The sequence below is a fragment of the Vigna unguiculata genome, chromosome 8, assembly GCF_004118075.2.
Source record: "Vigna unguiculata cultivar IT97K-499-35 chromosome 8, ASM411807v1, whole genome shotgun sequence".
Taxonomy (NCBI): domain Eukaryota; kingdom Viridiplantae; phylum Streptophyta; class Magnoliopsida; order Fabales; family Fabaceae; genus Vigna; species Vigna unguiculata.
In genome coordinates this window covers 36,803,358-36,941,281 of record NC_040286.1, presented here as the reverse complement: position 1 = coordinate 36,941,281, position 137,924 = coordinate 36,803,358, and the positions used below count along the sequence as shown (strand labels likewise).

The 137,924-nt window shown below is 33.3% G+C and overlaps 19 protein-coding genes, 1 long non-coding RNA gene and 2 pseudogenes across 31 annotated transcripts; 16 read left to right on the top strand and 6 right to left on the bottom strand.

Moving 5' to 3' along the window:
* Positions 1-4,665: 4,665 nt before the first annotated feature.
* Positions 4,666-10,732, top strand: LOC114195232 (kinesin-like protein KIN-12F). Of its 2 annotated transcripts, none has more exons than XM_028085629.1 (16): positions 4,666-5,118; positions 5,250-5,387; positions 5,680-5,763; positions 5,861-5,986; positions 6,080-6,139; positions 6,222-6,275; positions 6,387-6,479; positions 6,582-6,677; positions 6,800-6,948; positions 7,278-7,427; positions 7,698-7,827; positions 7,920-8,906; positions 9,009-9,098; positions 9,180-9,293; positions 9,396-10,178; positions 10,292-10,732. In XM_028085629.1, the coding sequence occupies exons 1-16, from the start codon at positions 4,825-4,827 to the stop codon at positions 10,532-10,534; spliced, it is 3,591 nt and encodes a 1,196-aa protein (XP_027941430.1). In that variant the 5' UTR covers positions 4,666-4,824; the 3' UTR covers positions 10,535-10,732. The 2 variants fall into 2 exon arrangements, with proteins under 2 accessions (XP_027941430.1, XP_027941429.1); XM_028085628.1 differs by having other exon boundaries at positions 4,670-5,118; positions 9,000-9,098.
* Positions 10,733-11,913: 1,181 nt separating this feature from the next.
* On the top strand, positions 11,914-13,916 carry LOC114194707 (mitochondrial import inner membrane translocase subunit TIM22-3). Its single transcript, XM_028085077.1, has 5 exons — positions 11,914-12,177; positions 12,716-12,780; positions 12,901-12,973; positions 13,059-13,112; positions 13,424-13,916. The coding sequence occupies exons 1-5, from the start codon at positions 12,012-12,014 to the stop codon at positions 13,675-13,677; spliced, it is 612 nt and encodes a 203-aa protein (XP_027940878.1). The 5' UTR covers positions 11,914-12,011; the 3' UTR covers positions 13,678-13,916.
* A 913-nt stretch (positions 13,917-14,829) lies between these two features.
* LOC114194706 (tubulin-folding cofactor A) lies at positions 14,830-16,708 on the top strand. Its single transcript, XM_028085076.1, has 4 exons — positions 14,830-14,958; positions 15,263-15,426; positions 15,566-15,652; positions 16,424-16,708. The coding sequence occupies exons 2-4, from the start codon at positions 15,274-15,276 to the stop codon at positions 16,529-16,531; spliced, it is 348 nt and encodes a 115-aa protein (XP_027940877.1). The 5' UTR covers positions 14,830-14,958; positions 15,263-15,273; the 3' UTR covers positions 16,532-16,708.
* Positions 16,709-18,702: 1,994 nt separating this feature from the next.
* Positions 18,703-21,649, bottom strand: LOC114194639 (pirin-like protein). The gene is made up of 6 exons (XM_028084986.1): positions 21,447-21,649; positions 21,286-21,335; positions 21,138-21,176; positions 20,998-21,026; positions 20,319-20,485; positions 18,703-19,342 (listed from the first exon to the last, which is right to left on the bottom strand). The coding sequence occupies exons 1-6, from the start codon at positions 21,560-21,562 to the stop codon at positions 18,838-18,840; spliced, it is 906 nt and encodes a 301-aa protein (XP_027940787.1). The 5' UTR covers positions 21,563-21,649; the 3' UTR covers positions 18,703-18,837.
* Positions 21,650-27,140: 5,491 nt separating this feature from the next.
* On the bottom strand, positions 27,141-33,235 carry LOC114194638 (glycerophosphodiester phosphodiesterase GDPDL1-like). The gene is made up of 9 exons (XM_028084985.1): positions 32,974-33,235; positions 31,980-32,273; positions 31,710-31,828; positions 31,119-31,620; positions 29,967-30,005; positions 29,536-29,823; positions 29,049-29,191; positions 27,985-28,474; positions 27,141-27,819 (listed from the first exon to the last, which is right to left on the bottom strand). Exons 1-9 carry the CDS (start codon positions 33,083-33,085, stop codon positions 27,524-27,526), a joined length of 2,283 nt encoding a protein of 760 aa, XP_027940786.1. The 5' UTR covers positions 33,086-33,235; the 3' UTR covers positions 27,141-27,523.
* A 4,825-nt stretch (positions 33,236-38,060) lies between these two features.
* On the top strand, positions 38,061-40,688 carry LOC114195179 (annotated as a pseudogene).
* Positions 40,689-42,190: 1,502 nt separating this feature from the next.
* On the top strand, positions 42,191-45,268 carry LOC114194076 (annotated as a pseudogene).
* A 3,882-nt stretch (positions 45,269-49,150) lies between these two features.
* On the top strand, positions 49,151-52,137 carry LOC114194059 (receptor-like protein 36). The gene has a single exon (XM_028084103.1). The coding sequence runs from the start codon at positions 49,152-49,154 to the stop codon at positions 52,089-52,091; it is 2,940 nt and encodes a 979-aa protein (XP_027939904.1). The 5' UTR covers position 49,151; the 3' UTR covers positions 52,092-52,137.
* Positions 52,138-55,193: 3,056 nt separating this feature from the next.
* On the top strand, positions 55,194-58,413 carry LOC114194026 (receptor-like protein 9DC1). Its single transcript, XM_028084056.1, is given in 2 exon segments — positions 55,194-58,178; positions 58,180-58,413. Coding segments are annotated over 2 exon segments (3,054 nt in total). The 5' UTR covers positions 55,194-55,200; the 3' UTR covers positions 58,256-58,413.
* Positions 58,414-59,920: 1,507 nt separating this feature from the next.
* On the top strand, positions 59,921-65,893 carry LOC114194710 (fimbrin-1-like). Of its 3 annotated transcripts, none has more exons than XM_028085083.1 (15): positions 59,921-60,098; positions 60,545-60,870; positions 61,001-61,171; positions 61,361-61,599; positions 61,697-61,868; positions 61,971-62,009; positions 62,177-62,245; positions 62,379-62,495; positions 62,938-63,149; positions 63,410-63,565; positions 63,870-64,069; positions 64,166-64,323; positions 64,429-64,525; positions 64,655-64,746; positions 65,281-65,893. In XM_028085083.1, exons 2-15 carry the CDS (start codon positions 60,784-60,786, stop codon positions 65,527-65,529), a joined length of 2,058 nt encoding a protein of 685 aa, XP_027940884.1. In that variant the 5' UTR covers positions 59,921-60,098; positions 60,545-60,783; the 3' UTR covers positions 65,530-65,893. The 3 variants fall into 3 exon arrangements, with proteins under 3 accessions (XP_027940884.1, XP_027940883.1, XP_027940885.1); XM_028085082.1 differs by having other exon boundaries at positions 60,093-60,308; XM_028085084.1 differs by lacking the exon at positions 59,921-60,098 and adding an exon at positions 60,120-60,143.
* Positions 65,894-68,453: 2,560 nt separating this feature from the next.
* On the top strand, positions 68,454-77,866 carry LOC114194608 (protein ENHANCED DOWNY MILDEW 2-like). 2 transcript variants are annotated; one of them, XM_028084946.1, is made up of 18 exons: positions 68,454-68,594; positions 68,867-69,334; positions 69,433-69,529; positions 70,591-70,641; positions 70,732-70,871; positions 71,356-71,452; positions 71,558-71,656; positions 72,179-72,426; positions 72,516-72,596; positions 72,678-73,208; positions 73,321-73,450; positions 73,543-73,620; positions 75,211-75,252; positions 75,786-75,896; positions 76,096-76,167; positions 76,255-76,373; positions 76,467-76,530; positions 76,937-77,866. In XM_028084946.1, exons 2-18 carry the CDS (start codon positions 68,892-68,894, stop codon positions 77,600-77,602), a joined length of 3,069 nt encoding a protein of 1,022 aa, XP_027940747.1. In that variant the 5' UTR covers positions 68,454-68,594; positions 68,867-68,891; the 3' UTR covers positions 77,603-77,866. The 2 variants fall into 2 exon arrangements, with proteins under 2 accessions (XP_027940747.1, XP_027940746.1); XM_028084945.1 differs by having other exon boundaries at positions 73,321-73,456.
* Positions 77,867-78,699: 833 nt separating this feature from the next.
* LOC114193800 (probable long-chain-alcohol O-fatty-acyltransferase 5) lies at positions 78,700-80,023 on the top strand. Its single transcript, XM_028083741.1, has one exon. The coding sequence runs from the start codon at positions 78,932-78,934 to the stop codon at positions 79,967-79,969; it is 1,038 nt and encodes a 345-aa protein (XP_027939542.1). The 5' UTR covers positions 78,700-78,931; the 3' UTR covers positions 79,970-80,023.
* A 1,190-nt stretch (positions 80,024-81,213) lies between these two features.
* On the bottom strand, positions 81,214-82,781 carry LOC114193584 (V-type proton ATPase subunit e2-like). 6 transcript variants are annotated; one of them, XM_028083445.1, is made up of 4 exons: positions 82,601-82,781; positions 82,384-82,495; positions 81,886-81,933; positions 81,214-81,580 (listed from the first exon to the last, which is right to left on the bottom strand). In XM_028083445.1, exons 2-4 carry the CDS (start codon positions 82,479-82,481, stop codon positions 81,514-81,516), a joined length of 213 nt encoding a protein of 70 aa, XP_027939246.1. In that variant the 5' UTR covers positions 82,482-82,495; positions 82,601-82,781; the 3' UTR covers positions 81,214-81,513. The 6 variants fall into 6 exon arrangements, with proteins under 6 accessions (XP_027939246.1, XP_027939247.1, XP_027939248.1 ...); XM_028083446.1 differs by having other exon boundaries at positions 82,384-82,518; positions 82,601-82,700; XM_028083447.1 differs by having other exon boundaries at positions 82,595-82,699.
* Positions 82,782-83,175: 394 nt separating this feature from the next.
* On the top strand, positions 83,176-86,060 carry LOC114193581 (cell division protein FtsZ homolog 1, chloroplastic-like). Its single transcript, XM_028083438.1, has 6 exons — positions 83,176-83,540; positions 83,967-84,066; positions 84,221-84,450; positions 84,861-85,028; positions 85,233-85,466; positions 85,630-86,060. The coding sequence occupies exons 1-6, from the start codon at positions 83,289-83,291 to the stop codon at positions 85,888-85,890; spliced, it is 1,245 nt and encodes a 414-aa protein (XP_027939239.1). The 5' UTR covers positions 83,176-83,288; the 3' UTR covers positions 85,891-86,060.
* A 1,033-nt stretch (positions 86,061-87,093) lies between these two features.
* LOC114193583 (syntaxin-51-like) lies at positions 87,094-89,741 on the bottom strand. 2 transcript variants are annotated; one of them, XM_028083439.1, is made up of 6 exons: positions 89,506-89,741; positions 88,425-88,649; positions 87,910-88,112; positions 87,730-87,830; positions 87,597-87,641; positions 87,094-87,476 (listed from the first exon to the last, which is right to left on the bottom strand). In XM_028083439.1, the coding sequence occupies exons 2-6, from the start codon at positions 88,643-88,645 to the stop codon at positions 87,345-87,347; spliced, it is 702 nt and encodes a 233-aa protein (XP_027939240.1). In that variant the 5' UTR covers positions 88,646-88,649; positions 89,506-89,741; the 3' UTR covers positions 87,094-87,344. The 2 variants fall into 2 exon arrangements, with proteins under 2 accessions (XP_027939240.1, XP_027939241.1); XM_028083440.1 differs by having other exon boundaries at positions 89,425-89,736.
* Positions 89,742-90,184: 443 nt separating this feature from the next.
* LOC114193440 lies at positions 90,185-91,848 on the bottom strand. The gene is made up of 3 exons (XR_003606264.1): positions 91,742-91,848; positions 91,571-91,641; positions 90,185-90,221 (listed from the first exon to the last, which is right to left on the bottom strand). It is a non-coding gene; the product is annotated as an uncharacterized LOC114193440 (long non-coding RNA).
* A 1,822-nt stretch (positions 91,849-93,670) lies between these two features.
* LOC114194665 (serine/threonine-protein phosphatase PP-X isozyme 2) lies at positions 93,671-99,026 on the top strand. The gene is made up of 8 exons (XM_028085025.1): positions 93,671-94,222; positions 94,710-94,862; positions 95,734-95,796; positions 95,928-96,013; positions 97,667-97,742; positions 97,818-98,086; positions 98,174-98,252; positions 98,522-99,026. Exons 1-8 carry the CDS (start codon positions 94,079-94,081, stop codon positions 98,570-98,572), a joined length of 921 nt encoding a protein of 306 aa, XP_027940826.1. The 5' UTR covers positions 93,671-94,078; the 3' UTR covers positions 98,573-99,026.
* Positions 99,027-99,854: 828 nt separating this feature from the next.
* Positions 99,855-103,407, top strand: LOC114194657 (putative BPI/LBP family protein At1g04970). Its single transcript, XM_028085009.1, has 6 exons — positions 99,855-100,550; positions 100,766-100,905; positions 101,637-101,991; positions 102,102-102,350; positions 102,466-102,591; positions 102,819-103,407. The coding sequence occupies exons 1-6, from the start codon at positions 100,140-100,142 to the stop codon at positions 103,020-103,022; spliced, it is 1,485 nt and encodes a 494-aa protein (XP_027940810.1). The 5' UTR covers positions 99,855-100,139; the 3' UTR covers positions 103,023-103,407.
* Positions 103,408-104,399: 992 nt separating this feature from the next.
* LOC114194370 lies at positions 104,400-112,871 on the top strand. 2 transcript variants are annotated; one of them, XM_028084543.1, is made up of 7 exons: positions 104,400-105,122; positions 105,927-106,305; positions 106,904-108,285; positions 108,510-108,623; positions 108,924-109,078; positions 111,296-111,393; positions 112,461-112,871. In XM_028084543.1, the coding sequence occupies exons 1-6, from the start codon at positions 104,724-104,726 to the stop codon at positions 111,342-111,344; spliced, it is 2,478 nt and encodes an 825-aa protein (XP_027940344.1). In that variant the 5' UTR covers positions 104,400-104,723; the 3' UTR covers positions 111,345-111,393; positions 112,461-112,871. The 2 variants fall into 2 exon arrangements, with proteins under 2 accessions (XP_027940344.1, XP_027940345.1); XM_028084544.1 differs by having other exon boundaries at positions 112,395-112,871.
* A 1,854-nt stretch (positions 112,872-114,725) lies between these two features.
* Positions 114,726-118,432, top strand: LOC114193454 (DNA-directed RNA polymerase II subunit 4). The gene is made up of 6 exons (XM_028083262.1): positions 114,726-114,918; positions 116,113-116,221; positions 116,553-116,630; positions 116,919-116,952; positions 117,087-117,155; positions 118,042-118,432. The coding sequence occupies exons 1-6, from the start codon at positions 114,870-114,872 to the stop codon at positions 118,117-118,119; spliced, it is 417 nt and encodes a 138-aa protein (XP_027939063.1). The 5' UTR covers positions 114,726-114,869; the 3' UTR covers positions 118,120-118,432.
* A 7,126-nt stretch (positions 118,433-125,558) lies between these two features.
* On the top strand, positions 125,559-129,696 carry LOC114193541 (indole-3-acetate O-methyltransferase 1). Its single transcript, XM_028083378.1, has 4 exons — positions 125,559-125,790; positions 125,999-126,418; positions 127,785-128,060; positions 128,993-129,696. Exons 1-4 carry the CDS (start codon positions 125,680-125,682, stop codon positions 129,347-129,349), a joined length of 1,164 nt encoding a protein of 387 aa, XP_027939179.1. The 5' UTR covers positions 125,559-125,679; the 3' UTR covers positions 129,350-129,696.
* Positions 129,697-133,417: 3,721 nt separating this feature from the next.
* LOC114194780 (protein HOMOLOG OF MAMMALIAN LYST-INTERACTING PROTEIN 5) lies at positions 133,418-136,405 on the bottom strand. The gene is made up of 6 exons (XM_028085197.1): positions 136,151-136,405; positions 135,907-136,007; positions 135,445-135,554; positions 135,047-135,122; positions 134,770-134,910; positions 133,418-134,661 (listed from the first exon to the last, which is right to left on the bottom strand). The coding sequence occupies exons 1-6, from the start codon at positions 136,242-136,244 to the stop codon at positions 133,747-133,749; spliced, it is 1,437 nt and encodes a 478-aa protein (XP_027940998.1). The 5' UTR covers positions 136,245-136,405; the 3' UTR covers positions 133,418-133,746.
* Between the last annotated feature and the right edge of the window lie 1,519 nt (positions 136,406-137,924).

The following is a 137,924-nucleotide window of genomic DNA, read 5'->3' as shown; positions in this document are numbered from 1 at the left end:
ACATGTGGTACCATGCAAGACTTTAGATTTTTGCAATTCCTCCTTACAATGCATATAAGAACAAATACGGCATCGCCAAGTATCAATTGTGTGTTGAACATTTTTTTTCGTAATTATTTGCGTGGATTATTACCAATTAAAAAGTTATTTTTTGGCAATTATTGAAATTTGTTTCCATCATAATCAAACTACATTCTTTGACAAACATATTCACCGGCCGGCACCGACCCAATCCTATTTTCTTTATATGCAAAAAAAACAAACAGGAGAAAGTTTGACACTTTTTATCTCTGTTTTTTTTAATAAAAAAAATCAAAAGATAAAGATGAAACTTGAATTTATTTGTTGTATTATCGATTCAAATTCGTTTCACATTTTTTTTTTCCATTTCTTATTAAGTTTGAAATTAGATGAATTTCTATAGTTACCAAATCATTTAGTAACTAAATTCTTAATTATAAAATATTTGTTTTTAACTTTATATACTCTAAATTTGAATTGATCTCGAATTTTATGTTTTGATTGATTAGATGGTCGGATGCGAAAACAAAATTATCATAGGAGCGCAAAAAAAAGTCTTTTCCATTCATCTATAATAATGTATTTATAACAGTATATAAAGAATAAACACAATCAATCATCAGTTAAGGTTCTTTTTAATACGGTGGAAAATGTATTTTTTATTTCTTTTTGTAAATATTTTATAATTACTTGTTAACTAACTTTTAAAAATATTAGAGATTTCCTTCCTTCATGCTATTGCATTTACTTTGTCACAATGCTTGCTAATAAAAAAAAATTATCGTGTGCTTCTTCATCTCTTTGATTTGATTATCTAGTTGTTGTTTGTTTAATGAAATTTTCAAAATGATTTCTAAATTTTAGATTTTTTTCCTTAATATTTTTCAACTATAGAAGAAATTTGTAGTTATTTTAGACAAAATTTAGCATCTGCATTTGGATATAGATTAATAACTCTCATAGAAGTAGACTTGATTACTTTTATTATAGCATGAAATTATGTGTACGTCCAATCATATAAAAATGTATCCTTAAAAGGATCTATTAAGATAAATCAAGATTGTAAAAAGTTCAATTTGGACCTTTTGAAATAAAACGAAAAGTAATGAAAGGATAAAAAATAATCTAGAAATTAAAAGAAATAAATAAAAGACATTAAAAGGAAGCATTTGTTGTTCTAAAAAAATATTGATAAAATTGACTTGACCAGTATAATAACGATAGGTCTCATGAATATCTTTGATATCTTCCTTTAGTTGTATGTTATTTATGTTTTTTTTTGTTATGATTTTTTGTTTCTTCTATTCTCTCTTTATATTTAAGAATATTTCATTTTTATAAAATTATTTTATCTTCCAATGATGAACAAAATTAATCTAAATAAATTTAACTATAATTATTTGTATTATATTAAAGTAACAAAAAAAACTATTTGTAATAAACATTAAATATTAAAGTCATAAAATATATATTTATAATAAAAATTAAACAGTATTGTTTTACCGTTTATTTTTAAAAAACTGAACTTTTATCGGTTAGCTACTCACTAATTGAATATGTATTTTATTTTTTCATTTTCCTTCAATGGCCTATTGTCCTAAATATCGTGCACACTCCATTTTTAATTAAATCACCACCATTGAGACAATGATTGAGCTTCCCATCCCCGTCAGTGCTACATAAGGCCATGTCGCAGTTTCCCCTGCTTTCGTCGTCTCACCTTACCACCTTCACTGCAATTCTAACACCTCACAACCCACTCAACTGGTATGTCTTTTTTGGATTCTTAAACATAACTAACATTTTATCCTTTAGTTATATGTGTTTTGCATTCTTCTCATTTTTTTATACTCAATGTTTCACTACTTACATTTCACCTTTTCTTCTCATCTTTTTATAATATTTTTCTTAAATATTTAGACTTTTACCAATTTTGGAACTCTATGTTTTCCACTTTGTCAAAATTGTTATTTGTGTGAAAGGTGAATTTATACTAATTCAAGTTTGTCCCTTGGATATTTTTTTATTGAAAGTATACAATTTATTTATGTTATTGTTTATACACTTCTTATATTTTATTTGGGCAAAAGCATTATGTTTCAATTGTTTAAGAGGGACCTTACGATTGTGATTTTGGTGTTGAAAAAACTTTTTGGTGACATTTTTTACACACATTACAAAGCGACTTTCCTTTTGTTCTATATTAATTAATTATGAAAGTGTATAATTTTAATTAAATTTTTCTTATCATTTTTTCAATTTGTTTTAAAATTCACCACAACTAAAGACTAGTTCAGTTTGATTCAGTCCGGTTCTGTTCAGTTCGGTCCGATTCAGTTCGATTCAGTTTAGTTCGGTTCGGTTTGGTCCGGTTTGGTTCCGTTCGGTTCGGTTTGGTCTCGTGCAGTTCAGTTGGGTCCAATTCGGTTCAATTCAATTTGGTTCGGTTCAATCTGATTTGGTTCCATTCGGTCCGCTCCGGTTTGGTTCAGTTCGGTCAGGTTCAATATGGTGCAGTTTGGTCCAGCTCGGTTTTTTCGGTCTACTTCGGTTTGGTTCGGTTATATTCAATCCAGTCCGGTCTGGCTCGATTTGGTTCGGTCCAGTTCGGTTCGGTTTGGTTTGGTCCGATTCAGTTTGGTCCGAATCAGTTTGGTTCGGTCCGATTTAATTCAGTTCGGTCTGGTTCGGTTCATTTTGGTTCGGTTTTTTTCGTTCCGGTTCAGTTCGGTCTGGACTGGTTTGGTTTGGTTTGGTTCGGTCTGGTTCGGTTCGGTTCAATATGGTCCAGTTTAGTCTAGTTTGGTTCGGTCCGATTCGTTTCGATCCGGTTTGGTTCAGTTTGGTTTGGTTCGGTCTGGTTCGATTCTATTCAATCTGGTTCGGTTTGGTTCAATCCGGTCCGATTCGGTTTAGTTTGGTCTGGTTCGATTTTGTTCTATTTGGTTCGGTCTGGTTCGTTTTGGTCCATTCCGGTTTGGTTAGATTCGGTCCGGTGCGATTTGGTTTGGTTCGGTCCAGCTCGGTTGAATTCGTTTTGGTTCAGTTAGGTTCAATCCAGTCCAGTCTGGTCTGGTTCAATTTGGTTCGGTCTGGTTCGGTTCGTTTTGGTTTGATTTGGTTCGGTATGATTCGGTTCGTTTTGGTTTGGTTTGGTTTGGTGTGGTCCGGTTCAATTCAATCCGGTCCATTTTAGTTTGGTTCGGTTCAGTTCAGTTCGATTTGGTGTGGTCCGGTTTGGTTTGGTTTGGTTTGGTTCGTTTCGGTCCAGTTTGGTTTAGTTTGGTTCGGTTCAGTTCGGTCCTGTCCGGTTTGGTTCGGTCCGATTCAGTTCAGTTCGATTTGGTTTGGTTCAGTTCAATCCAGTCCGGTTCGGTCCGATATGTTCCAGTTCGATTCGATTCAGTTCAGTTCAATATATAATATATAATGAATTTTTAAGATAGTTGTTAAATATAAAATTAGAAAAATAAAATATGTACATAAGAACAGTTTTTAAAATAACGATTAAAGACAAAAAAAGGTTTTTAGTGCAACGATTAAAAGTAAATTATTTATAAAATAATTAAAAATTTTAAAATAATAATTTAGGGTAAAACCGAAAAATAAAAAGTGTATCTATTTATATATTGTTCTCCCTTTTCAATTTTCATAAAACTTTGAGTTAAGATTTATAAAAACTACATAAATAACTTTTTAAAATATTTGTTAAATATTAAATTAAAAAATAAATACATACACAAAGAATACGTTTTTAAAATATTTACTAAAGACAATAAAGATTTTTAGAATAATGATTAAAGATAAACTATTTATAAAATAATTCATCTTTAAAATAATAATTAAAGATAAAATTGGAATAACGAAATGTAGAGAGAGTATCTATTTTTGTTACGACACAAAAGAAGGTTTAAATATATTTTATTAGTAGATGATTATATTGTTATTAAGTTAATATATAAAATAAAATTATATTTATTAAAAGTAAAATTAAATATATTCGAAAAGATGAGAAAATAATGATTAATAAATAGGAAAAAAGAGAACAAGCAGAAATAGACTGTTTTATACAAAATTTTATAAAAATAACAATCAATTTTTAAAATTTAATAAATAATTATATTTTAAAAGATAAAATTGAAATTTTAGAATGTGGACATATAGGAAATTCTTTGTTTATAAATGAGATGCTTTTTCGAGTAGAGTTTCCGCAACTGATTAAAAAAATAATAATATTTTTTACCACTTATTTTCTTAATAAATAATTATCGTATACATAGTAATGAAGAGTAAAAATTAAAAATTTGTAGAAAAAAAATTAATGAACTTCGAGAAATAATTAACTGTAATTAATTTAACCATTAATTTTAAATAAAGTAAAAAATTAAAAGTAAGATTAAATCTTTTTGTTTATTTATTTTTATCTCTATATATATATTTGATTAATGCTTAAATTGTATAATTGAAATGTTTTACCAGAGCAGAAGAAACAAAAATAGCATGTATAAATCACATTCGCGCACAATTTAAATCTAACGTTTGTTTTTCTTCTTTTCTCAGAGGCAATCATATTTGCCTTCAGAAAAGACAAAGGGTGATTTGGTCATTTCAGTCGCAGTTATCCTTTTCCAACGGTCATCTAAACATTACTGGATTCAAAAACTTGTTTCTCATATCCCTGTCTTCACTCTTGTGAACGTTGGAATCCAAAATTCTCATTCTTTCTCTGTTCTTCTCTCTTTCTCTCTCGTTTCTGTATAGATCCATTACTAGTTTATCTACCTGCTCTGCAAAGCCTGAACCATGAGGCAATTCAGTAATGCGCAAACATCAGAGACTCGATTTTCTGGCACCATTTCCTCCACATCTCTCAGAAACTTTCTTCCAAGATCATTCTCTTCCAAGCAAAAACCCACTTCAATCTCTAAAATCCCAAGTTCAGATGCAGAGAACACTCCCCCCACCGATCCCAACATCTTGAACAACCATGACCAAGCGTTGCCTTCTACAATCAAGCAATCACTCTCAAAAACCTCAACTTCTCAGAACAACCTCCACCAATCGAAACCCCCCTTTGAATCAGACCCCCCAGTGAAGGTAAGTACAATTTTTTTTTTCTCTTTTTTGAGCTTAGCTTTTAATGTTGAAGTTTTAATCTGTGAGTCTGAAGATGGGTAAGTGCAAAAATTTATGCTTTTTTGTTTGCTTATAATTTAATTTTGACACAGGTTGTAGTTCGAATCAGACCTACCAACGACAATGGAATAGAGGGAGATCGAACTGTTAAGAAGGTTTCTTCTGACACCTTGTGTGTCGGGGATAGGCAGTTTACCTTTGATTCAGTTTTTGATTCGAACACCAACCAGGTAAAAAGATTTGTGATTTATATATTTCTTTTATCGTTCATTAATTTTGTATGATAGTATTAAGATAATTTACTTACTATTTTTGTGAGTTCTTTATAAATGAACACCAAACCCAATATATTTTCTCTTTTAATAATTTTTTCTTACAGGTTTAAGTCACTTAGGTACTATTTATATGACTTGCTTTATGAGGGAAACAGCTAGGAATTCTTTTTACTTTTTTCTTCCATGTTGTTGTTTCATACTCATAAGAGAAGATAAGTGTGATTTATGTTTGCTTTTGTTTGCTCAGGAAGATATTTTTCAGTCAGTGGGTGTTCCCTTGGTTAAAAATGCTTTGGATGGTTACAACACTTCAATTCTGTCATATGGCCAGGTACTACTTCATGTTTGCTATATATAACGGTATTCTTGATCGACTATTAAGTGTTGAACATTTTTTTTTTCCTAATTTTCCTTTAATCTTTTGTTAGTCTGGAAGTGGAAAGACTTACACAATGTGGGGTCCCCCAAGTGCCATGTTTGAGGAGCCCTCGCCTCAAAGTCACAAGGGAATTGTTCCTCGGATCTTCCAAATGTTGTTTTCTGAGCTTGATAGAGTACGTTTTACTTCCAGCTTGAACCACCAAATCTATATTTTCTATATTGTTTTCTGAGTATTAACTAATTTTCATTTTCAATTACTATTTTAGGAGCAGCAGGCGTCTGATGGGAAACAATTCAACTATCAATGTCGATGTTCTTTTCTTGAGGTAATTTCTTTATAGAACTTCTCATTTTGGCTCCAATGCTTATATGATACTGATCTTGTTTTTCTTCTGTTGTTTGAAACAGATATACAATGAACAAATTGGGGACTTACTTGATCCCACCCAGCGCAACCTTGAGGCATGCATATGACATCCTTTTGTATTACACCAATCTCTCATTAAACATTATTTACTAATACATTGTCCTTTCATTGCTGCATGCTTTTATGGCTGGTCCAAATTATTGCAGATGAAAGACGATTCCAAAAATGCCTTGTATATAGAGAATCTGACTGAGGAATATGTTACTAGCTATGATGATGTGACACAAATTTTGATTAAGGTAGGTTCTAGGGAAGTATCAAAGCAAATATACTGCTGAAGATTAGATGTATATGCTATATGTACTTTATCAGCTTACTAATTTGGTCGTTATATGCTTCAGGGACTTTCAAGCAGAAAAGTTGGAGCAACAAGCTTAAATTCTAAGAGCTCTAGATCACATATCATTTTCACTTTTGTCATTGAATCTTGGTGTAAGGTATTACCGCTATAATTGCATTTAACATGACTAACTGCAGATAGTTAACATTTTTTTCTTATGTAACATTGGGACAGATGCATATTGATCACATATCATTCTTTCTTTGATTGGTGCTGCAGGGAATATCATCAAAGGGTTTCAGTAGTTCAAAATCTAGCAGAATTAGCCTGATTGATCTTGCTGGACAGGACAGAAACAAAATTGAGGATGCAGGCAAGCAATGTCTAAAGGAAATAAAAAATGTAAAGAAGTCCTTATCTCAGCTCGGGTAAGCTTCCATGCCATGACTATATTACACTTGGTTCATATACTCTGCAGTTTAGGTTGCTAGTTTTTCCAGTTAGCCCAAAATGTATTAAAACCGTCCAGGCACACATACATGGTTTCTCTTAATTTTCTTTTCTCATGATATTTAGTATTTTTTATTTGTGATTTTAACTGTTTATTGCAAATTTTAAGTCCGAGTCCAAAGTGCATTGGATGGCATATAGTGTTGGTTTGAAGCAATGGTTTGGTCTTCTTTTTTTATTTAAAGGGTGAAGTTATCTCGTCCTTATTTTTCCTTTTTGTAACCTCTATTTTGTTTCATTACTGTAGGCATTTAGTGGATGTCCTGACTAAAGAAACACTGTCAGGAAAAGCAGAAGAAATTTCAAACAGGACTTCCTGTTTAACACGTTTACTGCAAGAATCACTTGGTGGAAATGCCAAACTCTCGTTAATATGTTCCATCTCCCCCGATAACAAGTAATTCAGTGATCTCTTTGTTGTTATGGTTATGTGGTCAGTCACTCCGAACCATCGGCTATGATACCACTGTTGGGATATGTTTCATATGTTTTGGTTATATATGACATTAGTCTTACACATATAAAGCATTTGACACCACTTTTACTCCAAAACCTTAAGACAATTGGGGTCATGGGAACTTTATTTTATCCAATGTGAGATTTTTAACTCACACTTGGACTATTCCCAACAGTTTCTAGTGGTACTCATTGTATGTGTTTATTTTAGGAATACCGGTGAAACTTTGCGCACACTCAGGTTTGGACAGCGAGTAAGAACCATTAGAAATGAACCTGTTATCAATGAGATAAAGGAGGATGATGTTAATGATTTAAGTGATCAGATCCGGCAACTGAAGGTATTGTTTTCCCCCAAGACTTTATTTGAATAGTTTTTAAAATGGGTTGTTGCAGATATAACATCCAAGAATTTACTCATGTTTGGTTACAGGAAGAACTTATTAGAGCAAAGGCTGAGGTTCGTTACTCCGATGGGATTAAAAATGGATACTTCCAAGGACGAAATGTTCGGGACAGTCTCAATCAGCTTCGTGTCAGCTTAAACCGCTCTATACTCCTACCTTGTATTGATAAAGACACTGATGAAGAGGTGAATGTGGACGAGGAAGACATAAGGCAGTTACGCCAGCAGATTGATGAATTGTATCATTCATGTGAAGGGAATCCTAAAAAGATATCTGACAGTGAAGATTGTGTACAATTTTATTCTGTTGCAGAAAATTGTGATGCAGATATGACCAGTGGTGATGAATTTGAAATAGAGGAGGAAGGATGTTTTGAAGACACACTGTGTAAGCCTTGTCCTGAGGAAAGTGAGGGATCAACTACCACCTTGTATACTTCCGCTGATGACTTTCAAAGCACAGCTAATGCCTCAAGGTCAATTAAATCTACATTCAGAGATAGCATTTCAGTTAGCTCATGTGGTCGATCTCCAATACTTGAGGAACCACCGTTGTCCGAGTCTCCAAAAATCAGAAATATCCAGAGGAAAAGTATGGCTTATACATCAAGTTGTCTGGGAAGTTGGAACAATGTGGCAGAGGAGAATTTGGGTTCAAGTAAAGAGGGTGAGAATATGCGGTTGTCACTACGATCAAGCAAGGTTTTTCCAGCAGGTCCTACAGAATCCTTAGCCGCAAGCCTTCAGAGGGGATTGCAGATAATTGATTATCATCAGCGAAACTCAACATTAAACAAATCTTCAGCTTCCTTCTCTTTTGATCACTTAACCTTGAGACCTTGTTCAGAAATAGACAAGGACGACGACTCTGGTGATCAAATAACGCAACAGAAGAAATATTCTGTCGATGAAAGTATTGCTACCTTGCTTTGTGAACCTTGCCGTAAAAGAATATGCAACCAGGATTCTACTGAAGCAGAAATTCCAGATGGGGTGACAGATAAAGTTTCAGAAGTATGTGTTGTAGAAAATTCCCAGAAAGTTTTTCGATTAGTTATCTTGTAAAACTCATTTATCTTATCTTATTATTATTGTTTTTGCTTCAAGGATTCACAGAGCATAATGGAAAAAGCGATCACAAGAGAAAAGGAGCTAGAGAATGTTTGCAAGGAGCAAGCTGCTAGAATTGAAGAACTAAATCAATTGGTATAAAGAGCAATTTCATTCATGAATTATTGTTTGCAGTGTGAATTTACAGTACTAACAAATTAGTTTTGGTTTGTCTAGGTGGAGAAATTGAAAGGAGAAAAAGAACTAAAATCTTCTATCATTGTGTATGATCCTGAGAGAAACAAACAGACTAGACACGAGGAGAATAACTTGCTGAATGATGAAGACACGGTCAGTTGTTCGTTTTGTAATTTACAATAATTTACGATATAGCTCTATCCATTTGAAGGTTTTTATCTCACCCTTGTGCTCCTCCTCTTATGTTATTTGCAGCTTCCAAGAGGCACTTCATTAGACAAATATTTACCTGATATTGTAGAGGAAAAATGCGAAATTAAGGAAGTAGTAACTAATGGAGACAGCTCTTTTGATGCAGCTGAGAAGGAAGAACTTCTCAAGGAGATTCAAAATCTAAGATGCAAGCTGCAAATATGTAGCGATGCACCAGTCAGAAAGTCCACCGACAAACTAAGATCGTCATTATCGTTAATGTCAAGATCCATTCAACAGCGAAAAAGTGTTGTATTTTCTCAAGATAACAATGGAGATGAGCTAGAAAAAGAGAGACAGAGATGGACAGAAATGGAAAGTGAGTGGATTTGTTTGACTGATGAACTAAGAGTTGATCTCGAGTCTAACCGTCAGCGAGCAGAGAGGGTGGAGATGGAACTGAGTTTAGAGAAAAAGTGCACTGAAGAGTTAGACGATGCACTAAAAAGAGCAGTTCTTGGACATGCTAGAATGGTGGAACACTATGCTGATCTGCAAGAAAAATATAACGATTTGGTTGCAAAGCACAATGCTATAATGGAAGGCATAGCAGAGGTGAAGAGAGCAGCGGCCAAGGCTGGAAAGAAGGGTCATGCTCGCTTTGCCAAATCTCTTGCTGCTGAGCTTTCTGCATTGAGGGTGGAGAGAGAAAGGGAAGCAAAATTCTTAAAAAGGGAGAACATGAATCTCAAGATTCAACTTAAAGAAACTGCAGAAGCTGTTCATGCTGCTGGGGAACTTCTTGTCAGACTAAGAGAAGCTGAGCATGCAGCTTCTATTGCAGAGGTAAAAATATCATCAATCATCATCTTGTAACAAAAATGTTCTGTGAAAAGAAAGGACTCCATATTTTGGTATTTCTATATTTTTTGTCTTGACTTTTTGCATTTCTTATGCAGGACAATTTCACAAAAGTGGAACAAGATAATGAAAAGCTAAAAAAGCAAATGGAGAAGCTGAAAAGAAAACACAAGATGGAGATGATTACCATGAAGCAGTACCTTGCAGAGAGCAAATTACCAGAGTCTGCACTGCAGCCACTATTTAGAGAGGATTCTGATGTGGTTCAAGACAATGCAACTTCCCGTGAGGATCAGGCATGGAGAGTAGAGTTTGGAGCAATCTATCAACAGCATTATTAGTTCCCCATTTCTTGGATTAACATCAGATCCTTCTTGGATCAATAAGTCTATTCTTATATTTCTTGTATTATTTTAAAATTCATTCTTTTTTTAAGCTGTGTGCAATTCCAGTTCTTTTGTCTGATTGTACTGAAAGTAGGTTAGTAGCAACATTTGAATGGTTTTAATGAAATGTTTGAATTATTTGAGGAATGGAAATAATGTCTACTAGAATACAGACACAACTTGCAAGCATGAAAGGACATCTAACACGTGAAAACGTTAACTGTTGTCTCAACCATTTATCGAGGCATTAATTCAAGTTTATCGAAATTTAAAGCGATTTTTGTCTAGTCATATTTTTCATTTGCACAGATTAATATGTAAAATATAACTGAAATATGTCGAATCAAATCATTAAAAGGTATCAAAAAAATTGTCTGAGAAAATGTATGTACGATACATCATATAAGTTTGAGAATATATAATGCTAATTAGTTTTATATTTGAAATAACTAATTCTTGAATATAAAATATGAAATTAGAGTTCTTCGAATATAATTCATTAAGTTTAGTTATTAATTTAAAATCTTTCTAAAATAAAAAGCCTTTAAAACAGGGGAGGGAAACATTTTTATACTTTGATAGTTCATACATAACCAAAATTTTAAGGAGTTTTTATTGTTTAAAAAAAATATATTATGTATATTTCCTCTGTGTGTGAACGATCTAATCTTGTTTAAACACATTAAATATAAAGATCATTTAAAAAGTCTCTTTTATTCACGTCTTCTATGATCAGCGAAGGGATACATATTACATAAATTAACAATAAAATAATTTTAAATAATCGTTTGATGACCATGATCATCTCATGCTTTCAATTCTAGACGTATTGCTTTCAACAATTTGAATAATTTTCGGCACATTTATAAATATTTTTAAATGATTTGTTTATTATTATTATTAGGAAATCTCAACCGTTGTTTCAAACACACCGATTATTTTGCAAATAGATTTTCTTTTTTATAAAAATAGCCGAAGACATGCGCAGAGTTAAATACAACAAAATCAATGTAAAATTATTTTTAAACCAGTTGTTCATTAATTTAAGATTTGTATAGATTACTACTAAGAAAAATATTGAATAACTATTTTGTAAGTAGATCATGATTAAATGACCAATACTTGAATCCATCAATTGAAATCAATTGTAAAACATCACGTTTTGTTTACATTTTTCAAAAGAAAACTTTTACCATAAAGTAAATAGTTGAAACAGGTGAAAACAAGTTCAAATATTTTATTATTTACTTCTAATTATAAAGTGATTTTAAAAAAAAAAATTGCACAGGGTTTATGTTTAAGAGAATTAGGGGGTGAGAAAACGACGTCGTGTAGAGCGCTAGAAAGGGATAACATCACAGTCTCGCAGTCACCCACAACAGAATCGAGAAGAGAAAAACGAAGGAAGAAGAGAGGTTCTACTTCTTCATCTATGGCGACGCCAGATTCTGACGCTACTTCTCAGCCTCAAGATTCTGATTCTCTGTCCAATCCTAGTCCTCCCAGCGCTCTCGTCCCCGCCGCTCCTGCCGTATGCCTCCTCCGCTTCGCAACCGACTCAGCCGGGGGCGCTCTCATGGGCTCTGTCTTTGGATACGGTTCTCCTCTCATCATTTATTCGTATTATCGCATCACGCCGCCGTTTTATGAACTAATTTCCGTTTTTTAAGCTTGACTTTTTCGCTCGCCTTTTTATCGAATATTTATGCTTTCTGTTGATAGTGTATGTGTGTGTTGCGGATATAGTGCTTGAATTCTTCTTCGTTGTGTTGTATGTCTTTTTGTATTGTCGATTGGTTCGTTTTAGCTATGATTTGTCGTGGCTAGACGATTGACGCTTAGTTGAGTGGAACTCTGAAAGAGTGTGTTTTTTACTCGGTTTACAGGAGCAAGTGTCTTGTGTTAGGTTAAATTCAAGTATGTTTAGGTTTTGGAAATAATCAGTTTAGTTTTCTAAGTAATGTAGGTTTGAGTGAAAAAAAAAAAAAAAAAACTGGCACGAGTATTTTGAACGTGTGTTTATCCTTAAAAAGTGCGTATAGGGGAAAAATCTTGAGAACTATGACTTTTGATGGCCTAGTTGTGAGTTGATTTTTCTGAATTTTGCTTAGAGATTCTTGATGTGGTCTGTTTCAGGTGCTGGATTGTTTAAGAAGAAAGGTTTTAAAGGATCCTTTGTAGAAGCGGGGTCTTATGCAAAGGTGCATTGGAATCTCGGTGCTATTTTCCTTGCTTGTTTTAGTTCGCTACTTGATTATATATAATTTTGTTGTTTGTTTTAATTTAGCTTGTAATTAATGTTTTTTTTTCTTTGTTACTAGACATTTGCAGTTTTGTCTGGAGTTCATAGTTTGGTTGTTTGCATCTTGAAAAGACTTAGAGGAAAGGATGATGGTATGAAAATTTAACTCCAAACTGGCAGTTTTTCTTTTTTTTTAGTGATTTTGCACCGCTAATGTGAACTCTTTTTTATCTGCAGTCATTAATGCGGGGGTAGCGGGTTGTTGCACTGGACTTGCTCTAAGTTTTCCAGGTATCTTTTCTTTATTTTATACTAATAAATTAACAAATTTGAGCCTTCTTTGAAACTTCTAAGAAAAAGGCCTTGCCAATGTGGCTGGCTACACTGAATAAGTTTTCTAGTCATTCTTGATATCATAATCACGTGATCTTGGATTCTCTCCGCATACCATTACCTTAAAGGAGTGGAAAAAATTGCTGACTTAGAATGCCTTCTAATCATTGCTAAATTTAAAAACTCTTTGGCTAAATAAACTTGTAAATTTCATTTTTTGTACTTGTTTTGTGTTTTGTTATCAGGACTTATGATCTATGGTTTTGCAGGTGCTCCACAAGCTCTTTTGCAGAGCTGTCTTACTTTTGGGGCATTTTCTTTTATTATGGAAGGGCTAAACAAGCAGCAACCAGCACTTGCAGTTCCCATGTCCTGGAAAAAACGATCTGTGCAATACAGTGCTCGTCCTCCCCTGGCACTCTCCCTTCAACTCCCTCTTCCAGAAGAACTAAAAGAAGCCTTCTCTTTTTTCTCCGAGTCTCTGAAGCAGCGCAGCAAGGGATCTTACCCGACATCTCAATAAGAAATCGGGTTTCATGGTGGTCTGGTATCATGTAGATAAGTTGTCACCCTTTCTATTTTATTTTTTAGGTTCCTTTTAGCCTTCAACATTTTTTTTAACTTAAGGATGACCATAAACTGTCCAAGGACGCATGGATTGTTTACATGTTACTGACCTCCAATATGGTTTGTTTAACTTGGATGACCTATCGTATGATGATTTAGTATAAGTATTATTTGGATCCGATTTTTGTTTGACAACCAAACTCTGCGATTTTGCAATTCCGCTTAACTTACTAAACTTTATTATTTAGTTATTAGATCCCAATTCCAATACCTACATCGCGTAACCCTTTTTGAATTAGAAAATTATCTTTCCCATCTTTGTTAGAATTCTAAAGATCATTCAAGCACTGGTTTTTCTTCTTGGGTATCCAGCACTGATACCAATTGAACCTGCTCACGCGCGTAAATTTAGACAATTTAACTCTTAAATAATAGTCAACTACATGTACTCAACGGAAATTACGGTATAGCGCAGTTAAATAAGCATTTGAGCTAATTTATCCTCATGGTGAGAATTGGACTTCGACACATGGGTTTGGGCTCCCATGAGAAGGAAGAACTTAAACAAGAAAAGAAGCAATGAAACGATGCATGTTTTTTCTTCCTGCACCTCAAATACTACTAACTGTACTCCCATGTTAAGGGGAAATGACTAAAACTCCCCCTCATTGCACCATGCCATTGCTGCTGCTATCACTGATGCTGTTGCCGTTACTGTGTTCATTGTCTCCGTGTGTCATTCTCCATTGCAAAAGGAGAGTGAGTGCTCGTTCTAGGTCAAAAATATATGTTCGTTCTAAGAAAAAAAAATTGTTTCACAAAATTTGTTCTGAAAAGTTTGTTTATGGAAGATTTGTTTTAAAAGGTAATGTACGTGTTTTAGAAAGCCTGTTCTAGAAATTTTATTTTAAAATTTGTTATAGAAATTTTATTTTAGAAATTAAGTTTCGAAAATCCTTTTCAAGAAATCATATTGTGGAAATTCCTAAAAAATTATTTCTGAATATTTTTAAATAAGATGATTCCAGATGTAACTTTGATGAAGAATAAAATAATTATTTTAAAAATTATGGAGTGCACATAGAAATTATGGGGGTGCTGAAAGTAAAAGCAAACGATGCGTTTTAGGGAGAGAAAAGGAAAGGTCCTCTTGAATCTTCGCCTCCTTCACCGTGGATCTGCGCTGGGGCACTGCTAGCAGGAACAACATAGTGAGCAAAGATCACTCAAACAGAAGGTAAAATTGAACGTCACCGCTCCGTTTTCATTATCCTTAATTCGATCATAATTCTTTAGTCACAATAATAATTTGAAGCGAATCTCTGGTGCTTTTTGACGTTTTACTCTTCGATCATCTTTCATTTGTCTTTTGGATTCGGAATTTCGATTTACATTTTAAGCGCTCAAAAAAGCGGTTAATGCTAGACGGGAAACATCGCGATGAGATTACATTGCAAAGTGTTATGATTTTTTATTTGGAAGCAAAATTTGATGACACTTTTCTTTTTATATTCGTTTTTTTTTTTTTTTTGTTTATGTAGGGATTAATTCAATGGCTACTTTGAAAAGTCTGAAGATCAAGACAAGCACTTGCAAGCGATTAGTGAAGGAGTTGCGTTCTTATGAGAAGGAAGTTGAGAGAGAAGCTGCCAAAACTGCTGACATGAAGGAAAAGGGAGCTGACCCTCATGATCTCAAGCAGCAGGTATACCCTAAGCACTCTGCATTTCCATTCTTTAATTTTTTTAAACTTATCATACGTATATGTTGTTTACTTTTCTCAGCTAAAAACAAGATTGTAGAATTGATTGTAACTTTTGCTGAACTAATTTGGATATGAACAGGAAAATGTGTTGGCTGAGTCTAGGATGATGATTCCTGACTGCCGCAAGCGCCTTGAGGCCTCTCTGTCAGACTTGAAAAAGACATTGGTACTTTTTATTTCTTGTTTCTGGGCTTGCTGTATCTCTCAGTTTCTGCTGTTATTGATATTTTAAGTAACTTTGACATTCTCGGCATTTGATGCCTTGGCTCTATCATAAAATCACCCTGCTAACTTGTTGGGAATCCAAGTATCTTCCCAACATAACTTAATAGTTTTCACCCTTAATTGGTCTGATGGAAGATGGTGCATGTTTGTGATTTATGTATTTTGATCAAATCGATTGGGAAAGGAATATAAGTATCTTTCTTATCATTCCTGGTCTTGCTAGTTCTATGTTCAATACAAATTTGTGTTTCCTAGTTCCTATTGTTTTTTTCTTGTCTGAGTCAATGTGTCTCTCTTCAACTAGTGCACACTTTCTCAATGAATTCCTTCAACTTCCTCTTTATCTCATTTAATCCCAAGGTGGAAGTTAAAGAATTATTGCCTGGTTGGGGATTGTCGGATCTTTATTTGAAATAAGAGAAAGTTGCAACTAAAAGACTTCTGTACTGTGTTAAATTATTTTGAATTTTTATAAATATTTTCTGCAAGTATTATTGTTGTTTTTATCAACCCAATTTGTGTGTATTTAAAGCTGGAGCTTCAAAACAAACCAAATTGTTTTCATTTATGCACAAAACTCTTTGCTTTTTGTCCCAGGGAGGCTTCTCTGATTTAAAAATCAACTTGATATGTTTAATTTAAGCGTTTGTTGAAATTGGATGTAACCTTTCATTACGTTGGAATTTTATTTTATTTTATTTCCCACTTTCAGACCGAGTTGGAGGACTCTGGTGAGAAGGCAGGTCCTGAAATTGACGACGCTCGAAACACCATGGTAGAAGTTGAAAAAGTATTTGAAATTGAAATAACAGAAGCTTAAGGGTGAGTTTGATTAATGCTCTTGATGAGGATATTGTACTTGTGTTACATGAGCCCTCTCCCTCCCCTGTTTAGTTCTGTGCTGCTATGGAACTTCTGAAACTGAATGAATATGAAATTGCATACTTTTCCAAGCTTCAAAACATGGTATCAAATTGTCAAAGCTTTTCCTTCTAAATTTCTCTATTTCTATATGGTATGCCACCTAAAAATCATTAGGTCAGTAATTTCGGCAGTATTGTGTTGTTTGCAGATAAAGGAGTTGTAAAATTGAATGAAATCCTATCTTCATTCTGGTAATAGTTTTAAGGTTTCACGTTTTCAATAAATTTTGTCAAATAGAGTTGTAAACCTACTTTTGTTAGCCAATTCCATAGACCGCGTAATATGATTAACAAGTTTTAATCAATTGATTAGAGGCTGGTTGATATTTTCTCCCATTAGAGTTAGTATTAAGTCGTCGAAGACCAATGTCTGAGACAAGAAAATGCAGGGTATTGAAACATTGATGGAGAAAAAAAATCACATAAACGTGTTATAGCTGGAGACCAATGTCAACATTTCTTGCTTTCACTCTTAGTCTTCTTGTGAGTTCAACAAGCGTTGGCAAGACTAATTTTGAAAGAATTTTGTTTTGGAACTTTATCAATTGATTGAAGTTGAGACGAGTTTAATTTTACCTACCACTCAATCAATTCTCATTAAATCAAACGCACATAAGCAAATCAACATTTGCAACATATTATTGAAGAATAGAGACTTAACTATTATATGTTTTATATTATTTTTTGTTATCAGTGTTATTATTTTGTGAATAAATTGTTGTTTGTTTATTACGTATTATTTGCATATTTATCCAAACATAATATATGTATATATATTCAATATTGATAAAGGCTACTTTTTTAAATACAAGTACTCTCTTCACAATTGCTCAAGATTTTTTATAAAATAAAATTGACTTTAAAAACATTGGGTGACACTAACTATTATTATTATTTGAACACTACATGGTGTCGAATTTCACTACATGCAGCTATAAATTATTTTATAATTAATATAAATTATTTAGTTATTTATTGATGATTAAACGTAAATAATTTAACAGATGATAAATAGGTGATAAATTGGTAACGATGCATGATATTTTAATAGGCAGTATAATGATAATAATGAATAAATAACGATGGCAAAGATTATTTTATATTGATTTCTCGTTAAGAAAATTAAAATTAGGAGTGTTCGACGGGTTGAGTTAGGCAGAATTTAGTCAAATTCATTCTTTAATCGACTAAAAAATATCCGGTTGAATTTTTGTATTTTTTATGTTAGATTGAATCCAATCCAATTCTCTTTAAGTTTGAATTAGATTTAGTGAAGATGATGAATATACTTTAAAAATAACATAATTCTTATAAAATTAATTCATGACTTCAAGTCAACAAATAAATAAATTATATAAATTTTGTCTAAACTAATTGAAAACATTTGAAAAACATAACAGAATTTATTAATAACACAAATAATTCATATGAGAGTAAGTTAGTTTGAGTTAAATAAGATTTGATCTAAGTATAAATGAAACCTGACGCATTGTAATTGGGATGGATTAGATCAAATTGATCATCAAAGAAATACAATTGGAAATAAAAAACCTATTAAAAATATATTAAAATAAACCGAAGAAAGTTTTGTAACCCTTAAAATTTTATTTAAGTCAACCTGAATAAAATAAATCAACCCAAAAATACACTCAAAAATTGCTGCTGGTGAATAGTAATATTCAAATTATGACTAAAGCTAAGTCTTTGTTTTTTTTTTTGGGTATGCATGCTACAAGCCAAAAACGTGGATTTAGGATAATTGACCACATTTATTCAAACTTACTACTACAACTTATTTTAATATAATGTCGTTTTCACTTCCAAATGTTAAGCATACTCATCAACATGAAGACATCTGAATAGATTTTATATTACTATGCTACTCATCAAATTAATTCCACAACACAAGCTTGTGTTAGCCACTTAATGCAAAAAAAAAATAATAATAATAAATAAAGAGAATCTAAAACCAAAAAATTAAAAATCAGAAGGGTAATTAATTAACTATAATTTTACTCTTCTTTTTGACCTACTACATGTGGATTTTAATTTACGCCTTCAAACAGTATAGTATAAACATAATATAAAGTTAAAAAGGATAGAAAGAAACTCTTGACCTAATTCATACATTCCAATTTACATCAGAACTTATTTTTCTTCCCATGTTTCCCAAATCAACCAACAAATGTGACCTAATACAAAATCAATAATCAAGGCTAAGTGAAGTTTCAGACCTCCAGTGTCTTGCTTTCTCAAATCCATTGGTATAATTCTCAAAATCATCAATTGTTTGATCAATCTCTTCTTGAGTGTTCATCACAAAGGGTCCAAATTGCACCACAGGTTCCCCCAATGGTTCTCCTCCAACCAAAATGAACCTTAGAACCTTTGAAGATTTGTTCCATGCTTCAAGACCATCCCCAGAACCAAGAAGAAGTATATGATGTGAAGTCACAGGTTGAGACTTTTGGTTCCCAAAAACACCTTCTCCTTCCAATATGTACACAAAAGCATTCCATGATTTTGGTATAAGTTGCTGCAAGTGTGCACCAGGTTTGAGGGAAAAATCCAAGTACATGGTTGGTGTTCTTGTGTAGATTGGAGACTTTATTCCAAGAGCTTCACCTGCTATCACTCTAACTTTTATTCCATCTACCATAGTTTCAGCTATGTCCTTGCTCAGCATTTCTTGGTACCTTGGCTCAATCCTAAGATAACAGTACAAACAAACACATATCAGACCAAAGCTTTAGAGTCTTAACTAAGAAACTACTTTACCAATATAACGTAAACTTTAAGGTAGACAATGGTTTTTTCTTAAAGGATCACAAACAGTACTTCCAAGAAGACACTGATGAAAAAGTTGAATTCTTTTTGTAGTGGGTCATCCAGAACCAGACAAATTCATTTGAAACTAGCATTTACAACATGTTATGGTTGCCCTTTTTATCATTGGAACTTCCATCATCACCATGGGAAATATGGGGTGGTGAGAGGCACTTTTTTTTTTATGCTGGCCATTTCAGGCCATTTTGCACACTTGCTTCCTCAAATGCTCTATTGAAAAGCACTTCCAGGAAATGGTATATATGATGGCAAATCATGAGAAAAAAAAGTCACATGTGAAAGTGAGGAAGCCATATCTTAATGCAGAAAGTTTAAAAAGATTTCACTGTTTGTTTCCTTGTGAATAGTGCAGTTCCTTTTTGTCTCATTGATATTTGGTGAAGAGCATCATCCAAAAAACTATAATGATGATGATGATCTTCACTGACGCAAGAGGTACGTCATCAAAATAAGGCTAACACATTATGATTTCAGTATTTCGTTAAGAAAAAATCCTGGTTAGAGAGGTGAAATTTTAAACACCAAGTAAAGATAAATAATTTAGTACACTTCTGGTTTTGTGTTGATTTCAAGAAAGAGGTATGACCTGAAATAACAAAAAGTAGTTTTTGCATTTTTAAATTCATTTGACATGATTTTGTTGATAAACATGTACACAGTTGATGCTTATCCAAAACTCAATTATAAAAATCACTTTCTGTAAGTTCAATCAGTACTTAATTAAGTTGTTTACTGGTTCTGACCTTTTAAAAGGGCAATAAGTAATCTATTAAGATATGTATATTCAAAAGTGTCTCTGTGATTGCTGTGATTGGTTTAGAAGGATTTTGCACCTACATTTTATGTTTTGAAGAGAGGTTGATCCAGAGCTGAAGACCCTTTTGAGTTCCTTGTGCTGCAGGCATTTCTGAGTGAACTATCCCTCTTCCTGCAGTCATCCATTGCAAATCACCAGCTTCAATTGTTCCCTTTCGTCCTTCAAAATCTTCATGTGTTATGGATCCCTGAATTGTGCAAAAAAGTTGCATTCAGGTGAGGTTATCACATCAGCACAAGCATGTGTCACCAATACACAACTTTGTATACATTACATTGCACTCAACATGGTAGTTGGTATTCTAGAAAAATAAACCAGACAGCAACATGTGGGGTCACTTTTGTCTTTGTGCTCTTAAGTCATAACCAACTACTATGGTAACAAGGACATAATCTTTAATGGTTTGGTTTCTGTGGCACTAATCAAAATGGCTCAATTCGTAACGAATCATTAATTTGTGACTTACATGTTGCCACACCACCAGCACACAGATTGACACAGATTAAGAATTCATAAAGCGAAATAGTACTACTATTTTTGGTTTTTCAACTGTGTGATTTGCACAATGACCTTTATATTATGTGGTTTTGACTTTGTAACACGGATTGCAACAGAAAGTAAAAAACTTAACACAATGTTTCTCAAATGATGGAAAACTGTTTCATGATCAATGAGCAAAGGAATGAAAATTTGCTCTACCTGCAACATGTATGTGACTGTCTCAAATCCTGTCAAAAGAAAAGTGAAAAAACACCACAAGGAACAAGGAGTTAGAAGATAAACAAATTATATCACTGAAGAACATAACATCAATGACACAAAAAATCTCATTCACAAACCTCTGTGTGGATGATCAGGAAACCCAGCAGGAGCAGTGACTGCAATATTCAGAATTTCACATTCTTAGAAAACACAAACAAGATTGACTCTGATGTATTTTTTCAGTATTGAAGTTAAAAAACAGAGAAAATTATAGAGATGTTTTACCTGAGAATTCATCCAAGACAAGGAAAGGGTCAAAGTTCTTGAGCTCAAATCTGAACATACCCACATAACCAATCAATTCAAAAAACTAAACTTTTAAAAACTTGCAATGCAATATACATTTGAAGAACAAAATCTCATGTATCTCATGTATTCTGTCTTACCTGCCTATGCTTCTTCTAACAACTGCCCCAACACCCTCATGTTGAGGTCTGGCCAAGAACTTTCTGGCCACAAGACGAGGTTCTTTAAGGTAACTGGTAATATCTTGGTTGGGCATTTTGTGGAAAGAGAAGAAAAAGTTGTTGAATGATGGAAATGTGAGGAGCAAGACAAAGATTGTTTAAGGTATATATAGGAAAGTGGGGGGTGTGGCGTGAGAGGTAGAAACAGAAGCAGAGGTTCACTCTTGGGAAAGTCAAACCTCAAAACGTATAGTGTTGGCTGCCAATGAAGACCCACATCGAATAGAATAACAAACACTTTGCTTCATCTCAAGGTTCTTTTGCTTTCCTTATTCCCATCAACGTCAGCATAACGCACTCATGATGTGTCTCGTAGGCATATGCATACCACACCACCTTATTATTATTTTTATTTATAACTATCATGTTAATCAAAAAGGTTATTACGTTGATTCATTTGTTAAAAAAGAACTCAAATTTAGAACAATAAGAATTAGAAAAAAAAAAAAAAAAAAAATATATATATATATATATATATATATATATAATAAATCTTAAAAAAGTTAAAATTTTTAAAATTGTTCTAATACGACAACATCATTAGGAATATATTAAAACTAATTACTATGTTTTTGAGGTATTATCCGTTTTGAAACACGAAACTCTATAACAGTTTGGTCCTTACAAAACACCTCAAAGAAAAGAGAAAAAAAAAAGAATATTTAAATTGTACTTGATCTCGACTCCTAAGTAATGTGAGACTTATTAGATGTATAAGAAAAAAATAATTACTTTTTATAGTAAATTTTAAAGTGTTCTGATCCGATCCAAATCGGTCTGACATCATCGTTAAGAATAACCAACATATTTCTAAAGTATTATCCTCCGTTTTAGAACGTAAAACTCTATCACAGTTTGATCCTTAAAAGACACATTAAAAGATAGAGGAAAACATGAGTATTTAAACTTACATCGACTCTTACATAATGTAAGACTTATTAAATATTTTTTTATGACATTAAATTCTTTTTTATTTACAATAAAGAGATCTATATAAAAATCTAAATCTAGAAATAATTGGAATCATTATTGACATATTAATATAAATATATAGGTATAACTATTTGGACTTACTATTGTTTAAAATCATATATTTATATATCTTTCTCATGGGTGGTTACATGAGTAGCACCTGCGATGTTGAATTGTGTGGTTTTATATTAAACTGAAAGTTAAGGTTCATAAATATAAAAAAAAAAAAAAATGGAAGAAGAAAAATTGTTGGATGATAGCTGGAGTTTTGCATCAGTTGACATCAGCCACGTTTCAGAATCGCTTAATTAAAGTCTTGACTTGTTTTTAACAACCTTCCCACTTCATCTTTTCTTCTACTTTACCATTTTTAGCCTATGCTATATTTACTCTTATACATTTTTTATTTTTTAATCACATTTAAGTTCTTCTAAAGCTCACTTTCTTTTTCTTCTTATTTTTATTCATTGTCCTACACTTATTGCCATGTATTAAAAGTACTTTTGCGAATCACTTTGTTCCACTCTAATAATACATAGCCCTACGTTTCACCATAACACAAAAAAAGAATCAAGTTGAAAAATCATTAATTGATTTAATAATTAAGTTGCTATTTGTTATGAATATATATATATATATATATATATATATTGAATTTATAGCATAAATTTAATTTGATAATATTTAACATATTTTATTTATACTAAACAATACTTGGTGATATTTGAAATTATTTGATTATATTTTTAGAAGTAGTGTTATATCTTATGCAAAGAAATAGGTTAAATTGTAATAATTTTAATTTTTAATGTATCTTTTGTTCTATTTAGAGTAAAAAATAAAAATAAAAATTCCAAAAGTTATTTGCGTGATAAAATGTAACTTTAATTGGTATTGATGATATTCATTTTCAACTTGGTCATCATGTTAAAAAAGTTATGAGATCATTCTCTACTAAAATTAAAGTTAATCGATGAATGAATACGGAAGATGAAGTACAGTTAGATATGAATGAAGAAGTGGTGGTCCTAAGAATAATATAGTATGCAAAAATTTACTTGGTAAGTATAAATATTATAAATTAGAAATTTTACACAATAAACCTTTTTAAAAACTTTCCAAAAAATAATTATGGACTAACAATGATAGTGTAGAAGTGTACTTTAACATATTTATTCAAATTAATGTACTATGTTGTTTTTTTAGATGAATGTAGAAATTAAAATAAATTTTAAATGATTGTTTAAAGAAATCATATTATGCAACATGTATGACGTAATGAAATTTGATATCATTTTGAATATAAAAAAGAAAAACTTCTTGTTACTTTTGTTGAAACCAAGATCTTGGAAGAGTTAATTTAACTAAACATTTGTTAAAAAATGGTTAATGAGATATTTGTGTTTGTGTGGTGAGAATGGGATGATGGTGTAAGCATGATGATAAGAATTAGTGTTTGAGTCATATCTTTCATCATCACAACCTCATGTGGAAGGAATTAATCAAAAGGTTGAAAAAAATGGTTTTCATAGCAAAATCTAAGTCACCTTCAATGATGCTTCATTCCTGCATCAAGGTAAGTACAACAAACAAAGAAAGAAAAAAGAAAAGAAAATGACAACAAAAAACAAAGAGTGTGTGTAGGTTTAAGTTTCACAACTCTACATTGAGTCCAGATTCTTTATTGATTTTTTTAGTATCGTCATCTATTGAGTATTAAAAATGTATTGTACTGTACTGGTATTTTAAATATCTTTTTAGTATATTTTAAAACGTTGAAATTAATGATAATCAATATATTATGATAGTACAACAGAGAAACAACACACACAGAACCAGCAGAAAATCTAAATTCCTCTACACTTTGTTTGTGGCTCTCACTTACTTAACACACATTTATTTCAATGTTAACATTGCATATTAGGAGTTTTGTTTAACATCTCTTCCTATGTATTTAAGAATGTTTGGGAGCTATGTTTCCACCGGATATATGTAGTAAAAAATATATATTATACCATAAGAAATTATTGAATAATAACTAAATTTAAAATAAAAATAATAACTAGTTATTACATTGATTAAATTAAAAATTAATAATATTTAAAATAATTTATATTATTAATAAAAACCATTTACAGTTATTAATTCTTATTATTTTTTGTTTTTAAATTAGAAACTAATTTAAATAATCAATATTAATAAAAAGTTGAAATTTTAGTAACTAATTTAGATTCAGAAATCAATTATAGTCTTTTTCATTAATGATAGAGATCGGTTTTAAATGTCAATAACTTTTAGTTCGTTAAATAAATAAAATAATAATTAACTTAGTCAATATAATAACTAATTTTTTTTTTAAATTTAGATATTATTTAGTGATTTATGTTAATACTTATTCTAATAAGAGTAACCGAATCAATAACATTTTGAGTCTTCATTAATTTTTATATGGGATATTTTCTAAAAAAGTCAACTATTTTTGTAAAATTAATTTGTCTTTTATTCACTAAACTATCAAGAATTATTGAAGTTTCCTTATTACTTATTATTATTATTATCAAATTTCTCTCCTCACAAAAAATAGTTAAAGAGTTGAGTTCAGTTAAAGTGAATCTATCTATGATTTTTTTTTTCATCTTAAAAAACAAATAAATTTTGAATAAAATGATGATGATTATAACAATCATAATCCCTTGTAGACGTTGGAAAAATGTAGTAAAAGTGGCTTGTTGACCGAGTTGATTTTAAAAATAGGAGGTTTGACTCGAAGTTTACGTGGGTTACATGGCAGGTAATCCACCACTCATTTAATTTCTTTCTTTTTTTCAATAACAACAAATAAAATTTCCGTCAGAATTAATGTCACCATAACATAACATATAAATGTTGCCAACATAAATAATAACAATTTTGTTGTTAACAAATGACATCATTAGAACAAAAGCATGACGCATCAAATCAAATGTGAAACTCTTAAATTCGAAAAGCTCCTCCACCTTATCAATGTAACAAACATACCTCTTTCATAAATATACTTGTTTCTTATTTTATTTTTTTTATTCATGTTCTTAAATATTTTTAAAATACTCGATATGACATCTGATATATTAACATTAATGTCATTTCTCTCGAAGAATATTTCTCTTAAATATTTTTAAAATACTCAAAGAATATTCTTTAATCTTATTGTGCTAAATATGGTAAATTATATATATTAAATGCAACACTAATTAAACTTTTCATGGATAATATCAATGAACAATATTTTAATGCAAGAATCGTTCATGCATGAACTACAAAATTAGAAATCGAAGGAGTGATAGGATATTGAGTCCAGATTTTTTATTTTATTTTAGTATTGTCTGAATATTAAAAATACATTGTATTGATATTTTAAATATTTTTTTAATACATTTTAAAACGTTAAAATTAGTAGTAATCCGTATATTATGAAGACATAGAAGAAAAAGAGGACAAAAGAATCCAAATTCATAGGATAATATTGAATTTTGGTCTATCTTTTTCCCCTCGGTTCTTTTGATGAGTTCCTATGAGCTAGATAAGCATGCTGAGATCTTTATAAACAAGTATTAGCTATCATTATCATAATTACCCTACCTGGAACGACAACTCAAGATAAACGAAAAAAAAAACATGTAACGTGACATTGTACCGTATGAATTATGAGGCTTGTGCCACCAAAATCATGCCCAACTCAAATTGAAAGTGCAATTATGTAGGAGAATCCCACATTCTTTAGGTCTTTTTAGAAGGGTACAAGTTTCTCAAATCCACAGAAAAAGAGAAGCTGTAGTGAATTATTCCATTTGTTTAACAATTGGCCATCATTGCTCCCAACGCTTTGTGACTTTGTGTCTCGTTCTACATGATACAATATTATGCAGAGACTCCATTATAGTGTTCATAGAAGCTGTGTGAAGTAGGTTTAGGATGGGAAATGTGGAGTTCCCTGTATCAATTCCTGTTGTGCAATCTTCGGAGATTCTGAGTGTAATTTAGAAAAATCTCAACAGAAATTGGCACCATTAATGTGCGATTGATCCGAAAAGATGATGCCAAATCCTCTTTGGTAGTGTTTAGTGAAATCATGAATTGAAAATCCAGGTAAAGATCTGCCATTTTGTTTGGGATTGTGAAATTGGGGTCACCGACCGACCCATTTCTGCCACTCATTGAGTCGGGTCAAATGCATTCATTAGGTGCATGTATCGTTAGTTTAATTTCTATAAATAAATAAAAAACCACTCTTTTTAAGTTAACGGTATTCATGTTGTTGTTTCTTTTTCTCTATGGTAGCAACAAAACATGAATTTAAGGTCTTATGTAAGTCATACAAATCCCTTGTTATTGGATCATGATACATCATGATTATTTGATTCATCTAAGAGTGCGTTTTGCTCATTTTCCACTTTCTGCATTTCTAACACCAATTCATGTTGGGAAAATCATTACTCATTAGCCTTCAATTAAATTGAACAGCATTCAAACAGGCCACTATGCCACATTTTGTAGGACTAGAAAATGGTAAGATAATTACCATGTTTTGTATTAGATTGATTTCTGTAAGTTGTGGGATCAGGAGAGAAATAAGAGTTTATTGTGGATAATTCTCAGGAAAACTTGATCAGGACCTGAACTTGTTAATCTCGTCAAATGCATAAAAATATAAATATATCTTACAACAGGAGATACAAAATACACGTCTGAAAAGAATTCATAGATATATACCACGCGAGCTTATGGCCACAGTATAAACCCGAGAAGCAATTGGGGAACTAAGAATGGACAATCATAGCTACAACAAATTAGATTGAAAGAATTTGCTCCTTTTAAGAAGAACAAAAAGTGTGGATTGTTCATGTAGTCAATGTGAAGCCAAAAGCTTTCATGCCACTCAATCCTAGAAGGGATGTGCAAGCAAATAAGGGGTTGAAACCAGCAAAAGGAACCGTTTTCTCCTCTTTTTTGTTTTGTCTTAGAAGGAAGTTTAGAGATGATTTTGCTCAAAGCAGAAGAAGGGAAGCTATGAACACAGCCAGAGAGGAAAAGAAGAAGCAGACAGCAACCCTAGGCTGTGCATTTCTGGTTGGTGCTGTGGTTCCAGAACTGGGGCTGGCAGCTGGGGCTAGTTTAGCAACAGGAGGCAAAGGTGGCTCTGCAACTTCAGCTTCTGTCAAGGGTGCGAGTGGAGCTTGAGCTGGAGGCAAGAACTCTGGGGTAATGAGTGAGAAAAGACCACCTGGTTGAACAGGGTCCATGTAAGTAGGTCTCTTGTCACCCAAATTTAAGCATTTGTTCCCTGCAGTAAAATGGAGAAGAAAATATTTCAGTAATGAATAGGCTTCACTCATAAAAGACAACCTGATACGATCCTATATAGAAAATATTACGATCATTTCTGAATATGGATCGTATTATTTTGATATCTAGAACAAGATTCTAGTTTGAATTTGCTAACACTTACTTCTGTATCTGTCGGCAGTTTCAGGGTAGTCTGTGATAATACCATCAATTTTTAGGCCATCAGCATTTAGATATGAGTTGATCTCAACAGTTGCATCTGAGAAGAAATCCCACGCTTGAGAAACAAACTCATTGCTGAATAACTCCACAAAAACTGAGAGGTTGGCAGCGTTTAGCGTCGGCACAGTTTTCGTAGTGCCTGTCAGGAATTGATCATTATAAGAAAATACAGAGTTCTTGTTGACAATCACAGCACTAGCAAATTTCTTTATATCCTCAACAGCTGCATTAGCAGCATCACCGACAGTCTCGTCAATCTTGTACACAAGCTCATAACTCGTTTTCTCTTTAAACTTTAGCAGTACAGAGCTATCAGTGGATTGGATATAAACCTTTTGGGATCCGGGTTTATCATAACCTGCCTCGCTCAAAGCACTGATTACTGCATCAACCACATTTAACCCTTGCTTCTCAGCAAGATAAGCCGCATTCTGATAACATGAACAACAACACAATATGCATGTTAATAACATGGACAAAAAATCATTTACACGCTCGAAACATACAACTATTTATGTTTATCATCATCACCATAAAAAAAATATATATATTCTTTACTTGGTAGAAATAAGTCACGTTGAAGAAGAGTCGGTGAATAAATATTTAATGTGAAATTCACATATATTCAAGTTTTGGGCAAGTGAGCCATTTGGTTTTTGGTTTCCAAAGAGAAATAGTCAGCGGCTCAAAGTACAAGAAGAACTCCAGAGTTAAAAGTTGTATATTTCATAATCTTTTGGCCAGGTTATACAACACTTTAGAACGAACATATGGTCAGAAAAAACAAGTGCAACAGGTCTTTTAAGCATTTGATAAAAATAATGCATGATAGTCTTAATATTCCATATTTATATTTGTCCCCTTTGAAGGTGAAATCAATCATAAGAATTGTTAAATAACCAAGTGGCCCTAAACTTGCTTTATTCTTACAAAAAAGACTAAATGTTCAAATAACAGCCGATATAATAAATCGAATACAGAATTAACAGGTATGAAAGAACGCACCTCAACAGCGATAGAGACACCAGATAGAGAAGGCTGACTGTTTGTCAAGGACAAGAAATCTGATAACGCCACCAAGTTCCCAGAAGTCTTAGATTTTGGATTCCTGAACAGTCTGTATTTTGCAAAAGGATTCAATATTGAGGCTGCAGGGAAAATAAAGAAGAGAAAAATATGTCAAAAATTTGTTGTAACACGTTCTGGAGGCAGCCAAGTGAAAGGCAACGATATGAAAGGGAAAATTTTGCTGCGGTAGTTTATCAGTGAGACATGATTGTCCTTTATAAAGTGAAGATTTAAGCTATTTTCCTCTTTAGTCCAAAACATGTTTTGTACCATGTGCATGTATCTCATTCTAAATTTTGGTTAATTGAAAGTATAGTCAACTAAGCTTTGACAAGTCTGGATTAACTCCATGCAAATACAGAAATATAGAAGAACATTTGACCTAATTGAATAGCAAACAGCTACAGAAATCTCTATGACTTACGGGTCAAAGTTTTTATATCACTCCACGTGAGGTTGAATGCAAATATGCCACTGCCAGATTTGATCTGAGGGATAGTCATGGCATATTTGCTGTAGCTTGATTGGGCAACTGTCGTACTCTCTATAAGATCAATGGAGTTTAAGCAGAATGGCGTTCCATCCTTTGATATTTGAACCGGACAGTCAAGAACATCCACACCGTCCTCTATGGCCTTCGTATATGCCAAGTCGGTACAAGCAGGATAATACCCACTTGACCCATATTTTGAGATAATCAATGTTTTATTATCTGAAACATAATAAAAAATTAAAGAAACAAATCAACAATGATGCAAGCTTTGGTTCCATCAGATGATAAAAATCACACAATAAAAAAACTAGAAATAGCTAAGAACATGAGAATACATATTTCAAAATTATAACTACGTGTACCTTGTTTCGTGGCATTGGTGCCTAGCTGAGAAAAGCAACCTGCATTACAAGAAGACAACCCAACATATACTTAATAGAGAAAATAAGAATTGTTAACACAAGCATACACACATGTTTTAAGGTTACAATTTCAGTATGCAAAATACAGAAGAAGGTGTTGGTTCTCAAGTGATTAATCACTAAAGTTCCATATTGAATAATATGAAGAAGTGAAAAATAGAAACTAAAAGTTGATTTGAGAGCTATCATCACAACTCAATAAGTTCCTTGGATGTATAAAGGACTTGAGCAGTTGTGAGTTATTGGAAAGTTTACAACTTTGTCCAAAAAAATTGTGTGAGAGGGAGACATAACTCGCTATTTGGTTTCATGCAGTAAGGAAATTGAACACAGTTTAAGGTGAGAGCATGAAAGCAGGAGCATTCGGACATGAAATCCTCTAGTCAAAGTCAAGACAAATCCTAGCAGTATCCTCCCATCTATCAAGGTTTGTATAAATATCTTAGTCGTATCCTCATGAAAAGTGCACATAACTCCTTACTATGACTGGGTAGGAAGAATAAAGTAGCTTATGAATATACCAGTTCTGGGCAGATTGATCACTAAACCCTGGATAATGCATCATTTGATATGTTGACTCACACAATAAATCCTATCTCCGAAGAGATTAAAACAATTTAAATATAGTGTTAGAAGGTCTATATCGACTAGAAATAAGACTAATTTACAGTATATAAGTGGATGCAAAACCTTACCTTACAAACAAAATTTGTAAGATTGAAATAGGCTTAAAGTCCATCTCTTAACACATAAGAAGAAAATCGAGGATTTGGCCATTCATGGTCATTCTAATATTGGAAATGCATGCAAAGGCAAGAGACACTATGAACATTAGGAACACCATGAGTCTATTTTAGGGAAATTTCTTCAGTTAAAATTAACTTACACATGAATTAATTTATAGATGTTATTTCCTATTAACTACTAAATCTGACTTTTAACTCGTGAATAAGCTAAGTTTAGGTTATACGGAAGTTAATTTCATTTTTATTTTTTATCCTAAAAGTATTTTTGGAAAATATTCCTCCAAACAGACCCCATGGGTCATGGGGTCTGTTTCTGTAAACATGGGAGAAAAATAAACAAACTTACCAATTGCTTCAAATGGAGTAACGGGGAAATCAGACAGCACACCATCAACAGAGAAGTCACCGTTGTCTATGAACTTGAGGTACTCAGCAAGTGGATCATAACTGTAATTGAAGCTAGATGGAACATCATTCACAAAATCTGATCCAAAAACTTCCAGCCCCGCTTTATGTGCATCCGAGACCAAAGATGTATGTGGTAGTAGATAAAGGTTTGAATCTACTGGCCATATGTATCCCCTTGGAACAAGAATTCCAGAAGCAAATGTCTTGATAAATGTAAGATTCGATAAAAGCGATTCATAAGTCTGATTGGTAGATGGTTCTACGTCTTCCTTTGCCATGAACCGGAAGACCAGTTTTGTTGTGTTCTGGTTGAAGCGTGATGATATACCTCTCAGAAAATTAACCTCGGGTGACGAGATATGACTGAAAACTATTCTTTTAGAAGCTGAAAGCACAAAGCTTCTCATACTCAAGTTGTGCTGTGCGTAGAATGCATCGTGCTTTAAAATAAAAGAGATAACAAGAGTTAGTTTTAAAACAAACAAGGAGACTGAATCATGAGCATGGATTATGCATTCATTCTATTTACCTGAATATTCAACCATATTCCTTTTGGTTTTTGTCTAGTTGTAAGTAAACCATCAACACTAAGAATCGGAAAATTAATGCCATCAAACCGGTTGGTTCGAGAGTATACTCCCTGAGTTACTGTCCAGAAAAAACAAACAGTCAGCAACTATATAAAATAAGAACTGTCAGCAATACATTTACCGTATAAAAGAATCACTTAGTTCATCAAATATGAAAAATATGTAACTATTAACAATAAAACTACGTGTTTTAAATAAATTAAACTCACAGACGACACTGCTTAGCTGCTTGAAAGTGTAATCCAGAGAAAAATAGCCAGTGGTGGGTACTCCATTAACCAAGTAACTTGTGGTTTTATTTGGGTATGCGAAAGCAATGTAAGTAGAATTTAAAAGGTTTATGTCTGGTTGGCAAATCCCAACTCCATCTTTCGTTAACTGCACATCACACCATACATAGACATCCGGTCCACACGTTATTACTGCCAAATTATATGCACTATCACTGGAATCAGGAAACATCCCTGAAAATCCACCACGCGCCACAACCAACGGCGCACCTCCTGCGAAACAAGAACACAAGTAAGTTTCAAAACACCTAGCGCAGTGAAAAAAGTCACAACAATCTTTTACATTATGTCGACAATCGTATTCACTCAGAGTTTGGCCTCTAGATTGCATGCAAAAAATTGTTAATGCTGAAAATCCCACTTCCACAAGTGAAGTGATATGGCTAGAAAAGAGTATTCGGTTGAGTTAGAACTAAATCCAGATTCTAAAATAGTTTCAAAACTTATATTAACAATTTTGGTAAGTTTATCAAGTCACCCTCATACCATAATCCGCCACTGGAAGATGTCTTAATTTAAGGAACTGTTACCGATTCCACATCAACTACCGATGATGTGGTTAAAAACGAGTGTATAACATATCTTGAGCCAAAACCATAATTCTATGAGGTGAATCAACAAAGATTTCGTTCAGCCAAAACTTAAGCTAAAAATTGTTAATAAGCTTGAGAAACGTCAATATATTTTGAAGCACTACATCAATTATCCACAAGCCAACTCAGAGCATAGTTTGGCCATTTATCCAAATCCGTACTCAGCTCAAAAGCAATGAAAGTTGAGAGAAAAGAAACGCACAGATCCTACACTTGGTAGCAAGTTAGTGTTGCGAAAATAGAAAGTGAAGAGAAAGAGAAGCAAAGATCGAACGAAGTAAGAGAATATACATTAGAAGAATGAGTGAGACAAGTTTTACCATGGAGTGTCTTCCAGGCAGATCTCTGAGCAGAGACGGTAGCAAGGAGACAGTGAAGAAGAAGAAAAAGAAGCACCGCGAGTGGAGAAGAGAGCGCGCGTGGATTCCACATCCCGGCAACGGTGGCAGATTACGACGAACTGAAAAACCCAACCACCTCAAAAATGCAGAGAGGAGAGAGTAACTGTTTGTCTGTGCGTGACACTATGAGGCCTTAACTCAGAAGCTGAACTTTTCTAAAGTGGTAATGGCTTTTGGTATTTTCTTTCTTGGGGATATATGATTGTGGAATTACATTTTTATATATTATTTAAGTTTAATTAGTCATATTCTACCTATTTTTTTAATGTATGAATTTGGTACCTATTTTTTTAAAATATGTTAATTCACTTCTAACTTTTAAAAGAATGTTTCGATTAAATTTTTTTTAACAAAAAAGTTATTAATAATATCAATATTTAAAATAATTTTTTAAATTAAATATTTATATTTATATTAAAATTTAAGATTAAAAAATTATAAATAAAATAAACGATGTTAATAATTTTTATTTAAAAAAATTTAATTGAGACACTTTTTTAAAAATTAAAACTCAATTAAAATCCTTTTAAAACCAGATATCAAATTAACATGTCCAAATAAAAAAATGAATATTATCTTACTAATTAAAATTATTATTTAATTAAATTTAATATTGTAATGTGAAAAAATAAAATAAAAGAAGATGTTAGGAAAAAGTGTACAAGCTGGCTTGAGCTATGCCGCGGTTTTGACTGATGTAGCAGGTGGGGTCCACAACGTGGTTGTCAAAACTCTGGCAAAGTACACGTGGCATTGCATTATTGGTTTCAAGTGAGTGATTTCAGAAAACGCGCAAAACGGCGACGTTGTGCGTGCGTGAGTGGGTGTCCACCGTGGACGGACAACGTGCGACCGTGAATTGCGACTGCGATTTGATTTGATGATGGTCGTGTTTGATATAGCAATGAATGAAGCCTTCAGAACTTTGTTTCTACTTTGCTACAATTAATTATGAGACTAATAAATATGCATTAAAATCTAAACCTAAAACATCAAATACACTATAAAACATTTCCAAGTCCATCATTAATCTAATATATTGTTTTATATTAAATTCAACCAACGTGAAATGATTCCCAAATTTTTGACACATTAATGGAAAAGTTTTCTTCTTCAAAGTTATGGTTGTTAAACTTTTAATGTTATTAGCAATTCAAAAGCATGTATTAATGACGTTTATAACAGGTAAAAAACAATTAAGAGTTACATTAAGTAGTTATGCTATTTTAGATGCTAATTTTGTTGGTTGTTAACCTCATTTAAGAGACTTGTACTTTATACTTTCCTATTTGGTATAGAAAAAATTTAAAAAAAAAATAACGGTTCTTAGATTCTGAATTTTCAGTTGATTTTATTGGTTTGGTCACCTCGATTAATAATATTTTCTTAATTGGTATAAAAAATAAAAGGAAAAAGGTGGTTCTTATATTTTATATTTTCGGGTAATTTTATTGGTTGGTCAACTCATTTAAAGTAACTTCCCCTTATATTTTTTTAATTGGTAGAAAAGGAAAAAAATGGTTCTTAGATTCTATATTTAAGAGCAAATCTATCAAGGGCATTGTGACGTTACATTTATGTAATCAAGGGCATTGTGACGTTACATTTATGTATTTAATTTTCACTCAATTAATTATTTATGAAAAAAATGTTTATATATTGGTAAGAAGTGAGAGTGATAATAAATGTGTAATAAATATGTAATATATAGCAGTGGAAAAGATGACTTATTTATAATTTTTTTTAGGGTTAGATTATCTTATTTTTGCATGTTATGTTCTAATAATCTTTCTTTAATCTTTTTTTTCTCATTTTATCTGCTCATTGTCTTTTTAATCTTGTATTTTATATGTGTAAGCTTGAGTTAAAATAACTTAAGCTCACTTAATTTCTCTTTTAACATTTTGTTAGTTAACTGAATTTTCATTTAATTTTATGCTTTATTGTATGTTTTGGTCTCTTCATTCTCATGATTTTACAAAGTTGTTATATATTTTTATCTTAATTATGCATTAGTCATCGTGTCAATGATCAATCTAGTGTGACATACTTAACCATTATTATTGTCACGTCAAAATCAAGTAACAATACTAAATTATCAATTAACAAATAAATAAGATTTTTGTTGAAAATTTTAACCCATCATGCAACCATATCCTTTGTTTATTTAACTCGTAGATTAAAAAAATTATATATAATTATTGTAGAGTCACATGTGGAAAGGAATAAATAGTTGAGAAGAAAGATATATATATTTTTTGAAAAAAAAAGAGTCATATTTATGCCAACTATTAATTTAACTCAATATATTTATGCCATATATTAAAATCATATTTATTCCAATTTTGATAATTAATATAACTATCTACTTTAATAAAATTTAAAAATAAGAAATATTTCCATTTAAAGAAAAAGGTTTTAAGAGGAACGGCGTAGTCTTGGTTCCCAAACCCCATTGTCATATCCATCATTTCTATTAATAGTGTTGTTAATAATTAAATGGATGCAATTGTTACGTACTATTTGAAAGGTGATGTAGTGAGAGAAATTCGTTCACACTTTCATGTGATCATGTGACCAGTAATAAATAACTTTAACCTTGCGTGAATGTTAGACATTGAAAATTATAATTAATTTGATTGTATTATTATTTAAATTCCTGAAATTATTAGTAAAATTTCGCTTATGAGCATGCACAAGTTTGTTAAAATTATTACTAAACATCTTGATGGTTTATTTCATGATAATTATAGTTTTATAGTTAAGAAATGAATTTGCAATCATATATATATATATATATATATATATATATATATATATATATATATATATATATATATATATTTCAAACTCATCTTATTTTTAGTTAATGTGAGATTTTTAACATATTTTTTTATAATTCAGATATATACATATTGAGTGTAGGATTAGACATTAATACGTGATGTGATAACGAGAGTCACAATAGGTTCAACAAACAAAAACTATTATGAGAACAAACTCTAATCATGACTCTAATATAATGTTAAGAATACGACTTTATAATTGTGGGATCTCCAGCAAGTACCCGATAATAATTATTATAAAAATAATAATACAAAAATAACATATAAAAGTATTACAATAATTTAAGGGTTAAATATGTGTTTAGTCTCTTATCTTGTAATGAAAATTGAAATTAGTCCATCTTTCAATCTTTGAACCAATTTAGTTTCTGAGTTTTAGAAATGTATGAACTTAGTCATTTTAACCCAATTTTGTTAAGTTCATTTGATGTTTCAAACGTGATTCCATGATAGTATTTAAGTTGTTTATCCTCTTTGATACATTTCTGTTTCAATATCAACTAAAAACATATTTAAAAAGTCAAATAAACTTCACAAGATTAGTTAAAAAAACTAAATTCATGCATTTATAGAGATAAAATACTAAATTAATCTAAAATTTCAAAAATAGACTAATTTCGATTTTTACTAAAAATTAAAGGATTAATACATATTTAACCCATAATTTAAATATCTGGAGATAGAGTCACTTATTGTTTAATGAATCTTTAAAATAAAGTCTTCATTACTTATCATCGATCTCTTATTTTAACTGTCGATGTCAGTGACTTTTATTTTTGTATTACAAAGATTTTATAAAAAGAATCATTTGGCTAAAAAACATGAATGCTAAAAGACGAAGACTTTTTCTTTAACTACAGAGAGACGAAGACTTGTTCTTTATACTATGGAGAGATTTGACCGGTGTATTGATTTCAGACATAAAACAACAATTTTTGATTTTGAAATATCAAACATACCAATTAATACCTAAAAACAAAACAGAACAGAAGTTTCTGATAAACTAATGTGTATGACAGCGAGTTTTGTGGTTATGAATTTGAATTACGATGATGCTCTTGCCCCACAATCCCATAGATTAACTTATCACTTTATCTTCTTAATACAAATCATTGTCCTTCTGTGACATTTGGAGTTTCAAATCCGTTTTTCAGACCAAGACCATTTCAAAACACTTAAACATCTTCATACTTTTCTCTCTTAAAAAATGTTCTTTTTCCATGCTTCAATTTAAAAAATAATGCAAGAGTTGTGACTTATATATGTATTTTTCATAACCTTAGCTGGCAGGGTCCCTCATTATTCTTAAACCAGTGGCGATGAAAAATAAAGGCTCTTTAAATTTATTCCTTAAATTGGACAAAGTATACATGTGCATCATTGTCACCCCTCTTGTCCAAGTGGTTTTATATATACTATAAAAAGGAAATCATAATCTTTTTATTTGGGAAAAAGGGGTTGCGTAGGTTAAACCTTTTTGGTGCTTAAAGTTGAGCCATGGGAAGTGTAAAGTGTGAAAATAAATGTATATGCTTATTGAGAATTTAAAAGAAGTTGCGTTCATAATAAATTTTTTGTTTAATATTAGTAAGATGATATCCGCTTTCGTTCATATGTTTCAGTTTGGTACTTATTTATAAAAAAATGTTAATCGAGTTCCAACTTTTAAAAAAGTGACTCAATTAAGTTTCTTTCAGACATAAAATCATTAACACTGTTAACTTTATTCATAACTTTTACCATTAAATTTTACTATAAATATCAATACTTAATTTTGTAAGTCATTTTAAATATCAACATTGTTAACAACATTATTAATTTTTTTCTGAAATGGACCTAATTGAGACATGTTTTCAAAAATTGGGACTTAATTGACATTTTTCAGGTACCAAACTGACATATCCGAACGAAAGTGGATACTATCTAACTAATCAAACCTACATTTATTTAAATTAATGACCAGCATTTTTTATTTTTTAAATTTTATGTGACTATGGAAGATAGTGGGAATTTTCATCCCAAAAATTCTTTTAATGCCAGGGACAAAGGGAAAATGACGTTGTGTATAATGACTAAACTTAAAACTTACTCAGAAAATGGTTCCAAGTCAATTTAAAACAACAATATTGGACAAAATTTTGATGTTGTAATGAAAAGATAATGTTTGATAGAGTGAAGGATGGACTCTTCAAGTCTAGAAGCTGGGACTATAATGAAGGTTTGATTTAGTCACAAAAACTTGATTTGAAGAGTGCCTAATTGGTTGCACGAAATTTGGGCTTCATAATTTTTGAACCCATCACAAAGAGGCTGCTGCTTTTTGCACCCCATTTTTTCCGTCTGCTACCCCATAAATTTAAAATATCCCCATTTAATCAATTAGGGAGGTGTCAAGAAAAGACCAATTAATCAATTATCAATTTAGATTGCCGATTGCTTCCTGCACCCCATCCAATTGTTTCCTGCACCGAAAAACAGTAGAAAAAGTGGCATCTCTTCCTCACTTTGCAATGTAACTTCAATTGAGATTCTCAATTGTCTCAACCCATTAATCAATGTATAGCAAACTTTTGATTGTTGAGCTCCTACTCCTACACAATGTTTATAATTAAGTTTATTCTATTAAACAATCCATCTCTGGTCACGTCACAGGCCTTGATGTCTCAAGCACTGACCTTTCTGGTACAATCCATCCAAATAGTTCCCTTTTCCAACTTTATCATCTCCAATCACTTAATCTTGCTTCCAATGACTTTTTCAACTCTCAATTATCATCTCTTGTTGGTGGATTTGTGAGACTCACACACCTTAATCTGTCTGATTGTGACTTTGAAGGTGAAATTCCTTCCCAAATCTCACAACTTTCCAAATTAGAATCACTTGATCTCTCTCATAATATGTTAACGTGGAAAGATAACAGTTGGAAGAAGTTCCTCCAAAATGCAACACTGTTAAGGGAGCTTATTTTGGATCATGTAGACATGAGTTTGAGTTCGATGAGGCCACTCAATATGTCTACCTCTTTGGTTAGTCTTAGTCTCATATCTACTCAAGTTCAAGAAAACTTGAAAAATGACATCTCGTGCTTACCAAAACTTAAACAGTTGCACTTGGCAAGAAATAGTGACAGCCTCCATGGCCAATATCTTCCGAACTTGAGTTGTAGTGTTGCTTCTCTCACTAAATGGGACAGTTCCTGTTTGGTGTTTATCTTTGCCATATTTGCTACATCTGGATCTGTCAAACAATCAGTTCACTGGACATATAAGTGCAATCACATCACAATCCTTGAAGTTTCTGTATTTGTGCAACAACAAGCTACAGGGTAATATTCCAGAATCAATCTTCACCCTTGTAGACCTAGCTGAATTATGTTCATCATCAAACAACTTCAGTGGTTTTCATAATTGTTCTTTCTTCACCAACGCTAACTACAGTTTCCCTCGCTTGCAAACCTTGTACTTGTCTTCCATGGGTTTAACTGAATTTCCAAAATTATCAGGAAAAGTCCCAATTTTGACACATCTTGATTTATCCAACAATCAGTTGAATGGAACAGTGCCAGAATGGTTACAAAAAATGGATTCATTAGTTCTTTTGAATCTATCTCAAAACTTATTGACAACTCCAATGAACCAATTTCCATTGAACTACAACCTTGTGTTCCTTGATCTTAGTTTCAATTTACTCATTGGTGGATTGTCTTCCTCAATTTGTAATGTATATTTACTTGACACTCTCATCTTGTCCAACAACAAGTTGACAGGAGTCATTCCGCCATGTCTTGCAAACATGAAATTCCTTACTATTTTGGATATGCAAAGGAACAAACTAAATGACACTTTACCAAGTAACTTCTCAATGGTTTGTAAGCTCTCTGTTTTGAATCTCAATGACAATCAATTGGAAGGTCTTTTGCCAAAATCTTTGCCCAATTGCATACAATTGGAGATCTTACATCTTGGCAATAATCAAATTGAGGATAAATTTCCCTATTGGCTTCAAACCCTACCAAATTTAAAAGTGTTGGTCTTGCGAACTAACAAATTGTATGGTCCCATCGCCAGTTTAAATGCGGAGCACGGGTTTTCAAGTTTACTTCTTTTTGATATCTCATCCAACTACTTCAATGGTCAAATACCAAAAACTTACATGCAAAATTTTCAAGCCATGAAGAATGTAATTCAATCTGAGGTGGGCGACCTATACCTGACACGATATTTCTATTACACTGAGTCTCTAATTGTAACAACAAAAGCTATCATTATGTCATTCAACAAATTTCCAAAAACCTTTGTAACCATTGATTTATCCCAAAACAGATTTGAAGGAGAGATTCCATATGTAATTGGAGAGCTCCATGGTCTTAAAGGACTCAACTTTTCCCATAATAGACTTAGTGGTTCTATTCCCAAATCCATTGGAGATTTGAAAAACTTGGAATCATTGGATCTCTCCTCAAATATTTTGATGGGTAGGATTCCCACAGAATTAACATACTTGACCTTTCTTGAAGTTCTTAATCTTTCCCATAACCATCTTGTGGGAGAAATACCTCATGGAAAACAATTGGACACGTTTTCAAATGAGTCCTACGTAGGAAACTCAAGATTATGTGGGTTCCCATTGTCAATGAATTGTAACAATAATGAACAAAAATCTCCATCTTCTTTGAGCTTTCAAGGAGAAGAGAGATTTGGATTTGGATGGGAACCTGTGGTTATAGGATATGGATGTGGAATTGTATTTGGAATTGGCTTGGGATTTTTGTATTATAAGAATTCTTGAATGGCTTGTGAAAAAAATGGTTAGAGGTGTTTGTAATAAAAAGGTGAAAAAGAAGTCATGGAAATTGTAATAGAATGAATGAGTGGATATGTACAACGACTAGAAAATGTTTCATGCACTTGCTTTGTTGAATTTCAACTCTATTGGAAAAAGCATTTATAAGTCAATAATCTTATCACACCTCATTGTATGGGAGATTTGATCGATGTTTAATTGTAAAATAGACATTTTCTTCTTTTGTTGTCACATTTCTTTTACCAAGCATTTTCTAATTTTGCTTATGAAAAGAATGGACTCACTTTTTTTTAACCGATATAACCTTTGAATCAGGTCATAATATTGAGATGATTAGACATTCTGAATTTAAAATAAATTATAATTTTTTAAGTCTAATTTATCTAAATATTAAATAACTATTTATATTGTTAAAATCATAACAAATGAAGAAACAAGTAATTCGCAGTTTTTGTATGGAGTTATTTATTGATTTTCCTCTTCAAATTTCTATCCAAAAAAACAAACATTTTTCTAAATATCTTACAAGTTTGGGTGAAAAAAAATGCTAGATATATTGATATTTTAGTTGAGATGAACTAAACTTTCATTTGAGTGTGTGTCATTAAAGTATGCAAAAAGATTCGGTGGTGTGGTGTCATTGAAAATTGATGTCATATTAAACTCATTTCATTTATTTATAAAATTTCTCTGGGGTATCTTCTTTTTATTAGAATCTCAACAGATTGATTTATAACAATGGAAAATTTTGATAGTAAAATGTGTTTTAGGTTATAAAATTTGTAAATTAACGATAGTTGAATAGTAAAATATTATTATATTTTAAAATACTTTATTAAAAACATTAAAGAAAACTGCATATATTATATTAAAAAAATTTATAACTATTAATGTATATCAAGAGGGAAACAATATGGGTTTATTTTATTTATTTTTGGATAATAATTAGTTACCGAAAAAAATTAAAAGGTATTTGATAAAAGTCAGATGTGTTGTTGGCACAACTGTTTCTAATTGGAATATGAAAGCCAAGTCCCACTTTTTCGGGCATTGACTCCTAAGTCCATTCCATTTCTGCGTATAAAATAGAAAGTAAAATACATTTAAAGATGAAAATCAAACCTATATGCCACGTTTTTGCAGGCAATACTCCAAGTCAGTTCCGGCAGCAATGTTGGAACAATCTTAATTAGGTTGTAGAAAAAGGATGTTTGTTTGACAAATATAACAATTGAAGATTTAGAAACTATAAATTCTATATATAAGAAATAAATGTGTTCATGGAACTTATGTCCAATGTCTTTCCCAGTGAGAGTGACGCGTTATGAATAGGGTGGGAAATGAAAATGATAGTTTGATTATAGATGTTCTAAATTGTACAAGACATTTTCTTAGGAAATTGTATTCTAACAACCTCAATCAAACATTGATTTGGCCACAACAAGAACTCCATCTCCTATTTTATTTTAGCTATAAATCTTCCTCTTCTCAGTAAATCCCAGTGAACACTTACACTCAAACATAGCTTAAAATGCAGTCATGGGTGGGGTGGTTGTTTCTTGTTTGTTCCCATTTCTTGTTGCTGCACTTTTCACTCTCCCAATCTTCATGTCATCTTCATGAAAAAATTTCTTTGCTCCAATTCCAAACCTCTCTCACCTATCCTTATAGCTATTATTGTGAGAATGTTGATCAAAAGACAACAACATGGGAGAATGAAACAGATTGTTGCTCATGGGTTGGAGTTACTTGCCACCCCATCTCTGGTCACGTTATAGGCCTTGATCTCTCTTGCACTGGCCTTTACGATTCAATTTTCTATCCAAATAGCACACTTTTTCATCTTTCTCATCTCCACTCACTTGATCTCAGTTTCAATAATTTCTCCAACTCTCAACTTTCATCTCTCTTTGGTAGAATTACGACGCTCACACACCTCAATTTGTCTACTTGCGGCTTTGAAGGTGAAATTCCTTCCCAAATCTCACGACTTTCGAAATTAGAATCACTTGATCTCTCTTCTAACAGGTTAACGTGGAAAGAAAGCAGTTGGAAGAAGTTCCTCCATAATGCAACTATTTTAAGAGAGCTTATTTTGGATCATGTAGACATGACTTCGAGTTCGATGAGGTCACTCAATCTGTCTAGCTCTCTGGTTAATCTTAGTCTCAGAAACACTGGTTTTGGTATAAACTTGAGAAATGACATCTTTTGTTTACCAAAACTTGAACAGTTACGTTGGTCAGAGAATAGTCTCGGCCTCAACAATGGCCAACAACTTTCGAGCTTGAGATGCAGTGCTGCTTCTCTAACTATGTTGGATCTTTCGATGAATTCATTAGAAGGGTCAATCCCGGTATTTTCTCCAACTTCACACATCTTACTTTCCTTGATCTCTCATATAATAAACTCAACGATTCAATCCCATCGTCACTCTTAACCCTCCCCCACCTAACCTTTTTGAGTCTCAAAGTCAATCAATTTAGTGGCCAAATCCCGAATGTCTTTCCTCAGTCAAACAGTTTTGAAGAATTAAATTTGAGTTATAACAATATAGGAGGCGAGCTATCATCAACACTTTCAAATCTTCAACATCTCGTTCTCTTGGATCTTTTAGATAATAAACTGAGTGGTCAAATTTCATCTTCACTTTCAAATCTTCAACATCTTATTCGATTGGATCTTTCGGTAAATAAATTGAGTGGTCAAATTCCATTGTCACTTTTAAATCTTCAAAATCTAGCTTTCTTGGATCTTTCACATAATAGATTGGAGGGTCTTCTGCCCAACAAAGTAATAGGCCTTTCAAACCTAACTCAGTTGCGTTTCAATGACAACTTACTAAATGGGACAATTCCTGTTTGGTGTTTCTCTTTGCCATCTTTGCTAGAACTAGATTTATCAGACAATCAATTCATAGGACATATAAGTGCAATCTCGTCACAATCCTTGGAGTTTCTCTATTTGTGCAACAACAAGCTACAAGGCAATATTCTACCATCAATTTTTACCCTTGTAAACCTAACTCAGTTATGTCTATCATCAAACAACTTCAATTATCTTCATATGTGTTCATCCTTCACTGACATCAATTACAGTTTCCCTCGCTTATGGGCCTTGTATTTATCTTCCATCGGTTTTACTGAATTTCCAAATTTATCAGGAAAACTCCCAATGTTAGCAGAGCTTGATCTATCCAACAACAAATTGAATGGAACAGTGCCCAAGTGGTTACATGAAATGGATTCATTAAGTTTTTTGAACCTATCCCAAAACTTGTTGACAACTCCAATGAACCCATTTTCAAGGAACTACAACCTCCAGTTCCTTGATCTCAGTTTCAATTTACTCACTGACAATGTGTCTTCCTCAATTTGTAATATAAGTTTACTTGAAGTTCTCCTCTTATCTCACAATAAGTTGGTAGGCATCATTCCACCATGCCTTGCAAACTTATCAGCCCTTTATATTTTGGATCTACAAAGGAACAAACTAAATGGCACATTACCAAGTAACTTCTCAATGACTAGTTGTCTCAGTGTTTTGAATCTCAATGAGAACCAGTTGGAAGGTATTTTGCCAAAATCTTTGTCCAATTGCACACAATTGGAGATCTTGAATCTTGCCAACAATCAAATTGAGGACAAATTTCCTGACTGGCTTCAAACTCTACCAAAGTTGACAGTATTGGTATTGCGTGCCAACAAATTGTACGGTCCCATTCCAAGTTTAAAGATGAAACAAGGATTTTCAAGTTTACAAATTTTTGATATCTCATCCAACTGCTTCAATGGTTCAATACCAAAATCCTACATACAAAATTTTCAAGTCATGAAGAATGTTATTCATTATAAAGAGGGCGAGCTATACGTGCAACCTTACAGTAATAAATCTGTAACTGAATTTGCAAGTGTAACAACAAAAGCCATAAATATGACATTCAAAAAGGTTCCAAAAAACTTTATAACCATTGATTTATCCAGGAACAGATTTGAAGGAGAGATTCCATGTGTAATTGGAGAGCTTCATGCTCTTAAAGGACTCAACTTGTCTCATAACAGACTTAGTGGTCCTATTCCAAAATCCATTGGAAATTTGACAAACTTGGAATCATTGGATCTCTCCTCAAATGTTCTCATTGGTAGGATACCCACGGAATTAACCAATTTAAACTTTCTTGAAGTCCTGGATCTTTCCTATAACCATCTTGTTGGAGAAATACCGCATGGAGAACAGTTCAACACTTTTTCAAATAACTTTTACATTGGAAACTCAGGATTGTGTGGGTTCCCGTTGTCAATGAACTGCAACAACACTGAACAACAATTTCCATTTTCTCCGAGCTTATGGGGAGAAGAAAGATTTGGATTTGGATGGGAAGCGGTTGCTATAGGATATGGATGTGGACTAATATTTGGAATTGGCTTAGGGTTTATTGTATTGTTGATTGGAAAGCCTGAATGGCTTGTGAGAATGGTTGGAGGTGGTCTCGATAAAATGATGAAAAGGAGGTGAAATATGTGAAAGATTTGATGGATTGTTTGGTTGTAAAATAAATGTGTTTCTACTTTTATTGTGACATTTTTTTTTCTTACATCTTCAAATTTTGTTCGTGAGATGAATGGACTCACTTTATTATAACTAATCTAACCTTTCAATCAAGTCATGACAATAAGATAATAATACATACAAAATTTAAAATAAATTATAAAACTGTTAATCTAATTTATCCAAAATATCTTATAGTTGTTCATATTATTATGGAAAACATGATAAATTAAGAAACAATGTAATTCACACTTTTTTTTAAATATTTATTTTACAAATCGAACGGAATCAGACTCAATCGAATTGAACCAGACCGAATCGAACCGAATCGGACCAAATCGAATCGAACCGAACTGAACTAAATCGGACCAAACCATACTGAACCGAACCAAACTAAACCGGATCGAAAAGAACCAAACCAAACTAAACCGGACCGAAAAGAACCGAACCGAACAGAATCGAACCAGATCGAACTGAACCAAACCATACCAGATTGAACTGAACCGGACCGAAACGAACCAAATCGCACCGGATCAAACCGGACCGAACCAGACCGAAAAGAACCAAACTGAACTGAATCAAACCAGATCGAACTGAACTGAACAAGACCAGATTGAACCGAACTGAATTGAACCGGACCAAACCGAACCAAATCGCACCTGATCAAATTGGACCGAACCAGACCAAACCGCACCGAACTGAACCGAACCGAACCAAACCAAACTGAACCAAATCGGACCGGATTGAAACAAACTAAATCAGATCAAATCGGAGCAGACCGAACCAAACCAAACTAGAACATACTGAATCGAATCAAACCGGACCAGACCGAACCAAACCTGAACCGGATTGAATCGCACCAAACCTGACCGAACCGAACCAAACTTAACCGAACCGGACTGAACCAAATCAAATCGGACTGAACCAACCGAACCGGGCCAAATCGAATCGGACCGAACCAAACTAAATCGGACCGAATCGAACCGAACTAAACTGAACCAGATCGAACTGAACCGTATACCAGATTGAACTGGACTGAACTGAAGCAGATTAAACTGAACCGAATCGGACCGAACTGAACCAAAATGGACCGAACCGAACAGAACCAGACCGGACCAAACCAAACCGAAAAGGACTGAACCGAGCCAAACGGACCTAACTGAACATAACAAAACTGAACCAAACCGAATCAAATCGAATCAAACCAAATTGAACTAAGTCGAACCAAATTGAACTGAACCGAACCGCTCTGAATTGAACCAGACTGGACCAAACAAAAGTGAACTGGACTGAACCAAACCGAATCGTCCAAAATATCAATCCAACACATCACGTCGACAATAAAAAATATATATGTGAAGATGGTAAAAAAACGAAAATAATGAAAACATCAACAAAGAAAATTGAGATATGAGAACAAAATATACATTGAAAACCATAACTGAGAAAAAAATGTCGATCCAACTAATCTCAACAACAAAAAAAAGTAGATCTGAAAGAAAAATATTCATGATAGAAAAAAAATAGATCCGAGAAGATGGTATAAGAACGAAAAAAAATGAGAAGTTGTTACCTTTTTATTGTTGGTCACGGTGGTCATGAATCCAAGAGTAAAAAATTGAGAGTCGAAGATCCATGCAATGGAGATGAAGAGAGAAAACGGAGAGTGATGGAATAAGAGAGAAGATGAAAAGTTGGAGAGAATGAGATGAAGAGAGGAAGAGGGAGAGCTGAAACTTATTTTGTTTTAGCTACATAGAAATGCCACGTCAGCGAATTTTTGATTGTGGTAAAAAATAATAACAGATTGTTGGAGAAAATAATAAAATATTGAAAACTTTCCGATCGTTAGGTTATCATTTGTATATTAGACTAGATTCTCATTTAGGGGTGTTGAAGTGAATTAATTTGACTTACACGGATTGACTCACCACAGGTTGAGTTAAAAAAATACTCAGTTCAACTCAACTCTTTTTTTTTTTTTTAGTTAGAAATTTTGCAACCTAGTGTGATCCACTACGAGTTTGTAGGTTTATGAGTTGGCTCACTTATAATTTTTTTTTTTTGCAATTTATATTATATTTTTATTACATTACAATGAGAATGAATTGACTTAATTTATTTGTTATAATAGTGGAACCAAAGTGTTTACCTAATTCTCAAACCACCTTCAACTCGTAAATTAAATGAATCAGGTTCAGTTCAATCCCGTTTTAAAAATTTCAACCCAATCTAACTTAAACCCGTGATAAGCCAAATTGACTCACGGTTTATAATCATTTTGACTTCTCTGTCAATTTGTCTCAACCCATTAAGAGGCATTATTCCACAATGTCTTGTGAACTCTTCAAACCTTCAAGTTTTGAGTCTTCGAATGAACAAACTTAATGCACTTTGCCAACTACTTTTTGAAGGAGCAATAGGATCACTACTTGGAATCTCAATGGCAACCAATTAGCAGGTTTCGGCCTGAATCTTTTTCTAATTGCACGACTACTATAAATCATCCACTGCAAACCATTCAAAAAGAAAAGAGAAAACAATACTAAAAAGACTAAAGAGAAGAGAAAAAATCAATAAGAATTAATTGAAAAATATATTAATCCAGGTATAGCAAACTTTTGATTGTTGAGCTCCTACTCCTACACAATGTTTATTCAACAAGTTTAATAACCAAATTTTATTTCTTAAATAATTTATTATCAAATCAATATATTTCATTTTTTAAAATGCTATGGTTAATAAATGACAAATAAATAAATAATATTCAAAGATTTTAAGGAAAATAGCATTTTCTTTACAATAAAGATTATAAGGAAGAATAAAATATTTACTCAATTACACTTTTTACAGTTAAATTATCATCATTTTATAAATTTTAGTATCGATGTTTTTTCAAGCATTTATTATCAAAGTTTTTTTTTTAATTAATTTTGTAGTAGTGACCACACGTCAGAAAGATTCTTAAAAAGATATAAAAAAAATCATTTTGTAGCTAATTCTTGCAAAATGATGTCATACTAAACTCACTTAATTTATTTAAAGAATTTTCTCTGTCATACCATCTCTTATTAGAAATTCAATAGATTGGTTTATAACAATGGTAAATTTTGATAGTAAAATATGTTTTCGAGTATAAAATTTATAAATTAACGATAGTTGAGTGGTAGAATATTATTAAATTTTAAAATACTTCATCAAAAAGAATAAAAAAAAAACATTGTATATATCATATTGAAAAAATTTATAACAATTTTAGTATTAATGTGTGTGAAGAGGGAAACAACGTGGGTTTATTTTTCATTTTTTGGATGATGACAAGTTAACAAATAAAAATTGACGGTGTTGGGATAACTGTTGGTAGTTGGAAGTTGGTAGTTAGAATATTAAAGCCAAGTCCCATTTTTTGGGGCATTGACTCTAAGTCAATTCCAGTGACAATGTTGGAACAATATTAATTGGCTCATAGAAAATGGATGTTGTTTGTCAAACATAATAAATTGTATGAAAATAATATTTTGAATATTAAATTTGATAATTTTTTTTTATAATTTAATGTGTTATGAGTTAAATGGTTTTAAAATATATGAAAATGAAAAATTGAAAAAATGGATAACTATTTAAAATATGTCGCTTCGTTCATGTTAAAAAAGAAAGTTGTGAAAAAATAATTTTTCTAAATTATATCGGACATTTTCTTAGGAAATTGTATACTAATAACCACCCAATCCCACTAAATGGAAAAATGTGAGCAATCAATTGATAGCTTAATGAAAGAATTAGAAGCTGAGTCATGTGTTTAGGTGTCACAATCAAAGAACTCCATCTCCTATTTTATCTTGGCTATAAATGTTCATCTTTGATTGCTTAATCCGTATGCACACTTAAACACAGCTAAATATGGAGTCATGGGCGGGGTGGTTTGTTCTTCTGTGTTGCCATATGTTGTTGTTTCACTTCTCAATCTCTCATTCCTTATGTCATCCTCACGATAAAATTGCCTTGCTCCAATTCAAAACCTCTCTCACTTCTTCTTTTGAGTCAGCAGATATCTCTCCCACTTATGATGATGCCACTTATGCTTATAGCAATTATGCTGAATGCAGTGATGTAGATCCAAAGACAACAACATGGGAAAATGAGACAGATTGTTGTTCATGGGTTGGTGTTACTTGCCACTCCATCTCTGGTCGTGTCATAGGTCTTGATGTCTCATGCAGTGGCCTTTCCGCGGAAATCCTTCCGAACAGTACTTTTTTCCATCTTTCTCATCTTCAGTCACTTAATCTTGCTTTCAATTATTTCTTCAACTTTCCACTTTCATCTCTCTTTGGTGGCTTTGCGAGTCTCACACACCTCGATTTGTCTACTTGTGACTTTTACGGTGAAATTCCCTCTCAAATCTCACAACTTTCCAAATTAGAATCACTCGATCTCTCTGATAATTACATGTTAACCTGGAAAGAAAGCAGTTGGAAGAAGTTCCTACAAAATGCAACAATTTTAAGAGAGCTTATTTTGGATAATGTAGATATGACTTCAAGTTCAATGAGGTCTCTCAATAGGTCTACTTCTTTGGTTAGTCTTAGTCTCCGTGGCACTGGAGTCTGGGGAAACTTGAAAAATGGCATCTTATGTTTACCAAAACTTCAACAGTTACACTTGTCATCTGTTCATCTCGGCCCTGGTTGCAAACAGCTTCCGAACTTGAGTTGTAGTGCTGCTTCTCTTACTGTATTGGATCTTCCAATGAATCTGTTTGAGGGGCCAATCCCTGCCTTTTTCTCCAACTTCACCTATCTTACTTCTCTCGATCTCTCACTAAACAGATATCTCAATGGTTCAATCCCATCCTCACTTTTAACCCTTCCACATTTAACTTTTTTAGATCTTCGATTCAATCAATTCAGTGGCCAAATCCCAAATGTCTTTCCCCAGTCAAATAAATTTCAAGAATTAGATTTGAATCATAACAACATAGGAGGTGAGCTACCATCAACACTTTCAAATCTTCAACATCTCATTCTCTTGGATCTTTCAGTGAATAAATTGAGCAGTAAAATTCCATTGTCAATTCTAAATCTTCAATATCTCGTTTTCTTAGATCTTTCACATAATAGATTGCAGGGTCCTCTGCCCAACAAAATAACAAGTCTTTCAAACCTAACTCGGTTATACTTCAATGACAACTTCCTAAATGAAACGATTCCTGCTTGGTGTTTATCTTTACCATCTTTGCTAGAACTAGATCTATCAAATAATCAGTTCACAGGACATTTAAGTCCAATCGTGTCACAGTCCTTCGAGTTTCTGTATTTGTGCAACAACAAGCTACAGGGCAATATTCCACAATCAATCTTCACTCTTGTAAATCTAGGCCAATTATGCTTATCATCAAACAACTTAAGTGGTTTTGACAACGTCAATTATAGTTTCCCTAGGTTAGAGAGATTGTATTTATCTTCTTTAGGTTTGTCTGAATTTCCAAAATTGTCAGGAAAAGTCCCAATGTTGACAGAACTTGATCTATCCAACAACAAATTGAAAGGAACAGTGCCAAAGTGGTTACATGAAATGGGTTCATTAAAATTTTTGAACCTATCCCAAAACTTGTTGACAACTCCAATGAACCCATTTTCAAGGAACTACAACCTCCAATTCCTTGATCTCAGTTTCAATTTACTCACTGACAATGTGTCTTCCTCAATTTGTAATATAAGTTTACTTGAAGTTCTCCTCTTATCTCACAATAAGTTGGTAGGCATCATTCCACCATGCCTTGCAAACTTATCAGCCCTTTATATTTTGGATCTACAAAGGAACAAACTAAATGGCACATTACCAAGTAACTTCTCAATGACTAGTTGTCTCAGTGTTTTGAATCTCAATGACAACCAGTTGGAAGGTATTTTGCCACAATCTTTGTCCAATTGCACACAATTGGAGATCTTGAATCTTGCCAACAATCAAATTGAGGACAAATTTCCTGACTGGCTTCAAACTCTACCGATGTTGACAGTATTGGTATTGCGTGCCAACAAATTGTACGGTCCCATTCCAAGTTTAAAGATGAAACAAGGATTTTCAAGTTTACAAATTTTTGATATCTCATCCAACTGCTTCAATGGTTCAATACCAAAATCCTACATACAAAATTTTCAAGTCATGAAGAATGTTATTCATTATAAAGAGGACGAGCTATACATGCAACCTTACAGTAGTAACAGATCTGTGACTGAATTTGCAACCATAACAACAAAAGCCATAAGTATGACATTCAAAAAGGTTCCAAAAAACTTTATAACCATTGATTTATCCAGGAACAGATTTGAAGGAGAGATTCCATGTGTAATTGGAGAGCTTCATGCTCTTAAAGGACTCAACTTGTCTCATAACAGACTTAGTGGTCCTATTCCCAAATCCATTGGAAATTTGACAAACTTGGAATCATTGGATCTCTCCTCAAATGTTCTCATTGGTAGGATACCCACAGAATTAACCAATTTAAACTTTCTTGAAGTCCTGGATCTTTCCTATAACCATCTTGTTGGAGAAATACCGCATGGAGAACAGTTCAACACTTTTTCAAATAACTCTTACATTGGAAACTCAGGACTATGTGGGTTCCCATTGTCAATGAACTGCAACAACACTGAACAACAATTTCCATTTTCTCCGAGCTTCTGGGGAGAAGAAAGATTTGGATTTGGATGGGAAGCGGTTGCTATAGGATATGGATGTGGAATAATATTTGGAATTGGCTTAGGGTTTATTGTATTGTTGATTGGAAAGCCTGAATGGCTTGTGAGAATGGTTGGAGGTGGTCTCAATAAACAATGAGAAATTGAAACGTTACGAAAACTTTATTTGGATCCATTTGTGGAATTTCATATTTGGTCCAGTTATGCCAAGTTAGGGCTTTTTAGCAAACTTTAACAACTTCTGTGTGACTTTTTTGAAATAGGTTATTCTAAACAAATTTAATACCTTATAGAACGAGATTTTCACAATAAACTTTTCAGAATAAACATTCAAAAATATATGAAATTTGTTTTAGAGTAAACTTTCCGAAATGAATTTTTTGGCATCTCAATTTTTTCTCTCCTTCTTTCTCTATAGTAAAAATGGAAGTGCAATGATAACCGCAACGGTGATGATGGGCGGCGACAACTATGATAACGGTGGCAATAAGGTGATGCAATACGAGAAATATTTTAGTTTTTTCTATATTGGGGTGCAAGAAGTAAAAATCCTTTTTTAAGATACCAATATGTGTTATGTTGTAGCAGTAGATCAAATTTATTTTCATATATTATAAAACTAATTCTAATTAGAAGGTTTAGAGAAAAAAATATATTTAATCCATAATTAATTCTCTTCATCTTTCATAAAAGTTATTAAAAGTCAGGAAAATGTTAATTAGTATTCTTAGGTATAATTAATTATCTTTGATTTTACTACTTTTAAAAACATATTTTTTTGTGTACGTATTTTTTTTTAATTTTACATTTAACAAATATTTTAAAAAATTAATTATGTATTTTTCATAAATCTACTCATGAAAATTAAAAATTGTGAACAAAATACAAATAGATACCTTACTTTTCTTTTTCAGTTTTACCATAAATTATTATTTTGAAAATTATTCAATTTATAAAGAATTTACTTCTAACTGATACTCTAAAAATCTCTTTTGTCTTCGATCGTTGTTTTCAAAACTTCTCTTATGTACATATTTTATTTTTTTAATTTTATATTTAACATTTTATTCTTTATTGAACTGAACTGAACCGAATCAAACCGAATTGAATTGGACTGGACCGGATTGGACCAGGCTGGATCAAACTGAACCGGACCAGACCGAACAAAACCAAAATGAACTAGACCGAACCAAACCAGACTGAATAACCGAAACGAATGGAACCAGACTTAATCGAACCGAACCAGGCCGGATTGAACCAAACTGAATCGAACAAGGCCGAACTAAACCAAATCGGACCGAACTAGACCTAACCGGACCAAACTGAACCGAACCGAACCAAACTGAATCGAACCAGGTCGAACTGAACCAAATCGGACCGAACTGGACCTAACCGGACCAAACTGGATCGAATCAACCCAAACCGAATCGAATCGAACCGAACCAGACCGAACTAAAAAGAACCGAACCAACTCAGACCAGGCCGGATCGAATAAATAGAAGCGGACCAAACCAAACTAGATCGGACAAAACCAAATTGAATCAGACCAGACAGGACCAGGCTGGATCGAACTGAACTGGACAAAACCAAACTAAAATGAATCGAACCGAACTGAACCGAATCGAATCGAACCAGACTGAATTGAACCGAACCAGACCGGATTGAACCAAAGTGAACCAAACCATACCAAATTGAACAAAACCGGACTGAACCGTACCGAACCGAACCGGACCAAACCGGACTAAATCGAATCGAACCAAACCATACCAAAATGAACCGAACCGAACCAAATCAGACCAGGCCAGATCAAACCGAACAGAATTGGACCAAACCGGACCAAACCAAATTGAACCAGACCGGACTGGACCGGACCGAACCAAGCCAGATCAAACTGAACCGAACCAAACCAAACCAAATTGAACCGGACCAAACCGAACCAGACTGAACCAAACCAAACCAATTCAAACTAGGCTGAACTGAATTGAACCATACCAGATTGAACCAAACTTAACTGAACCAGACCAAACTGAACCAAACTGGACCGAACCATACCAAACCAAACCAGACAGAACTGAACCGAACTGGACCTAACTGGACCGAATCAACCCAAACCGAATCGAATTTAACCGAACCATGCCGAATCGAACCGAACAGAACCAGACCAAACTTAACCAGACCAGACCAAATTGAACCGGATTGGACCAAACCAAACTGAACCGAACTGGACTGGACCGGACCAGACCGAACTGAACCAACCGAACCGGATTGGACCAAACCGAATTGAACCGAACCGGACCGAATTGAACCAAAATGAACTGAACCAGACCGAACCGAAACGAATCGAACCGAACCAGACCAAATTAAACCAAATCAAATCGGACCGAACCAAACCAAACTAAACTGAACCAAATCAAACCGAATCGGACCGAACCAAACCAAACCAGACCAGACCGAACCAAATTAAATCGGATCAGACCAAATTGAACCAGACCGAACCAAACCAAATCGAATCAAACTAAACCAAATCGAATCAAACTGAACCGAAACAAACCGAACTTCAGTTGTGCTGAATTTTAAAACACATTGAAAAAAAGGAAGAGAAAATTCTCGTAAAATGAGGCTTGTTAAACTCATTTATTTATTTAAAAAACTTATCTGCCATGTCATCTGTTTATTAGAAATTTAATAAATTGGTTTATAACCACGGGAATTTTGAATGGTAAACTATGTTTTGGATAATAAAACTTATAAATTAACGATATCTGAACAGTACGATATTATTAAATTTTAAAATACTTTATCAAAAAATAAAAAATTTAAAAAATAAACACTATACACATTATATTGAAAAATATTGAAAAAATTTATAACTGTTTTAGTATTAATGTATATGAAGAGGGAAATAAAATGTGGGTTATTAAATAAAAATGAGATGTGCAGTTGGGATAACCGTTGGTAGTTGGAACATTAAAGCCAAGTCCCATTGTTGGGGCCATTGACTCCTAAGTCAATTCCATTTTTGTGGATAAGATAAGATACAAAGCACAATAAATTTGAAGAAGGAAATCAAAACAATAGGATTAGAAGCTTAGTCATGTCCTGTTTAGAAGCCACAATCAAACATTAATTTGGCCACATCTCAAACTCTATCTCCTACTTTATTTTGGCTATAAATCTTCATCTTTGATTCCTTACTCGTATGCACATTTTTTGCTTTGAATAAATCCTGCACTTAAACACAGATAAATATGGAGTCATGGGTAGTGTGGTTGGTTCTTGTATATTCGCATATGTTGGTGTTTCAGTTTTCATTCTCTCATTCCTTATGTCATCCTCACGATAAAATTGCATTGCTCCAATTCAAAACCTCTCTCAATTATTCTCACAGCTATTATCATCGCAATTGTGGTAATGTTGATCGAAAGATAGCAACTTGGGAAAACGAAACAGATTGTTGCTCATGGGTTGGGGTTACTTGTCACCCCTTCTCTGGTCGCGTCATAGGTATTGATGTCTCATGCAGTGGTCTTTTCGGTGCAATTCTTCCCAATAGTACTTTTTTTCATCTTTCTCATCTTCAATCACTTAATCTTGCTTTCAATTCTTTCCTCACCTTTCAACTTTCATCTCTCTTTGGTGGGTTTGTGAGCCTTACACACCTCAATCTGTCAAGTTCTTTATTAATAGGTGAAATTCCCTCCCAAATCTCACAACTTTCCAAATTAGAATCACTCGATCTCTCTGATAATTACATGTTAACCTGGAAAGAAAGCAGTTGGAATAAGTTCCTACAAAATGCAACAATTTTAAGAGAGCTTGTTTTGGATAATGTAGATATGACTTCAAGTTCAATGAGTTCTCTCAATAGGTCTACTTCTTTGGTTAGTCTTAGTCTCGTACGTACTAGAATTCAAGGAAACTTGAAAAATGACATCTTATGCTTACCAAAACTTGAAAAATTGCTCTTGTCAGATAACAGTGACAGTCTCAATGGCCAGCATCTTCCCAGCTTGAGTTGCAATGGTGCTTCTCTTAGTATATTGGATCTTTCATTTAATCATTTTGAAGGGTCAATCCCTTCCTTTTTCTCCAACCTCACACATCTTACTTCCCTTGATCTCTCAAATAACCTCTATCTCAATGGTTCAATCCCATCCTCCCTCTTAACCCTTCCACATCTAACTCTTTTGGATCTTGGATTCAACCAGTTCACTGGTCAGATCTCAAATGTCTTTCCCCACTCAATCAGTTTTGAAAAGTTAGATTTGAGTCATAACAATATAGGAGGTGAGCTACCATTCACACTTTCAAATCTGCAACATCTCAGTTTCTTGGATCTTTCAAAAAATAAATTTACTGGTCAAATTCCATCCTCACTTTCAAATCTTCAACATCTTGTTATCTTGGATCTTTCTGAGAATGAACTTAGTGGCCAAATTCAATCCTCAATTTCAAATCTTCATCATCTCACTTCTTTGATACTTGCTAAGAATGAACTTAGAGGTCAAATTCCTTCGTCACTTGTAAATCTTCAACATCTCAATATCTTAGATCTTGCATATAACAGATTGGAGGGCCCTCTACCCAACAAAATCATAGGACTTCCAAACCTTACTAACTTATACTTGAATGACAACTTACTAAATGAGACAATTCCTGTTTGGTGTTTATCTTTGCCATCTTTGCTAGAATTGGATTTGTCAGATAATCGGTTCACAGGACATATAAGTGCAATCTCATCACAATCCTTGAAGTCTTTGTATTTGTGCAACAACAAGCTACAAGGCAATATTCCACCATCAATCTTCACCCTTGTAAACCTAACTGGACTGTGTTTATCATCAAACAATTTCAGTGGTCTTCATAACAGTTCATTCTTCACTGACGTCAATTACAAATTCCCTCACTTAGATAGATTGTATTTATCTTCTATGGGTTTAACCGAATTTCCAAAATTATCAGGAAAAGTCCCAATGTTGGCACAACTTGATCTATCCAACAACAAATTGAATGGAACATTGCCAGAATGGTTGCAGCAAATGAATTCACTACTACTTTTAAACCTATCCCAAAACCTGTTGACTGCTCCAATATTGAACCAACTCTCAAGGAACAAAGGTCTCTTCATCCTTGATCTCAGTTTCAATTTACTCACTGGCAGCATATCTTCCTCAATTTGTAATGCAAGTTCACTTCTTGTTCTCATTTTGTCCCACAATAAGTTGACAGGTGTCATTCCACCATGTCTTGCAAACTTGAAATTCCTTGTTGTTTTGGATCTACAAAGGAATGAGCTAAATGGCACTTTACCAAGTAACTTCTCAATGGATAGTAAGGTTGCTGTTTTGAATCTCAATGACAACCAATTGGAAGGTGTTTTGCCAAAATCTCTGTCCAATTGTTCACAATTGGAGATCTTGAATATTGGCAACAATCAAATTGAAGATAAATTTCCCCATTGGCTTCAAACCCTACCAATGTTAGCAGTACTGGTATTGCGAGTCAACAAATTTTATGGCTCCATTCCTAGTCTAGAGAATAACCATGGATTTTCAAGTTTATTTATTTTCGATATCTCATCCAACTACTTCACTGGTCCAATACCAAAATCCTATCTACAAAATTTTCAAGCCATGAAGAATGTTACTCAGTATAAAGTTGGGGAGCTATACATGAATCAATTGCTACAAGAATTTGTAACTGTAACCACAAAAGCCATGAGTATGACATTCAACAAAATTCCAAAAAACTTGGTAACCATGGACTTATCACAAAATAATTTTGAAGGGGAGATTCCATATGTAATTGGAGAGCTACGTGCTCTTAAAGGACTAAACTTTTCTCATAACAAGCTTAGTGGTCCTATTCCCAAATCCATTGGAAATTTGACGAACTTGGAATCGTTGGAACTTTCCTCAAATATGCTCACTGGTAGGATTCCTGCAGAATTAGCCAATATGAATTTTCTTGAAGTCTTAAATCTTTCCCATAACCATCTTGTGGGAAAAATACCTCAAGGGAAACAGTTGAACACATTTTCAAATGACTCCTATGTAGGAAACTCGGGATTATATGGGTTCCCATTGTCAACGAATTACAACAACACTGAACAAAAATCTCCATCTTCTTTAGGGTTTCAAGGAAAGGAGAGATTTGGATTTGGATGGGAACCAGTGGTTATAGGATATGGATGTGGAGTGATATTTGGAATTGGCTTGGGATTTTTGTATTGTAGAAAAGCTTGAATGGTTTATGAAAATGGTTGGAGGTGTTCTTAATAAAAAGGTGGAAAAGAAGTCATGAAAAATGGAGTAGAATAAATGAATGGATATGTGGCATGCCTTGAAAATGTTTTATGTACTTGTTCTTGTTCAATTTCAATTATGTTGAGGAAAAACTTGTACATCAAGAATCTTGTCACACCATTTTGGGTTTTTCAATTAATATGAAGTGCAGTTAATAATATTGGGTGCAAGAAGTAAAAGTCCTTGTTTTAAGAGATCTAATATTGCAGTAGTAGATCTTGATCCACTCGTTAAGAATTATGAATTTAATAGTTATTGTTATAAAATAATTAAGATAGGAGACAAAGAATTAGAATGTGGTGTCGTGGGGGCACATATTATTGGGCCCATATTTACGATTTGCTTTTGTATCCTTAAACCTTTTATTTATTTTTTCTTTTTAGTTTCTAATCGAAAATTTAATTAACGTAAACTTTGAAAATATCTTTTATTTCTATCCTTAGTAATATAACATGAAGTGAAGTGATACTTATAATTAAGTTGATTCTTCAATAATTTATGACGTCATATGATAATTTAATGAGAAAATCTTGTATTTTTTTTCTTAACTCTGATTTAATTACTCATAACTATTTTGATATTTTCAACTTTATCAAATATTAGGATGGGTTAAATATTTTTTTATCTCTTAAATTTCAGTTAAAATTTGATTTAGTTCCTATTCAAAATTTTTGATATAATTTAGTTTTCCAACTTTATAAATGTTTGGATTTAGTCTTAAACGCGTCTCATGAGAATATTTGAGTTGTTCACTCCGTTTAACATATTTATGCTTCAATGTTAACTAAAAATCTGACTTAAAATAGATTTGAAACGTCGAATAAATTTAACAAAATTTTGTTAAAAAAATTAAATCCAAACATTTATAAAATTGAAAGATTAAATTAGATTAAAATTAAAAAAAACTAATTTTAATTTTCAGTAAAAATTAAGAGATAAAAACATATTCAACCTATTAAAAATACAAAGTCTAATGCTCATGGAACCTTAACCGAACAATGAACCATGTTTCTTAATTTTTGTGCATATTGATTGATAACGTGTCATTAAGTCAAACTTCTAATTGACGTGATAAATAATCATTCATGGCATCACATTAACTGATAAAAAAATTAAAACATATTTAACCTATATTAGTAATTTAAAATTAATTTTATCCAACTTTACAGCAAACATCATTCGCTTTCTTGATTATATTATTGTTTCCAGCAAAAGTTAACAAAAATAAGAGTTCCTACATTTATAAAAGAGTTAAATATTTATGAACTGTTGGTGATAACTTTTTTTATACTATATTAAATGTTGCAATAACCGTGTCAAAAAATATATATATTGACACGAGATCTGATGGAATGTGAATATAGAAAAAGAAGCGTGACTAAATACATTAAAAATTAAAAATTAAAAATAATAATTATAATAATATATAATATAATGTTGCGTAATGCGGTGTTCTATTGGGCCCAAACCGAATCACACACAGCTGTGACGATGAACATGTCAGCTATAATGATCCGACGGCTGTGATTTGATGAGATCTGATCAGATCAAAACAAAAACCACATCAAAGTCGGTTACACAAAACACCAAAATAACTATACACCAAGACTGCGACGTGTTTGAACGGTAGAGCGAGTTCGAAACCTGCACGTACTCTCACGGTTACCTCACGCGCCCAGTGTGGAACCAAACCAAAAAATAAACAAAACAGTAACAGGACTTGGGAGTCTCACGGTGTCTTCTCTTCTCTGTCACTTTGCCTACCCACTAAGAAAAATCGATCCTTTCTTCTCTTTCCTACGTTTCTCTTCATTCAATGTGTTGTTAGTGAAACAGTGAAGGTAGTTGAACATTAAAACAACCCATACCTTCATTTTTATGTGTGGGTATATTTCTTATTATTAGTTTTCACTCATTAACTTTAACAAATGCAATTACTGCAATGCATGTACCACCACCATCTGCGTGGTTCTTACTCAACTTCTTCTCTTTCATGTGTCTTCTTTCTCCATCTCAACATTCCCAATTCAATTTCGCTGTCTGGGAAAGGGGTAAATAACCGAATACCAATAATAGTTCATTAAAAAAAAATATGGAACAATTACACAGATGTGAAATGCGTTGTACCCTTTTGATGTGTTTGATGGAATTGAGTTTCTGTTCGTTTTTTTATGTCATGGGGTTTTCTCAATAACTAATCTAACGAACTTTTTTTTTTTTTGATTTAGCATTTGTGTTCTGTTTTTTTTCCTTTTTAAGCTTATCGTTTGTTCGTGTTATCTGTCAGGACAACGTTGGACAGGTCGGTGTCAGGGAGATAAACCGCTTCCTCTTTTGGTTTTGTTGTAGATTTGGTCGTTATATTTGAATTCGACCGCGTAGCATTGCATCAGGCAATAGGTTCTTGAGTTATCAGGCATAAACGTATTGTTTGTGCTGCAAATATTTCTAAGCTTTTGCGGGGTAATTTTTGTAGTTTGGGGATACAATACAATTTGTAGCTTTTTCGGTTAGTGATTTTTCAAGATGTCGAAATTCGAAGGTGTTGTTGTCTCCGATCAATCGCTTCATAGCCAATTCACGCAGGTTGAGCTTCGCAGCCTGAAATCAAAAGTAGGTTCATCTCATTGCTTCTCTGTAATGGGCCTTCTGGTTCAATTTCATTATTCTTTTAAATTTGATGCCTTTCATGGTTGTGTTTTTTTTTTTTTTACCTTACATGAACCTTTTCCTGGTGCTATAGTTTGTCACTTTAAAGGATCAGAATGGTAAAGTTACATTTGAAGATTTGCCACCTCTGATGGTGAAGCTAAACGCATTCAGAGACATGTACAGTGAGGATGAGATTAGGAGGATCTTGGGGGAATCAGACACTGATTTTACCAATGATATTGATTTTGAAATCTTCTTAAAGGTTAGTGGTTTGGTACCTTCGATTCTTTCTTTTTTACTATTACTAGATTATGAACTTTTTTCCAAGTACTGAAGTTGAAATAGTGGGATGATGTCTGAACTAGTTGTGTTAATGTAACAGTTTGTATGCCATATAATAGCATTCACTATAATGCATGCAACCTTCCAATTGATTACATTTTCCATGCAGGCATATTTGAATTTGCAAAGCCAAGCTCCTGCAAAACAAGGTGGTAGGAGGCATTCCTCGTCATTCCTCAAGGATACTGTGACCACCCTTCTTCACACAATCAGTGAATCAGAAAAGGCCTGTTACGTTGCCCACATAAACAGCTATCTTGGTGATGATCCATTTTTGAAGCAATATCTTCCATTGAACCCAGCTTCAAATGATATCTTTAATCTTGCAAAGGATGGCGTTCTTCTGTGGTATATAAGCATGCTGGTTGTTGCATTTTACTTACGTGTGTCTGAATCTTTAATATGTATTGACTTTGTTATTTGTTACATGTTGTGTTTAATGCAGTAAACTCATCAATGTTGCTGTTCCTGGGACTATAGATGAGCGAGCCATCAATTGCAAACGCAATCCCAGTCTTTGGGAGGTCAACGAGAACCATACTCTATGCCTCAATTCCGCTAAGGCTATTGGCTGCACAGTGGTTAACATTGGTGCACAGGATTTGGTTGAAGGAAGAGTAAGTTTTAGCTGTCTGCACTTCCTAAATTCTCTTCAGACATTTACCTAGGTTCCTAACTTTTAGCCTTTGTCACATTTCTGTTTTTTGTTTGTGTTGCAGCCTCATCTTGTTCTGGGGTTGATTTCCCAAATCATAAAGGTAAAAATACATGAACTGCATATATCATTAATTTTATTTTAGCTTAGTTATTTGAATTTGTTTGTGTGTTGAAATCACTTTTCTTATTGCCCTTACTGATATTTTGACTTGTGGAATGATCAATTAGTCATTTTTCTCACTTTTGCTCCCACTATCTTGGATTTCAGATTCAGCTACTGGCTGATCTCAACCTTAAGAAGACACCACAACTTGTGGAATTGGCTGATGACGGTGAGGTAATGAGATATGCATTTCTTCTTCTTCTTTAATATATATTTCCATTGCAATTAAATCAAATTGTAATGTTTCATTCATTGCAAATTGTGTTTCGGGATAACTGATGTATTTTGCATATCATTGTTGTCTCAGGATATCGAAGAGCTTCTTAATTTGTCTCCCGAAAAGGTTCTACTAAAATGGATGAATTTTCATCTCCAAAGAGCAGGATACGAGAAAACTGTCAAAAATTTTTCTTCTGATCTTAAGGTACTTGAGCACGTCTTTAAGCGTTTTATGCTTAAGGTTTGACTAATTTATGATTTGTTAATTTTCTTTGTAATTATTTTTGTATTCTTTAAGAGTGAGTACAACTAAATAAATGCAATTTGAGGATTACTTTAGTACTTTGAGTAATGATACATCTAAATTTGTACAATGGTATTTAGGATTTCAAATCTTGGAAATAGTATACTTTGACATCTAGATGCCTTAGTCATATTGGTTAATACATTTTAAAGAGGATTTTCGCCACAGAGAATCCAATTCCAATTTTGCTTGTGTTGTTCTAGCTGAGTTTTGATTTCTTCAACTCCCAGTTTCTAAGCCAATACTGCTATAACTCATGAGGGTTTATTCCTCTATAATCTGAAATCGAATCAAGCTATTATCAATCCACTGTCCTAATTTGTTCACACTGGTTTATTTACAGGATGGAGAGGCTTATGCTTATCTGCTTAATGTCCTTGCTCCTGAACATTGCAATCCAGCCACCTTAGATACCAAGGATGCCAATGAAAGGGCAAATATGGTAATTGATCATGCAGAGAAAATGGGCTGTAAAAGATACTTGAGCCCGAGGGATGTTTCCGAGGGTACTTCCAATTTGAATCTTGCTTTTGTTGCACAACTGTTTCACCACAGGTATGAAATGAATTACATAGTTAATTCTATATGCATGTGTGCACTTCTCTTTGGAGGATTCCTTTTCCTTGGTTTGTTTATTGTATCATAATCGTAGTTATTTTCATGCATTTGAGTGGTAGCATGCTTGGCCTAGATCCAGAACTGTGTTCTCGCTCTTCAGAAAATACCTTGATTTTGCAGCATTACATATGTTAGTTTCTGTAATTTGTTCCCATTTAAGTGCTGTAGTTATTTAATTAGGGCTCTACACAATGCAGGAGTGGTCTATCTACAGACACTAGAAAGATTTCCTATGCTGAGATGATAACAGATGATGTGCAAACATCTAGAGAAGAGAGATGCTTCCGACTTTGGATCAATAGTCTTGGAATTTCTACACATGTAAATAATCTATTTGAGGATGTCAGAAATGGGTATGTGTTCCATTTCTTAAACTGTATTTATTGTTTTGTCAAAATAGAAAGTCTTCTATTTCAAGTTAGGACAATTCTCCTGCTATCCCATGTTAGGAAAAAGTAGGTAGGAACTATATGTAGAAGCTTTCAATTCCTCTGTTTTTTAGTATAAGTAACTTCACTTCTTCTTTTTTTCTTTATGTTTATTTTCAAGTATCTGGTAATTTTCCACCTATCCCATGTTGGGAAAACGAAAGTGAGTGTGATATCCAACTTTATAAAATTCACTAAGTGTTTGATTCCTTTTACTTTCTGCATGTAGATGGGCACTTTTAGAGGTATTAGACAAGATTTTTCCAGGGTCAATTAACTGGAAACAGGCGACAAGACCTCCAATTAGAATGCCATTCAGAAAAGTAGAGAATTGCAACCAGGTTATAGAAGTTGGTACACAACTGAGATTCTCACTAGTCAATGTATCTGGCAATGACATTGTGCAAGGAAATAAAAAGCTCATTCTTGGTAATATCTTCATCTCATTATTGCTTCCACACAAATGTTATGACCATATCTGTGTACCTTTCAATTTGTTCTAAAATGTTATGTTTCATTTTTCAGCTTTATTGTGGCAACTGATGAGGTTCACTATGCTTCAACTGTTGAGAAATTTGAGATCTCATTCCCAAGGAAAGGAGATCAGGGATGCAGATATCCTGAAATGGGCAAACAGAAAAGTGAGGAGCACTGGCAGAACTTCTCACATAGAGAGCTTCAAGGTTTTCTCCAAAACAAATTCTGTTTATTTGTTGTTAATAACAGTGTTCTGCAACAGAACTATAAATGATGATTTACTAGTGACACATTTTTTTATATATGTAAAGGACAAAAGCTTGTCAAGTGGACTCTTTTTCCTTGAGCTTCTGAGTGCTGTTGAGCCCAGACTTGTCAATTGGAACCTTGTCACCAAGGGTGAAAGTGGTATGATTCCTTTCAAATGTTACCATTTTATATAGATAGATAGATTATCTATAACAGTTCCTTTGTATACAGTGTTATAAATTTGCTATTTTCTGATTCCTTCCAAATTTGCTTAATTTGTTATTGTAGATGATGAGAAGAGGTTGAATGCCACCTACACAATCAGTGTTGCACGAAAGCTTGGTTGCTCCATTTTTTTGCTACCGGAGGATATTGTGGAGGTATACTTGCAACAAAACTTTATCCATTCCATACTGTTTGAATAAACTTTTACACAAATGAGTCCAGTTTCTCTGTTGAATTTTTTGGTGTTATTTTCTGCTGAACATTAAAAACACACTGTTTTGATACTTTAAAGATAATTTTAATATATTTTAAAACTCCAAAATTAGTGGCTATCAATGTATCTTAAAGAAACAGCAGAGAAAAACTAGTAAAGAATCCAAATTCTACACAAACACACTAATTAGAGAAACAAACACTAATCATATTACAAGAGAAACATGTAAGTTAAAATGAATTAAACTTTTTCCCACAAGTTAAAACCAACTAAAACCCTTCAACCTTAATGAAACTTCTTCCATCTAGCATCTAAAAAGCTGAACTGTATAATTTAATTTTAGCTGAACTGCATAACATTTTACCTTTTTATATTCTTCTGTTTACAGAGAAGCTTATTCAACAAATACATACACTCTGCATTGTCTTTGTTTATGATGTGTTTTCTCACTCTTTCTTGGTTGATCTCATGGCAGGTTAACCAGAAGATGATACTCACTCTTATAGCTAGTATAATGTACTGGAGCCTGCAACAACAGACTGAAGATCAAAATTCATTTCCTTCACCTGAAGCATCTCCAGCACCTTCGGTTTGCGGCGAAGATGAAAATTTCTCCATCGGCGGTGAGTTCTCCAACTTGAGTGTTGATGACACCACTTCTGACAGCACCGCCTCTTCACAGCCGGAGTCTGATGGCGTTGCTGCAGCAGATGAACTGTTATAAGTCCTCTATCTGCATAAGATGATGTCTGCTGCATGGTTTTGCAAAGAAGGTTAAGGAAGCATCTTCTTCACCATTTCTCAACCTTCAAAAACAGAGGTTACGGATGTAAACAAATCTATAGAATAGTAGATGTGAATAATTTGTACAAAAATTTCTTGTTCTTTGGAGAGGAATGCATATCATGCTTATTCAGAGGGATCAGATTGAATAAAGCTTCTTAAGAGGGAAAGAGAGAAATGAATGTGATCAATTCACACTACTCTATTTGTATTTTGTCATTCGTTATGTTCATGTCACAACCAACAGCAACAAATATAATAATTTTCATTCACTATAAATGTTTCAGAATTCATATTATAGATAATGTTTCAGAATTCATATTATAGATAATGTTTCTATATTTGTATGTTAACATTTGTTGTTGTTCCCTTGTCTATTGGTGCCTAGTAGTGGTAGTGGACGAGGTGTAATATATGTGGGGTAACATTTTATGCATTTTTTTTTTCTTTACCACGTTATTATTAAAAAATTATCTTTATTTCCATATATTTTATTGACAAGTTTCTGTCATTTATTTTTCTATTTTCTCAATAAATATTTCTTAAATTACACGGCGAACTTTGTTTCCATAATTCTTGTTGGTCTAATTTTTTAAAGAAAACGTGTATCGTATATATTATTTCGTATTGCATTATTGGAATTTGAGTTTTAAATTATCTGGTTGAAAAACATAACATAAATTGGTGTTTGAGTAGTATTAGACTTGATTTTCTTAAACAAGATTTTAAAAAAATAAAGTAATTATTTGGGTAAATGACGTTTTTCATACAAGATATTTTAATAACTTCTATTTTAGTACAGAAGAAAAAAAATTAACTCTTGTTTATCCAATAAATTTGTCTTTCATTGAAATTTTAACAATGAAGTGTGATGCAGATTATTTCGAAAAAAATTTATTTGACACATTTTTATTTTTTAGGCCAATGCCAGATGCAAATCATTTTGTATGGGTAATGTTTGACTTTATCTCTGTTTTGATGTAAAAATCTCATTATTTGAATACAGTATATGTATAGAAAATACTTAATTTTTTGAAGTTTAGTATTTGAATAAAAATAACTTTTAATAAAATATAATTTTTTTTTGTATGAACTTCACAATTTTTTTATTTTTCAAGATAAATCAATAATATTTTTTCAAATTACTATCGTCTAGAACTAAACATGATTTCATATCTTAAAATCTATTCAAAATAAAATTTAACCAAAGATACAAATTAATTCAACATGTATGTATACAAGATAATAAATAGAATCTTTAATTAAATGTATAATCTTATCTTATCTTATCATCAATATTTACTCTGATTTTTGTATGATTTAATCTTAAATTCAATCGTCAAATTTTGATTGCATACTAATTTCAACATCTTTCAAGAAAGACGAGAAAGAGGGTCAGATATAGATGTAAAATATATTCTTAAGCTTGTTTAAATAATTAAAATTTCGACTCTTACGCAAATTATAGCAATTTACATTCCGATATAAATATTTTGTAGTCTCATTAATAAAAATATTGATAAATAATATATCACATCATAATAAAATTTATCATTCAATATGAAGAAGAAAGTCCTAAGAGAATTGGGTGTCTATATACGCTTTCAGTCAAAGACAATATGTTAAATATAAATTTATATGGTGTACTTTTTTCACTTACATATATGTTATAAATAAATATATGTTGTAAATATATAAATATATATATATATATATATATATATATATATATATATTACAATAAATTAATAATTACATGTTTCCATCCAAAGAATATAAGTGGAAGCTACTAAAAAGCTTAAAAATTTAGCTTTTCATAAAAATTGAATAAAAAAAGGAACTTTATCTTTAATTGTTTCTATGTTGGTACTTCAAAACTTCCGTTTTCATGTATTTTAAGTGTTGAGTGCGACATATATTTTACATTGCATATAAAAGAACCAACAATAATTAATATTATTTTCTTGTCTATTTTGTATATTAAAAACAAATCAAACTAATAAAATACATCGATCAACACTTCACTCTTTTATGATTATAATGCATGTCATTTGACATATTATCAGTAAAATAATGAAAAGTTAACATTTTTGGATTTACTTTTAATTTATGTGTTGAAACTTTCAATCGAATAATTTGAAATATTTTCTACTCAATTATGTTATTCTTAAATAACACATTATTTTTATAATCCCATTTGCATGTCATTATTATCATTTATATAGTTTGTCGGATTATGTTTTCATTATTATTCATCCCACACGTATGTTGTATTAATGAAAATATTGTATGATATAATTATATTGAACTCTCTTTGAAACCTATTGATAAATTCCAAAACATGATAAACAATTTACAACATAATATAGTAAATTTAGACATTATTTTATCTTGTTTCATGCTATAATAATAATAATAATAATAATATTTATACATGTATACTTTTATTAGTGTTATTCTTTTATTTTCTTTTATCATAATAATAATAATATAATAAAAATATATTATTTATTTTGTGTTATATATAAAAATAGAAAAATGATATTTTAATTCACTTTTTTAATCCATTTTTAATCTATTGTTTTAATTATTATTAATTTTTTTTTTTGTTTTTTTAATGATATAATGTGATAATTTAATGATTAAAGTGATATATTAAAAGTGAATAATAAAATGAATGAAAATATCATTATTTTTTATCATCGTACCTTAAAAAATAATATTATTTCTTATCTTAATTTATTCTGATTTCATCTTATTTGTTTTTTTATCATCGTACCTTACAAAATAATAATAATATAATCATCCTATCTCTATCAAAAGAAGGTTATTTGTGACAGGTGGCGTTCTGACTGAGAAGAAGAATAGTTAGTGACGGGGCAACATCTGTGAAAATCGAAACAGCGCCAAAATCTTCTCAAAGGTTTTTCGCTCCCTAACCTAACCCCACACCCTCACTCCTCCCTTCTACTGTTGCTTCCTTCCCTCTCTGGCACGTTACAAAAGGTTCTTTCACTACTCCACCATGATCGTTCTCTTTATGGATTTTAGAATCTAGGGTTTTTCTTCTTTTGATTTTTTTTTGTTTTAATTTCTGTTACCACTGCATTTTGCAATTTGTTACACTCATCTACCCCTGGCCACGGTGATTGATGAGTGGGGAGGGAAGGATGTTATGTTTAAACCCTGAATGCTTATGATTGCACGATATATACATATACGTTATCATTAGCAATTAGCCACTCCTTTGATTTGTGTTTTTTTGTTTCTTTGGGTAGTGTGAGTGGAAAGTAAGGCTTTAGGATGAAGAGGGGTAGGTCATCATATTCCGATTGTGAAGAGGAGTACGAGTCTGAGATCCAGTCAATCTCTGTGTCAAATTACCATCTTGTAGACGACGAGGACAATCCTGTGTCTTTTGCTGTGTTGCCAATTCAATGGAATGATTCTGAGAACTCTAGTGCCTGCGAAGAGAAGGTGTTTCTACACGGTGATGCCGATAGCGGACTGTTGAAGACTTTCATGCAAGTGACGGCGTGGCGATTTGATCTTTCCAAAGCGAGACCTGAGGTATTCTTGCTGGCAAAGGATGGAAGGTGGGTCAAACTTCAGAAGCCTAGAAAGAGTTTTCAGGAAAAAGTAAGGACTGTTTTGATCACCCTTCACTTCCTCCATAGTGTGAAGGGACATGATCAAAAGTCTGTGGGATCTTTCTGGCAAGACTTGAGCAAGGATAAGGAATTGATGTATTTTTCCTCTTCTTAACTTTCTTACTTTCTTAGTCTGATAATGATGTACGTGAAAGTGCATTTCCTGATGGTTTTTCAAAAAAAATTATTTGCAGCTCTTACGGTTCTAAGCCTTCAAAAAATGATTTATCGGACCACATGCTTTTGATTGGCGAAGCTTCCAAAAGGGATGCTGTCTTAGCAAAGTCCAAGGTTTGTATTTCCTTTTTATGTAGTTTTAATGTCAATTCCAGAAATTTTACGTCGTGGGTGCTAGAGAGTAAGTAAACTTCACAATAGAAATTTTTCTTGCTATTTACACCAATAACACATAGGACCAATGACACTAAGACCACAACATATTAAATTTGTGTTTTCATTAGGAATGAGTTAGAAGAAGAAACAAAGTTTGGACATAGAGACTAATTGGTAACCACACACACACACATACATAAATTTTTGGGGGGTAAGACTCAAGATTATGGATTGATTTTTGTATTGCATTTCATATTAAGCGGATGAATAGTAATTATATTAAGAAATGGTAAAAATCTCGTGGCTGCCCTCAAATGTGCCCAAGTAGGTCCGTACTTGCACAGAAATTGCCATGTTAAATAGAAATTGAAAAAATAGCTTTTCACTCTCCTTCCTCAACACTAATGGAAACTAATGATTGGAAGTATTATTCGAGTCTGACATTATACCCTAGTTATCAATCTTAGTTTCTAGGTACAGATCTCATGATTCTATTTTATTCTATACTTTAATTTGGTTAAGTAAATGATTTAGTTTCATAGATAAACGATAATACATTTTTAAGTAGGTTTTAAATGGAGTGTATCCGTCAAGACATTACATATGGAGGAAGTTAATTGATGGAATTCACATATGGCACTATGTTTTTGAACCACTTTGACTTCCAATGTTGATGGGATGAAGAATATATAACAATAAATTGTACAGATTGACTCACTTTTAATTTCATTTTAAGGGGTCTACATGACCCTTCTTTGTTCTTTATATTGAATGATGTATCTATGGGATTTCATGTTTAGCAATAGTTCGTGAAAGTGGGTTGTAATAACAGTGAACTAGATAAGGTGTTTTGATCTCATATATTGTTCCACCCATAAGAGTTTGCATGTGGCAATGAAATTTTGATCAATTGAGCTCTCTGTTTCTTTTTATTTTCTCTGTTTTCATTAGATAAGACTTGTTTATTGTTCCCAACATGCGTGCTTCATTTTAATGCATTTGCATGATGACTTATACAGCTTTTTCTCGTGGTTTTGGAGAAACTGAAGAGTCAAAAGCTTCTTAATGAGGTCTGTTTTTACAATCATCGAAGATGATTTCTCTGAGGCATTTAATTCCACCGTTGTGTATTTTTAATGATTTTTTCTACTTTATTTCAGGAAGTTAATGATTTCGAACTGCCAGGATTTCCTGTTGTTGGAACTGACAGTGATATGATAGACAAATCTAATGAAGAGTCTGAAGAAACGGATGTTTTGGATGTTTGTGCACTTTGTGACAATGGTGGTAATGTTACATGGTATGTTATTGTTTCAGATGAGTTAATTCACTTTAATAATCTGTATCTGTCCTCTTGTGTATCTGTCTGACAGCATATCTTTTGTTAAGAATTATTGGAATAGAGATTGTGCATAACAATACTCTACACTGATATGATGTGTAAAATTTTATAAAATACGAACACTGTTTCTATTTACGAAAGTTGTGAACCACTTGATCTGTAGAAATCCAGCATAAGCCAAATCCTGCCAAGATATAATGAGCTATAATCACAATAAAAAAGGATACAAACGAAATCAGTAACCATCTCTTAAGATTGCTTCCTCATAAGATAACTAATTAATTCTACTATATATTCTAAAGATACTGTTAGGTACCTGACGTTACCATGTCTTCTATTAAATTTCTTACTGTAAATTACGTGAAATTTTCATTTGCCTCCGTATTGTGGAATAGTTTTTAAGTTTTTCTTCATAATTTAAAATTATTCAATGTTATTGCAGTTGTGATGGCGTGTGCATGAGATCATTCCATGCTACTGTGGCAGCTGGTAGAGAAAATTGTTGTGTTTCTCTTGGTTTTACCCAGAAGGCAGTTGATGTATGATGGTTCTCCATTGTTTTCCTTTTATATTTTTCTTGTCCTTTTCCACTTCATATAATTGGGAAGAAAATTGTTTGACTGTAGCCATGTCAAATTTTGCAGGAGATCGACAACTTTTATTGCAAGAATTGTGAATATCGTCAGCACCAATGCTTTGCATGCGGCAAGCTGGGGTCTTCTGATAAACTTAACAGTGCAGAGGTACAGCAATGGAAATAGCTTCTCTTCTTGCTTACATCATGTAATTATTTTCCTGTGGTTGAATGATGTGTCTCCTTGTCACTGTTAGTCAAATTATCGGTTTTTTAATACTTTATATTGACTTGTTTTGTAGCTATGGTAGTATAATTGAAATCCAAATAAAAAATAAACATGCCCTTCGAATCTTTACACTTTTCTTCAACAAATAAAGCAACCATTTTTGTACTACCCAACCCCAAAAGTAATCTTATTAAGGCATGCTGACATGTCTCTCATTTCCTCACAATGTAGACAATTTATGAAAACTAACCTTGGACATGAATAGTGTTTTATCCATCCCTCTTCTCAAACCATGCATACCTGTGAACTACTGAGTCAAACACTTCTCCTGCGTCAATGTCTGTTCTACGTTGTAATGATTATGATTGATTCACTGTAACACCAACAAATCTTGGGAAAAAGTGGTTGTCCTGGAGCTTCCTTGTAATGCATGGAACTAAGTTTTTGGGATTCACCTTTCAGGTTTTTAAATGTACTGCTGCAAACTGTGACCGTTTTTATCATCCACGTTGTGTTGCAAAATTACTTCCCATGGTGGTTAAGCATACCACAGAGGAATTTGAGAGAAACATTGCTGATGGGATTCCTTTTACTTGTCCCCTTCATTATTGTTGTGTCTGTAAAGGATTGGAAAATATGATGGATCCTGAGTTGCAGTTTGCTGTTTGTAGACGTTGTCCAAAGGCATATCATCGTAAATGTTTACCAACGTGAGTCCTATTTTATTATGTGTTTTTTGTCTTTCATTTTATAATTCTAATTTATGTCTAGAGGGTTGATTCTCAAATTGCTTTTTCAGAGAAATTAATGCTGAAAACAATGATATACTAAGGGCATGGGAAGGTCTTCTACCAAAGAACCGCATTCTTATATATTGCTTGTAAGTGTTGTGGATTTTTTAGTTTTTCAGTTTGTTTGTACTAGTTAATCCTTGACTATGTTTGACTTTTACATTGACCAGAAATCATGAGATTGATCCTGAACTTGGGACTCCTGTAAGAGATCATATAAAATTCCCCAAAATGAAAGCTACTGCTAAAAAAAATGATACTACTATTGAGCAGAAAAAGCCTTCAACTAAAAAGATGGTTAAGTTGAAGAAAAATATTGACTCAGATAACTCACCAGGCAAAAGCACTTCTACAGGATCTAAACTGACTGCAAAACTGTCTTCTGACAAAGTTGGTACCAAGAAGTCATCTAATAAGAGAATTTCTAGTTCAAATATGTCGAAAAATCCAAAAAAGCCAAAACCAAAATCAAAAGAAGCATCAAGGTGTTTGACTGAAAATAAGATGTCAATTTTGAAGAAATTTGAAATTCTTGACACTGAACAAACATATAACCAGCTTACAGTTGGTAAAAATGATGGTTCGAAGCAAATTGAACGTGGCAATCAGATAAATAAGGTGAATACTAACTTCCCGTCTGTCGAGCCTAGTGGAGAGTTGAGTATTGAATTGCCTCCACTGGATACTGGTTTGGAAAAGAGGTAAGTCTGTCTTATTTCCTAAATATGATGATATTGAAACTTGAGAGCTGAAGCTGTTATTAAAGATAATGTTAAAAACTTGTTTACATAAAGATGTTTTCCTCCATTGTAGTTTGTTGGCTTTATTTAAAGAAGCCAGTTCATCCATTACGTTGGAGACTGTCTTAGAAAAGCACACTCATAGTCACTCGTTGAGAAATGTTTTGGAGAAGACTACTACAACAGAGAAATTGGAAGATTCAGTTAATGTACACAACTTTATACGTTTATTGCTATGGTTTTCCACTCAGGAATTTTTGGTAACATTGTTAATTTTGTCGTTGTTAATGTACAGTCTGTGAGTGGGGGTAGCATTCAGGACGCCAAAGCTGTTTGTGACCCTGATGTTTTGAAACAGATATTTAAGTGGAAGGTGCTTAGTGCTTTACTTTTTAATTTCTTTTCTTATATTTATAATTATTGTTATTGCAGTAAAAAAAGGAAGGTTAGTTTATAGGCATGTTATAGTAATGATTGACACATATTGGTGTAAAGTGAGTCTGTGTGTCTATAGGCGTTGGGAGTATCGTCTATGTTTGAGACTTTGATAGGTGAGTATTTTATCCTTGCCATTGACCAGGCATGGCAGAAGGTGTAATGTTGACCTTTCATTACCCTAAGAGTATTGATTAAGGACTGGTGTCTTTGTATTTGTGCCTATCCTGTTTTGTTAAAGCAAAATACAAGCTTGACAGTATGTACAGGGTACCATAAAGGTTCAGGTGATGACCCTGGGGGTGCTGGGAACTAGGGGTTCCTCTACAGCAATGCTGGTGACAATCCTTTTGGTGCCATTGGTTTTAGTGGCAGTGTTAATTGTTGGAATTTCTGTTGATTTTGGGGGATGGGCTTATTTGGGATGAATGATTATCCTCATCACTGGAGTCTCTCATATTACCTATATTTTGCATTCAAGAAGATGGTCCTTGTGGATTCTGATAAATAAAAGTTTCCTACCAGATTGTTTCCAATTTACTGCTTTTGCACCTTTTTAATGAGATCATAAAAATCAAATCCTGAAAAATCTGTATTCGTTGGATGGTAAATGTGCATAATGAGAGGGGGATGGGAAATTAGTTGGCTTATGCAGTTTTCTTGTAGAGAGTCATTCTCCTAGCTTTTATTGAAAAGTTTTTTTTTTTTTTTTCCTTTTAGTTTTACATAATAAGTTTATAAATGTGTTTGGTCCAACTTCTCCTTTTAAGGTGAAGAGAAGCCTAAAAATTTTGGTAAACATTACCTTAGGTAGACCTGATACAGTCAGGTAGTTGTGTGTTCAGTTTAATGGTTTGGGAAATGTGATGTGTTCTTATGAGGGGGGAGTTGTTGCTGTTAAGTTAGTTCTTTATGCCAAAGCCTAACCAATCTAGGAGCTGACTGCTAGTTACCTTTATAATCTAGGAGGTGACCGCTAGTTACCACTAATTACCATATGTACTGAATTCCTTAATTCCTTATAAAGGAAGGGTTAACAACAAAGGAACATCACGTAACCATACTTCTTTTATCATGTTTAAGTCTATATCATATTCATTGTTTTCATACCAATTAAATTTAGTATGCATGCTCTACCTACTTGTCCATATTAATAACTGATAGACTGTAGTCACTGTATGCTATGATAGTTGTTGCAACTTGCAAGTACTTGGTGTTGTATGTGCCAAGTCAGCATTTGTTGTAACTATCTAACTGAAATTAGTTATACTGAACGGTTAGTTAGATATATAATCCAGTTTGCAAAGTTCCTGCTAACTAACACATGGTATAGTTAGCAAAGCATGCAATAGCAAACTATTTTTTATGTATAAATACCAACATATGTACTTGAAGCAACTAACGCATTAACTCATTTTCAGTTCATATGATTTTTCTTTTTTTCTCTTTCTCGTTACTCTATTACTTTGTTTAATAGTCATCATACATCCTTCAAGAATTGCTGAAAGAACATTCTTTACGTATGCAGATTGCAGATAAACTTCATTGGTATGTTCAGAATGGTGATACGGTAGGCCCTCCTGTACTTGTGCACTTAATTTCAAATATAGCATCTGCATTAGTATCATAAATTGTCAGTAGTTGACCCTTTTATTATCTGAAGCTGAGTGAAGATAAAAATTGAGTTGGCATTCTACCAGTCTGTAGTTCCTAGTTTCTTGGGAGATTTGTCAGCAAACTTTTTTTTTTTCAGTCAATGATTTAATTTAAGTGAATTAAATCTTGCTGTCTTTGACAATTCTCTCTGTGATCGTTGCTATTGATCTCACTAGTTTTGGTTACCAAAGATCTTTTTTAAATTCCATGCTCATTTGCTTTTGATGAATTTTAGGCAATATACTTGAAACCTCTTTTTATATTTCTACTGTTTTACATTAAATTTCTTGAGTATGCTTGACTTTTCTTTCTGTCATTTTTATAAAATAAAATAATCTGATTTTCCTCATGAAATGTTCTGTCTGGTGGATTACCATTCGTGACATTATTATTCTATTTCTAATTGTTGAAGTTAAATACCTGATTGGCATGGTTAATGATGTTCAGATTGTGAACTTGAGCTGTGGTGCTGATAATTTTAGCATCCTTATGAAGAAAAGGCTTCAGGAGACTGGGAAGAGATGTTCCTACAGAAATTATGGTTTGCATCCAACAAAGGTAGATTGTGGTTTGTGTTGGATAGTTAAAGATGAAAGATACATGGTTATTGAGAGAATAATGTTCTGATTATAATGAATTATCATAATTTCACTTTAATTTAGTAATTAAAGCCGTTAAACTTTAGTTAAAGATTTTGCTCTTGACTATCTTGTTAGTTTTTTAATGTTTTTTTTTTCTTTTTTGTTGTCAATAACAGAATGATTTTAGTTTTGAAAGGAAGAATTGGATGACTGTCCAACAAAACGAGTTACCCACAGGGTCACAGTTGGTAAGAAATTTTCAATTGCACTGTTAAGATGTGCATGGATATCCTCGAAACGAATAAACTTGTTAATTGTATTTTCTTCTGTACCAGATCATTGGTCTCAGCCCTCCCTTTGGTCATAACGCAGCATTGGCTAACAAGTTTATAGATAAGGCCCTTGAGTTTAAACCAAAGCTCCTAATTCTTACAGTAGCACCAGAGATACAGAGGTAAGACCCTTTCTCAACTGTCTACCGCAGAACTGTCACTAACGTTATTGAAGTTTTTTTCCTTTACACCATTGTTTCTTGCTTGTCATACAGGCTTGATAAGAAACTATCACGGTATGATCTTATATGGGAGGATGAGAATTTTCTATCAGACAGGGTTAGTCTCTCTGTCTACCTGCATGCACTCACTCCAAGATGGGAATCTGCTTATAATGAATTGCTCTTTTTTGTAAAATGCATATTTAACCTATCTAATCTAACCTCGAATCATGTCACGATACTTGATAACCATGCATGCCAAATTGAAGACATCATAGAAATTTATTAGTATCTATACAGTATCTTCTGTAAAATTTAAACCCGGATTGAATTTATGATGCTCTATGCTTGTAAGAGTGATTAAATGGTGTAATCAAACTGTATCAAGCCTTAACCCGAAGACTAAGTGGATCCCCACCATGTTACATTGCAGCTTTATTGTCTATTAAAGTTATTCTTTCATTGATCCATGTTAACCTAACGGCAGAATTTCCTTTTTTCCTGTTCCTGGCCTTTTTACGCAGCCAATTAATCTACCTGGATCAGTCGATGCAAATGACAGACAAACGGATCAAAGGAATGTAAGGCCACCTGTACTTTCCCTCTGGAGCCGCTCTGACTGGACTACTAAACACAAGGTCATAGCCCAACAGAATGCTCATGAACTGTCAACCACAGAAAAATTGAAGTCTGACACATTAGCTGCTGCTGTTCATGCTCCCAGTGGAAATTGTGCTGACAATTCAAAGTTAACTGATGAGCAGCAAGAAGATCAAGTATCTGTAATTGATGATGTTCAGAACAGAAACTGCAGAAGCTCATGTAATAATGTTGAGGAACATAAGAAGGGCAAGCCTGAGAAGTCACGAAAGAAGAGAAAACGTGTTGACGAATCCAAACCAGCCAAAAGGCAGGCTGTAAATAAAATACCTAATGGAGTACCTGACCACACTGAACAACCCAATCCAATCAAGAAGACTGGTTCTTCGGATTCTGACCACACTGAACAACCCAATCCAACGAAGAAGACAGGTTCTTCGGATTCTGAACCTCGTACATTCATTAAAAGTGACAGTTCTGAACATAGTAGAGGATCCCAACCTGGATATGTTGGTCGATTGCATGGTTTTGCTGTTGTTCCTAACTATGTATATGCGAGCCAACATTCGTGTGGTTGGCTTGAAGAGTAGTTTTCTTTTTTGGTCCTTTTATTTTGCTCATTCATGCCCCTAGCTGTACATACACCATACACTGATCCAGGGAACAAGTCTCCAATAGATTAATGTTAACTAACAATTTTCAATATTAGGAAATAGGGGTGGCGGGCATATTTGTTGAACTGTTGCAGACTTGTTCAGTCTTTATTTATGGATAATCTTTTATTCTTTTGTAAAAAAGCTTGCATAAATATTCTTTTGTGCTGTACATAATATACCAGACTACTTTTTATCTTATGGAAGTTCTTCTAGTGTTTGGAACCTTTTTTGGATGGTAGTAATAGACTCAAGTAAATCGCAACTAAATTGTAATGGATTCCAATAAACCACATAAGATAAGAAGAATTGAAATTGTTTATTAAATTTACATTCTTTTCTTTAAACAATTGTTTTATGTTTTTATTATTTTAAATGTTTATAGTTTAGAAATATATGTTTGCTTTTAGCTTTTAACATTATAAGGTTATTATATTATTTAATTATTAAAAGTATTTTACTAATACCATGATTTTTTATCTGATTTCTATAATCAAGAATACCGTGTCCTTTGAAGTTTATATAGGTTTTTCTGAAAATCTAGAAAATGTTTGTGACATTTTACTGCGTATTTAGTGACATTTAGGTTGACAAGGACACCTCCGTGTAAACTCACTTTTATAATTTTTTGGATAAAATATTTTTTAATCCTTTAAATTTATGTTTAATTTTATTTTAACCTTCCAAATATAAAAAATATTCTTTAATTCCTCAAACTGAAAAAAGTATTATTTTTTTGAATTAACAAATTTAGAACATTTTTATTCATCGAAATCTAACAGTGATATTTTGTACCATCAGTTAAATTTAAACATTATTTCTTTAATCATCTAATTTGAAAGTAACCCATTTTACTTCATAAAGTTGTTACTAAACTATCTTTCCATGAAGAAATTAATAATAAAAAATGTATTAATAATTCAAAATTTCAATGGAGGAGAAAAAAAAAATTTCATCCAAATGTTAGAAATTAAAAAAAAAAATTGTCCAATAAATTGCAACAAGTGATTTTTCATATCACTGTACTAACACATATACATCTTTTCTCACACAAAATATGTCATGTCTCAATTTTATCATTTGTAGAGTCCAGACATGAATAGTAGTGATGTAACTATTTCACTTAATATAAATTGGTGCGCAATTCAGAAAAAAAAAAAGACAAATTTCTTTGTCAATTGTAGCTTTCCAATTTACATAACCACCCCATAATCACAAACACAAACATAAAGATTGTGAGATCAGAATCAAGAAAGAAGAAAGAAGATGAATGTGGGAAGAAGCAAATGTCTGGAAATGGAAGGAGAAATGAAGAACTTAACGAAGGTATACGTTTCAGTCCTAATCTCACTTTCTTACTGCTATTTCATTTCATCAAAACTACCCAAAGGAATGTTCAGATTTCTGTCTCTCTCACCTGTGTTGTACCAATTCTCCATGCTACCTCTTCAACTCACCACTGTCCTCCCAACAGGTGTCACTGCCTTGTTCATCACTTGGCTCACCAACTCCAAACTTCTTCTCTTCACTTTCGATATGGGACCTCTTCCTCCAAACTCCAACTCCCTCCTTCACTTCCTCTCCTTTGCATGCCTCCCAATTACACAAACCCTAAAAACAAAATCAAATTCAAAACTCACTTTTCATCCCATTTTTCTCCCAATCAAGGCCTTGCTTTTTCTACTCTTTCTCATACCCATCAAACACAAACTTCACCCCGCGCTTGTTCTCACCAGCTATTGCACTATTGTGTATCTTCTTGTGGACATTCTTATGGGACTCTGCAACATTCTCGTCAACGCCACGTTTGGCGTTGAGCTACAGTTACCGTCCGATGACCCTTATCTCTCGACCTCGTTGCGTGATTTCTGGGGGAGAAGGTGGAACCTCATAGTAACGTTTACGCTGCGACACACCGTATACAATCCCGTCAGATCGTTACTGACGAATACTGTATTGGGCCCCCAGTGGGCCTCGGTGATCGGCGTCATGGTGACCTTCTTGGTTTCTGGGTTGATGCACGAGCTTATATTCTACTACGTCACACGTGTCTCTCCCACGTGGGAGGTCACGTGCTTCTTTTTGCTCCACGGGGTTTGCGTGGTCGCGGAGTTTGGTGCGATGAAGTGGTTGGGCCATAAATGTAGACTGCATTGGGCCGTTACTGGGCCCATTACTGTGGGGTTTGTGATCGCCACCGCCGCGTGGCTTTTCTTTCCGCCGTTGATGCGTACTGGCACTGGCGAGAGATCCATCAAGGAGTTCAACAACGTTGTTGAGTGTGTTATGGGAATATTTTACTAGTCCCAGTGTAACATTATACATTTTCTGTTATTCTCAATTTGATTTTAATTTGTTCATTTTAAATTTAGTTAATGTTTAATTGATGTAAATCAGTAAAAAATGTAGTTTAATAGCAGTTTACAGATACTGATTAAAGAGTATTTAATATAACTTAATAAATTATTTCATTCATTTAAAATATAACATATTGAATATGTTTGTTTCCTTAAGTGTCATTGTATTCTTTTACATTAATACTCCATTTAATGTCACAATGTAAAAAATACTCTAATTTCTAAACTTCATCATCATTTATAACAATATATAAAGAGGATTCCTCTCTTTGTGTCCATATTTCGAAATACCAATTTTACCCTTTAAATATAATAACTTTTTAATTTTTTAAAAATTAACTGTTATTTTTACAAACTTTTTATAAAATAAGCTACTTTGTTTCTTCTTTTCTTTTTTATTTATCAAATGGTTATTCTTTCTTCTGTTATGATATATTTTACTTTATTTTTAGTCGGTTATCTTTGTTTCTTCTTTTCTTCTTTATTTATCAAATTGGTATTCTTTTTCCTGTTTTGATATATTTCACTTTATTTTTATTTATAACAATATATAAAGGGATTCCCCTTTTTGTGTCCACATTTTGAAATATCAATTTTACCCTTTAAATATAATAATTTATTAAATTTTTAAAAATTAACCGTTATTTTTACAAACCTTTTATAAAATCAGCTATCTTTGTTTCTTCTTTTCTTTTTTATTTATCAAATGGTTATTCTTTCTTCTGTTCTGATATATTTCACTTTATTTTTAATCAGTTATCTTTGTTTCTTCTTTTCTTCTTTATCTATCAAATGGTTATTTTTTCTTCTGTTCTGATATAGATTAACTTAATAACGTTACAATATTATCACCTACTAATATAATATCATGCATATTTAAACAATCATACATATAGGCGCGATAGCGCCTGTGTTTATGCTAGTCTTAATAAATGCAATGGAAGACAATTAGTAAGATTATCTTTTAATTGTATGAAAATAAAAATATTAAGTGAACAACCCAACTACAAAATTTAAAAATGATAGCTTACTTAAGAGTTTCACTTCCAACTTTTACTTAACTGTCTCTAATTATATTTGATATCTAGTTATTTTTTTCTTATGACATTTGGCAACGTAAAAGGAAAATAGGATCCCAAAGTAGAAACGTACCAGCTCAATGTGGTGGTGGTGTGAAGATGGGAACTATGATTTTGGGAATAAATCCTCTCATAAAATTTCTTTTAGAAATTAGTAAACACCACGATATAATGTTTATTTCACCAAAATACATACTTAATAGCCCTATACTGACTTCGGGAATGAACAAGGGTAGAATACAACAATTCTAACATGAGTAATGGCAGCATGTAAGACCCAATGTAGAACAAGAATACATACAGATCCACCCACAGAAAATACTAACGATTTATGAGAGCTGAAATCAACTCCTCTCCAACGTCCAACCAGCGATTCACATTCTTAAGGGTTGGCATCTGTTTATGCAGAAAGTTATTCACCCTCACTCAGGATAGGTACGATCAGCGGTTTCATCTGTGCTAGATATACAATCGCCCACCTGATCAAGCAAATTAAGAACCAAAGTAAGCACAAAATGAGAAGAAGAAAAAACTTAATGTGATAAAAAAAGGATAATAATGCTATAGAACCAAAGGAAAATGTAGTCCTAATTAAACGAACAATGTTTAAGGATACATTCATCCTATTCATTAAGGGGAAAAAACTTAATCTTTAGAGGTTCCTTTTCCAATTAATCAATGCCTTGCCAGGGTAACAGGCTCAGGAACACAACTTCTACATGCCCCAATTCATGTACTAACTTTACGAAAACTATAAGAAAAAACAATTCAAACATTCACTCACATCATCCAGCAGCATATTGTTGCAGTAAGAACCAAGGTTAGGTGAAATCTGCAACGGAGTAGTAAGATATTAATTCAGACAGAGAATAATAATTTGAGAGAGGAAATATTATCATGGACAGAGAAAAAGAGAGACAACAAAACTCAAGAATGTCTTTATTCAAGAATTCAAGAATAATAAATCTCTTTTTCTTCAGAAGAACGAAGAACTTACATCATCTTAGAAAACTACTTTGGCACTAACTAAATATAAATACATCACACTGTAAAATTCATCAAGGTATTGTCTGAAAATTCATAACAGAATGAGCTTTTAATTAAACAGAGCAACAGCGAGACTTTTTTTCCACAATAATTGTGGTGAACAAGTTTACAATTTTACAGATCCATTAGCTAGGCGAGATTATGAATTTCTTTTCGTAATTTTTGTAAGATTAGCATCAGCAATTATTTAATTACTTCACTGAAACTATGAGTTTGAGAAACGAAGAAGCATTACAGATTCGAGGAAGGTCCTCTGTTGAAACAAATTCTGGTACAGAGGGACGCAACAATTCCAATCACTGCGAAAACTAGCGTGGTAACCGAGAACCCCATATCGGACCCTGATCCTGATAACACAGAAAATGAATTCCTGCAAGAACTAAACAGAAATAGAAATAGCATGAACAAAATTAGGAAACGGAACCCCTGAAAACGAAACGACACACCATTACCCCTCAGTTCCGTAATTCGTCGTCGTATTAGTGATCTGAAGCTTCTGAGTTGTGGATATTCAATTTGATATCATTTGATCACTTCTCATGGCATGGCCACTGATTGAACATTAACTGTAACTTACTATTCACACGTCCTTATGGGCCTATTATTTGGGTTTCTCGGCCCAATAGTATTTAGATTCTCGTTTCCTAAGTTTACAGTGTTTTTTAATGTATAGTTATTTAAAATTAAATTTAAATTTAAATTACTTTATTTATTAATAGACAGACAGAAATATCAATGATCACTTTTTCAGAAGTAAACATTTTAACCAGTAACTGAAATATAGTAAATTTTTGAAAAATAAAATCCAATGTTCCGAAATTAATATTTAATTTATTAAAATTTTACTTTATAATATTAGGAAAAGATATTATGTACTATAATAAAAAAATAAAAGATGATTTATTTACTCTGATTATTATTTTTTTATTAATTATTAATTATAGAAAAACATTTCAAGGTGGTAACAATGAACCGTTATTAAATAAATAACCTAACGTCCTTTCAACGAATTGGAGTCCAACCAAGGAAACTAAATCCACTCAAAATTGGAGGGTAATCTATCAGCTACAATTTTCGTTTTTCCATTTAGCCCTAAAACCCTGAAAAGGCACATAAAAAAACAGAGAGAACAAACAAAAAATGGCGATGCTTCGTCCCCTCACAAACCCCAACGAGCTTCTCTCACTCTCCTGCTCTTCTACATTCCACCACAATGCACTCACAACCTCTGTTTCCTTCAACCCCAGAACCACCAGAATTGCCCCTCAACGTCGTCGTTTTGCCTCGGTCAGATGCTCATACGCCTATGTAGATAACGCTAAGATTAAAGTTGTCGGCATCGGTGGCGGCGGCAACAATGCTGTTAACCGCATGATCGGTAGTGGTTTGCAGGTGGGTCAATTGGGTATCTTGTTGTTCGCTACCCAATTTCAAATATCGATTATTGTCAGTGGAGACATTGTTTTATAGTGGTTGCTCATTATCGAATACCTATCTTGTTTCAGATGAATGTCAGCAAAACCTTCTTTGAATACACCTTTACTGTTAGCTGAATGTTATTGAAGATAACAAAATTTTGCTGGTCTTGTTTCTTATTTAATGAGTTATACTTAAGAATTTTAGTTTCTAACTAAATTTTAGCTAGTAATAGAGTTTATATGAAGGAGTGTGTTGGATTGGATGGCATAATAATACTCCTTATTGAATCCAGTGTTACTTTGTAGCCAGAGAGTGGCACTATTCTATAAACTTCCATTTGTGTTTTGCTGTCACCAATTGAAGAATGCTGATGCTATTTTTGAATTCTTCTGCAATCAGGGTGTAGATTTCTATGCAATAAATACTGATGCTCAGGCACTGCTAAATTCGACCGCTGAGAACCCTATTAAAATTGGAGAAGTTCTAACTCGTGGGTTAGGTCAGGCACTCTCCTTGGATAAGTTTTTGTTTGTACTAAATTACTATGATATGATTTGTTTTTGTAGGTCCAGACTGTCTGGTTTTGTTTTTTTGCTTATTTTGTTGAGAAATTGAGGGGTGGCCTTTGATTTAAATTACTGGTAGAGCTACAGGTACTGGTGGGAATCCACTTTTGGGGGAACAAGCTGCGGAGGAATCAAGAGATGCTATTGCTGAAGCTCTTAAAGGATCAGATATGGTGTTTATAACAGCCGGGATGGGTGGTGGAACGGGGTCTGGTGCCGCCCCAGTTGTAGCCCAAATATCAAAAGAGGCAGGTTACTTGACTGTAGGGGTTGTTACCTATCCATTCAGTTTTGAAGGACGTAAGAGATCCTTGCAGGCAGGTGTTTTTTTTCTCATTGTTTGGGAATGTGATTACTGAACTAGTTCTACTCTTAATTAACACTTCCCTTTTTTTTTAATATGTTAAAAAATATCATTATCTTCTTCCTTAGCTTTGTATTTGATCTTGATTATTTATGAGTATGTTCGGAAATCTGTTTGCACCCTTTTAGAAGGAAGTTGTCTGGCACGTTCATAGAAGGAACCTGTAGGTTGAGTTGACATTTTGTTGAAATTATCGTTTTTTTTCAAATACACTGTATAGTTTGTTATCCAAGTTGTGTGTAATCCAATGTATATATAAGTTTATTTTGTCAAGCTGATATGAATGCATGGTTCATCTGAAACTTGTAGTCTTTCATATGAAATTTACAAATAACTGTCTAATTTTCATTTTATTTTCTTCAGGCGTTTGAAGCCATTGAAAGGCTGCAGAAAAATGTTGACACACTTATAGTGATTCCAAATGACCGTCTGCTTGACATAGCTGATGAGCAGATGCCTCTTCAGGATGCTTTCCGTCTTGCGGATGATGTTCTACGACAAGGAGTACAAGGAATATCAGACATTATAACAGTGAGTTGATTGGCAAACGGTGCATTCATTTTATTATACAGACACTAGAACATGATTTAAGCGTCTTGTTAATCCCATTAGATCACTAACTTGCAAAGAGAAAAAGCAAACATAAAAAGCATGAAGCATTCGCTACCCACTTAAGGGTATGCCTGTGCATTTTTTGGCCTGGACGTCATTAAAAACTTCCGTGCTTTCTTGAAGGTACCTGGACTTGTTAATGTGGATTTTGCTGATGTAAAAGCTGTGATGAAGGACTCTGGCACTGCAATGCTTGGAGTAGGTGTTTCGTCTGGTAAAAACCGAGCAGAAGAAGCAGCAGAACAAGCTACTTTGGCTCCTTTAATTGGATCATCTATTCAATCAGCTACCGGAGTTGTGTATAATATCACTGGAGGAAAGGACATAACCCTGCAGGAAGTGAATAGGGTGTCTCAGGTATTTAAGAATTTTATGGTAATCTAAGGAACACTTTGTTATTCCTGTGATCTTGTAAAATTGTTGCTAACATGATGTTTTTGCATTTATTTTACCATAACATGTTAAAAAATTTAAGTATTCCTGTGGCCTGTGGACTTCATATGGTCAATAATTTTTGTAGGTGGTGACTAGTTTGGCTGATCCTTCTGCTAATATTATATTTGGGGCTGTTGTTGATGATCGGTACACTGGAGAGATTCACGTAACTATTATTGCAACTGGCTTCTCGCAGTCTTTCCAGAAGAAGTTGCTAACAGATCCCAGGGCTGCAAAGCTGCTGGATAAAATGGCTGATGGCCAACAAAGCAAGGCAGTGCCTCCTTCTCTCAAGGCCTCAAACACCATTGAATCTAAGCCCTCCCCGCGAAAGCTCTTCTTTTAGTTGCCTGTTTTACACTCTTCATTTTTCTAATTACTATTATATTATTGTTGTCATTCAGTAGTGCAATGATCTTCCGCTTAATTGATTTAGTGAGATATCGTTCTCTTGATGTTCTTTCCTCTCCCGTGTGCACTGTTTTTATCAAATCAAGGAGTCGTGAAGTTTGAGAATATGTTTCCTATTTGTTGTTTATTTTTTAAAAGATTTGCATAAGAAACGGCAAAAAGTAATTTTTCACTGTTTTTTAGACTTGAAGAAAACTAGAAACAGAAATTAAAATTACATTTTTGTAAATGTGAAAGCTAAATAAAAACAGAAAATATTTTGACTGTGTATGTGCAGCTCAAAAGCAAAATTCTAAGCGGAATAGATGCACATGTAATTGTAGTTATCTTTAAATTGTTTACTAGACTGAGATACAATATGTAATAAGCTCAATTGAAGGTTATGATAGTCTCTACTTTGCTTAACTTAGGTTATACAAGTCCTGGAAGGATAAAGTGATCTTATAAGGAAAACTTCTGATTGTTCTCTACATATGGATCCCTCTTCAATTATTACTAGACAACAAATCCTCAGAAATATCAACTCAAGTCTTGAAAGCTTCACTCTTTTCTTCTCGAAAGGACCATGTTCAGTTCGTATAAGAACAAACAGAAATTCTTCTTGAACTTATATGCCAATCTTCGATATAATAGGGACCATGTTTTGTTATTTTATTCAATTCGTAGGTGGGTGACACGTTTATAATTCTTATTTCTCAAAGCCACGCATTTTAAATTAAAGGACGACTTGTAAAATGGATCAAAACAGTTTAATTTGTCATCTTGGGACTGGCTTAAACACGCTTTCCATAAATGTTTTCGGAAAACAAAAAAATAATTGTGGTGAGAAATCTGTTTGCAGATGGATAGAATCAGGAAAAAAAACTTGTAGTCAATTTTAATCCTCAAAAATAGTCAGTAGTTAATGAGATGGCGACAGATGCACCACCAATCTGTTTCATGTTTTGGAACAAACAATGTTTACCAAAATATTATGACAAAGATGATTCACAATAATGGACTCTACAAAGTAAGGAAGACACGTAACTTGGTGTGAATGGGGCACCTATAGCAAGGCATAACATTAATTCCCCTCTTACTCGGGCAATCGCTTGACTAAAAGAGCAAAGTTAAGGATCATACCTTCACCCATTAAGAGTTATGAAGCGGTAGTGGGGCACATTAACATTACAGCAATAAATCTTTCATATTTTACAAGAGAAAAACACACGATATACAAACAGTTAAATATGTCAATTGCAATACAACGCCTTTCACGACCTCAACAAATTCCATGTCATTGAGGAAGTAGCAAGGGAAATCGGGAAACTTGGTTATGACACTTCAGTGCACACGTCAGAAACAAAGACAAAAGGAGAAGCTTGACAAGTTGGGTAATTCATTATGTCATCACAAATATTTGACCAATAGCCAAATGACAACAACCAAAAACACTATACCAATCACTGATAAAAGCATGCACAGGCAGGAACAACCACCCCTGGTTCGCTTGTTTAAAATTGCTAAGTTCTTCTGCACCCGCTGTTTTCACAACACAAATGTTCAAGTTAAGCTGTAAGTAAATGTCAATAATAACATAATTTAACTTCAATATGATTAAACGAGGGATTTTGTCCCAACAGAATTACTAAAGAGTGTTACCCTAAGCCTAGAATCTGTGACATCTACATGCTGGTCCAAGTCATCCTGGCAGATGAAAAAGAAAGGATTCAATTTTAGAAGTGATTATTGCCATAAAAACAGGAAAGAAAATTAATGCACGTAGGGAACGTACGATGAGTCTGGTGTGTAGAGTCAGCTCTTCATTCACTGCCAAAGCAATATGTTTTGTGCTTGCTATAGTATCTTCCAATTGCTCAAGGCCCTCGTCTTGTTCTGCTTGAACAGCAAAGCATTATTAGATCCAAAGAACAGACTACAAGCGATATATTTTCTAACAATCTCATCAAGTGACCTTTCATTATTTGCCGTTGAAATCCAACAAGTCCATTGTTGTCCAGGCCAACAGTTCTGGCCATAGCATCTGGTTTTCCTTCTGGTCCAAGCAAACTATCTCTATTTGAAAAGTTTGACATGTTCAATGTGGAAGCCATTTGATTAACTTTTGATCTCAAACTTGCGAGCATGTCCTTGCGACGATTCATCTCCTTGTCAGATCTGCATCAAGTAAGTGAAATTCACTTCACAAAACAGTCATGCAAACTTCATCATACACCTTCACAGCGTAATTGAAAGCATTGCCTCTTCTCTACCACAACTATATGGCAACATATATGTCCTGGTAGACTGGTCCCCAACAATGAATTTAGTAATAGTATTACAATGTTAAAGACATCCCCAGAGAGAGATTGTTAATATCTGGAAACTTCTTCAAAAAAATTATTCAGGGATAGAGAAGTATTGGGAGATGCAATGCATGGTGTTTCGAGATCTTCTTTAACCTGAGGTAATCAACAATTACACACTCACATGGGCGGCTGCTTTCCAGGAAGCTTGGACAATAGCGATTGCAAGCTATCAAGCCGGGTACCCAATATAGTAATCTTCCTCCTTATAGCAGATGAATGACGCTGGATTTCTGGTCCAGATGCAGGAAATGAACTCTGCTCAGAAATCATACCACTGATATCCTCAGCAAGTTTCAGTGCTTCATTATATTCCTTCATCCATGAGTTTGAAGAAGATGCCATTGGCCTGAAAGAAAGACAGAAAAGAGTGAAAAAACAAAACCAATAATTGTATTTTTATAGAGAAAATGAAAAAATAACATCAACCAACAGGTTGAAAAAACATGGATGCCTTTTTCAAGTGCTTTGGTGTTATATTCCAATCACAATTGAAGACCTTACAAATCATAATGCACATTTTACCGAGGTGAAACTCTAATTTTAATCGGAGAACAACACCGAACTCATAAAAGGAATTATATCCAAGTTTTAACCACAACAAATTTCCCATAGTAAATAAACCACAAAGGCCTAGAAAAATTCAAAATCGCATAGGACATGAAAGAAGGAAACTATTCCAGGTCCGATCGTCATTACAAGAAAACTTCTATTCCAGTACACCTGTTCAAATTAAACGACTCATCCCAACAAAACTTTCCTCCATTTAAATCAGAATTGCCGTTACATTGAGAAAGAAAAAGGAATCGCAGGTAATTACTAATTTACTGCATCAATTGAAGTATGAAAGAACAGCCCGAAAAGCCCTTAAAAGTTCACGATCGCATAAGCAATAAATCATGGAGTCATAAATTCCTACACATCACGGGGTGCCACAAAGTCTATAATCTTTAACAACAGTTTCACCACATATTAGACCCAGAAACAGAATTAACCAAAAGTCAAGCACCATTAATCAAATGCAAAAATATGTAAAAACAAATGGTCAGAAAATCGAATTTCACAATCAGATTACAAACACCCAATCCTCATCAGATAAACATAGAGATGAACAATCAAATTACGGTTCAGAAGGATAATTGTGTCGATGACGGAAAGAAATTGGGGTTAAAGTAAAGAGGGGAAACAATCGGGGAGGAAATTACCCTCCTTTTTGGAAAATTAGGACTGTGAGAGAGGGGGAAGGGAAAGGGGTGATCGGTGCGACGTCGTTTTAGGAAGGTGACGATGGCGATGAGTGCAATGAGGCGTCACCTACCAACCGGCACCGTCGTTTACCTCGCGGATTATGGAAGCTGAAATGTTTCTAATAATTCATCATCACCACGACGTCGTTTCAGGGATCACTTTCGCGAGCATTTTCTATTCTTTCCACCTCAGAACAAACAATAATCCTAATTACATGTACTTGGTTAAGTATGTGAAAAAATATTTATGAAAAAAAATTGTATTATGAAAATAATTTCAGAGGTTTTTTTTCCTTGTTTTTATTAAAGAATAATAATAGACTAATGATAATCAAATTTAAATTTGGATGATGTTATTATCACGCTCGTTATTTTATATTTACGTCTCTCTTTTTTGTAACGTCTCATTTAATTATTAAACGAAATTAAAGGAAAACGTCACAAAATATAAGTACAGTAGCGTAGTCCTGGGGTCTCCAACACAACCCCGACAAAACTCGGGCACACAACGATGCCGAAGAAAAGCTGAAAACGAATACGACATAGAGTGTAGCGTAGAAATACAGAAAGGATACACGGGCCATAGCCCTAAATAAAACACAAAGAAAACTCCAGCCCAGATGGCTAAGCAGCGGAATCACCATTCGCTTGTTGACCATGAGAACCTCGCCCATCTGCTCCCATCAACCAAGTTGATGATCATCGCAAGGAAAACAGCCACGTACAACACAACCATGCAACGAAACGGGTAAGCTAGAGTCAACAACATATTCAACATGCAATTAAATATATTTTCATCATCTCATCCACATAGCAACCAAACATGTTATGACTCTTCATTCAATACACTACGACTCGACTCGACTCATCCGGATACGTATAACTCGGTCGGATTCAGCGGATGCTTGCACTTGTGGTGGATACCCCTGCTCAACCCTGAGCTGCTCGATCCTGAGCTATGTGTTACCAGTATTACGATGAATCAAAATCTCTCCCACCACAAGGTTAGCCCTTAATGAGTTTCAGGCCTCCTGCTACTCCCGCCACAAGAGTCAGTCCGCTCTAAGTGAGACTAACTGGCTCCTCGGAGCGTCAGGATGCAACCTTACCTTGAATCCTTACCTAGTTATACAGATGGGGCACCACCATGAACACCCACTAGTAGGGGCCATGGAATTACGTCCCGACCACTGAAGCGCGACCCCGGAGGTCTCACCTAGAGACCCCAAGGAATTATGCGCTGACGCATACAAAACAAAATCCCGCAGCCAAAATAACATTCACCATGCACGTATACGTTAATTGTACCAATCTTTAAAGCCAACGCCTTTCATATTCCAGGCCCAACCTATTTCATCTCATCATAAGCTATCCATGTACCAAGGATTTCCCCATCATATCATTATCACGCCTCTTTCATACTAATCATTTCATTACAATCTCATGCGAAACTCATGTCAACCCATTATTCACAATTCATGACTTGTATCTCTCAATCACACTCATTCACATCAAACCTTTATCACAATACTCAAAATCAAGCATGCATTACCCATATAGAGCCAAGAAAGCCATCCCACATTGCACTGTCTCGCCCAGCATCTCGCTCAGGCTGAGGAGTCTCGCTCAGGCGAGACAGTCTCGCTCAGGCGAACCCCTCCTTCGCCTAGGCGAGGGTTCGATGAAGCACCCATGGAACATCACGGGATCTCGCTTAGGCGAGACCCCTCTCGCCTGGGCGAGATGTTCCCTCGCTCAAAGTTCGAGCAGGTCGCCTGGGCGACCTTTCGTGCAATAATCCTAGGCGAGCTCCCTGTTTCATCTCGCCTAGGCGAGATGGACTCGTTTAGGCGAGATTAACAGGTCTCGCCACTGTTCTTCACTGCAGCAGCCATGGTTATCGAACTAAACAAGCATACAAGCATTTAATCACACAAAAACGAAGGATTTATCCATGCAATCAGTAAATCACTCAAGAACAGCCAAGACAACACCGAAAGACTGAAACCCTAACTTCCCGTACCTGGAAAAGGGTTAACAGAACCTCGACACGGGACCTCGGAGCACAGCGACTTGAAAGGCGAACTTGCAAAACTGGCGAAACAGCGGAGGACACTATTATTTTCGGGCTTTAATCGGTGGAAAACGAATGTAAAACCTTATAAGGTAAGTACAACAGGTTAGAGTTACTTACGTGGAGTAGAAATCACTAGTCGAGCTCTTGGGATGGACTGGTTCGAGACAAAGACAAACCCTAACAGAGCTCTCGTGTACCGGTTAGGGAAGACGGCTGTGGTTTTCTGTGAATGCAAAGAAGTGAAGTGTTAGGGCAACTGAAACGGGTTTATATACATTGGGCCAACCCTTAGGCCCACTTACGAGGGCAGCCCACCAACTCTATGGCAGAAAAGAAATGGGGCCTTACATTTTTTGTTTTGAATAGTCCTGTGTAGAGGGTGAATTTTGAATTTGAGTTTTGTAAAATTTACTTCTTATTTTTAATTTCTCTAAAACTTTTTTTTAGTATCTAATATCATGTTAAATTGAAGGTGAAGTTAACATTTTGAATAGCATTTTTAGTTTACATGTATATCTAATATATGATCTAATGTGTGGTATCTAAAAAATTAATGTTATTTATTTATATTTATTTTTGTATGGTTGAGGTTAAATGTTTTTCTTTCTAATTTCAATATGTATTTTAGACATACAAATTACAATCATGGTAAAAATTTAAGGTTTCACAAATAGTAATATTTCGGATTTAAGGTTTAACATTTGTGTCATAGTGAGGATCAGAACACTCTTAGTTATATTTATGTCTTTTATGAATAAATTCGTAACAAAATTTTAAATTTTAAAAAGTATGATATAACATAATTTACTTAAAATAAATATTATAAAAAATTATAATTTTTTCTAAAATAATTTTTTTCCTCGATAATTATTCTATATTCCTTAGAATTATAGTGATGTTAACTTGAGGTTTCATCAATTGTCAACATTTTGACTTAAAACACCTAACAATAACTACATTAATATGAAACTAAGATTTAAATCACAAAAGTAATTTTGGATTTTATGTGGAGTAATTATATATGATTACCACAAAATTAGAGTGAATTAAAAACGTAATTATATATGATTAGCTCAAATGTAAGTAATTATATAAGATTTATCATTTTTTTGTTAGCAATTATTGTATCATTATTTGATGGTGTTGTCATTTTCTCTATACTAATGTTTATACACCGAGAGGGCCATGTCCAGAGACAAAATCCTTCTGTCTATTCTATAATTTAATTCCATGATTGACCTTTTTTCATTTTAATTTACTTGCTACCTTTTTCTTCATTATTTTAGTCTTACTAATTATAAGAAATTCAATTTTTATCAGACTCAATTCCAAGAGTGTATTATTTGACAACTAAACATTTTATTATTTTTTATGTTATTGTATTTATAGATTTCAGAATTAAGTACTATTTGCTATTTTTTTATTCAGTCAAGCTTCCCAACTCTTTATATAAAATAAATAATTATTCGAGTCATGAGGCACATAAATAACCATTCTACATTCCTAACACTTATCTATATGCTCTTTTTTTTTTCGAAACTCATTAAATCTATACGAGCCACCTGAAATTAATAATTAACATTATAGTTTTTTAATAAAAATTTAGATACTTCCTATTTTATTTAAATATATATTTTTATTGTGTATAGATTACTATTAGCGTAAGTAATATTTCAAAATGCATAATTGTGAACATTCATATGATCATAGCATTTCTTTTATATATCAAAGTTGAATTTTTAGTTGTATATATTTTTGTGTGTAAAAAACAAAGTATTGTTGAAATAAAGGTTCATCACTCTTATAATTTGTACACTTCAAAATAAATGTTTCTTTTTTATTGACTATAAATGGAATTTTGAAACATGAGTTTAACGCCTTAATTAATACATTTAGTAATTGTTACATTAATTTTTTTTAACAATATATTATAATATTTTTTTTTTTACTGTAACACAAAAATATTGTTATCAACAGCTTGACACGATTAATGCGATTAGAGTTACAATTTGAAGTGTAATTGTTGGATGAACGAGTATTTATGGAGAGAACAGAGAAAGAAATTAGGGTTTTAACATGAAGCTCTGTGTGTGACTGCCTCAAAAATATGATTGGTTGGTTCTTACACAAATTAGGGTTTCAATTTCAAGGAAAAATGTCTGTCAGGAGTGAGAAGTAAGAAATTAGATATGGTTAATGTTACTAATGAATCTCTGTAGAAATTGATTTTGGAGTGAGAGATACCTTGTGATTTAATAAAAATTGAACAGAGAAAAAAGATCTGGTCCAAAATTGTGCATAAAAAAATGAAAAGCAAAAGAGTTGGGACTTGAGAGTGAGTGAACAATTTAGAAAATATATTGGAAAATAAAGAGGGTGATTGCAAAAAGCAGAAAGTTTTGAAGCACAAGAGCTGAGAGGGGAAGAAGGGGTTGCAGAGAGAGAGAGAGAGAGATGTCATCAGACTTGGACAGACAGATAGAGCAGTTGAAGAGGTGTGAGCCTCTGAAGGAGTCTGAAGTGAAGGCTCTCTGCCTCAAAGCCATGGAAATCCTCGTTGAAGAGAGCAACGTTCAAAGGGTCGATGCTCCTGTCACCGTTAGTTCTCTACCCGTCTTTTTCTTTTCATTCAATATTCTCCTTTTCTGCATTCTCTTAGGTTTCTGCCTTCTGGGTTTCCTTTCATTATCGATTTACGTGCTGTTTTCGTATGATTTCAGCTCACACTCAACAGAATTACCTCATGTTTTTCCGTTGGGTTTTGGTTTGAGACGATTAGTTAGTTGATAACTACTTTTCTTTGGTCTTCGACCTATCTAGGGCTTGTTATAAATGTCATATATGAAAGGATGGAAGAAGACTTACGTGTCGCTCTTTCCGGAGATTTCGTGGATTTCCTGTCTCTTTGTTTTGACCTGTTCGCACAATTCATTGCCTTGTGCTTTGTTTTTGCGTTCAGTGTGTCATGGGGGGCACACTGGAAGTGTTTACTTTTTCTTCTTTTTTCCTGTTAGAGTGCAGCTGCTCTGGTGTGTTCGTTCTGTTCAACTGATAGGATTTGTTGATTGTGTCATTCTTTGTGCAGATATGTGGTGATATTCACGGTCAGTTTTATGACATGAAGGAGCTTTTCAAAGTGGGAGGGGATTGCCCCAAGACTAACTATTTGTTCCTTGGGGATTTTGTTGATAGAGGATTTTACTCGGTTGAAACATTTCTGCTTCTTCTCGCTCTTAAGGTAATAGTCTGTTTTTTCTTTTTTTTGTATGATAAAGTGTTGGAAGTATTTTGTATGGTTTATTTGTGTATTTTGTGGTTTCTGTGTGCGTTAGATCTGCTATGGGCCACCTTGCAACAATTTAAAAAGTGTTTCAGTTAGTCTGCTCAATGATAATCGCAGAAATATAGCTGGTCTTGTGGCTTTCAAGCCTATGGTTTTGATGAACAGTGCTTATATTGTGTTTGAGTGAACCATAAAACGGCCTTTTCTGTTTTGGGAACACAATGTGCTATCGTTGGAGAATGCAACTGTACAAATTTTGGGCGGCATAGGGGGATGATGTGATTAATGAAATGCAAAAATCTACCTAAGGATGCTTATTATTACTGATCCGTTATTAATCTGGTCTGTAATTAAGATTTTGTCAGTAAACAGTAAAATAAAGGGCTCTTCACCTCTGCTCGTTTGGCTGTTGTTTGGTGCACTTGGAGGAATGAAATAGGAGAGTTTTTACTTAGCAGTAGCAGTTTCATCTTTTTACTTTTCTTGTCAAGACAGAAATTTATTTGCATCCTCATTATGCGTTCTTGCTCAAGGGATTCCTTTGTCTATAATACAGATAGACTAGTGTTGGCTTTCTTTTGAGCTTGTGCTCTTTTCTATATGCCATTGTCATTCTTTCTAGTTTGTTTGTCTGTTGATGAATTATTTTTTATCACTTTTTTAAAATGCCTAAAGAGAAACAAAAGGAGATAAAGAGATTTTAATTTTTTAAAATTTTGACACCTGGGTTGTCAGTTGTGTTGTACTACTCATTCTGTTGTGCTCCTAATGATACTACTTTCATTTTGTTCATTATTGCTGTAACTAATTATTGATATACAATCAGGTGAGGTATCCAGATCGAATAACACTCATCAGGGGAAACCATGAAAGCCGTCAGATCACTCAGGTTTGTCTCAGATAAAGTGAAGGAAAGAAATAAATCCCTTTTATAAGCATTTTGAAGAAAACTAGGAAAAGACATTAAAATCTTAACATTTTTTTCTCCGGAGAACTCATTCAACATCTTTCACTTGACAGGTATATGGATTCTATGATGAGTGCCTTCGAAAGTATGGTTCAGTCAATGTATGGAGATATTGTACTGATATATTCGACTACTTAAGGTTTGCTAGCATCCAATATATAACCAGATTTTATGCACAAGTTTCTGTGGATGACATAAAGCAGAATGACATCTTGATATAAAGATTACTTGATTTTAGTCTTGCATTGGGAGCTACTTCTCGTGAGAGTAACAATACTAGATTTGCTATAAAATTCTTGAAATGGTTTCCATGCCATGGGTTTGCAAATTGCTCTCTTGTTACTTTTAGTGTCTGTTTCTTTTATGGGTACAGGGACTGCCTGTTTTCGTTTTCTTTGAAATGTTTTTTCTAAAAAGGAAAATTGTGTTTGATGGTCTTTATGCAAAATTGAAGTTATTTTCTGAGCAACTTCTTTTGGACTGTTTTTCTTTATTATTCTTGCAACTGTACAATTCGTGTTTGAAAGTACTTGCAATACATTACCCTTTCTATTATAAGAAGGAAAGGGGTTTTAGTTTACTTGAGCTGGGTTAAGACAAGAAGGAAGCTTTGTGTGGCCTCTCTCTGTGTATTTTAAAAGGGAGAGAAGTTTGAGCGGGTGATTTTAAAATCCATAGATTGATTATTCTGACAGACTTGTCTAGATGTATAGAGAAAAAAATGCTAGCAATTCTTCAGTACACCTTTTTCATCACCTCTTTTTATCATTAGGTAAACTGCATATATTGTATAATGGGATTCAATTCAATCACAGAGAGAGCAGTGTTGTTAAACCAATAATTTTACTTGTAGAATCATATAATCGAGTTTTATGGCTATTCTGTGTTTTGATCAACTGTAGACTTGGAGAGTGGGATTATGGTGCCAGCTCAAAGATTGGCGAATTATCTATCCCTTGTGTTGCAGAGCTGAGAAGTAGTGGGTTTGATTTTATGACCTGGTTGAAAAAAATTAGAATGTTTCCCTAATTTGCCCTCTACTTCTTTATGTGACACTCCAACCAAACTCTCTCCCTTTTCGAACCTGTCTCTGCCATTTATTCTCTATTTCAAGCTTATTTTGTCTTGGGTAACTGGTTTAGCTGAAATTGAGAATTTTTCCTGTTTTCTCTGTATTTGACCTTGCTAGCCAGCTTTTCTTAGTTCTCCTTCTGTTCTGTTTGTCCTCCGATCTTGTTTGAACCCATTTGGACTTGGGTTGGACTCTCGTTTGTAGTGTCTAGGAATTTAGTGTTGAGTGATTCTGTTCTCCACTTCTCTTTGTTGTGCTTCTCCTCTCTCTCTCCTTACTTTCTTGGCTTAGAAAACCCGTGAACTGGACTTGATTTGGGCCTTCATTCATAATACAATAACTGCAAAATAAAGAATCTGAACTCTCACCTGAATCTTGTGGTAATTACACACGTTAATTAATTACATTATCGCACTTTTATGAAAAAATATGCTTTTATAGTTTTTATATGATCTTAGTATGATCACATGGTTAAATGATATTTCATCCCTCAACCCTAGATATAATTTCGATTTTAACAACCTTTCTGATTTCAGAGTGTTGAAAAAAGTGTCAAATTGCAAGTATTCGTAGTGCACAAAAATAACAAAAAAATAGATATAAATGGAAATATTATTGTGTCAAGTTGCATATAAAACAACCTAACTACATTTACAGATTTAGTTGGTGTAACTTGTGCCTTTCCTAATGATTTCGTATGTTGACAACAACAAACTGCAGTTTGTCGGCCTTAATTGAAAACAAGATTTTCAGTGTTCATGGAGGTCTTTCTCCTGCAATTTCAACACTGGATCAGGTTATAAATTTTACCGTCTCTGTTTAGATTGTATACTGGCAATATTTTTATGCATTATTTATCATTCATATATAGATACGGACTATTGATCGGAAGCAAGAAGTACCTCATGATGGTGCCATGTGTGACCTCCTATGGTCAGATCCAGAAGATATTGTGGATGGATGGGGTCTCAGTCCCCGTGGTGCTGGTTTTTTATTTGGTGGCAGTGTTGTTACTTCCTTTAACCACTCAAACAACATTGACTATATATGCCGTGCTCATCAGTTGGTGATGGAAGGATATAAATGGATGTTCAATAACCAGATAGTTACTGTCTGGTCAGCTCCAAATTATTGCTACAGGTACCTCCTAATAGATTAAAATATTTTTATTTATTTTTTATTTGTGTTCTGATTGTTTTAGTAAAATATTTTTCATCTTTGTTCTAGATGTGGTAATGTAGCTGCAATTCTTGAGTTGGATGCAAATCTGAATAAGCAATTCCGGGTGTTTGAAGCCGCTCCACAGGTTTGTAGGCAAAGAAATTATATGATATTTATTGTGATCGTGAGTTCCCTATTAAGAACGTGCTTTTCATGACATTGGTTCAGTACTATGAGAATGACTATTTTTATCTTACTCTGTTTTGGGTATTTGTTTTGATTGCACTATCTTTGCATGTTTAAGCAACATGTTCTTTGCTAACCTATGATGATAGTGTGGGATATTGTGTCGACATGAACATGTAATGGTGCTGAATTTTTCCAAATTGATTTTCAAATTTTGATGAAATGTAGGAATCAAGAGGGACACCTGCAAAGAAACCAGCACCGGATTACTTCTTATGAAGTGTTTTTGTTTTCTATTATTGAAATGCTCATGTTGGTGTTGGGAGACTTGAATCAAGGACATGATTTCTGACTCGGGAGGAATCAATTAAGGGAAAATGGGTTGTGCTGGCGGGAATTCTGCATCCCATTGGTCTGCTTCACCCATCTTTAGTGTTATAGCAGTATTGTGAATTAGTATGTGATTTGCAATATGTTATTACTGCCTTTGTTCATTCAAAGCTGTGATGGACAGAGGGTTTAGAGGGGAAATGACGTTTGCATATATGAAAACTTGATTACAAAGGATTGAATCGGATTGGAACAGAGAATATTGGAAATTAACTTTCCAAATATATAATCCGTGGAAAAAAAAACCCCACTAGTTGAGTTTTGATTATCATGGTTGGTAATGGTACTAAAATCTTGTCTTGCCTGAATTTGAAATTGAGGAAGGGTCCTTTTTCTAGTGAAATTTTGTGTGTAAAATTTATTGGTATTCTTATTTTATGATTGGGAGTTCTAGAACTCTGAGACAAAGGATGAGTAATAGACCAAAAGTGGTATTTTCAGATTATCAACGAAAAAAAGGTTAACTTCTGTTTTTCATTCTTTTTCTCGTATTGAACAATCTAAAAAGTTGTCTCAGTTCCTACTACATATGGATAAATTTATTTACAAACATGTCAGAAAATGAAATAAATAATATATTTTAAGAAAAACCATGGTCCTATGCATGTGTATTTTCAAATACAATCGCCGTGTTAAGAACATGTAAAAGCAAATATTAACCAAGTGTTTTAAAAGTATCGCTTAAGATAATAAAAGAAAATTTCTTAACAAAATTCAGGAAAAACTATATTTTTATAAGTTTTTACATGATTGTCACTAAATATTTTTTCTTTTTAACTGTGTCAGTTTATCCAATCGAAAAGTAGAGGAAACGGTTAAATGCGTTTTTAGAAGTTTAAAACCACAATATAAGTCGCGTGGGTCACGAGTTCACATTGTTATTAGATTAAACAATTGATTTGTAGATACTTCAAATCCTATCTGACAAATGAATACAGAGATCAAAGTGAAAAAATTATATAATATAAAAGAAAAAGTAAGATATTTTTTTCTTTCTTAGTACTAATAAAGTGATCGAGAAAGTAAACTCTCTAAGAATCATTGCTCTTATGTTAATTAATCTACGATGATTGTTGTGCCAGCTCCATGTCTTGTTGACAATAATAATAATTAATCAATCTGAGCTAAACTCCGAAACCAACCACTTGCTGATACATCTATCTCCCTTCACAGTTGCTGTTCCTGGTCGTTGATTTCACCAACTCAGTTCCTATCCGAAACAATATTGTAATTCATTATTATCCCAAAGATAAAATAGTAAGAAAAGCTATGACGTTTTTCCTTAGTGTTTCATCAAAAGGGTGTGTTGCAAGATTTCATTTTTCACTAGATAAACATGAAAAATTAACCTTGATCTTGTCAAAACCTGTTTTCTGAAGTCAAGGTTAAACAACTCGGGCTGCATAATGATATTGGCTTGATCGATCCCTGAGAAGGCTCCACCTGCAAAATTGGAATGGCACCCTCAACCTGTTTCCTTCTTTTATCCCTTCTGTTCCTTTCATCCTCCACGAGTGGTGTTCAAAATCATGAAGAGGGTTTCATCTCCATCACCATATCTGATAAGGGTCTCGATTTTGCCAAGGATATTCTGATAGACCAAGCTGTTGACTCTATTACCCTGTCTCAATTGCCAGAGATTGAGAAGACTGTTCAAGTCCCTCTTGTTGGAAAAGCCAAAGTTGTTCTTTCTGAAATCACTATCAATGATATCCAAGTAAATTCTTCATCTGTTAATACAGGAGAAACAGGCATTGCTCTTGTTGTTTCAGGTGCCACAGCTAACTTGAGTTTGAAGTGGAGGTACTCTGTCAGCAGTTGGTTAGTCCCAATTGGAATTTCTGATAGTGGAACCGCCACTGCAAGGGTATGAATCCAGATTCCAGAATATTATTCACTTTATTGTATACTGAGAACTATATACCCTTTATTTTTTAGTACTTTGACTTCTAGCCATTTTAAAATTTATATTAACCATGATTTCTACTTGGTTGACTGTGTGAAATTAAACTCCTTTCCTAGTTTTTGTACCTGCTTAGTCTATTATATTCCTCATTCTGTTGTGTTGTGCTATGTTGGAAGGTTAATGATTTGCAAGTTGGACTTACTGTGAATTTAACGAATCAAGGAGGAACTCTTAAACTGCTTCTCTTGGATTCTGGATGCCATGTTAGAGATTTATCCATAAAGTTGCATGGTGGAGCAGCTTGGCTTTACCAAGTGTAAGGAACCTTCGTAAGCAATGCTTTTTTATTACTACAAACTCTTAAACATGCTCTATCGTGGAGTTATCTTCTTCTATTGCTGATTTAGGCTTCACAATTCCATAGGGAGGCTTTGATTAATAACTATATAATCCTTGCTCTATATTTCAATCTTTAGGGTGGTACATGAAACCCAGAGTGCAGATAAGTGTGTTCCATTATCTTGTGCAACAAAAAATTTTAAGGAGAATATAATGCTTTTTTTCTTATATCATCCTGAATTGTTGTCTCTTCTAAAGAACTTTTTAAGAAGTGGACTTTAAACTTAACTTAACCCTATAAAACCGACTTATAAGATGAAGTTTGCATTCATATATATATTGTAAATTGACCTTATCTCTAGTCGATATAGAACTTCCAAAACACCCTCTCACAGGTATACACATGTAACATGTCGAGCATGTGGTCCGATAGCGGTCCCATAACAGGTGGAAGAATAGACCCAACAAACAATAAACTTTGTTAGGATAGACTTTAACTCATGACTCTAATACCATATTAAGAAGTGGACTTAAGCTTAACTCAACCCTACAAAATCAGTTTGTAAGACAAGGTTTCCACCCACATATATATTGTAAATTAACTTTATCTTTAGTCGATGTGGGACATTCAACAGAACCGAAGCTTGACTCGTATCTAGACCATAATATATAGATGATATCATGCCAACAATTTCCATTTTCTTGCAGGCTAGTAGATGCTTTTGCAGGAAGTATAGCATCTGCGGTTGAAGAGGCAGTTTCTGATCAAATAAATGAGGGGATATCAACTCTTGATGTTTTATTACAATCTCTTCCAAAGACTTTCCCAATAGACGAAACAGCTGCTCTAAATGTTTCTTTTGTGAGCAATCCTAAGCTAAGTGATTCTGCTATTGAATTAGAAATTAATGGCTTATTCACAGAGAGGAACGAAATTTTGGCACCTCAAGGTTACCACAGAGGTTCAGACATTTCTGTTTCCCGTGGCGACCCTTTGCCAAAGATGATAACAATTTCATTACATGAAAATGTTTTCAAATCCGGTTCTTTGGTCTACTTCAGTGTAAGTTTCTAAAGTTTTTTACTTATTTTGTTCTTGGCTTTGTCCAATAAATGGATATTATAAACTGAAATATAGTTTTGATAGTTTATGTTGTTCTTGTGCTCACTCAGGCAGATACTTTGAAATGGAGTGTTGATGAACTGCCTGATCAGAACCTTCTGAACACTGCTGAATGGAGATTCCTTATTCCTCAATTATACAAGCAATATCCAAACGATGACATGAATCTTGATATCTTTGTATCTTCTCCACCAGATATACAAGTGACAGACAAAGATGTTGGTGTCCAAATTTCCATAGATATAATACTAAATGTTCTGGAAGCTGGTGAAGTCGTACCTGTTGCATGCATCTCGGTGGTAAGCTTAATGAAAACCAATACTAAGTGCAAAGTTTAAAATTTTATGATGCTTACACTGTTGCTTCTGGATTGTATTATCTAACATTGTCCCTTAACTTTGGTTATTGGTACAGGATTTTAGTGCATCTTGTACTGCGGAGATCATAGGAAACAATCTTGCTGGTTGGCTTAAATTGAGAAAGTTTTCCACATACTTGAAATGGAGTAAGATAGGGAAACTGCACTTGAATCTGATTCAGGTAAACTGGAATGTATATATTAATCTTTTCAGCTTGTAGCTTTGTATTTTGATGTGAAATTGGATGAAATTGAAAAACAGAAAAATGCATTATCCCACTTCTCATGTGCACAAATGAACCACTTCAATTTCTATTTTGACATATATATGATTGTTAAACCTTATAGTGATTTGATATCAAGGTTATTGTTATGAATCTTACTTTATAACTGTGTAAAACATTTGCAGTCAGTGACATCAGCTGTTCTCAAAACCGTTCTCATACCATACCTGAACTCACAGTTAGTGAGAGGAATTCCACTTCCAATTCTTAATGATTTTGCTCTTGAGAATGCTCGTATATTGTATGCTCCCCCATGGATTACTGTGTCCAGTGATGTTTCTTTCTTAGGACACTATTATCACAAGCATCTACCAGCTTATGTATCATAAACATGTTCTCAGATATAAGGTAATGAGCAACTGGTTAAGATGCTGTGAAGGTGAATGTCATGAACAAACATGCATGCAGGTCCATTACTCAGCTTCTGGTATTTGATGTGTTCCATCATTGGTGTAGCTGATTTTACCTTTGTAAATCATTCTGTTCTGAAGATTACTCGAAAAAGATTGCTCTTTATATGTAAATCTGTGAAAATAATGTTAACCTTTTGTTTGTATACTTCATTCATAGATTTTCACTTCATTCTTCACCTTTACCAAGAGCAGAATATGTTCATCTTGTTCTTACCAAAATATGTTCATCCTAAACTCACCTTCATTATGTATGGATGATGAGATTCCATTGATATAGTTATTCGTTTTTTTTTTTCTCTCACAGATGGTCAGAATTTCATCTGGATTTGAGTTGAATCCTACTGATAAGTCTACTAGAGATTAGAAATTATTTAAAAAAACAGCAAAAGAAATGAGTAACTTTAGTTTGGTCTTAACCAAAATATCTATAGCTATTGTCAACTGGATCTTAGTTTGTCGTTTCTAATTCAAACTAATTAAGTTGTAAAGTTGACTCAAACCCCTAGCTTTTCCTATGTGTCATAATGCACATGGATTATAACGTAACACGTTTATGGCTTATACAAAAAGGAACAAAATTTAGAATTTAAGTCCCATGGACCAACCTTAACCTTGTGGGATTTTCAATGATCAAATGAACTAGAATCATGATTTGATTCATTTTAATACATATATTTGACATAAGAAATTATCTCTTGCAACTTGTTTGTATCATTATTTATTAATTCAATTTTAATATTTTTAAAGATTCTAATAATGGTATAAAATAATCTTGCATCTCAATTTAAATTATTTTTTACATATCTAAAATAACGATTTTTTCCCAATAAAGTTTAAATTATATTTTGAGTCTTTGAATTTTTCAGTGAATCTTAATTTGATCTTTCTAATTAAAAAAAGCACAATTCCATAAGAAAAACAAATGATTTTGCTCCTTAGTATTAAATTTGAGGGACTGTGTTTTTTAAAATGCTTTTTAAAACTCGTTAAGTTTAGAGAGCCAAATCATGTTATTAAAAATTTGAAGGACTAAATATTTTTTTTATGAAATTTTAGAGACTAAAATAAGTTTAATTACAAAATTCAGGAACTAAAATTTTATTTTTAAAAATATTTATCTATCATAAATTTTAGTGATTATGTAATAATAATACATACACCTTTATCCAATACAACGTAAAAAACATGTGGAAGGTAGAAACTCGGTGAGTCGCGTACGAGTTGAAGGGAGAAGATAAAATATAAATACAAGTAATATGATTATTATTTGTTTGTGATTGGTGAAATCTCATTTGTATTCCGCGTGGGCGTGTCTCTCTCTCTCTCTCTAGGGATCGCTCTGGTCAGCAATTGAACTCAACTCGTTCTCTTTCTCTCAACATAACTCACTACTATTAACCCCATCCCACCCAATACACTTCAATACCTAATTACTCGCACGCGCAACGCAAACCCAAACCCAAACCCAAACCTCGCCTTCATCTCTCTCAACACACTTACCCGCCAAAATTTTAATTAGCCTTAGCCCCCTCCAATTCAAACCTCTCTTCTCTTTTCTCTTCTATTCCCTCTCTCTCTCCTCTCCTCTCTCCCCTCTCTCTCTAGGGTTTCCCTCCCATGGAGACGGAGGAGGAGCTCGTGCCCGATCCCAAACCGGAGGACCAGACCGTGCCGCTTCAGAACGGGGACTCTGACCAGCGCTGCGCCAAGAAGCCCAAGGTTGACGCCGACGCCGAATTGAAGAGAGTGGCCGAGATTGTTCTCGTTCTCTCTACCATGGCCACGGTGCGTGCGGGGAGGAAGCCTTCAGACGCTGAGGTCGAGCTCATGAGAGAGGCGCGCGCTAAGCTCGCCGGCCTCTGCCAGGGTTTGGCTCCCAAGGATATTGTGGCCAGGGAAGCAATTGGCACCGTCATCGAGGATCTCGGATTGCACTCCAAGCTTAAGGACCAGAGGCTAGGGTTTCGAACTCCCAAGATGTCTATTGCCGAGAGGTATTCCCATGCTAAGTGGAAGGTAACTGCCAACCCTCTCTCTCTGCTCAATTTACTTCCGTTTCGTTTCAACTTGTTTGTTGTTTAGCGAAATTGTGTGTTGAAACTTTGTATCGCAGAACAACGGAGTGAGTTTAGAAGTCACGTGTGTGTCTGTGTGTGTGTCTTGGTTGTTTTGGATAATTATTCATGTGAAAACTTGTTATGAATGGTGCTTAAGTAAAATTAAGTTTGTTGTTGTTGTGAATTGTGTCTTGGATGAGGATAACAGCGTGTTTGGATATGCATCCTGTCCGTTTAATTTAGAAGAAATGTATAGTTTCTGCTAGCGTGTTTGGAAACTTGTTGGATAGGAAGAAAACATGCGTGGGGTGTGAAAGCTATAACAGTTAGCTTTTGGATGTCACATTCAAGATATGGGGACTAAACATGGTTTTCTTTCAATATTGATGTGAAAAATAAGCGTAACGAACGCATAATCAAGCAAACACTAAGAGTTTCATTTTCCTAGTCCTGTGAAATTCACCTGATACTTTTGCAAATTTTGTATTTCATAGTGGAGGAATCTTTGGGCAGATTATCGTGTACTAATGCGCTTAGGCTTGGCAAGTACTGGGCTTTTTTTCCTTTAATTTTCTGTTGCCGTCCCTTTCTTTGTGTTTGTTGGAATGTTGAACACTGTTTACAACAAGTATTATCTTTTTCATTTGCTCACACAAGAGATTTTTTTACTTATAGTGTGCATGCCAAGAATGACACTCTGCATTTCTTTTGATTAGTTTTTCCCTTTATTTTTGTCTTTCTCTTTTGCCATTTTGGTTCCTAGATGGAGGAAGCAAAGAAGTTTTCTGCACCTTCTACAACACATACATCTCAACCCTTACAATCAAACATTGGTGGACCTGTTGACAATCGTGTGCCATCACATGTTGTTCGAATTTTCCCTTCTGATAAACCAAGCCAGCCAGCAATCCCTTCTATGGGTGCCGTAGTGTCTATTCCTCCCCATGTTTCTGCAGGATCTTCTGCAGTATTGCAATACCAGTCAACTGGCAATGAAGTAAGACCACCTGTGGTTTCTGGTGTGATGCCTAGCGGTCACTTGGGGAGAAATTCGTCTTCCTTAGTATTGCCTAAAGTTGAACATCCACAGTTCAAAGTTGATGGAGGATCAAATGGGTCTTCTTATATGCTACAAGTCCAAGGTATTGTCTTCTGAAGCTCCTTACTGGATCCAACTTCCAAGGACTGGTTGAGTTACATTTACGATTGATGAATGACAGACACTGCAATATGTTTTCATTCTATAATAGTTGCAATACGTTGGAAATTTAGATTTTTTTACTGGGAAGCAATAAAATACATAACATTAACTGAATGTGCTGAAGAAAATACTGTAGTTTTATGGTTATATATTTACTGGTGTTTTTCCGCTTTAAATCACGGAGTGATTTGTGGTGAAGCCTGAAAGTTGACTGGATTTGTGTATATCTTGGTGAATATGTCTATTTTGAGTTGATTGAATGGATATAACCTCCAAGCAGATGTTGTTTCTGTTTCCTTGTTTTTGAAGACTGTGAAATTGAATTTCCTTCATTTTTTTTCCATTTAAATCTTTATTATTTGTTGGTAACTTATGAAAAATTGGCATTAAGATTTTAAGTTATTTTCATTTTTTCTAATTTTTTTCTTAGCTTGCTGGTACTGTATTGTGTCTTTATAATGTGCACACAAGTGTATCTTATGGCATTTTAGCCATGAAATTGAAGCTGGGAGCTGAATGTTATGACTTTTAAATTGTAGCAAATTCATCAGCAAACCAACCTTTGGTGAATGCTCCTGCATGGTCTATACCGACTCAAGCTGCTTCAGTAGCAAGAACTGTATCAGAAAACAAGGTGCCTGCGACTACCTCTGTGAAGGTTGAAGGAACATCTGACATAACCGTATCAAGGGCAGGGCCTCAAATAACAACAGACCCGAGCTTTAGACCATTTATCACTCCAACCGCTTCTGTAAATTTGTCTACTGTGCACCAGCCTTTGCAAGCCACGAACATTGTTCAGCCTCCTTTGATTCCCAGTCACACTGATATTGCAAAGGTTGTCCAGAAAGTGTTACAACCAAAGGTTCCCAGCCATCCCACTTGGATTCCTCCATCAAGGGATTATATGAATAAGGCTTTGACATGTCAGATGTGTGAGCTCAGTGTTCAGGAGGTTGATACTGTACTTCTCTGTGATGCTTGTGAAAAGGGATTTCACTTGAAGTGTCTGCAGCCCTCGGTCTTGAGAGGAATTCATAACAGAGTTGATTGGCATTGTATGAGGTGCTTGAGTATAAGTGGTGGAAAGCCTTTGCCTCCAAAGTATGGTCGTGTCATGAGATCGTCAAGCACACCGCCAAAATTGCCCTCTAATATCGGTGGTATTCAAGCTTGCTCTGAGAATAAAGCAGAGAACATAGAACCAAAGGTCTTGCAGATGGTAACAAATGGGAGCACTGTTCCAACTGTTGCCAGTGGCAATCACAATGTTGAGGTGCCATGTTACTCAAAGTTCCCTGATACCAAAGGTATACAAGGGATTGGCATTTCATCCAGTATTGAAGCTATCGATAAGAAGCCTGATCCAAACAACTCTATGAAATCTCTTGGCGCAGCTTCTAGTCCTTCTATTGGCTTGCTAGGTGAATGCTCTACTAAACAAATAAATTCTAAGGTTTTGACCAGTAAAGAGACTTCAGAACGTGAGTCTCTTCCTAAATTATCTGAGCCGGCTAAATGTGAAAGTATGCAATCATCTCAAAATTTTCAAGTGGAACAGACAATGTCAAAAGACAATGCTGAAGTATCACCAGATAAACACATTGATAGTAAAATTATGAATAATAATCAAAAGGACTCTCTTAAAGGGGAAAATTTAACTTACGATATTAAGCGTGATGACCAAGATGCTGCACTTGCAAACATTGTTGGAATTTCTGGAACTAATACTGAAGGTAGACAGGACTCAACATTATCTTCAGATGGTTCACATGCTATAGAATGGATTGGTGATGTAGTACAGCTCGTAGATGAAAAGATTTTTTACCAATCTTGTTGTGTTGATGGAGTAACGTATAGGCTACAGGGTCATGCTCTTTTTCCTACCAGTAATGGGAAACTAGCTCCTTCTAAACTCCAGGCAAGCAAATTATCATTATTTTCTTCCATTATATGCCAGCCATTGATTATACCATACCTGCAGGAATTTACCTGAAAAATTAAGTAGATATGAATACCAAAAACGTTTTAGTGTACTTCTCTTTTTCTTGTGTTTTGATTGATTTTCACCCTTGTGTAAACAAAATAAATTTTTTATAAATATGTAGAACTTTAACAAAAAGTTTATTCCATTTTTATTTTCAGTCTATGTGGGAAGATTGCAAAACTGGGTTAAAGTGGGTAAAGGTAACAAAGTGCTACTTTCCTGATGATTTGCCAGGGAATATTGGTCATCCGTGTATATCTGAAGTCAATGAGGTATTTTTCTACACATACCTACTTACATCTTTATATAAAATTATAATTAGATATTTTTTTCTTAGATCGATATAAAGGCTTGTCACTGGTATGTTAAGTATGTACTTTATATATTTTATCTAAAGCTACGCTGGTTTTTGCATGCACTTGTCGGTTTAAACTTGTAACCTTTAAAGTTAATTAATATTTTGTTTGATATTGCAATCAATGATAATTCTCCACATCCTGGACATTCTTCATCATTCTTAATCATGTATTGCGTGTGGATATTTTCTTATAGATATGTTTTCTTTGTTGAAGGTTTATGAATCTAATAGTGATAGAACTGAAATGGCTAGCTCTATTCAAGGTCCATGTGAAGTACTTCCGTCTGATAAATTTAAACAAGAAAATGACAGGCGATGTCAGTTAGGAATTGAGGAAAGTACTAGAATACAGCCCATTTTCCTTTGCAGGTTTGTTTCCTTAAATTTCATCCATCATTCTAGAGAGTTTTCATTTCATCTCGTTTTACTATATGCCTGTTCCATTCATATTATACATACAATTTTCGTATTTGTAAAGCAACTATCAAATATAAAATATGACTTCAATTCATCATTTTCTTGGTAGAAAATTTTAGAAAACAGGGAAATGAGAAAAAGAGCTGATTTAATTATCGAGTAGACTTGTCATAGATGGTGAAAAATTGAAAACTGAAACCCATTTTCATGCTGCTTGCGGACATGGCTGAGCATTGAGAATGTGCTGTGTTTTTCTACTATATATTCATTCCAATTTTTACATAACATAGATTGACACTATTAACTCTAGTTTATTTCAATTGATGAATTTTTGGTTCGTAGAAAAGAAACATGAAAGCAAATGCTTAATGTTTGGTAGTTACTTTTCCTGGGAAAAAAATGAATGTCAGACAGTATAATTGTTAATGAACCTGGAAGGATATCTTAAACAAGAGCTTTCATGCATGTGATGGAGATAAACTACCTTCATTTTCATGGAAAAACATTTGTGGTATCATCTCATTGGACTACCACAACGTGTTTGCGGTGAGAGTAAAGGCCATAGTAATCAATCTATTGCCAACCCCAAATACACTATAGTGGGATAACACATTGTGGAATGGCCACTATTTCAAATATATTTGTATGCAATTTAATAATCTGTACTTATAAATAATTTCTTTTAGGTTAGGGGGAAGGAAACAGTATATCTTACAGCTTTAAACATTCTGAGTGATTAACAGAAGAAGCTTGCCAGAAAACAGTAACAAGAAGTCTAAGACTGACGAAATGTTGGGAAGAAAGATGTAATTCTGTCGCTAGACATCTCTGGTGGGATGGGCGGGTAATAGATGGGATGTCTTTAGAAAGACCTGCTGAAGAGGTGGGGTTAGTTTTGTCTATAATTATCATTTCCACCCCGACTCCCCCCACCAACACAGTGGAGGGGCAAAATTAGATTATTGGAACTCATCATAATTGCTGTGGTTTTGGGAAAAAGCTGTCAATTCGGCTGTCAGCTGTGTGGTACTATGCCACTCTATGATGTGGCTGCAGCGCCCAGTGACCTCTGTGGTACTATTGCACTCTATTAATTACTTTGGTAACAGGTGGAGTGTGGACAAGACAGAAGAGCAGCCTGCTCTGTACTTAAATCCCCACTCCCTCTAATCGATGCTAGTGCTGGGGAAAAATTGGATTTTTGAAATCCATTCCGATCATGCTGTTATTGCGTGTGAAAAGCTTGCAATTTGGCCGTGACCCCAAAAATGCCATGCAGTGATGTTGCTAGTGTTATCAATTGTGGAAAGTTAGTAATCGGCCATATCATGTAGTGGCCAAATTGTGGAAGTCATTTGTGGTTGAAATATATGATATATATATATATATATATATATATATATATATATATATATATATATATATATATGTATATGAAAAATTAAATTGTTTTAAAATGGAAATGAAATGCATTAATATTAACTCAAAAGTTCAATTGGTTGGAGATTTACCAAAGATAACAAGAAGATGCTCCAGCCATGACTGGCAGCTGCACTCGTCGGTGGAGTTAAGATTGTGGATCCAAGGAATTTTTCAACAGTAGCACTATTGTGCCCCTATACAGTTATTTAGAGACACTGGATGTCACTGTAGTGCCCCGCGGCTGCTCTGTGTTGCCATCGTACATTACAACTTTTGCCTTGGTAACAGCCACTTTTAATAACAATAGCTGTACCTACTCATCTTGAATACCCATTACAAGGCCGTATTTGGCATATGGACTAATTTTTATTTGGCATTCAATTAATCCAGGTTTTACCAAATATTATGTGGATATGGTCATCTATTTAGGATTAAAATTCTAATTCAAAGTTCTGATGAAATTTATTCAATAGTTTGGAAGGAAAATGAATGCTGTTCTATTTGCATTTCTGTTCCTTTTTTATTGCATTGTGTATGTGTTTTATATGCTTGACTTCTCGTTTTGAATACACATTTTAAATGTTGGGACTAGCAGTGAAACTATTATACTGTCCTCGTATATCGGGCTTGTTAATCAATCTGGACAAAATCTGAATAAAATCAGTGTTGACATTTTTTCCTTGTAGATGTTTTTTTTCTGGTCTTTTTGTTTTGAGGTGTCTTAAGTGATTTTGGCTTGTTTCGCAGGTGGTTTTATGATGAATTCAAAAAATTATTTCAACCTGTAATCAGTTGATAATGTCATGAACGTATATGTTCCATGATTCGTACACTGCAATTTTGTGGTGAGTATTTGATCCATTATCTCTCCAAAATGTTGGCTTAAACTTTGTTTATTCTAATGTATATTTATTGCCTTTAAAATAAATCGGGTGCCATTTTAAAATCTTAGAACCATTGGATATGGGGGGTTATATTCCTGAATTCAGGTCGAATTTATTTGCTTCTTGATCTTGGTCTTGCATACCTGATAGTTCTCCCATTTAAAAAAATAATGCTGTAAAAATTCATAGAATCTAAATTTATTAATGTAATAAATTGATGAAACAACAAAAAAAGGAAATTTATTGGAAATTTGGGATAACAGCCGTAATAAGCAGATGGAATTTTCAAGTAGTTTCAAACTGAAATTAGCCAACTATCTTAGTGGTGGTAGAATGTGTTAGAAGGTGTAAATTGGAAAGTATGTTGTTGATACCCTTCCATGAAGAGCACCGGATTAATTTTCATTGTGAATTGGCTTTGGTAAAATAATCTATCGGTCATTGATTTCTTGTTGGCTTTTACTAAAATCTCACAAGGTTTACTTGCATAATGTATCTTCGGTAGTAAGAAGAATGTAACATACTTGTTAGCACATTTGGTCTTTCTATTGCCATCAGAATTTAAATTTAGTCTTCCCATTTTTTTCACCAATTTGATTCCCACTATTTTAATTTAGCTAATTTAATCGGCATCTAATATTTGATAAAAATGTCAGAATGGATATGCTGACATGGCATTTTACGATACTGTCACATTAATATTTCTGTTTAATATTGGATGTTATCTTAATGAATGAGAAAATATTATGCAATCATCAGGCTTTACTTACCTTCCCGTTGAGTCAGATTAGATTTATTTGCAACCAAACCCTAATTTTTAAAATACACTATTATTGGTTAAAATTTATTACAACTTCTGAAATGTAGGTTCCACTCCCCCTTTTTTTTTTTTTTTCTGAATATCACTTATAATTTGGGAGCTTTAATAATTTCAACAAAAATAATGTCTTATATTATTGCAGTCCCTTGATTCTCTCCGTCCCAGTTCCCGTGATGATCTTTGACGATGTGCTTTTGATTGGATGCAGGCAGGTATTTTGGGGGTTAGGAAACGGGGTTTTTCTTGTACTGCTGGGTAATTGAGCATGCATTAAAATTGTTGAGACACATTATAAGGCGCATTGCAGCAACTTGCCTCGTGGTACTAGAATGTTCTACCATTTCTGCATGAATTGCATTTGATGTAAAATATGTAGCTGAAGGAAGCTGTGTGGACTGCTTAGTTTTTCTTAGCTTTGGCTTTGGTAGTTCTTTTCCCGATAGATATTCATTCTGTATAATTCTTTTTCGGGCATTAGGCTCTTTAGGCCCAATAATCACATTATCATCTTTGAATTAGATCAGTGTAGTTTCCTTAGCATGCTGAATTGTAAGATACTTCATCTGTACAAAAGCCATTTCTTCTAAAATGCATAACCATTGGATATCACATTCCTTCAGGTTCTGCAGGCTGATCATAGGTCGATGTGATGTTTTATTTCATTAGTTGGTAGTGTTGTTTACGACGGTTGTTTTAATAAAGTTAAAATTATTCACTTAAAAAGTAGGTGATATTGCTTAATTCAAGTGTTTTTTCTCTTCATTTATATTTTGTTTGGTTCCCTTGCTGAGAATCTCTTCCACTTGTCAAAAGAGGATAGGCAAGAGATCACTTTATTGCAGATCATGTTCCATCATTTTTCCATTAATGGAGAAAGAGAGATGTGCAGAGTGGAAAATGACTTTGACCTTCTTACAAAACATACCATTGAATCAGAAACCATGAAGGGTAGAAATTCAATACTTCAACAGAAGAAATTCCCAGTCCAACGCATGAAAAGCTTTTCTAACATCAAACGAAAAAAAAAGACTCTAATCTTGATATGCCTTCAGAGTAAACTTAAAATACTTTTTTTTTTCTTTTTGTAATCTTAGTTATAACAAAGTAAAATAATTATTATAGAAGTCAACAATCTTAATATATATGTATATGATAACCAATAATCAAGTGTAAGAAACTTTATACTCTTAATACAATCTAATTAAATTAAAAAAAAAGATACAAATAACTAATTGAATTTAGTATTATTCAAACTATTTTTACCTATTTGAAAATTTCCTCCTTAATTTCTCTATGCCCTTGGTTCTTGTTGGTTTTGCTCAACAGATGTGGAAGTGAATGATTCTTTCTATTCCTTCCCTCACTTTTCTTGCTGCAGCTTGTGTATTTTTTTTTTTCTATCTCAATATTAAATAGTGATTTTTCACCCTTTTTTACTATGTATAAAAATTTAAAACCGTAAAATATATAGACAAATCTGCAAGTAAATCTAAACTTGGTTATAATCTACTTGACACAAATCCTCAACAATGACACAAAATTTGTTAATGGTTTGTTCACTTAATTGTGATTGTATTTTATATGTAAGCAGATGAAAATAAAGGATTGATGGACACTAAAGAAGTTATTAGTGGAAAGTTAAAGCTAATTTCTCTTATATAAGTGTGTTTATATATATATATATATATATATATATATATTGAAGAACACTTATAAAATTCTTTATTTTGAGTTACCTTGGAAGTTTAAAGTACATTTTAATGATTGTGCGTAATATTTAATATTTTAATTGTGATACCGGTAGTATTGATATACTATCATATGATGTTAAACAAATAATATTTTTATTTATTTATTATTCTATTATTAATACTACTTTTTTAACAATATCATTTTATTTTTACCATATAAACAACTGATATATATATATATATATATATATATATATATATATATCCACTAATAACAAAAATAAATTTATTATTTTATTCTAGGTAATTTTAATCTTTTATAAATAATTTCTTACTATAAATAGTTATCTTAATTTAAAAAATAATTAATTATAAAAAATTACTTTCATTCTTCTTTTTATTAAATGAAAAAAATAATATTCCACTTTTACTATTTTCCTTCCCTATCCATTTCCAGTCCACCAAACACATGGATAATTTTTAATTTGTGATTTACTTTTATTATTTTAGTATCTATACTTTTTTATAAAAAAAAAAACACTATTTTCATATAATTCTCAATTATCTATAATTATGTTATTTTCATTTTATATTTTAAGTAATTAAAATATTTTTCATTATATTTTAAATGAATGTATTAACTTAAACATTCAATCAAATGAACAAAATTATACATGCAACTAAATATTATTTCAAAACTAAAAGTTTTAACTAAGATAACATATTACAATAACAAATAAAACAAATCAAGATTACACATAAAAATGGAAATATTAAAGTAACAATTTATAATAAACCATACAAGAACACACCTTCGTGAGTTATGCTCATTGTCATTCTTTGATCGACCTTCCTCTTCACACGTTCTTTCTGCTCACTGTTTCTGCGCATCTGTTCCTTCTCACATACCTGAAAGTCTCTAAAACATGTCTGGGGAAGAGGAAGAAAACGCCGCAGAGCTCAAAATTGGAGACGGTAATTAATTTCTTTTTATTTACAAATTGATTTTCTTATTTGAATCGTTTTGCTAGAAATCAACCTCTTGTCCTATAAAATCGGGGTGCTTTTCGCGTAGGGCTTGGGGTAGTGTTTTGCAATCTGTTACTTTGTGCTTCATAAATCTTCAGGTTGAATTGGTGGAATGTTTGATGAGGTATAGCATTGTGTTACAATTCGTATATGAATTGGGTTAACCCTAAACTCTAAATTATAAGCATAAGTTGTTTTGGTATGTAACTTTACGAAATTCAATATTCTTAGTTTAGTCCCTGATTTTAGGAAACAACATTGACGAGAGTAAAAAAGGAAATAGAAAAGGGCTGAAGTGAATGCCTTTTTGACCCAATTGTAGGTTGGGTGAAATTAGGGACTAAATGATCGCATAAAATTTAAGTTTTAAAATGGGACTTTCTGTATTTGAATAATTTAATTTTAAATAAATGGCCTATTGATAAATGGTAAAATTTGATGCTGCTAACAAGCATGGCTTACCAAACTGCATCACTTGCTGGATCTACGGTGGTAGGGTAGAAGGCTGAATGGTCTGTGCTACTAGGGCATTTAGTAACACCATCGTGAACAAACTTAACTTATATGCTAAAGTCTATTAGGAAGTGAGTTTAAACCTAACCCATTCTCATAAAACCTGCTGTAAGGTGACATTGTCTCGCTTATATACTGCAAATTGGTCTTATTTATAGTTGATGTGGGATTTATAGACTCACCTCATGTCGGGATATAAACATCTTATGTGTGTTACTAGATATTTTTGGGTGGTTTAGGTGACATGATAGACCCAACAAACCTAAGTAGGATATACTCTGATACCATATTAGAAAGTGAATTTTGACCTTATTTCTAGCTGATGTGGGATTTTAACAAAGACCAAGCCATTGGTGGTATTTTCTTTATGATCAATGTCTTTTGTTATAATTTGCTCAACTTTTTGCTTTGATTATCCCCTGATTTTGAGTTATAATTTTTCTTGCCAATGCTGAGGTAGTGACTAAATGTGAGGGATTGTTGGTGTTACATCACCGGATCCAATGATTCTGCTATATATATGGTTTGATTGTATCATATCATACTCGAATGCTTGAACATGTTTTATGTTGGTATACTTGTTTCCAGCTTTTTTCTCACACTAATGAAATAAGTTTTTTTCTTCAGAGTTTTTGAAGGCAAAGTGCTTAATGAACTGTGAAGTTTCATTGATTCTTGAGCACAAGTACGAGCAGCTTCAACAGACATCTGATGATCCCATGAATCAAGTTTCTCAGTGAGTTTGAATACTTAATCAAGTTCATGTTTATTTGACACAAAGGTCCTGAAATAGTGTCTTTTTCTGGTGCCCTCAAAATAATTAGTTTTCTTGACAATTGGGTTGCAATTAATTCCAAGATTTTATCTTTTATGACACCGCTGAAAAATATGTTCCTCTTTGGTTTCCTTTAAATGTTACAACATTAGGGTCATAAAACATATTGGCAAACATCGTGGTCCCAATTGAATTTTTTGCCTCAACTAGATTTGATATTGATAATGAGATGGAAGAGGAGCAAAGTAGTTGATCACCTAATGACTCTGATTCTTTTTCTGTTCTGTATCAGGGTATTTGAAAAGTCGTTGCAGTACGTGAAGCGATTCAGCCGCTATAAAAATCCAGATGCTGTTAGACAAGTTCGAGAGTATCCTCCAAAACTAAATTAAATGACCCATCTGTCATTTCTCTTATCACTCGTTTAATTTTGGTCAAATCATGTGGGTTCCTATATAAAAATATTGATCTAAGTTTCTTTCATATCATTATTGACTTTTTTATTGTCTATGTTTTTGATAGCTTAAATGACTATTGTATCTCATTTAGTACATCTTAGAAAGTTGGTCTATGTTAATTCCTCTTTTCCTGGAATTAAATTCAAAGAAACTTGACATTTACTGCCTTACTTAAGAATTTGATCTTAACTAACGTACAGAATACTTGCAAGATATCAATTGGCTGAGTTTGAGGTAATACAACTATTTCCTTCATGAATTCAGTTAGGGATGCAAGTGTTCACATTTGATATAAAAAAAAAAAATTCAGTTACCAGTTTCAGACAATACAAGATATGATTTTTTTTGTCTAAATGAATCTGTTGCAGTTGTGTGTCCTTGGCAACCTTTGCCCGGAAACTGTGGAGGAAGCTATTGCTATGGTTCCATCTATCAAGGTAAAAGCTTCTCCCTTTTTCTGTGGTAGGATTTTCTTTTTGAGAGTAGGCAAAGTTTAAGTGCTTTCCATTCTCCCTTTGATGATGAAGGAAGGCAGTAGTGGATTAAATAAAAGCAAAATATGATATTTGTTTTTCTATAATTTTCTGCTTTTATAACTGATAAAATTTGTTTAGACAAGTAAATTTTGAAACACCAGTAAGGGTGTAAAGTAATTTAGTTTACAGAACACCTTGAAGTTACAGACAAAGTAAATACTGATAATTGAAGGATTATAGTAAGTTTAAATTACCTTCATTTTCTCCGCATCCTTGTTATGTGACAAAGAAGGATGTAGAGGATTTAATAAGGGCAAATATGATATTTTATATAAGTTTATGTTGTTATTGCTAAAATTCAATTTTACAACTAAAGTTTGAAATATCAGTGATAATTGAACTATAACTTTTTTATAAATTTTCTGTTCTTCTGATTGTTAAAATTCAGTTCTGACAAGCAAAGTTTGAAACACAAGAAAGGGTTTAAAGTAATTTTGTTTCCAAAGCACCCGTAAGTGGATAACCGAAAGAAAAGTAAATGCTGATAGTTGAAAGGATTTTGGTACGTTAGCTAGAGATCTTGCATTTTTTTTTCTTATCCCTGAAACAATTCTCTTCATTTATTCACCCTCTAAGCATGACATGTTGGTTACATAGTTCCCGTCACTTACTGTAACCTCACTAGCTTACTATCTGCTACGTTGTTACTTTGAAATATTATTCATGCCTTATTGGGTTCTGTGTAGCTGCTAATGAGCAAGTTATATTTTTGCATAATATATCTGAATAGTAAACGTAACTTCCGTTAAATCATTTACATTAGTTGCTCTAATTTTTTTACCTGCAGACAAGAGGACGGGCTCAGGATGATGAAGCAATTGAGAAAATGTTGAATGACTTGTCATTGATTAAGAAATTTGAATAAATATTTCTTACATTGGGAGTATGATATAACGTTACTTATACCATATCACGTCACCTGATGCAAGCAACACATTCTTGTGGTTTGTATTACAGAAACCCTGGATAATATCTAGTTTTTTGTGACTATCTAAGAAGGATTTTGACACATGCATGCTGGTGTATGAATGTGGCTTTAACTTGTTATGTGGTTAGTGTGTTGCTGTAGCCCTCTGTTTATAGCAAGACTGATTATTATACATTAAGTGGTCACAGTGGTAAATGAAACTTGATGTAAGTCTTGGTTCCTACAAATGTACATGTCCTAGAAGTTAACAGTCGTCGTTACTTAACAAATTTTGGTATTTGTTAAGAGTGCTCAAACTCAAAAGTCTTTGCAATGCCTTTATTTTGCTTAATATGCATTACCTTTTAAACATAGTCTATTAGGTAACTTTTACCATAACCTGAGGGAAGAAAGATTGTGAGTGAAGAAAATAATGAAAATGTAAGCCATAGGAAAATTGGTCACCACCTGGTGAGGGTCCACTCTGTTGTGGTAAGATTCAAGGGATTATGAGAAGATTTTTTAAGGTGAAACTAAAAAGGTATTAGAAAGATTTCTTATCTATTACTAAGCTATACATCAGGAAGGAGTTCTAGGTTTCTCAAGGAGGGATTTACTTATATAAGAGATTGATGTAACAAATTGTGTCAGTAAGGGAAACGTGGGGAGTTAGTAGGAAGATAAGGAATATCTGGGTGTAAAGAACAATGATCATAGCGTCTCAAAGACCACATGTTCCTATTTTCAGTTTTAGTCTTTGTCTTGCATTGTATATATACCACAGATATTGATATCCAACTATACCTGTAATAATGTAGTGGACTTGGTTGATTGAGTGTTTAAATTCACTTTTTATGGTGCAATGATATTCTTCTAGAGAACTTGGAAGTTAATCCTCACTTGGTTCTTGCTAAGCTTCACGTTCATCATATTCTATTCATCATATAAAACAACCCTTATTCTCGAATATGTTCTCTTAATTACTAGTAAAATTGAATATTATATGTAAAGGGAACAAAGACGATCAAGAATGAACCTCTAATAAGTTTCTAGCCAATGGTATTCATAACCTGGTGGTAATTTTCCATCCCAATCAAGTGAAATCCATTGAAATTCCCAGTTCAACATATCAAAGGCTTTTCTAACATCAAACGAAAAAATAATAATCAGATCTCTAATCTTGAAATGCCTCGAGAGTAAACTTAAAATACCTTATTTTTTCTTCTTTTTGTAATCTTAGTTATAACAAAGTAAAATAATTATTATAAAAGTCAACAATCTTAATATATATGTATATGATAATGAATAATCATGTGTAAGAAACTTTATGCTCAATACAATCTAATTAAATTAACAAAAATATTGAATATTGAAAACCTCGTTGATGGATATTATAGTTGAGGATGGGGGGCACTGTGTCAAGAAAGAGGATGAAAAAAAGGTGGGCAACAAAACAAAGGATGATACAAATAACTAATCTAATTTAGTATTATTCAAACTATTTTCACCTATAATAACTCAATCCAACTAGCATAATTTGTCCTTCTCAAAATTATGTTAGTCGGTTCTATCCAGATTATGAACCAACTAGTACCAACAAATATCCTAATAAATAAATATTTCTATTAATAAATAAAAAGTACCAAAAAAAGGCATCAAAGGGGGGACTGTCTCAATAAAATTTCACATAATATTGTGTTTATCTCCAACTCCATAAATATTCATTAGTTTCAATAGAGTTTCAGCAATTTTAATGTTTGTTGGTATAGACAATTAATGCCTTCAAGTCGAATGAAAATAGAAACAAAACGGTTGAAGTAGCTTCACGATATCATACATTTAAGTCTCACGTCGGAAAAGATAAACCATTTGCGTAAGCATCGTGTTTGTGACCATTTTTATTTGTTTGGGTTCTAAATACCAAGAATATATATTCTTTATACGATAAATATTAATAGGTATTAGACCTAATATTTTTGTTCTTGGAATCTTGACAGAAAAGTTTTAAGTCCTGAATTCCACGCACATCTCCTTCTTACCAAAATCATTGAACTCGAGGAACTATATGTGTTTGCTATGCAAACAAAGTATGAAGAACTTGAAAGTTCATGAGAATATATATGAAGAACTTGATTATACAATAGCCTATGCAATTTTATATAGTGGATAGGCATGTGGATGCTTACCTCAAATTCTGGCACTATTACTACTTACTTATTCTTCACAGTTTGAACTCACTTAATTGGTGTGAAAAACCACGCACCGTAACTGGAGATTATTGATTTCTACTTTTTAAACCAATCAGCACTTGCTATACAAAAATGAACGCAATGAATGTGGATGAACCCTAAACCCTAAGAAATGTCCTTTTCTGAAAACAAAAACATATTTTATGTTCTTCTTTGTCGTCACAAACCGCTCTATGCTGCATTTTGCCTGAAAAGTTTGATACCAATAACTGCCATTCTTCAATAATTCTGGGGTCCTTGTTCCTTTCTAGAGTTACACAAAAAATATATTTTAGATCACTGTTCCTTTTCAATTTCCACATGCATCATGTTGCTTCATTCTTTTAGAAAATATGCCCAACCTAGATACCTACATGCCTATATCAACAGGAAAGAGAAATTTTATTTTTACATCTCAGTTTTATATATATTATTAATTATTGTTCTTATACTTTATCCCTCATTGGATTTTTCAGAATCTGTTTTTTTCACTTAACATGTTCTCTTTTTCTCTTTTGTAGTGTGGTAGTAGACCAAACTAAAATGATGAAATTCATAGTGGACAAAACGGAGCCAGGAGATTCTGTTCATAGTTAATTATAACAGCAGCAGTTTTTAACATAAATAATATATATTAATTGTGGCTAAATTTACAAAGATATTACAAGAACATAGAATTATAACCACATATGTTTTTAGGAAAGAGTTAAATATGTTTTTGGTTCTTTAACTATAAGTGAATTTTGAAATTAGTCTATTTCAAAACTTTAAACCAATTTACTCCTTCATCTTTGGAAATACGTGGATTTAATCATTTTAATCATTAATCAAATTTTATTAGGTTTATTTGAAGTTCCGTACGCATTTCATGACTGTATTTGAATTGTTTATATCATTTGATACATTTTTGTTTTAATGTTAAGTCAAATATTATTATGAAACGTGTTTTGAAATATCAAATAAACTTTACAAAATTTGATTAAAAGGACTAAATCCACGTATTTTGAGATATGAAAGACTAAATTGGTTCAAAGTTTCGAAATTAACTAATTCCAAAATTCACTGAAAGTTAAAGGAAAAAATTATATTTAACTCTAAGGAAAAAGAATTTTATATCAGTATATATATAAGTAGGTAAAATTAACTTATTCTTCTTTTATAGTTAAGCATTCTCACTTAAACTTTTATTCTACTTTATTATAAGGGCCACAGAAGAAAAACTGTATATGCAGAGAAGGTGTTGCAGAATAATATATGCAAAAGGGAAATAACTACCAACTTTGACCATTCCACCATGTCTTTGACATCTCTTCTAGGGCTAAAAGTCCCTCTTTTTTTTTTTTTTTCTTCAATGACCTTATTTAGTAACTAAAGGTACCCTCTACAAGCTCGTAATTATTTTCGTTTCTTGAAAAAATGGCTAATCATGATAATTCCTGAACCACTGGTCTAAATAGTTCATTCAAACTATGAACACCAAAAAGGTTAATTATAAACTTAGATCTTATAGATCTTATATATATATATTTTCTGCTTTATTTAATCTCTACACACCAAAAGAAACATTAATTATCTCTGTATGAAAGTTTATTTTCAATCTTACCGTGTTATAAGCACAGAAACAAACGAATGTATTTTTTATGCAGACACTAAGATGAAAAATAGTGTCAAAATGCAGGTATCAGTCATAGTGTACTTTTTACATATATCATCAAGTGTAATTTTTCTTTTGAGAGAGTGAAATCCTATTGAACATGCATTGAAGATTTGATAAACCCAACACACACTTACAATATTTTTATAATAACAGTTAAAAATTATGCAGAATCACCAAATGCTAATAGAAAACCAGTAAAATGTGCTCTGTGAGCATTATTTACAAATTGCAAGAAGAAAAAGTGGTTTCATATTTCAAGTAAATGGCGTCTATCACGGTGGTTTTAACTTTAAGAAGGAGCTAAAAGGAAGAGGGGGCCATTAGAACAAAGTCAGATCACAAAGATTCCAAGTTTATTCAGAAGAGCCTTCGAAATTATATATATATTCGTTAGGATAGACTCTAACTTGGCTCTAACACCATGTTAAAAGTGGACTTTTAAACCTAACTCAACCTCACAAAACTAGTTTGTAAAATAAGGTTTGCACCTTACTTATATATTATGAATTGGTCTTATGTGGGACTTTCAACATACACATATATAAATATATAATATATGTATGTATATATTTGTAGGACTCATATATGTGTGTGAATGTGTGAAAAGAGAGTCAAAATGGCATCATTTATATGTGGAGTTCAGATTTGGAGTGTGGAACTTTGATTCTATCTTTTCTTAAATGATCTAAAGAAGCTAATTAGGGTATATAATATGATAGGTTTGTGTAACCCTACAAAACAGTTAACAGAACCAATAACTGATGCAGTTAGTTAATTAATTAGAATTTGGTGGGGAAAATATAAAAGTGAGATTGCGTAATTTTACATGCACTCCTAGGATCATTCAACCCTATATGTGAAAATAAGTCTCAAAGCCTAGTCCTATATATATAGTTCAATAATTAATGAAATTACGAAAAAGTTTTTACTTTTGCTTTCATATTCTTAATTTGTAGCGTACGTTTCCTTTCATTATTGATGGAAATTCTACATGGATGCACATTTTTAAAAACCAGCCTATGGTATAGCACTAGTTGTTCTAGATCACATGCTATAATAAAATGAAATCATGCATGTTAGAGCTCACAAAACTTCTTTTCTTTAGATAACTCACTTCTTAGCTACACGTCAAAAAAGCTTATAATTAATCACAAAATTCAAATTACACAAATTTTTGTGTAATACCAACGTTGTTTAAGGTTTAATGTTTAGTGTTTAGAAAAAAAAATACAATAATAATGAGTTTTATAACTTCTTCCACCATTGAGATAGTATTATTAGTTAATTAATATATTTGAGGTATTTATATTCACCATATTTTAGAAATTATGAAATATAACATAGAAATATATGGCTATATTTATAAGCAAAATAAATTATGAAAAATTAAGTACAAATATCTTACAACTTAACCTTACCCTTTTTCACATAATTTGATTAACCTCACACATATAATGTTAAAATAGTTATTATTTTTGAAACATCTAACTGACCTAATCATATTAACTACTCCCTCCTGAATTTATCCAAGTTTCAATACTAAAAAAACTCATTTTCTACAAATTTAGTTTTGCAATTTCTTTTATAAAAAATATTTATAAATTTTATTATGAAAAAAAATTTACACAAAATTGCTGCAAATATTTTGTATAAAACATTTTTTACAACAAATTTTGCAGAAAATACTAACAAATTTTATAATTTTGTAGAAAATAATTATTTATGAAAGAATTACCTACTAATTAAAATTTTCAGAAAAAAAAATAGTAGAAAAAAAAAATTTCTTACAAATTATTTTAATAAATTTACAAAAAAAGTCATATGTAATATAAAAAATTTTATTGGTATATGAGCTTATTTCTTAATTCCACACTGCACACCAGACGAATATAATTTCATCCTATATTTTCAGGAAAACAAATTACAATAGTAACTAAAATAAATGAAAGAAAGGTATACGAACTTAACCATTACTCTTTCCAAAACCAGGTTAGGAAGATGAAAATGTGTCATCTATTTCAACACACTATTTCTTTTGACCAATAAAATTCCAGAACTATAATTGCTTCTCTACTTTGTTTTTGAGGTCTTCATTACACAAGAGAGAACGCGATTTCACATTAAGAAGTAAATGAACTTTATTGACCATATATATGTAAAAAAGGAATTAACAATCACACACATGTCATTGCTTAATTCATTTGTATATAGTTTGGAAGCAACACTGAATTCTTGGGGTATCTGCTTTGAAGTTTCTTGTTGCATTTTTTTCCCCTTGTAACAACTAAAGACAAATTCTAAGGACAATGTGAACTGTGATTTCTGAAAAGTAAAATTAGGATTAGATTCTCTATCGTATTTTTTCTCTAGTGATCCTCTACTGTGTGTCTTAATTAGAATATACTGATGAACACTTATATCAACGCTTTAAAATATATTACAAAAGTTTTTAAAATTTCTTACCCTTTAAATTAGGAGAATATGAAACGAAAGTAGCCAAGTTAATAAGTTATAGGAATGTGAAGAAGGTGAATACAACCCAAAACAAAAGTAAAGTGAAGAAATACCATTCCATTCATTCGTTTTGGTAGGTACAAACTGTTGAACCTTGATTTCTGGGGTGATGACTTAATTAACAATGAAATAATTAATCATGATTAAGCTTTTTATGGATTACTTTGACTCTTGTTATTTTATAATAAAGCCCTAAATAGCCGACAAAAGTAATCAATCTTCTCACAAGAATAAACCTAATACAAAAATGCAAAAGTTGGTCAGTAAAGAGTAATCAATTTAAGCTGTTATTGTTTATATCGAAGCAAGTAAAAGGAAACTTACGTAGCCTTAGGAACCATTATTTCACCATATATGTAGATATGCTTAATTGATTCCTTAAAATACGTATCATTACTCAATAATCTGACATTATATTTTAATCTAAACCGCTTAATCACTTCTATCATTATATGCATTGAGCTAGCTTGTGTTTTTTTATATATGATGGAAAACTTTGCATACTACTTACTCACTTATCATTTACTACATCCTTTTCACAATGGAATCACATTCTGCTACATATTTCTATATAATTAACAAACATTACATTTTGTTCAATCCAAGAATTGCTCATAAAGTTTTTATATTCTTGTTGGTCACATGAACTTTGTCTCTCCAACAAATTTTGTTTTGTATCAGAATTCATATATGTAGCTTCTGATACAAAGATCCCGCACCAGTTTTGGGCCTTCTGTGTTGCACAAAAGGCCCACATTCTCTGCTTTTAACTTTTTCTGAGTTTCTTTGTTATTATTATTATTTTTCTTTTCCCATTGCATAGTTAACTAATTTATTTATAATGATAGCAACAACAACAGAAAATAATAATAGCAGATTGCTTGCCATTTGTATCTACCAAGTTATTAACATAATATACATTGAAGAAATAATAATAATAATAATAATTATAACAACGAAGGCTCTTCCTTCTCTATATATACCAAGTCTCTACCATCTCAGTTTTCCAAACTCTCATATCTTCAAACACTCTTTCTTCTGTCTCTTCTCAGACACACTTAATTTCTCTTTCACTCTTTCACTCTTTCACCTCCAAACCCTAAACCTAGTCACTGAATCATGGCTCCCATGGGAGACAATGTTGTCGTGTCCAACATGGAACTTGAGAGGTTGCTCAGCATGAAAGGAGGCAAAGGAGAAGCCAGCTATGCCAACAATTCCCAAGCACAGGTACCATGTTAAAGCACACCCACAAATTTCTTAACTTTTTTCTGATAAATTAAAGAAACTGCTGTATATATAGATATAGATATATAGATATATATAATATGCTGATACATAATAATAACAGTACCCTACATATGTTTGGTGGTGACAATCACAAAACATGCATTATTATGAATGAATGAAGGTGTGACATGCATTGATTAACATGCAGGCCATACATGCGAGGTCGATGCTTCATCTTCTGAGAGAGACTCTGGACAGAGTTGAGCTTGTCGAGGGTCGTGAGGTGCCGTTTGTGGTGGTGGATTTGGGGTGTTCGTGTGGGAGCAACACCATAAACGTCGTCGATGTCATGATAAAGCACGTTATGAAACGCTACGAGGCGTTGGGGTGGCAGCCACCGGAGTTTTCAGCTTTCTTCTCCGACCTTCCCAGCAATGACTTCAACACGCTCTTTCAGCTGCTTCCTCCTCTCGCCAACCACGGCGTCAGCATGGAAGAATGCCTTGCCGCCGACAACCACCGCTCCTACTTCGCCGCCGGAGTCCCCGGTTCTTTCTACCGGAGGCTTTTTCCGGCGAGGTCTGTGGATGTTTTCCACTCGGCCTTCTCTTTGCACTGGCTTTCTCAGGTAATAACCACCATTTGTTATTATTATTATTATTGTATGTTTTTAGGGTAAATTACACCTTTGTCCTTCCAAAATTTACATAACTCTTAATCATTATTTAACATACATTATACACACCTCATCTTTCACTGAAAAGCACCTTATACCTATCACTTCTAAGGGGTTAATAAATAAAGATATCATGTAGATTTCAAAAAACTCAAGATAAGTATCATTACAGTTATAATTATTATTATTATTATCTTCTATCCGTCTATTAATAATATTCAAATGCATCTTTTATTGGTAATATCAACCATGGCTTTTCGTTTGTGACTTTCTTTTATGTTTTCAATAACTCATTTTGTCTAAATTTCATTTCTTATTTCTTAAAGATTTACATTTATCATAAAGAAATAGATTGTCTTGTACAAATATTAACAAATTAAAAAAAATGATATTTTTTTTACTTATTCTGAAAAATTAAATTTTTTTCAAACTAAATACTTATTCTGTTTTGTGGGTGAATAGATAGTTAATTTATTCATTTTTCTCTTTGCAATTGAAGTGGCTAAATTATTACACAAAATAATAATTCATTTCAAATCATTCTATGTGTATCTTTCATCATTAGGTTGTCCAGGATCTTTTTAAACCTTTCAATTAGAATTTCAACTTTAAGGTATCACACCCATTTATTAGAAAACTTTTGGCCTATAGCATTAATTTGATAAACCCTTTTGTATTGTTCACATAGTCTTTTATTATAATTCACTCCCCAACCTACCCATAAAAAAAAAATCAAAGATTCTATTCCTTATAGTCTCTGTGTCATTGTAACATGTAATTTCCTTGACAAAATGAAAGAGATAATTGCCTCTTCCCGAGAATAAGACAGTAAAACATCATTAATTTGAAGCCTAAGTCATAATTTATGGTCAAAAAGTGAATGCAGCAAACCCATGGTCTATAGGGTTGAAAAAAAAGGAACCATGTTTCAGGGAAACAAGTAACGTGTTTGGACAGTAATTTCCAATGCATGCATTATAAGCACCCAATGTTATTCCACTTTCATGCATCTTAAATTTCAATAATAAATGGGGCCACCACACAGAATTTGATCACCAAAAGACACACAATTGGAGTTGGGAATCCCCCAGTAAAAGTGTGTACTATTTTTGCTGCTTATTTACTGCTCACACACATTTACTTAACATGTTTTTTACCATACAAAATTTTCTGATTTGCTGCATAAAGTGTGCACTAAAGTAGAACTGCATGAAATTGAATCTGCTAAATAAAGTTCCATGTTAGGCCTAGGTAAGTGTATCAGAAAGAGTTTTACTGTTGATGTTTGAGTAAGTTTTGTTTGGTTGAGAGAGTGCAGGTGCCAGAAAGTGTTGTGGACAAGAGGTCAAGTGCATACAACAAAGGAAGAGTTTTTATCCATGGTGCTGATGAGAGCACAGCAAATGCTTACAAGAAACAATTCCAAACAGATTTGGCAGGGTTTCTGATGGCAAGATCAGTGGAGATGAAGAGAGAGGGGTCCATGTTCTTGGTTTGCTTGGCCAGAACTTCAGTGGACCCTACAGACCAAGGTGGGGCAGGCCTTCTTTTTGGGACCCACTTTCAGGATGCTTGGGATGATCTTGTCCAAGAGGTAATTATCATAATCACAAACATTTTTATGCATGCTTGTGTCAACAGTGCTTGCCCACTTCACACACCCTCTATTTCCCATTTCCCATTGGCAGACCAAAAAGGATTAAAAGACACTGTAGAGATTAAAAGACCACAATGCTCAAGTGTTGTAGGCATCACCACAACTTATCATGAGTTTTCACTGCCCAAGTTTCAAACAGATTGGTCCCAGCCGTTGATTAGCCTCCCCTCATTCATCCACCCATCCATTTCTTGATCATCATGTCGGCAGAAATAATAATTAATTGCCTGCTGGCACTGTCTTGTGGTCCATAATGTTGACCAGCAATTAGGCTTTGGATATCCAGAGTTTAGAACAAACACTGAATCACATCATCATGTCTTAAAGCTATAGACAAAATGGATATGCATTCATCTCATCAGTTTTCATACCACCATGATATTCTATATGGGACCCAACATTGTCTTTCATCAGAGTCAAAGCCATGCACTTCTGTTCTAACAATTATCCTCTCTACACTTCCAAATTCCAAAACTGTAATCAATGAAGTACAGATTATAACCACACCCACATGATAGGATGTGTTGAGTACTTAGAACAATGTTCATTTACACAAACAAATCACACAACAAATCTCATTTACCAACTTAACACCAAAAGATATTAGGATATTTTCACATTAACAGTCTCTTTCAATTTCTAGAATGTCTAAGTAACTGTATGTGATTTTCATTTTCAACTTGGAATTGAAATGAGTTAAGAAGAGATTGAATCTAATTCAATCACGCACTTAAACTGTTTCAACTCAATGGATTCCAAGACTGAAATGATTTTCTCAGTCTGAAACCAAGCATAAACACATTATTCATGTGAGAACTTGCTGTTCTTATCAGAAGTCTTGGTTTAGTGAGTTATGTTCTTGATTTCAGGGGTTGATTAGCCAAGAAAAACGAGACAGTTTTAACATTCCAGTTTATGCAGCAAGCCTGCAAGACTTCAAGGAGGTGGTTGAAGCGAATGGTTCATTCACCATAGACAAGCTTGAGGTATTCAAAGGAGGAAGTCCACTTGTGGTGAATCAACCAGATGATGCAAGAGAAGTAGGAAGAGCTCTAGCCAACAGCTGCAGGACAGTGTCAGGAGTTCTTGTTGATGCTCACATTGGTGACAAACTGAGTGAGGAACTTTTTCTAAGAGTGGAGCATAGAGCCACTAGCCATGCCAAAGAGCTATTAGAGAAACTACAGTTCTTTCACATAGTTGCATCCCTTTCCTTTGCTCAATGATTAGAGACTGAGGGGAAAAGGTTACTATTTGAAGAAGATAACTAGACGACAAAGACTTTTTCTCCACCACCCTCTCTCCCTTTTTTCTTCTTTGTGTGTTGTGTTACGGAGGAGTCAGAATGCACAAAAGAAAGAGGAAAAGAGAGGTTGACTACTTCCAACCTATTGTTTTCTCCCTCTTTCGCGTGTTGTTTGTCTGTCATATTGCTGACTTATGTTCCCTTGCCTCTGAACTAATCTTTCCCTCTACATAGCATAAGTGTTATAGTGTGTATATCTTGTGAAAGTTGTATGAATGGAACTTGTACCTAACAAGCTTGGTTGTTGGATAGGCTATTTCATTTAGTCATATTGTCCTTTCTTCCTTGTCCTAGTCAATCAAAAACTTTCATTTAGTATTACATAAGACAATCTAATAGGTAGAAAAATGGTTTGTTCTGTTCTCTTAATTTAAAGATTGAAAGACGGCTTTTTTCAAAGTTTTGCTTGTCCTGACACATCTTTAATATTAGCTAGCTGTAACCATTTATTGAGCCATGTCAACCATGTATTACTAAATTTTCTACTATGTTATGGCGAAGAACAAAAGCTGACATATGCATAATCAGTAAGAAGGAACAAGAAAAATCTCCACCAAGGAAGGGAAGGAGAAACAGACATCCTACTGTTTAAAGCAAACAGAAAATCAGAAGGAAAAAAACAGAATAGGATATTTTCAGCTAGTGAAAAGTGTTCTTAGAATCTCTGAGCATCTGATACTGGAAACTCACTAAAATCAATCCAACATGGAAGAAACAAAGACTGTAATGTTTCATAAAGAGAATCACTAAAGTTCTGTTCGAATCGACTGCTCCAGAAAAGGGGAACAAATTCAAATTACCCTGTGTTCCTCTCTTCTCTAGACATTGACCAAGTTTGAGATTTTGATCCATTATTCATGCACTCCAAATCTTAGGAACGTACTTTTTTACAAAACTATAGGGTACACACACCACTCAAGTAAACTCAAAATTCACATTAAACAGACTGAAGAAAGAAACTAATGCACTAACATTCACTAAAATCCTTCTCTAATGGATGCAAAATGATGGTCTCAGACACTTCTGGCAGTCTAAAGCTCACCCTTTTCCTCACCGTACTACTTTGGCTTCTAGTCATTGAATTAAACCCCATTTCTTTTTCATCAACCTTTTCATCTTTCAAAAGATTCTCCAAAGAGATACCGTAGCCCACAGAAAAAATCTCCACATCACCATCATTTAAGAGTTGCTCCAAAGACAAGCTACATTCCCCACAGTTAGAAAAATAGGTACTTTCTCTGGCTACTGAGGGATAATCACTGTTGGGACCATGTTTCAAATCACAGTGATCAGCATTGCAGTTAATATAATTTTGTGTAATTGGTGATTGTAGAAGCCACTCCTCTAATGTGAGTTCCTTCCCCTTTTTCTGCTGCTGCTGCTCCTCTTCTTTATTCCTCTTTTGCTTTCTCTTCTTCCTCAGCAAGTAACTTTGCTTGAAATTTTCTACAATCCATACTATTATACTCTTCCTTCCATTGCAAGAGTCCTCCTTGGGCAATTTTTGACCTCTAAAATAAGCCTCACAACAGCAGAATGAACAGTTAACTCTCATGCCTTACTTGCAAAAGGGAAGGGTGAAGATCGTGGTATGAACACATGCTTAACGTTTTATGTAGGACACCTGAGACGTATTCTACAAGAGTCAGTACATTCCTGCCTTTGTTTTTAACAACAAGAAAGTTAGAAACATTGTTGAATGGATAACGTTAATTTCTGTGTTACAGAACTGCGGTTAAATAAGCAAGTATAACACCTTCGGTAAATAAAATGTCACGACCAAAACTAGAAATTCTGAATAACTCAGCCACTTACATGAACATACATCAGAGAGCATTGTGGTGATTCACTGTTCATATTATAGATGCATGTCTTGTCTTGTATGAAAATGAAGAAAAAAGTATTAGTTTAATTGCACTTACACATTTTATTTGACATTTAGTTTGGCGGTGAAGCCAAGGAAGCTTAACAAGCAAACACATAAAGATTTTGTAAACTTGAAGAAATGCAGTTAACGTTATTGCTGAGACAAGAACTATTTGCCTCGGTTGCATCTACCAATTGCTACTGTAAAGGGTAAAAAGGTAGCTCTACACGAATCTAGCTGTAGAATTGGAGCAGGAGTAATAATATTGATGAGTATCCAAGTTGAAGACAAGACAGCATCCTAAACTATGTTGGAGTGAAGACAAGATTGCAAGACTGACAAACAGTGTGTGTATCAATGTAACAAAAGCCTGAGACTTCAATAATAAGAACGCTTTGTGCTCAACTGTTCCTCTAAAGCTGTCAGTTTGCCATATCAAATGGATTCACCAAGAAAGTGCTTTTTATTAATAAAATTCATTTAATTTAATAGTTTGCATTGTTCAAATACACGACATCATTCATAATTCATAATCTAATGCAATTGAACTTACAGTTGAATGGTTTACACAGAATTTTGTAGTTCTTAGAATCAAAATTATTCGTCCTTCGAAATTTGGACTCGTCTCCTTCAAAAGATAAAGTAAGAAATATTGGCTGTCCGTAAGAAAAATAAAGGTAAATAATACGTGCACGTTCATTTATAAATTATGAATGTCTTTAAAATATCATCTGTGAATTTTCCCATCAACAACTGATATTAATTACTTTATCCCTACCCAATTTAAAGGAGTCAGGAAAATTTAAACTTGGATATTCAGTTTGAAAATAAGCTCTTTCCTTTGTTTGTAACCTGTTCCTAGGGCAAAAACATTAGACAAAAAAGCATGAACTGAGTATTGGTCCCGTGGCTAAACAAGCATACCAAGAATCATTTTTTTTTTCTCTTATGCATCAGCAATCGCGAAACAGGAGAATAATTAGACAATTCTATTTTATTTCGTAATATTTTTGTTGTTGTTGCATTATTTCTCTAAATTTTGGTTTATATTTATATTTATTTGTTCCTTAAACAATTTAAAAAGAAAAAACAATAGGAAAAAAAGGGCAGAAAAAAACATTCCGGTGTTAGTTTGCGATTGAATTATTTATCGCTTTAAAAAATCACTTATGATTAAAAGCTCCGAGGAAATCGTGGTTTTTTTTTTTTTCGCGATGGAAATAGTCATTTTAAAATATACATTTTTTTTTCACCAAACAATAATTAAAGCCCAACATTCTGTAAGTGGTAAAGAAGGATCCGAAAAGTAAAAAAGAAAAAGAGAACAAAGTGAGGTGAGATAGAAACATAAGACGTACTTGTGTGTATTTGCTTGTCTTTTCCGTACCACTGGACCACTCATTAGGAGTGTCCTTTTTCTCTTGGGCTTGTGGCCCGTTATCCATTTGTATCGAAGCCGAAAGAACAAAGATGCAGAATAGTTGTCCGATAAAGGGGTGAAGTTCTCAGAGGAAAAAGGCTTTCAATTCCAGAGAAGTAAGAAAGATCCTCATTTCAGGCCAGGCAACTACGCTTTCTGGACCATAAAAAGGGCTGTTTCTTCTTCTCTGTTAGATGTGCTGCAGCTTTCTTTTGCACGAAGCAGACACAGAAACTCAGTTTCAAAGCATTGTTCCCCAACACAAATCTGAAAGGTGAACATGTTTCGGAGAAGTAATGGAGTTGAATCATTCTATGGATCTGTTTGTGTAAACACTTCAATAAAATGACAAAAATATGGGTCAATACGATGATCATGCACTGAAGGCTTAGTGCAACTGATTTTATCAGAGTGAAGGATAAGATGGTTATTTTGGTTTATTGGCAAGTCTCTTGCCAATGCTCCACGGAATAACGTTTCTTTGCACAGCCATAAGACGAGGGCTAAGTATAATTTGGTTAATTATTCAACTTTAGATTTCATATGGAAATTTGTCAATAAAATGTTGCCAGCTCTCTTTTAAAAAAATATCAGATTTTTATGCCATTCCAGATTGCATAATCTCTGAAATGGAACTTGTTGAGCAACAATATATACCCAAGAATTTAACAGCTGAGATTCAAATCCTCAGGGTCCATGGATGAATAAATGAATGTGAACCTGAATCTAAGTTCGGAGGCAATCCCCCCAAAAAAACAAAAAGAGAATTGTTCTAGACATACAACTCAAATTCATCAAGCAGACATCTTGTATGTATCACAATTCCTTGACAAACAAGCTAATCTCAATAATTACCACCAGATAAACGGGAAAGACAGCAGAGTTCCAGCACATTTTATGATTTCCGTTTAGGTCATGTTCCCTAACTTATTCACACTTTTAAGTGCATGATGCATATAATATACAAAACAGGGCATGCAAATAATAGGCAGAAAAACCATCGAAATCAATATTTCAATTTACATAAATATTACTGGCCAGCGGATGGATTTGTCAGCAACTCAAGTGATTTCTTCAAGTAGTCTACTGCAATTGAGACATCATCAAATGCAAGTGCTCCAACAGCAAATCTTGCAGCCTTGTGTGCCTCCGCTATTTTTTCAGGTGCTGGCTGGTAGTTACTGTCATAATGGTATGTCTGAGTAGTTGATTTAGGTTCCACAGTAGTTCCATTTCTGCTGCTAGAACTGTGATGAGCACTCGCTGAATGGCTTGTAGTTAGCGGAGCTGACTGGGAAGAATATGAAGCATCCGACCCTTGATAATAAGTATAGTTTGATGGGACTGATGGGATGCTGCTTTCTGAAAAACTTGGATAAGACTGAAAATGGGGATAGGAATAAGAGGAATTTTCATGAGAAGGGTAGTTAGGCCCTAAATGCTGTGAATTCTCCGATGAGTATTGCTGATGGTTGTAAAGTTCGTGATAAGAACTTTCTGACCTGGCAGGTGGAGGATGGTAATCTTGGGATGACGGTGGAGGATGATAATCTTGGGAAGGTGGTGGAGGATGATAGTCCTGGGAAGGGGGAGGAGAATGATAGTCCTGGGAAGGTGGAGGAGAATGAAAGTCTTGGGAAGGTGGAGGAGGATGATAGTCTTGGGAAGGTGGAGGAGCAGGAGGATAGTCTTGGGAAGGATAAACTCCAGGTGTGTAAGAGTGAGATGATGGAGAAACAACAGAAGAATGCTTGTTGTTATCTACTCTGTCATGAAATTGCATAGATGGTGGAATATTTGCAGAATGCTGTTCATTAACAGTATCATGAAATTTAGGAGCCGGATGAATATTTGGATTCTGGTAATTAGCAGGATTATGATAACTTGGTGATGAATCAGATTCTGGTCCAGGACTAGAAACTGTAGTTTCAGTAGTCCCAGGGTCCTGCAAGAATAAGCAGCTTAAAGTTAATTGTTTATGTTTATTAACCAACTTGTTTGTTTTTCTAATTGATCAAACTAAGAAGACACCACGTTAAGTTTTGAATCATACATATCTATCACTTGAAGAACTGAATGGAATTGACAGATCCTCATCACCAGCAGGCGGACCAGCTATGGGCTTTCTTCCTTCTTTCAAAGCTTTTCTTATATCAGCTGCTTTCCACACTGCATATTTCTGTTTCTGCTCCAGCTGTAAAAGAAACTCATATAAGCATTAAACATACAGACACATGAAGTTGTATTCTTGCTGCAAATTGTTTTGAAACAAGAAATACACAATGAAAACCATTCGTAGAAAGGGAAGGATCAATTAATGAAATACACACATCAGGCTGAACTGCTCCAAATTGATTAAGAATCTCAAAAAAGATGCTGGCAGCATAAAATGTCTTCGCCGTATTCCTGTAAAAGGTCAAAGAATACATGTTAAAAACTTATCACATATGAAAAATCCTAACACTCAAGATAATGAGACATGTGAAGGGAATAGCAAACAATTGGCAAAAGAAAGATACTTGGTATGTAAAGAGAATGAGCTACTATCTTGTTCAAGAGAAAGGAACAAGAACATACAAAAATCCCTTCTAAACGTCAACACAAAATTGAGATAAAAGTAATTGAAACCGATGCAACAGAACAGACCAACATATAAGCTGAAACACGCTTATTTATTTCAATCCTAGCATTTAAAATAACAAATAAAGAGTGATATATATTATCATACAAATCTGCTCTTCCAGCACGATCTTGTTTGTCTGCCTTTCCAAACACATTCAAAGCAAAACCCTCGAGATATAAATTGTCCTCAGGCCCTATCTGGATGGATTTTTTATCCTGGAAAAACAAAATATTTCGGATATATCAATTGAGTAAATAAAAACATCATCAACGTACCCAATCAAACATGTCAACCACCAACATCTTTGAAAGGAAAATAAAACTGCAGGTTGCCACTCAAACACGACATAGTATCATAATCCATTATTATTCAGATTCAAACACATTCATTTAACATGAATCGATTATATTAGATTTCCTTCATCTTTTCAAAATAAACCTTAGGGCTCCACGAGATCAATTAAAATATCACAGATGATTATTTGTTCAGTTATTTGCCGGTCATCTTATGTTTCAGTTAATTGTGATCACAATCAGCACAAAGAATCAACAAAGTTTGACCTAGAACCTTCTCAAGCTGCTTCATGAGCGAGACGAGAAGAGCATTAGTGGTCTTTGTGCGCTCACTTTGCGGAATCTTCAACCCCCGTTCCATCGCATATAATCGACCTAATTTTATCAAAAACAATTTAATCATAATAATTTACGAATGGAATACAGTATTTCAGATCAGAGAAACAGAAAAATCGCAAAAATGAAAAATAGGTATCGATCCAAAAAAAGAAAGAGGAGTTAAGTTAAAAGAGAATTACAGTAATAGGCGACGAGTGGTTCGTGCTTTTGCAATTCATCGGCGCGTTGAAGATATGGTAACAGCAGCTTCGCGGGTTCGTTTTCGTTGGCCATCTCAATTTCAGAGATTCAAAACGCAGAAGGTCTTAGAAACTACACGGCGTCGTTTGTTGGCTTTATTCCAAGCTTGTGTTATGTATTCCACCGTCTTTCCCCGCCGAAGCAACTATTGATTATTAAGAAAGAAAAACTGAGGTTTAGCAGTTAAGAAAAGTACTCAATAACCTATTAGTTAATGTATTATTATATTCTAAAAAATAGTGGATATATATAAATGTTGGTTATTTTTATTTAATTAAGATTATATGTATTTTTAATTTTAAATTAAATTTTAAAAGTTTGGCTTGAAAAATCTCTGTCGAAAAGGATGACTTTTATGGTTGACTTTTAAAACCATACAATTCAATTTCGCGAATTCAGTTAATTAGAACTTAAGCAAGTTGAAAAATTAAATCAAATTTTGGATTTTTTTTTCTCAATCAAATTCAATTTTAGTGAATGGACTCAACAAATCATTTTAAGTGGCTCGAGAGAAACTTCAGTGAGACAATAACTTTATTATGATAAAAGGTTTGAGTGGATTAAATAGGACTTTCATTAAATGTTTCAAAGTCTTATTTATGTTGTTGTTACATTAGCTATAAGTGACAATACTAATTAATACCTAGTTCCGTGTTTCTTAAGAAAATCTTACAAAATTTAAATACAACAAATTTGATTTTTTTTTACAATATTTAGTTTTTTAAATTTTTATTTGGATAAAATAATTTAAAATTTATAGATTTATGTATTTCAATTATCACACAATAAAAATATGCTAAATAAAAAAATCATATTTGTAAAATTTAAAATTCTTTTAATTCTTTTTATCTAAATAACATATTTTTTACAAAGTATTTAAATATTTTTATATAAAAAAAAAAGTACCTTCCAAAGATTTATCCAACTATTTGATAGTTCTTCATACTACAACTTGAATCTTTGTAGGTACCTTCAGAGACTTTAAAGAATGAGAAGAGTGAGTTCAAATTCCACCTTTTCAATATCTTCGTGATAACATGTGTATTTTAGTAAGATAATCTTCTTCTTCTTTTTTTACTTAAAACACAATTCAAAAGTGTTATGAAATAGTTCGTAACCTGATATAATTTTTCACAACAGGAGTAAATGTAAAGACAAAGTTCTCAAAAGTAGCAATTGAGTTTCTTAGTCTTAAATAAGAAAGTGTAATCTTTTAAAATACATGGATCTCCTAAAAAAAGAGAATAAAGAGTTTATTACTGCCAATCAAATCATACTAATGAAAAGGTTAAAAGCATAACATAATATGAGAGTAAGTGGCTATTTTCTTGGAAACAAAAATCATAATTAGTCTATGGAGAAAAACAAGTTAAATCCTTTTTTCTGAATTCTTAAAAAAAGTCTTTAAAACTCTTGCAAAAATTAAAAAAAGAAAGAAAGAAAATTTATGTGAGTAGGTGGCAGTGAATCTAAGAAGATTGTATTCAGGTTGGAATTAAAAACCGAAAAGTGTTCAACCTTGACCTTTTGGACAAGTAAATGTGAATATGATACATTATAGAGAAGAATGTCCCCTATGAGGTAGAGGGGGACCTCGTGAACTAAATACTAAACTCTCTTAATAAATCACCAGATATAAAGCCACGCACAGTGTGGGTACCTAATATTTTAGAGAAATTATTGTAAATGTTTTTATTCGGGCGAGTTTTTAAA

What these genes read in the sequence shown, in the direction of transcription:
- LOC114193454 (XM_028083262.1), top strand. Translation starts at nt 114,870, where the DNA reads ATGTCTGGGGAAGAGGAAGAAAACGCCGCAGAGCTCAAAATTGGAGAC. An exon ending in GCTGTTAGACAAGTTCGAGA is followed by an intron (nt 116,631 to 116,918) that starts GTATCCTCCAAA and finishes ACTAACGTACAG; the next exon opens with AATACTTGCAAGATATCAAT. An exon ending in ATCAATTGGCTGAGTTTGAG is followed by an intron (nt 116,953 to 117,086) that starts GTAATACAACTA and finishes AATCTGTTGCAG; the next exon opens with TTGTGTGTCCTTGGCAACCT.
- LOC114193583 (XM_028083439.1), bottom strand. Translation starts at nt 88,645, where the DNA reads ATGGCATCTTCTTCAAACTCATGGATGAAGGAATATAATGAAGCACTG. An exon ending in CCTGGAAAGCAGCCGCCCAT is followed by an intron (nt 88,113 to 88,424) that starts GTGAGTGTGTAA and finishes TACTTGATGCAG; the next exon opens with ATCTGACAAGGAGATGAATC. An exon ending in CTCTACACACCAGACTCATC is followed by an intron (nt 87,642 to 87,729) that starts GTACGTTCCCTA and finishes TTCATCTGCCAG; the next exon opens with GATGACTTGGACCAGCATGT.
- LOC114194639 (XM_028084986.1), bottom strand. Translation starts at nt 21,562, where the DNA reads ATGCCCAACCAAGATATTACCAGTTACCTTAAAGAACCTCGTCTTGTG. An exon ending in GTTAGAAGAAGCATAGGCAG is followed by an intron (nt 21,336 to 21,446) that starts GTAAGACAGAAT and finishes GGGTATGTTCAG; the next exon opens with ATTTGAGCTCAAGAACTTTG. An exon ending in TCCTGATCATCCACACAGAG is followed by an intron (nt 21,027 to 21,137) that starts GTTTGTGAATGA and finishes TTCTTTTGACAG; the next exon opens with GATTTGAGACAGTCACATAC.
- LOC114193584 (XM_028083441.1), bottom strand. Translation starts at nt 82,550, where the DNA reads ATGCTATTTCTATTTCTGTTTAGTTCTTGCAGGAATTCATTTTCTGTG. An exon ending in AGAGGACCTTCCTCGAATCT is followed by an intron (nt 81,934 to 82,383) that starts GTAATGCTTCTT and finishes ACTCCGTTGCAG; the next exon opens with ATTTCACCTAACCTTGGTTC. An exon ending in ACAATATGCTGCTGGATGAT is followed by an intron (nt 81,581 to 81,885) that starts GTGAGTGAATGT and finishes TTGCTTGATCAG; the next exon opens with GTGGGCGATTGTATATCTAG.
- LOC114194059 (XM_028084103.1), top strand. Translation starts at nt 49,152, where the DNA reads ATGGAGTCATGGGCGGGGTGGTTTGTTCTTCTGTGTTGCCATATGTTG.
- LOC114194608 (XM_028084945.1), top strand. Translation starts at nt 68,892, where the DNA reads ATGAAGAGGGGTAGGTCATCATATTCCGATTGTGAAGAGGAGTACGAG. An exon ending in AATGGTGGTAATGTTACATG is followed by an intron (nt 70,872 to 71,355) that starts GTATGTTATTGT and finishes ATGTTATTGCAG; the next exon opens with TTGTGATGGCGTGTGCATGA. An exon ending in GATACTGGTTTGGAAAAGAG is followed by an intron (nt 73,209 to 73,320) that starts GTAAGTCTGTCT and finishes CCTCCATTGTAG; the next exon opens with TTTGTTGGCTTTATTTAAAG.
- LOC114194638 (XM_028084985.1), bottom strand. Translation starts at nt 33,085, where the DNA reads ATGTGGAATCCACGCGCGCTCTCTTCTCCACTCGCGGTGCTTCTTTTT. An exon ending in TACTCCATTTGAAGCAATTG is followed by an intron (nt 30,006 to 31,118) that starts GTAAGTTTGTTT and finishes CTTGTAATGCAG; the next exon opens with GTTGCTTTTCTCAGCTAGGC. An exon ending in GTGTCTCTATCGCTGTTGAG is followed by an intron (nt 28,475 to 29,048) that starts GTGCGTTCTTTC and finishes TCATGTTATCAG; the next exon opens with AATGCGGCTTATCTTGCTGA.
- LOC114194780 (XM_028085197.1), bottom strand. Translation starts at nt 136,244, where the DNA reads ATGGCCAACGAAAACGAACCCGCGAAGCTGCTGTTACCATATCTTCAA. An exon ending in ACCACTCGTCGCCTATTACT is followed by an intron (nt 136,008 to 136,150) that starts GTAATTCTCTTT and finishes TGATAAAATTAG; the next exon opens with GTCGATTATATGCGATGGAA. An exon ending in TCATGAAGCAGCTTGAGAAG is followed by an intron (nt 135,555 to 135,906) that starts GTTCTAGGTCAA and finishes TTGTTTTTCCAG; the next exon opens with GATAAAAAATCCATCCAGAT.
- LOC114195232 (XM_028085628.1), top strand. Translation starts at nt 4,825, where the DNA reads ATGAGGCAATTCAGTAATGCGCAAACATCAGAGACTCGATTTTCTGGC. An exon ending in TTGATTCGAACACCAACCAG is followed by an intron (nt 5,388 to 5,679) that starts GTAAAAAGATTT and finishes TTGTTTGCTCAG; the next exon opens with GAAGATATTTTTCAGTCAGT. An exon ending in GTCGATGTTCTTTTCTTGAG is followed by an intron (nt 6,140 to 6,221) that starts GTAATTTCTTTA and finishes TGTTTGAAACAG; the next exon opens with ATATACAATGAACAAATTGG.
- LOC114193581 (XM_028083438.1), top strand. Translation starts at nt 83,289, where the DNA reads ATGGCGATGCTTCGTCCCCTCACAAACCCCAACGAGCTTCTCTCACTC. An exon ending in AGTTCTAACTCGTGGGTTAG is followed by an intron (nt 84,067 to 84,220) that starts GTCAGGCACTCT and finishes GTAGAGCTACAG; the next exon opens with GTACTGGTGGGAATCCACTT. An exon ending in AAGTGAATAGGGTGTCTCAG is followed by an intron (nt 85,467 to 85,629) that starts GTATTTAAGAAT and finishes TAATTTTTGTAG; the next exon opens with GTGGTGACTAGTTTGGCTGA.
- LOC114194710 (XM_028085083.1), top strand. Translation starts at nt 60,784, where the DNA reads ATGTCGAAATTCGAAGGTGTTGTTGTCTCCGATCAATCGCTTCATAGC. An exon ending in GCACAACTGTTTCACCACAG is followed by an intron (nt 63,150 to 63,409) that starts GTATGAAATGAA and finishes TACACAATGCAG; the next exon opens with GAGTGGTCTATCTACAGACA. An exon ending in AAATAAAAAGCTCATTCTTG is followed by an intron (nt 64,070 to 64,165) that starts GTAATATCTTCA and finishes TTCATTTTTCAG; the next exon opens with CTTTATTGTGGCAACTGATG.
- LOC114193800 (XM_028083741.1), top strand. Translation starts at nt 78,932, where the DNA reads ATGAATGTGGGAAGAAGCAAATGTCTGGAAATGGAAGGAGAAATGAAG.
- LOC114194370 (XM_028084543.1), top strand. Translation starts at nt 104,724, where the DNA reads ATGGAGACGGAGGAGGAGCTCGTGCCCGATCCCAAACCGGAGGACCAG. An exon ending in ATTCCCATGCTAAGTGGAAG is followed by an intron (nt 105,123 to 105,926) that starts GTAACTGCCAAC and finishes TTTGGTTCCTAG; the next exon opens with ATGGAGGAAGCAAAGAAGTT. An exon ending in TAGCTCCTTCTAAACTCCAG is followed by an intron (nt 108,286 to 108,509) that starts GCAAGCAAATTA and finishes TTTTATTTTCAG; the next exon opens with TCTATGTGGGAAGATTGCAA.
- LOC114194665 (XM_028085025.1), top strand. Translation starts at nt 94,079, where the DNA reads ATGTCATCAGACTTGGACAGACAGATAGAGCAGTTGAAGAGGTGTGAG. An exon ending in GCTCCAAATTATTGCTACAG is followed by an intron (nt 98,087 to 98,173) that starts GTACCTCCTAAT and finishes TCTTTGTTCTAG; the next exon opens with ATGTGGTAATGTAGCTGCAA. An exon ending in TGTTTGAAGCCGCTCCACAG is followed by an intron (nt 98,253 to 98,521) that starts GTTTGTAGGCAA and finishes GATGAAATGTAG; the next exon opens with GAATCAAGAGGGACACCTGC.
- LOC114194657 (XM_028085009.1), top strand. Translation starts at nt 100,140, where the DNA reads ATGGCACCCTCAACCTGTTTCCTTCTTTTATCCCTTCTGTTCCTTTCA. An exon ending in GTGGAACCGCCACTGCAAGG is followed by an intron (nt 100,551 to 100,765) that starts GTATGAATCCAG and finishes CTATGTTGGAAG; the next exon opens with GTTAATGATTTGCAAGTTGG. An exon ending in GTTCTTTGGTCTACTTCAGT is followed by an intron (nt 101,992 to 102,101) that starts GTAAGTTTCTAA and finishes GTGCTCACTCAG; the next exon opens with GCAGATACTTTGAAATGGAG.
- LOC114194707 (XM_028085077.1), top strand. Translation starts at nt 12,012, where the DNA reads ATGGCGACGCCAGATTCTGACGCTACTTCTCAGCCTCAAGATTCTGAT. An exon ending in GGGCTCTGTCTTTGGATACG is followed by an intron (nt 12,178 to 12,715) that starts GTTCTCCTCTCA and finishes GGTCTGTTTCAG; the next exon opens with GTGCTGGATTGTTTAAGAAG. An exon ending in ACTTGCTCTAAGTTTTCCAG is followed by an intron (nt 13,113 to 13,423) that starts GTATCTTTTCTT and finishes ATGGTTTTGCAG; the next exon opens with GTGCTCCACAAGCTCTTTTG.
- LOC114193541 (XM_028083378.1), top strand. Translation starts at nt 125,680, where the DNA reads ATGGCTCCCATGGGAGACAATGTTGTCGTGTCCAACATGGAACTTGAG. An exon ending in CCAACAATTCCCAAGCACAG is followed by an intron (nt 125,791 to 125,998) that starts GTACCATGTTAA and finishes ATTAACATGCAG; the next exon opens with GCCATACATGCGAGGTCGAT. An exon ending in GGGATGATCTTGTCCAAGAG is followed by an intron (nt 128,061 to 128,992) that starts GTAATTATCATA and finishes TCTTGATTTCAG; the next exon opens with GGGTTGATTAGCCAAGAAAA.
- LOC114194706 (XM_028085076.1), top strand. Translation starts at nt 15,274, where the DNA reads ATGGCTACTTTGAAAAGTCTGAAGATCAAGACAAGCACTTGCAAGCGA. An exon ending in CTCATGATCTCAAGCAGCAG is followed by an intron (nt 15,427 to 15,565) that starts GTATACCCTAAG and finishes GGATATGAACAG; the next exon opens with GAAAATGTGTTGGCTGAGTC. An exon ending in CAGACTTGAAAAAGACATTG is followed by an intron (nt 15,653 to 16,423) that starts GTACTTTTTATT and finishes TCCCACTTTCAG; the next exon opens with ACCGAGTTGGAGGACTCTGG.